The 142,907-nt window shown below is 46.3% G+C and overlaps 3 protein-coding genes across 3 annotated transcripts; 2 read left to right on the forward strand and 1 right to left on the reverse strand.

Moving 5' to 3' along the window:
• The first annotated feature begins 8,367 nt into the window (after positions 1-8,367).
• Positions 8,368-14,506, forward strand: TEX55 (testis expressed 55). Its single transcript, XM_075034772.1, has 4 exons — positions 8,368-8,489; positions 9,308-9,796; positions 10,073-10,135; positions 10,876-14,506. The coding sequence occupies exons 1-4, from the start codon at positions 8,472-8,474 to the stop codon at positions 10,987-10,989; spliced, it is 684 nt and encodes a 227-aa protein (XP_074890873.1). The 5' UTR covers positions 8,368-8,471; the 3' UTR covers positions 10,990-14,506.
• An 8,479-nt stretch (positions 14,507-22,985) lies between these two features.
• On the forward strand, positions 22,986-35,031 carry UPK1B (uroplakin 1B). Its single transcript, XM_075034773.1, has 9 exons — positions 22,986-23,077; positions 27,364-27,418; positions 28,426-28,513; positions 29,051-29,251; positions 30,797-30,871; positions 31,611-31,733; positions 32,033-32,212; positions 32,996-33,079; positions 33,709-35,031. Exons 3-9 carry the CDS (start codon positions 28,445-28,447, stop codon positions 33,757-33,759), a joined length of 783 nt encoding a protein of 260 aa, XP_074890874.1. The 5' UTR covers positions 22,986-23,077; positions 27,364-27,418; positions 28,426-28,444; the 3' UTR covers positions 33,760-35,031.
• A 5,393-nt stretch (positions 35,032-40,424) lies between these two features.
• Positions 40,425-102,049, reverse strand: ARHGAP31 (Rho GTPase activating protein 31). The gene is made up of 12 exons (XM_075034370.1): positions 101,237-102,049; positions 65,286-65,388; positions 64,718-64,862; positions 59,942-60,024; positions 59,206-59,313; positions 57,322-57,467; positions 55,346-55,544; positions 53,444-53,568; positions 50,971-51,030; positions 49,684-50,310; positions 49,070-49,383; positions 40,425-48,178 (listed from the first exon to the last, which is right to left on the reverse strand). The coding sequence occupies exons 1-12, from the start codon at positions 101,334-101,336 to the stop codon at positions 45,707-45,709; spliced, it is 4,482 nt and encodes a 1,493-aa protein (XP_074890471.1). The 5' UTR covers positions 101,337-102,049; the 3' UTR covers positions 40,425-45,706.
• Positions 102,050-142,907: the final 40,858 nt, after the last annotated feature.

The raw sequence follows: 142,907 nt of genomic DNA on the forward strand, positions 1-142,907 counted from the left end.
TGGGAGCTTTTTCCTAATGCCTGCAAAGATGTGTTTCTCTTACATCCAGAAGAATGTTAATTCAGATCCCTTAATAACATAGTCTGAACTATAATTTAATTGGTAAGCAATAGATTACATTTGTATCTTAGTAAATTTAATCCTAAGTATCTGACTCCATTTGAATGCCAGAAAACTTTGAGTTCAGTGCTACCTAGCATCCTCTACAGTCTGAGTAGCAGAATGACCTCTGTTGGTGTTCTTTTCCAGCATATTCCATGAAATGGTACCTCCAGTCTCCAAGGAAAAGGTCAGTGGGAAGAGGTTACGCCCAGAGCTAACACCACACCAAGCTAAAATCCACTCCTAATTCAAGAGCTGGGCTGGGGCTAACAAACTAGAGGGTACTGCTCCATGCCATTCATGGTGAAGCGGATGAGATCTTCCAGTGACCCATTTCCAGAAGTCAGCCTCTGAAAAGCCAGCATCTCCTCCAGCTGACAATCCTATTTCTCCCTTTCCATTCTCTATGCCACAGATACTGCTCCTGTGTATTTAAATTTGTGTATTTCATATGTCCCCACACACATTCCTCTCCATTACATTAATTCTACAGTGTAGAATTGTTCACGTCTCTCAGGAACATGTATTTGGTGAAGAGCAGAGCATGGTTCTACTTCTCTCCTGTGCTCCCCCAGCCTCCATCAATTTGTGAGAAACAGCTTGAAACAGAACTAGCATCTTTGTATTTAAAGAGACCTCAGTGGATTGTCTTCCAGCAGAGAGCAGTGCCCAAGATTTAGGCACATTCTCATGGCTGGACAAGGGTTTTGTCACCATGCTATTCGCTGCTGAGCCAAGACAGACCATCTAAAACAGCAAAAAGGGCAAGGGATGAGCAAAAAACCACAGAAGATGACAGAGTAATGCTTTGGATAAGTGTATCACTCTGTAATCAGTTCAACCCCATTTTTAGTCTTAGACCCAGACCCTGTATATGTTCAGGTCCAAACATAGAACCCTCTTTATTTCCTTCTGAAAACACTAAACTTTAAATTCAGTGGGCAAACTCTGGAGTCAGCGCTCTCTTCTCCTGGTTCCTTCTCTAATGCCCTCTTTGACCACATCCCAAGAAACTCACCAGTGTCCATCCTGCCCCCTTCCACCCAACCGTCTTAGAAGGTCACCCCTTCCTAGCCACTGGCTCCCTCTGGTCCCAGGAAAGCACATCGGGTCTGATTTCTGTAGGCAGCAGACCACTCCTGGTTCTGCAAAGAACAGTAGTTATTCAGAGTCAGATGAAGTACACACTTGTCCAAGCCCTGCAGGTTAGGACGTTCATGAAAGTTAAGGTAAATTAACCAAAGATGTGAAATGAATGCACATGAATTAAAGCATGTTAAACCCTGCATGGATATTTGGGGATAAAGTGACCTTGCTTTGCTTTTGTTTAATTGTCACCATAGTGAACCGAGGCCATTTTCCTTCTGTATCAGAGCACCCACACAGAGGTTTAATGCACTTCGACTTCTGCACATTAACTCACACCTCACACTAATTTGTCTTAACTCCCCATGTAAACAAGCCCTCAGAGGACTGGTTTTTTCCTCTCTCATGTGACAGTTCACTTTATCACAAAGTGAAATGTGTTGGAGAAAACTATTTGCAGTGAATTTTCCCTCAGTTGCGCCTGCAGTGACATCTTTGTTGTGAATTGCTGCAGAACTTCTCCCTCTGCCCAAGCTTGTCTGCTTTTTTCCTCTTTAAAACACCTATATTGGAACAGCTTATAATCAGTAAAGCAGCATCCCTCTACCAGGCACATAGGGAACTGCTGGTCTGGTCTACAGGTGGGGTATGGAGGTGATCCAGGGAGATTAACTGCTGGGCTCTGGGCCACGCAGGAGATCTGCAGCTGAGCACAGAAATTGTTTAAATCCAGGTCTCTTTTGCCCCTGGAAATCTCTTTTCTCCTCCCCTCAGTGGATTCCTCCTCATTAGAAATAGCCGACGAGCTTCTTCAAACCTCAGGATCATGCCAGTTGTGTGGGAAAGAAAAAGAGAAAAATTACTGCATCTGCATTACTCCCATGCAGGGACAAATCTTTCCCTCTCCCCCTTTTTCTCCATCCCTCCTTTTCACTTAAGAGCAGTAGGAGACCTTCACATTAAGATACTGAACCCATCACAGTTGGAACAGACGAAGCCAGAGTGAGAAGGGAGGTGTTGGAGGCTGAGACAATGTATTTTTAGTCATTTCGATGAATTATGGAGACGTGAAGTTGATAATTTATTGAAGAAGGGAAACGGGGGACTCTATGTAAATGTTTTCAGATGAATAATTAATGTGGCTTTCTAGCATCAGGGGGTCTTTAATTAAAGCCTCTGTTAAACAAGGCAAGGCAGACAGGCCCGGCTCCTTGCAGCAGCTAATTGCACCTTTCCCATGTATAGCTACGATTCAGAGATGAAGCATCATTTGCATCAATAAAGAAGGACAGATCCTTCGTAGTGTGAGCGGCAGGAGGCTGTGGAGACCAGCTCAGTGACCCCAGGGCTGAGGGGGTTTGCATCATTTTTTTAAATTGGCTTGGCATACGGGCCAAATGAGGGGGTGCGGCAAAGCGAGGACAGAGGGGCTTTGAGGAATGCAGAAAGCCACTCACAACCGCCTGTGGGTTACAGCCTCTTCAAAGAAGGACCTACTGACAGGGTTATCCAGAGCTTTGCTGCCACTGCATGATACATTTGCCTTCCAAAAGCCTGTCCTGTACCATGCCCGCCTCCCTGTCCCATGGCAGAAGATGGGTGCACAGCAGAAGGGAGCACAGCAATAAGGCAGCGGTCGCAGGGTGGGCTGAAGAGGCAAACCTGTGCCTTCCCACTACCCCACTGCTATCCTTATCCCCAGCATCCTCCGCAGGCACCACTCCCTCGGGTGAACACCATGCCCGGACTCTCCCTTCCTTCAGGGATTTCACAGCTGATGGGGAGAGGAGGGGATGAAGGTTCGCTGTGGACTTCAGTCAGAACAGAGCATCCCCTCCCTCTGGTGCCATGTGATGGTGAGACAAAACTGAAGCCTTCTCCCTCACAAGGGTTCGACCTCCCAGAAGGTCTATGATTATTTCTCAAGGGAAAGTATAAAACCATGATAGCTTCAGGTTAGAATGGGGCAATTAAGGAATGACAGAAACGGCCCCAGTTAATATCACTGAGGACCTTCCAGTATAATCCCAAATTCGGTGTCTTGAAACCCCAAAGGAAGAGCAGGTAAGTTTCCAAACAGGAAACAAAGTCTCGTTTTCCTGGAGAACATTCTCTAAATTAGACACAGATTAATTAGTTTTGACACCTTGGCAAGGAAGCAGTATCTCACATTTTTCAGTCATTTTTATCACCAATAACATTCATAATAACATTATGAGGTGAGGAAGGAACAAGAAAGAGACAGCTGAAACTTTAATAGAAAGGGTTAAATCTAAAGTAGGCTAAACAGGTTCCCGAAGCAAATATTTCCAAACACAGAAGCTAATCACATCTTTCTTTCCTGCTTTCCCAAAGATGGGGCTGAAGGAGACCTCAGGGGGTTACGTAGTCCATGCCAGTCACCTGTGAAAGAGGTTTGCTTAACCTGCTACAGGTACCTCCCCACTTTCTGAAGCCATACTTGAGGCGCTCCCTTTTGGCACTGAGCACAAAGTCAACCGGGAGAGCATCCCCTCAAGAAGGGTCTCTCTGTTCACCGTGAACACCTCAGTTTTCAGGAAAGCTCCAAACCTTCGGGATTGCAAGCATGCGTTTTCAGTTTGCCCACACCAATGCTCTTGACAGGTCTGAAATGCGCCTTGCGAGCACGGTGAAGGTTTACTGTTGTATTTTGTGGTGGCAAGCTCTGCAAGAAGGTTTTGGAGGATGCACTGGGAGCCCCTGCGAGCAGCTACGAGGCTCTGCTGCTCTCTGCTGGGAAATGCTGGCGGAGCCCTCACAAGAGGCCGTACTGGGAGAAGAGCTGGATTTGCCAGTATGCTCTGGGCTTGGTCTCTGCACGCAAACTCTCAGGGCCGCCTGTACAAAAGCAGACACCTTGCTGCTGTCTCCTCCTCGACGTTGCTGTCGGAAGCGGCCCCACGCCAAAGGCCGCTGGTGTAGGAGCAGTCTGGGCGCAAGTCAGCAGCCCCAGCGTTCCTCTTGCGTCCCAGCCCTCTCTACCTCATGCAGGAGCCAGCTTTCTCCACACCGCTCTGTTCCACTTGCCCCTGCTCTCCTCCCAGCCTGTAATGCAGTTTTACTTTCTCAACAACCCTCTGGACGGAGGGCAGAGCACTTACCCCACCGTACAGGTAAGGAACCAACACGCCGGGCAACCGCGCGACCACCCAGAGTCACCAGTCAGCACGTGGATGCGCAGAGATGTCTCTCCAAGGACCCCCGCCACTTCCTCGCAGCCTGGGGTTTTATTTTTTTGATCGTTGCTCCATGCCACCAAGCTGCTCTTTGCTCTCCAGACCTCAGGAAGGCTTTAGCTACATCTGGCTGCAACTGTGCAAAACGACAGGTCAGAAAGTCTCGGAGTCGCAGCGTGCGGGGATGCGCGAGGCCACAGCCTCGGGTATCAGCTGGGCTGCGGCAGCCTCCTGGATCGCGTAGCGGGTGAGCTCGCCGCTCCGGCCGGCAGCCTCAGCCTGGGAGAAAGCCCGAGCCCCGACAGCAGCTCCGGCACGAAGGAGGGGGACGAATTCCCCAGCCTGGTGCTGACCCTCTGCCCCTTTAAGCAATGATATTTAATTTTCTGATGTGTTTCATCTCATGCATCTTATTATGATTTTCAAGGACTGGATGAGGTGACAGGAGTTTAAGATGGGCATTTTCAGGATTTGGCTATTATTTATATATATATTTTTACAGCACAATAAAATAAGAAGAAATATTCAAAGTGAACAGAGTGTGGAAAGTGATTTGTTCCAACTCTTCACTGCGGACTTGGAAGAAACCAATCAAAGAGGCTCAGGAGTGGTTTGATTGTAATTTATTAACCCAAAAGGGGCCGCATTGTTAAGCAACATTATTTATAGCAAACAGCTCAACCATCTCTACTGAACAACTGTGTGATACTGCAGGGACAAATACAATGAGTTACTACACAGATAGGACAAAACCAGCAGCAGATCTTTGTTACAGCTGTTAGAAAAAGTGTCCCCAGGAGACAGACACTGAATCTCTAATGGCTATCTTATTTCTCTGACAATTTATTTAAGTTTTAACTTAACAGCAGGAATGATAGCCACAGTTACATAGTGACTCCCAATAAAGGAGTGTATTGCTGATCTGCAGCTGGTGTTTTCTTATTTATTTCAAAGTCTTTAAGTTCCAGACTTAGCATATGGTGCCATATAAATAATGATATAATAATACGTTTTTGCTTTCCATGTGCTTGGATAGAAAAAAGCCATGTGATTTATGTTACATGAGCATTGTATTCAAAGGCATTATTTTGCTCAGAATTTTTAATGCATTTAAAATGCATCTTCTCCTTTTTGTAATCTGTTCTTTTGAAAGAATAAACAGAGCAGTGATGTTTATTTAATGGAGTCATTCATCTTACTTCCTTGTACAAAATCCTAGCTTTCCAGCCCCAGCAGCCAGATCCCTGCAGTAGGCAGTGGGGCTGGAAATGGAGAGATCTGCTGTTAACCAATGAGGCACAGATGACAGGAAGACATGGGGCTCGAGATTTACCCACAGCAGGATGCTATTTGAAGCCAGCAGGCAGCTGAGAACTGCTTAGTCCGGTCCAGTAAAGGATGGAGAGGAGAAACCCATGGGAGAAGTTCTGCAGTGGAGAAAACAGCACTGGGATGGCTCAGCACACAGCTACCCATCCACACACAACTGAAAGCAGATGCCTACTTCAGTTAAAACTGTTAACTGCAGTCACTAAAGCAACCCGCCCCCCCCCGAAGTATGACAGGGATGTAACAGTTTACAGCTTTCCTTTCAGACCCTCAACACACTAGCTGTGTGAGCATTACAGCTGTGCAGAAATACCCAGCTGCAGGGCAGGGAAGATCTAACTCACACCTCAACTGTTCCTGGACGTTGCTGTCTTAGTTGTCAGACTGACTGGCAGCAAGACCTTATCAAGCAAAATCTTCTTCATAGCTACAAGGGTTGCAAATGTGAGTTTAAACATGCACAGATCACTGCAGAACAAAGACAGTATTTCTAAGGGGTGTAGAAGACAAACCAGTGAATATTCTGCCTACAAACTTAAGCCTGTTCTGTTGGTCCACAGCTCCCAGAGGAAACATGTCAGGGTCCACAAATCAAAGACTGACAATGCTGAGCACCAGGCAGTATACTGTATCCTCTCCCACCACGTGAGGATGGGATAATCAGTGGAGGTTGAAGAAGTCAGATCCTGAAATCTCCCTGAGAGTCCACCCAACCAACTGCCTAAGACCCTTCAACAATTTTACAGATTTTACCCAGCACCTTTCAAGGCCTTTCCAAGTAAACACAGACCAAAAAAAGCCCACAGTCAAACAGCCAGGAGTCTGACGCTCTCCAGAACCATCACAGTCACACGGGAAAATGGGAGAGGCAAGATGGGCTCAGAGGAGTTGAGTAAGGACCTGGCATCCCCCAAGTGCAAACAGCAGTGCTCCAGTGCAAGATGGTCTGAGTGGTCAGCGTGGCTGAGGATACGGGCAACACGGTCTTGAACCTAGTACTGCAGCAGCGGGGAAGCTGTTTCTCTCAAAATGTCAACAGCGTAACCTGAAAAACACACACAAACTGAGCTGCTCTGAATGGAAGTGACATCTGTTAGTTTAGCACAGGTTTTGAAGTCCTGTATCTCCCTCCCTCTCCACCCCATCAATCCCCATGGCAGTTTCAGCCACTCATGTTTCAATCCCAGCTCTTGTCACACTGGAGCATGAACCAGAGCATTTCAGAAGCTGGTTACTGTGGTAACACAGCACAGCTTTTATCTTTATCTCTTTCATCTCCTCCTGGGGGGGGGAAACTGGCAACATTTCTTTGCTTTTTCTGATGAAGTTCATCACGCAGCACACCGTGAGGACCTGTGTAAAACTGAGCGGGAAAGTACCTCTCACATGAATACACGTGTAAATACTTCTCAGCACGCTACTACCCTACTTCTTGCTTCCCCGCTTCTCTTTACAAGCTATTTGTGTCCTTTTTCACCTGACCCTCTGCATACAGCTTGCCTCTGCCCCTCTCCTCCACGCCTCCTCACTGCCATGGTGAGGGTCAAGAGCCGACGAGCTTTCTCGCGTCCTTTATAGGAGCGCGGCAGGGCCCAAAGGACACCGCGATTCAGGGTGAAGCGACTCAGCTCCCTGCAAAACAAAAGGCCAGTGGCAGGCTTGATAGCATATTTCCATACACTCTGTATGGGTTGTCTAAATATTTTGATGGTTTTAATATTTTGTACCAGCCGTGGAAACTGGTTTGCTGCTAGGTGACTGTAAAAGTGAGATTTGGTAAATAATTATTATAAGTCTTATACTAACACTATGATTGAAACAATAGACAAAAGTACAGCCAAGCAATTAACTAGCAGAGGTAGTTACTCATAAGTTTTGCAGTTCTTTGCTCTTATGACTAGATGTTCCTGTACACTAGATGAAAACAGTGCTGAAACTGACCACATGTGATTGAAACTGCGTTAAGCTTCAAGATCAAAGAACAAGGACAAGAATAAAGACTTCAAGGACAGCCAACAAGAACTTCAAATGGGTCGGTGGTTGCAAAAGCAGCCCTTCGACTCAAATGGATCCTTCATTGCGCATGATCAGAAGTAGGCTGTTAAGATACTAAGATAATCAGTTGCAATTATTTTTATGTATATGTATACTAATCTGATTAATATGCAATTAGTTATTCTATATAAACTGTTAGTGCTAAAGCTGTGGCATGCACGCTGGGTGGAACTATCCCCCGTGCATCCAGCGCTGCAATAAAGAATGCCTGCTTTCTAAAACTCCAAAACGAGTCCTAGAGAGTTTCTTCGACCGGCTTTTCGGTATCAGGCTGGGTGACGGGATGACACCCCCCCCACGGCCTTCCCTCTGCCAACGGAACCCCGCTTCCACCAGGCCCCGGACAGCCACAGGTCCCCACAGAGGGCTCGCTGGCTGCTGACACGCACCCACAGACCCCTCTAGTTCCCCTCTAGGGGGGAAGAATAACGCGGGCGAGGAGGGGGGCGGCCCCCAGGCCCAGGCCCAGGCCCAGGCCGCGGCCCCTCACAGCCCGGCGCTTCCGCCCTAAGCCATGATGGCAGCCCGGCGCTCGCCGCCCACGTGACAGGGGCGGCCCCCGCCTACCGAGTCACGTGAGGGCGGCGGTTTCCCTGGCAACCTCCCCCCGGCGTCTTCCGCCTCCTCTCCCGCCTACGGCGAGCGGCGAGCGGCACAAAAGGGCCGGCGGCGGTGGGAGGCGAAGCGCGACCCTGGCCTGTCATGGAGACTCGGGGGCCGGTGAGGCAGGATCCCGATCCCCATTCCCATCCCGATCCCGGGTACCTCTTCCCCCACGCGGTCTCTGCCTGCACCAACCCGCGCTGCCCCGGAGAACCCCCATCCCGGCCTCCTGCACCCCCAGGCCCCAAAGCTGGGGGCAGCTGTCATGGCTTCCCCCTCCTCTGGCCCAGGGAGGGTTTGGGATGAGGGGGAGAAAGGGGACTAGGAGTGGGGGTGCGAGGCTTGGATACAGCAGAGTCCACAGCCGGCTGCTCAAGGGGGAGATGGGTGAAGGCTGCCCAAATTTCTGCTGCTGGCTATCAGGGAGCAAGACCAGAGCTGCAGCAAGCGGGAAGATGAGCCGGGAGCTGAGGGCAACCACGGTGCAGGCTGGGCAGTGCCCTTAAGCAACAGGGCGCAGGCCCACAGCACTTGGGTGCAGGATAAGAGGGCTCAGCGACAGTCCCAGGCAAGGCAAGGTAATGAGTCGGGTCCGGGATCCATCCAAGGGGCTTCTATCCAGAGACAAAACTACCTACAGTGTTGCACATAGAGTCCCCCTAGGAAAACCGGTCAGTAAGTGAGGATCAGGCACAGCACACACCTACTGCATCGCTCAGACCAGGTCTGAAGGCTTGGGCCTGAGCTTAAATGGGGTTCCTGGGCACACGGGCAGAAGGTGTGGGTGGGAGCAGTCACAGAAACCAAACCCTGTTAGTGCATGCCTAAAGAGGGGCTGCAACATATTTGCAGAAGGATGCAGTCATGAGATGTATCTGGACTGCAAGGCTACATGTTTAAAATATTCTTTGTTCTTTATTTGTTAAATATTTTAGCAAGAGCCTAATGAGCATTCAGAATCCGAAGTGGAGGAATCTGGCATACCACCAGCTGCTGAACCATCTGAGGACCAGACACCTATAGTTGAATCTCCACCATCATTGGATGACTTACCTGGGGTTGAAACACCAGCATCTGCAGACCAGCCATCTGTAGCGGAATTGCTAGTGTCTGCAGACCAGCTGGTTGTGGAGAAACCACCAGGTTCTGAGGGCCAGTTACCTGTCGTTGAATTTCCCACATCCAGGGAAAACTCACATGGGATTGCATCACCTATGGGCGAACTGCCAGGTTTCAAAGTCAAGATGTACATGTCTGACTCCGCACAGGCTGGTGGTAAAACATCTGAGGCTGGGTCGTCAGCAACTATAGTCAAGCCGACAGAGGCTACATGTGAAATATTGGAGCAGCCAATGGTGTATGAAGACCCCTTTGAAGTCTCCATTAAGTACATGGAGAAACATAATATTCTGCAGATATTTCAGGTGAAATATCTCTTCCCCTTCTCTGTCCAGAGGCTTGCTTGAGAAGCTGGGCCTAAAGTTAGCTTCGACCAAATTATCCCTTCCCTGGATCCCTCCTTGTCCTATGCTTTCTTAAGTGTAAACTTGAGCAAAGCAGTATAAAAGGACCTTTGATCATCTTTGGGGATTGAAAGAGATGCTTGCTTTTTAAAATGCAGCTAGTGTTGGAGCAGAAAGTGCAGCCACCCATCTACCCAAGGATCAATAGTTCTTTCCTTCTGTCTGTCTCTGTCTCAGGAGATCACAGAAAAACTGGTGTACCAGAAGCCCGAGGACCCCTTGCAGTTCATGTTGCTGCAGGTATGGTGACTTGCCGGGGCTCAGCGGGGACTGTCTGTTAGGGCCACAGCAGAAAGCCAGCTTTGCTGAGCACACCAGAAACATCGTCAACCCATGACTATTTCTCTCACTGTGTGTCTGCTCACTTGGGAGGAGGAGAAGCACAGGGCAGGAGCAGAGTGTCCAGGGTGCAAGGGACCACACGTGCTCTAAAAGGAGAGGGAGGAGAGGTATGGGAGGATGGGTGTGTGGAAGAGCTGGGGGGAGGGGGGGAGAATGGGGTGGATGTGCCCTGGAGGACTGTTGTCTGAGAGGTGAGGGAAGCTTAGGGACAGAAATAAGGCCCCTCTGGATTCCTGTGACCCTTCTCCAGCTCCCTCTATCCCACACTGGGTAGGAACACTTTTCCTGCCCACACACCCCTATTCAGGAGAGCTGTCTCTGCTGAGCCTGCACAGTATTAAAACACAGGAAATTCAAAGTCAGTGGAGGGAGGTGATAGTTTAGGAGTGAGTTAGAAGTGTGGGGAGCTCCCTGGGGAAAGGAGGAGGTTAGAGGAAAGAAAGCAGACAGAGAAAGAGAAAGAGTCTTTTCCTTCACTGCCTTCTAGTCAGTCAGGGGAAGCACCACCTTTGTGATTTGCTGCTGGGTTTCTGTCGTACTGAGTACAGAACTTGCAGAGGAATGGCAAGGTCAGTTCTGGGCACCAGTGGTAAGGAAATAGGCTCCCAAATGACCCTTTTCCTTTTCCTTTTGCCCAGGTGCAGTCTATGATAAATGCCAGGCAGGCGGAAATGGAGGGAATGTTGGAGGAGAATGAAGATGCAAAGGTGTTTCTGGAAGAGGTCCTGTACACTCCTTTTCGTCCCTGCTGACCTTGCTCTTGCAGTATTGCATGGGGCCTTCACAGCACCATGCTTTTGTAGTCATTGGCAGTAACTTGGAACAGGCCTGGTTGTATCTCTGTTTCCTGATTTTTCTGTTCTGTACGTTTGTGCTTCCGCTTGGGTTTAAATGCTGCAGCCAAGTTTGGATGCACAAGCTCAAATCTTAAAGAGTGCATGGACCTGCATGCAAGTGTGGCACATCTTGAAGAGGCAGGTCTGCTGAACTCCTATGCAGTCTCTGCATACAAATACATAAATCCCACATTTAGGCCACCCCTAGACTCTGTTTCTCTGTGCAGAGAAGCCTCACAGCTCAGACAATGCAAGCACAAAAGCAAGTAGAATTAAAAAGCAGCCCTGGACAACCCACAGTCCTCTCTTTTCTTCATGCTGCATTCGTGGCTTACTGTTTCCAGCTATGCAGCAGCACCAATGTCCATCTAATACTTTGAGAGGCTGCGTCTGTGGCCTTTCCTCTGCCCCCAGAGCTCCCCTGAAGCAAGAAGCTGTCTCTCTGCCTCTTACACACACTAGGCGCAGCTGTCTTGTCCTTAACCATCCCTGCTGGGTTCCAATCACTCTGTTTTTTGGGGTTGTCCTGCTTGTATCATTGCAAGTGTAGTGTACATTTTGATAAACAGAACAGTAAAGCAAGAGTTGCATGCACCCTCTATGGCTTCAGAAGACAGTACTCAGGAATATGGGAGGTGAATAAAACTAAACAAACCAAAACCAAGCACTGGTAGCCCAGGAAATTCAGAGTCAAGGTACACTTTGCAAGCAGTCATTTGAACTGCTTTTGACTCTCAAAACACTTAGGATCCTCGTTTTCATACTATCTAAGTGTCTGTTTCCACCCTGTAAAGAAAGTTTGTCTTTCTTGTCTCTTGCCTAAAGATTATTGAAAATGTGCAACGGAGCATACTGTTATTCTGGCTTCATTTCATGTGTATGTGCTGATGCCAGAAAGCTTTTTGTCAATACAGACTTTTCTCTTTTTTAGGCAAGTGCTCTAATTTCCTGATGGATGGTAGTGTATTCCCAAATGACTGTCTCTATGGCTATGAAGAGAGCACCATAAAAACTTATCTTCCATCTATCTATTTTCAGCTAAAAGTCTGATGATTAGGTTGTGTGATACTCCACAGCAGAGTGTGGGCCCAAAAAGTTTGGGAATAACAGAGGCAAGTATTTGGCATACAAAATCAGTGTCTGAGATGAGTTGCCTTTCTATCCGAGACTCTCAGAAAAGATCAATTAACTCATGTGCTTCCAGGTTAAAGGCAGGTAACCACCCCTGTCATTCATAGGGCAGGAAGGTTTTAAAGGTATTGTGAGCCTAAAGGTGGCTCAAGATTCAGGTAAAATCTTCATGGGTTTTATAAGAGGTTTGATGTAGACTTTAGGCATTTAGGTCCCACTGAAGCACTGAGATGCTTTTGAAAGCTCTACTTATCTTCAGCAACTGGAAGAATTGGACATTTAATGAAACAGAGAGAGCAATTGGTTTTCAGCCTGATAAATACTTGATCAAGAATTTGTAACTGGCCCTATACATACGTGCCCTGTGAATGTAAGGGAAGTGCTAATGCACCTCTGTGAAACAGGCCATGAATGGAAGATTAAGATACCGTTGAAACCTTTTCATCTCTGTGGCCACTTGTCAGTATGTTTTCCCAAGAGGTGGAGATGTTGGCATGTCTTTGAATTTTGCTGTAGAACAGGATTAGGGTGCTTTGGGAACAGCTTTAGCTGTGAATTTCCTAGGTTTCTATTATTTGTATATTGTATTTTGTTCTCTTTTCCTTATGAAAAACTTTTGAGTTGTAATATGTTCGCAGACTATAAGTGTATGCCCTCAACTTCATGTCAGGATTAAGGGAGTTATGCAAGGAAAGATCCTTTATTTCTCTTTCAGATAAGTTAAAGTGAACTGGAAAGCAGTCTTTTTATGGATGACAAAAGTTTTGCAAGAGAGGCCCTACTCAGTGTTCCTCAGCAATATCAGGGCCAAAATTTTCCTTTGGTGGCCTGGCCACATAATCTCATGCTACCAAAGTTGCTGCATGGTAGCAAGAAGTCCTCTCCGGTGCGTGTAAGAGAGAGCACCTGTCTTTTCTGTTTCTTAAGATCAAGGTCCCCCTCCTTTCAGGAGCAGCAGTCATATAGAAATGAATGGGGCTGCACTCAGGACAGCTGCGTGGGCCTGCAGTTGGCTTGTGTAGATGGTAAGAGACTGTGGAAGGCAGTAGGCCAAGGACAACCCGTCAGCTTTCACAGACTTGGAGGGGAATTGATCAGCTCTGAGCAAGGGCTTTGACCAGAAATCTTGGAAAACCCGTCACGAACCATCTGCGGAGAAATGTCACTTCCTTCTCCTCCAGCCTCTCAGATGATTGCATTCTATTCTGAACTGCATTTTTTCAAGGAGAAAAGTCCAGAAACTTAGTTTTATGAAAACAAAAAAGCATCCTCCAGAAGGTGTGCAGATTATTGTGTTCAGGCTGGTGCAACACAGTTGTCCTTTTTGATTTGCTTCAGAGTTTTGCTGAAAAATACACTTTAGATCTAGAAAAATTCTACCTCACATTAAGGCACTAATGCACCACTGCTGTTTGTGTGTGTGAAGACTTCTTTGTGGCAAAGAAAAGGAGAAAAGTTAGATTTAAAATGGAAACATTTATTGTAGTCTGAATTCCAGAGTGCCTGTCCCTTTTCCATAATTTCTTTCCCAAACCATCAGATCCGTGTTTCTTCTTCATTAAGTGGACATTTATCAACATGACATTAAACTGTCGTTACATTTCTTGCCTTGGGTGCTCTGAAGGAATTAGCAGTTCATTGTGTGTAACCGAAACTATTCCATATAAGTCCTTATAGCATGCTAGTCACTGTATATTTGAATGCCCTCCAGTAGTGTGCTAAGCAACGTGACTAACATCTGTTGTTTGCTCTTTCTCTTCTCCACAAGAGATATGCCCTTGCACTGAAGTGCATTCTTTTTAAAAAAGTGTTTTGATTTTTTACCCACACCTGTGTATTTCTGAGTGCTTCTAATGGATAGGAGTAGATCATGGAGTGGAAGGTGGTGAGGTTGGAGAGAACTTTGTAGTTCGCAAGGGTGTTTCCTCCGTAGTTTGAGCTGAGCACCAAGAAAGTGCCGTATTCTCACAGTTGAGATTTTTTGCTGGTCCGTGGACCGGCATAGGAGTATGACATCCAGTTCAGCTGCCAAATAGCATGACCGTTTTTGCTGTGAACCTTGTAATCCCCCAGAAGCAGGATGTGGAGGGGCCAGCCAGAAAGAAATTGTACACACCTTGAAATAGGTGTCTTGGATCAAAATATCAGATTCTTTTCTGCCATCTTTGTAATGAACTTAAAATTACTCACATGCCCCAAGTGATACTAAAGTTGCTTGTGTACTGCCTCTTAACCAATTTAAAAAAAAAAAAAAAAAGTTGTAACTGGTGATTAAAGATCCTTTGAAAAGTTCACACAGACTCTGCTCCACTTCTTAGTTAGGCGGAGGGCACAAGCAGAATAGCTTTTCAATGGCCAGCTACTTATAGCATGAGACATTTCATTGTGACTCACTGGATATGAATCATTCCTACATAACACCAACCTTAAGCTAGTTTAATGGCATTGATTTAAAAGTTTCACAATGATGTGAAACTCCAAGTAGGCAGCATCAACTATTCAGGGCTTGCATGTCTGAAATGAAAGAAATTAACCTCTGGGTAAAACCCGACAAAGAGCTTAGCTCAAGAGAGAGCTCAAGCTGAAGACTAGAGAATGTGGGAGCGCTTAGAAAGGGAATATACCAGGGCAAATTGATCAAACCCTGTCTGACATGCCCTCAGGTTGTATTCAAGGGAAAGCTTCTCTTGACCATTCGCTCAGCCAGATGGAACGCAGAAGAAACATTCCCTTAAGGCCAGGCATCAATATCCATGGCTGCATTCCTTTTTTGGAACTGCCTTCATGGACAACTTTGATGGAGCAGCATCACTAAAAGTTCATGGCCATGCCTGAAGATACACAAATGAAAAGGGGAACTGCGAGTTGTTGGGGTGACATGGGTTGAATGAACAGTCACTTGCCATCTTATCCTGGGCAAAGGTGGTGGGCTGGAATGTCACTGCAGAACAGCTGAAGTTAGGCAAATCCCAAGAGATTCCTATGCACATAATTCAAGACTGGAAACTGTCTGCAGACACTGCGGTATTTGGTCTGTATTGGAAATGCGTGGTATGAACAAATGGAGCAACGCTCTCTTTCTCCCTCAAGGCTATCATCCCAATTCCTCATGCAACGCCTCTCCCAGGTGGGAAGAGCTCACCCTCCTTTGCTGGTGTCATTTCACAAACTGCAGTGCAGTAATACCAGGGAAGAAACAAACTGTGAGATGGACTCACTTGCTTTATTTGTTGTTATTTGCTTTGAGACCAAAATTAACTTCTTGTTCATTGTCATTCCTTAAGGTGGCAAGAGATGGAGGAACACAGGACTACACAGAGCCAGACATATGATGGCACACAGCTATCTAGTACAGTTCACAAAGTAAAAAAGGTAGGCAATGTAGCTAGGGGAGCGCAACAACCAGCTTACACTGACTGAAAACTTCACCATAAACTTACAAGCCTTTAAGACAAACGTCTTGCTTGGAATCACTTGGTCCAACGCTTTAAAATTCTTCTTACGAACTAGGAGCCAGGATCCATGTTAGGGTTAGGGAGTTTGTAAGAACAAGAGGTGACCTCTGTCCTTCCTCCTTCCTGTCCTTCAGTTTATCTTCTAGTATAACACAGGAAACGGAGGTGAATAGAGACATGTGGAATAGCACATTTGTTTGTTAATGGGGAAAATGTATGTCATACCAGCCCTTGAAGCAAAATAGTTCCCACCTTGAGGAGCTGTTGGTGTTTGGACAGATGAGTAGACATTAGGGAAAAGGCTATATTAAAATTTGGGCAAGTGGTCAGAAGGCCAAAGTTTTTAAACAGTGGCTCAAAGTTGCATAAACACCATGAGCACCGCAGGAGTCCCTTTGAAGAGCAGAGCGATGCCTGCTCTATCTCACCGTTGTTTAAGTATCCCCTTGGGTCAAGCAGAATATCCTGCCTTTTTGCAAGGAGATTCAGGGAAGGGCAGTGTTGGAAGTTTGCTGAAACCCCACAGTACTGAAAGCAAGTACTGCCCATTGGAGAATGCAGCTTTTGCTCCTGTTGCTTGAATCCTTGGTAGCAACACAGAGCTGTCCTGAGAGACTCCTTAACCATGGTCTGATGCCATGAAGCTGATGTATGTCTGACACGGCAGATGATAGGTGTGCATATGGGAGCTCAGCCTGTGGTTGGGAGCAACAACTCCCTACTTTTTGCCCTATTAGCTGTCTAAACGTTTCCAAATGAAGAGCAAAGCTCTTTAGAAAGGTAAGAGCTGGGCAGGGTCCAGCACAACTGTAGACAGAATTTCTTTTCGTAGTTACCTTTCATAGGCCTCTTAGAAGTTGTTCATAAGCCTTCCTGGCTTTTCAGAAACCATGTGTTGAAAAAATGGCCCTTGAGTAGTAGGTTAAAAAGCATCTTGAAGAAAAAGGTGAAACTTAACCTTTCCTGCTTGTGCCCATGAGAGGGCAGCACAGACCGGCTGAGCCTTTGCTAAAGGCTGTTAAGAGGCAGGGAGTCTAACTCAGGCATTTATATCCAGCCGTGGAGCAGCTACAAGTAGAGGAGAAAAGGTCCACGTAAAAGGGCTGGATGGCCCAAAGCACAGCTCCATCCATGGACCGGCTGAAGCTAAAACCCAGGTACAGCTGGGTACAGGATTGGGTCAAACCCCAGGCGCGTGACAGAGTCAGGCTTCTCAGGGAAGTTTCCAGTTAGTTACTGAAATTTTAAAAGAGAGTTTCAAAGGAAGAATATTGGACAGTGCCTACAGTTCTGCCAAAGCAATGAATCGGTGTGAGACATCAACCACACCCTAACCAAGGCAGAGGCTGTCACCCCAAGAGTGCTATAAACCCGCCTAAGGCATGCATGCTATTTATTTCCATCCCAGCGCTCCCAAGCACCGCACCAGCCAACACCCCTCTGCGATTCCCCTTTCCTCCTGCTGCCGAGACTCTTGCGATGCAGCTTTAACTTGACTGCCCTCCCTCTTTCTCTTGGGTGCTCCAGCCCTCTGGCAAGGTAGATGGTGGAGATGCTGAGCTAAATGAGATATATGCTTGCAAGCACTTGGCTTACAGCGTGGTGGAAACTGGATAGTAACGGGCAACCGTGTGTAGATGGCACTGCTCCACTGCCAGCCCGTTACAGTCTTCTAGATCAGAAGCAGCAATGCAGCCGAGACAAGCAAGATGGCTTTGGGAGGTGTGAGGTATCCCCAAACACCCTTCAGTAATGAGCTGGAACAGTTAATATGAAGAAATTTCTTTGGCCTCTTGCAAAAAAAAGCAGTAAAGGTCCCCAAACAAGACCTCTTCTTTCTACCATGCTGTGGCTCGTGACTCACACACAGGATTTTGGAGGAGAGGTTTTTAACCATCAGCAAGAGCAATGCAGTCACTAATTCCGGACAGAACAGCTTGTTCCCAGTCTGTTAGATGAAACTCAACTGAACTACCAGCACCAGAGGACCATCACAGAGCCACGGCCATTCGGGAGCTGGGACCACATCCTAATAGATATATCAACACTGACATATGCAGTCTTTCAGAGGCCAGAAAGCTCTCAAACTCACAACCATGAGCAATACGGAGACACTTTCTAGCAGACCTTCCCTTGACATTGTCAGCCTTTTAAAGAAGCTACCTAAAACACCAGCAGAAAATTTCCGTCTTCTCCAAAGTCTTTTCTCCTGCTATGTATTTTGCAAGATCCCAGGCGATCCTTTGCCTGGGCACGGTGAGATTTCTAGCCTCCAGTGAGCCTTCCCTGTGGTCAGGCTCCTGTTCAGAGTGAGCTGGCCTGCCCTCATCTGACGATGAGATTCAAGAGGAGGCCACGTCCCATTTACTGACACTTTTATGCCACCAAGGGTGTTGGCTGGGGAATGCCACTCTTGCAGGGCTTGGCTCCCCTTCCCTGACAGGAGAAACTTCTGCTGGTGGGAGTGGAGCCAGGGCAGGTCTTGACCTCAGAGCTCCCCCAGGCTCCTCCGTGCTTGTTTTATCTTCTGGTCTCCGCAGGTACAAAAATGTGACCTGTAGGTTGCTGAAAGGTCTAGGTGAGATCAGCAGCTCTAAGATGCAGATATTTTGGCCTGGGTTTTCCTTTGCAGAAATTAGCCTCAGGCCCGTGATGAGGCTCTCCTACAAGTTTCCTTCGTAGTCAGCAGAGTAGAAGAAGCATCCTTAGGGGGAGATTTAGAGCCCAAATCTCTCTCAATGTATACAAGAAGGCACCCTGAGGGTCTCCTTTATTAACAGTAGTAGCAGCCAGTAGAGATTAGCCTTTATAAACATCCACTATTTCTCTACGCTTTTGGGTTGAGATCACTGAGGAAGGGAGCCACAGCAGCTGGCCTAATTGTTAGCAGTGGGGTACCGAGATTTAATTTGTTACTGCCTTTACCCACATGTGCAAATTCCACTATGAGCACTAGCCCAAAACTCCCTGGGGAAGCAGTTCCCTGCCTGAATGCAGTTCTTTACCAAACAGAGCAGCTTCCTCCAAGCTGTTTGTCCTTTCTGCTTGCTTGTTTGTCAGAAGGAGAAGAAACGGTCTCTTCCGAAAGGCTGAAAGTACAGATTTTCATGCAATCACATGATTCCAGTAGCTTGGGCTTTATGCAGACACCCAAAATTGCAAGTCTTAACACCACCAGAATACAGCCATGGTTATAAGCTCATGAATAAAACTACCCTACAAAATTAGAAAAATAAGGTGTATCCCTCTCCTTCCCCAAAATATTAAGAAACCCCAATCCTTGAGAGTGTGCTTTATAGCGCTCTTCTTAGCAATGAAGAGTGCAATGCCATATTCAGGGGTGGATTATGCATTGCCAAATGCAAAATACCAGGTTTACCAGCGTCACAAAGATGCCTGTATCTGGGTTTTCTGTAACACTCTTCATCAAGGTATCTGAGGTTTTAGAAAGAAGTTACTTACTGCATTCCACATTATAGTAAATATATACATACAGTTCTGCTTTTCAGTCTATATGTTTGCAGGCTTCACCGGAGTGGCTAGCCCAGTGACCCGGTGGTTTATCCTAACCCACAATAATTAGCCTATGGTTGTTGCTAACGGTATGCCATTTGTCTCCCACACTCAGCACTGTTTGGTAAACAATTTCAGGGACAGAGCCGCTCTCCCCTGATCTCCCTAGGTGGTGTCTGCTTATTTATTCTCCACGCCCCGCAGTTATTCCTCTCTCTTGAGGTTGAGAGGTATAGAAGTGGCAAAAAAAAAAAGGGCAAAAACATTGCAGAAAAGGGGAGGCAGCTGTAGCAAAAGCCACGACCCGGCTGGGGAGGCAGGAGGCAAGGCTGGCGGGAGGCCAGCCCAGCTGCAAACCCGAGGGGCCCAGCGGATTTCTGTCCCCCCTGGCCCGCGTCCTCGCCCCCCGTTGGGATGCACGGAGACGGGAGAGGAGGCAGCCGTGAGGAATTCCCTTCTCCTCTGGGGAGGATCTGGCTCCCGGCCACGGCACGTGGAGGGCTTGGGCGGCAGGCGCGAGCCTCAACCCCAAATCTGGCCGAGGGAAGGAAGGTCGAACCACGGACCGGGAAGCAGCTGTTCGTGGCATTCCCAGGAATGCGGGAGTAAAGCCGGGTGGCAGGAATTGGGGCTGGGGCAACTGGCGGTGGTGGCCTCAAGGGGAGGTCGCTGACCCAGCCGGTGAGGTGGGAATTCTGCAGGGAAAAGCGGCAGCCCCTCCGCTCACGGGCAGCGCCTTCGCAGCATGCTGCGGCAAGGATGCTCGGCTTCATTCCCACTGCTGCCATGCGCTGGAGGGACGATCATCAAAAAAATCCCCGTCCCTAGGACAAACAGACGGTGTGTGTCAAGCTGAACCTGTGCAGGGGCTCAGCCAACGCTGCAGCCGCACTGCTGGGGATGTGGGATTTCCCGAGCTCTCGCCCTTAACCGTGAGATCTGATCTTCCCATGCAATGTTGCAAATGCAGTTAGGACCCTCCTGTTCATGGACTGGAGTGGTTCCTTCATGATGCTGGCATGAGGTGGTCACAGAAATGACTCCTGGGACCTTGCTGCTTTGGCCATAACCACCTTTCCTCCCTATGTGCTCTCTCCCTCTCTCCCTCCCTAATTCTTCCCTCTCACACGCTCTGTCTTAAATCACTATTTCCGTGCTATGAAGAAAGGAAATTCAAAGGATGCAGGCACATGAAAGGGTATTCTCAGAGGTTAGGAGCAAAGCCAGCCCATTGGAATTACCTACAGCATCTAACCACCCTTTTCAGCACCTTTATTCTCTCTTCAGGCATCCTCCAGCATCCCTCCCATGTCTATTTTGAAAAGCCATGGCACACTTTGTGACAGGCGTGTTCTCACATTGCCCTGTAACCCACAGAGCACGTTGCCACAGTCAAGTTACAGATCTCCTGAGAAATTTCCTTTTCCACCTCCATGTGAAAATGGGCCAGGCTGTGGCCTCAGCATCTGACTGTGTCTCCAAACGAAACCCCAAATTGCAGCGTGTCTTCACTCCCAAGCCAGCACTTTGCCTTTCACCCATACACAGCAGAGGTGTGCACGTATGTGGACCTATGTCCGGATACACCTGAGGAAAGCATATGTGAGGTGTGTAGAATTGTACATGTACGTGTGTGTGTATGTATGGCTCTGTGAGGAGGTGTGTGCACTCGTGAGTCTGTAGCATTGACCAAGTACAAGAGCTTACACAAATGCCTGGGTCTGGCTCTACAGAAGTGTTGGCGTGTTCTCATCTGCAGTATGCCAGCGCAGGCGCAGACCCACAGGGGAGGCTAAAGCAGCTGCAGGCACCCCACTGGAAGTGCCCGTGGTGGCACCTGGGCTTCCCCCCGCATGGTTTGTCAGCCCCATTGCACTCCCTTGCTCAGGCAGGGTCTCTGTCTGACCCTCGTACAAACTCAGAGTCCGACCTTATTAACGCACACCAAAAAAAGTGCAAACAAACAAACCCCCCATCCCAACTCTCTCCTTCCCAATACCACATTTCTCTCCAGATTTCACCAAAAACATTCTTACCCGCTAACCCAGATTAACAACAAGCTGTGAGCAGCCAAATGGTGATGGCAGTTTAGGACTGACCACCACCCTCCCCAGCCTTACCTCTTCCAGCCCAAACAAGGATCCACGCTAACACTTTTTTGCAGTTTCCCGGACAGGGCTAACGGAGCAGCAAGAGCTCAGCCGCACCAGTGCTCTCTCCCAACAGCCGCTCTCAGTGCTGGTGACTGGCAAGACTACCAACTTCACTACCAGCTTCCCCTTCCCTCTCTCCTCTTTCCTCCTCTTCTTTTTCCAAATTAGCATTTCCACGCTCACTGCCTCTTCTCTCCTCCTGGGTGGGATGCGGTGGAGCATGCTACCACGGCAGGACTTGTGCCTAACCGCTGCCCCATGTCTTGCCAGGCTGTGACACTCAGGAGATGCATTCCTTATCCCTGCCGCCGGCTTTTCTCAATGTCCGGCAGCGATGATGGGAGCCTGCCTTCCTAAACCCCAGCACGCCAGTCAGCATGAAACGCGGTGGTCCCCCCAGCACTGCCGAAAGATTGGGCAGACTTCACCTGGTGCAGGGAGCACAAATAATGGGCAAGCAGCTAAGAGTTATTTAGGTCTAGACAAATCTGCATCCCTACTCTTGAGCACCCAAGTGACAAATGTCTTGTCCCTGTCTACTAGATCAGGCTGGCTGCAAAGGCTGGGTCTTCTTTTGCTTATCGCTGTGATAACTCATGAGGCTGGAAATGCCAAAAGCACTGTCCTTTCCTCAGGGTGAAATGTGATGAGGATGACATGGGAATGCTGGATCTCTCTTCAATTGTCTCCAAGTACCAAGGAGATGCATAAAACATCAGAGCTATTGCAGTTCTCATTAATTTCCCACAAGATATTTGCAAAGATGGCTACCAAAGAGATATATATATATCCTTTCGATGTTCACTTTTGACTTGTGAAGGGCTCTAAAAACATGTAGTTCCCATCACCCTTCCCAAGCCCATTATTCCTGTGGCTGGTTTTTGCACCAGCAGATGAAGAACACCAAGCACAAGCACCTGCGCTTTTGCCAGAGACTTGCTCAAGTCTCCGGTAACAGCAATCACGACTTTTGGCAGACTTGTACTGGAATGGGTGAGGGAGAGGAAGGTGAGAGACATTCCTTTTCTGCTGTGCTCCTCAGCCCCTCTCAGTTCATCACAGGCCAATTAACAGATATGTCTCTGCTTGACTTTGCTCAGTCTTAATAAGACTGAATTTGTTAAAAATCCAGAGGGCCCAAGGAAATGCAAAAGTGTCCCCACTTTTCATGTTATCCACGGAGTCTTGCAGAGTAGCCAACACCTACACTTCTGTTTCCAAAAAACTCCCAAGCTAAATAAAATGAAAACGGATCCAACCCAAACCACTGGATTTTCCCCATGCAATGTAATTAAATGAAAACATTAAAATTCATTTACTCTCTTTTTCTAGTCAGTACATTCTTCTTATACGCATGTTCAAACAGCAGTCCAGCAATCCTAATATTTATACTTACATCCTTCCAACTTGCCCATCCTCTTTAAAGTTCAAGTATCTCGTACAAGTGAGTCATTCATCCACCCTTTCGAGAGTATAATAATAGAAATTCTTTAAAGCTTTGTGTTTTCAGCGCAACTGCATTCCGATATGATCTAAGAGTCACAGAGACACCCTCTGGTCCCAGGAGGACCGAGGAACAGGTTTGGCTAGAAAAAAAAGTTTTCCTCATGTGATGGGCACCCTACCAATCACGCAGCACTTTCCTCGAGCAACCTGGGCTCTTTAAAGCCCAGCAGAGGTGGGAGAAAGGGACTTTTTTCGGCTTTGCAGGTGGTCAGGATTTCTTCTGGGAAGCATCACGAGAAGGGAGGGGTGAGTGCCTTGCTTTGGTCATCGTCTTCCTCTTAATGAGGCACATGAGCAATAAGTATCTGTTAGGAGAAAAGGAAGCTTTTATGTGTAATGGTTTTTATTTTAGTCCCTGGGCTGTGTTTAGTATGTGGGAGTCTGGTACCTGGACGAGGTTAACTGCAGAAGATTATTATTTCATTTTTCCTACCTCAGGCTGTGTCTTCTCTATGGCTGTTTTAATTTGTTTCATATTTTTTCTCCTAAAGACTGAGGAGGAGGGAACGGAAAAATTAAATCTGTTGCAAATATATCTGAGTGTAAAAAGAAAGAAAAATTATTGCAGAGAAAGATGAATCCTGTAATTCCCCCTCACTTGTGAAACTGGGAAAGGAGAAAAAAAAAAAAACCACCCTTGTTTTGGCTGTGCTGAACTAATGAGGGAGAGAGGAAAAACCTACCTCCCAGCTCTATTTCCGAGGTAATTATGCTTGATGATGATTTACCAGCCACTCCGCTGTTCACACAGGCTTCATTTCATAGCAATCTCTCTCGAAAGGAAACTTAATTAGTCTCTGACCCCTGCTTGATGCTGAGCTTTGTTTTTGCTTTATTTTTCTCCCCTGGTAGCATGAAATAACTGGCTGTGTCTTCCTTTTCTGAGTGTGGTTGACTCCTGGAGCACAAGCTGTTCTCTGTCGGAAGCGGCTGCATTTTGGGGCAGGTGGAGCGATGGGGAAAGTCCGGCGGGGCAGGAGGACTGTGTGGTTTTGTGTGTGCTGGAGGTGTTTGCTTTAAAATAAGTAAACGAGGAATTGACACTTGTAAAGCGTTTGGCTTCTTAGAGCAGAGTCCAAGCAACTCATCGATAGCATATTTAATTGCATCCTCTTAAAAACTCTAAAACTCTGAAGATGCCCCAAGGACTTGGAAACTACCTTCTTTTGAAGCCCCTTAGGGGGTAAATTTTCCGCTAAAACCAATTGGGAAAAAAAAAAAAAAAGGTTTATTGCTGTCTGGCCCCTCAAACCTTGATGCATCAGAGCCCGCAGCAGGTCAGGGTGCGGGCAGGTCTATGGTTCGCGGAGGCTTCCCACGGCACCGGCACCGGCACCGGCACCTCCGGCATCGGTTCCACCCCAGTGGCTTCCCTCCGCCAGCGCCCCAGCCCCAGGCACCTCGCTCCTGCCTGTAGAGACATGATCTCCAACCAGGACCAGGGGAGCACGAGGGGCAGGAGGTGCGGTGCCCGGGCTTCTGCACCAGAGGGGGGGTACGAGTAAAAACCAGGTTTCTGCCGTTGAAGGGTTGGGTTTGTTTAGTTGCGCTCGAGCGGCGCGGAGCCCTTCGGCCAAGGTGTGTGGAGGCCGTGAGTAATAAAACAAACGCGTCCCTTGTCTCTGCCTTCTTACGCCGTGAGAATGCGATGTCCTGCACAGGGATGCCGAAGCAAAGGGGGGTAGTAAGGGGTGAGGTGAAGCCCCGCTGCCATGGTGAGAGACCTCCAAGAGCAGGGTGTAGAAACAAGTGATGCTCACAGGGGTGGTTTTGGATATCCCTTGGTCACAGTGCCGTGACTCCACCATGACATCTGGCGCGAAATGCGAGGCAATCAAAATGCGACCCGCTTGTGCATGGGGCGATGCCAAACCAATTCTTATTCATTGGCTTTTTTGGCTAGAGATGGAGTAGGACTAGACTAAGCAGGGGGCATTCATCTGTAAGGCTACTGAAATCCTGTCCCAATCTATAGAAAGAGGGGGTGTGGAGATTTCAAAAGACCAACCAGCCCAATGTGGGTGCAGGATGCACAACTGAGACTGAATCCTGCTTGACTCCAGGACTGCTGTCAGCAGGGCTTCCTTGGAAAGCCTCCATGGGGTTGTCACCTAAAATACAAGGGCAGAAGCCAGCCTCTGCAGAAAGGAGCTTCGTTTTCAGCTCCCACAGTTGTGCTGCAGGTCTTGCAGAGTCCCTGCGAGTAGAGGAAGGGAGGATAGGTCCAGAAAGCTCCAAGGGCGTGGAAATAACAGATCCATCTGCAACTTGTGGAGGAACAAGGGGAGGCAGCGCTACCACTGCTCCTGGGCTCTGAGAGGCTCAGCTGGACCCCCATGAGTGTCAGGAGTGTTTTGGGGGTGTGAGGGGGGAGAAGTTGCAGTCTGGGTTGTGACCAGGGCATAAGGAAGAGGAAGAAGGATGTGCTTCAGGAGGGACGTAGGGTTTTGTGGTACAACAGGAGCAACAGACGCCTTTCCAAAGCTGCTTGGAGCACGGAGCAAAGACTGTGGTAGTGATAATTGAATACCTGGGACCTAGACGGGTCACGGCTAAATGGCAAGGTGCCCGGGATGTGCTGAGGAACACCAGGTCCATCCAAGCTCAAGGCTGAAATCCCAGGACCTGGCCACATTCTTGTGCGGAGATTTTGGATAACGGTTGCAGCTGAAGCTCCGATTTCCTCAAGGGTTTCCCTGAAGCCCCAGGAAACTGTATTTGGGTCATAAAACTAATCTTAACCAGCCCGCAAAGAAGGCTCCTCTACCTCCGAACTGATTTGTGTCCGCAGGCAGGAGCTGCTGGCGTCTGTCCCTCTGGGGGCCGGGAGGAAGAACCCAAGGGGGGTTGTGAGTCAGACCTGCATGCAGCTTGCCTCGGGCAAGCCGGCCAAGGTTTTCTTCATGCCTCCGTAGTCATGCACCTGCGCCAAGTGCTGTGCAAGCTGTTCTTGCTTAACGCAGCTTACCTCTGGGGCGTGAGGAGCAGGCAGCAGGTGGAAAGCCCCAGATCTCCCCCGGCTTCTCCTCTGGGGTGTTTTGGAGGGTCAGGTCTCCAGGTGCCTAGCTGTCGTCGTGGCCTTGGAGCACCTCCCCAGTGTCTCCGCTGTGATGCCAGTACTAGACCCTTTACAACGGAGAAGGGGCCAGACAAGGAGTTGCCACATGTGGCACAGGGGACCAAAGCGGACACCGAGAAATGGACTCCTTGGAGGCAGAGGGAGAATTCATATGGCAACATCATTACAGTGTTTATTTTTAGGTCTACAGTAAAGGCTCTTCCTTCGCTTTTCCTCTTCCCGGTCTCTCTGCTTCCCTCCGTCCCGCAATCCCATTGGACTTAGGTAGGGTACTGGAGGGCCTTAGGTTGCCTAGAAGCTTGCCACCCTCCAGTTGATATCTGTGTGGTGGCGACCGTGTCCAGCTTTCCTCCCAGCTACAGTAGCCTAGGAGATGGGCTTGCCGCAGGAGAAGAGCCTTGCTTTCTTGGACTGCCGTGACTGTAGTAAGACCTGCCTAAGGAGAGGCAAAAGCGAGCCAGGTCCTGCCTGCCAGGGAGGAGAAGAAAGCCAGCTTGTGGGGAGGCAAGCACATGGGCTGGGTGGACAGCCCACGTACGAGGTGTGAGTGCTGTCGTTACACGGCAGGGGGGTCTGTAGGAAAGAAAGGGAGGGAGAAAGATTCCTGCAATCTAAAGAAAAGGGTTGTGACTTTGTTAATCACACTTGGTATGATCTGTCATGCTAGCCACATGGCACACTCAACACTGTTATCTACATGGTAGCTGGAGCAGACCTGCTTTTCCATGTAGTAGTCAGAATTCACGTGCCTGCATTTGAGCACGGAAGATATCCTTGTTTTTTGGACTGCCCCCTGACTTGTGATGTCTCTTAGATGACAATAACTAAAGGCTTTTCGAAAATCTCCAGAGTTTGCAGCCAAAGATCCATGAGCCAGGCAGTGGTCTCTCCAGCTTTCAGATGAGTAGAGGACTGGTGTCTGTCTCAGGTTTGGCAGACTCTGCAGCATTGTATTGTAGACCACATGTGGCCAAACATTGCCCAGACCCAGATTTGACCTGCAAGAGAGTTTTATGTGGCCCCCCTGTGCGTCCTGGCTGGACAACAAGTTTGGCAGGGACAGAGCTTCAGGTTGACCTCATGAGCTTGCCATTTTCCAATACAGAGCCATACAGCTTCAGGTATAAATAAAAATATGTGAATAAAAATGGCTTCTCACTTTGGATATAATGGCCATCCCCACTCACGCTATCATGAGAAAATACTTGCGTGCTCTGCTGCTGGTATAATGGTGAAAGCACTGGAGATCCCTCCATGCCTAACCCTCAAACCAGTGCAGAAAGGGTGGTAGGAAATTCTGGGTTTCCTCTGTCATTGTTGGAAGTCCTGCCTACCCTAAAAGGGCAGCTGCTGGGGAGGCTGAAGGTGGCATTGTTAGAGAGGTCCCACAACACTCTGTTCCTCAGGAAACTCCCCTTCCTTGACAGCTGTGTCTGCTCTTATTTTCCAACAGCTTCTTTGAAGAATCCCGGAGTCAGCAACCCCAGCAAGAGAAGGCACTAGCGCAGGTACTCTGGCAGAAGAGGGGTGTTCGAGCTGCTTTTCCTGTCGTCTGCTCAAGTTGGACCCACTTCAGCCTTTCTTTCACGGCTTATATTTTCTTAACCACCTGGCAAATGCAGCTGTCTTAGGGTTGGGGGTTTTTTTCCCTCCCCCTCTCCATGCACACATGCGCTCCGTCCCTTTGAAAGAAGGACTTGGTTGGCGCTGGCATCTGGGCTTGTTTCTCCAAGAGGTCTCATACCTCTGACTAGTGCCTTTATGCCACTCTCTCTGGAAGGGGCTGAATTCGACGCAGGGTGCCGGGCCCCAGCCTGCAGGATATCGTGCTCTCAGGAATTTGGTGGGAATGCTATTTGGCCCGGCTCCCATGAGCCAGCTGCAGCCTGAGCTGCTCTTTCCCTCCCTCCCTCGCACCTGACCGGGAACTGGGGTCCCAGATCCAGTTCTCGGCATGGGTGTGAGACGGGGCTAACCTTAGCAAGGTGCTGCCAAGCCATGTGCCGGAGGTATGTGTGTGGGATACAGCTAAAGCGCCGTGGTTGCCAGTTTGGTCCCGTGGCAGTGCTGGCCAAAATAAAACAGCCAGTGGGGTGGATGGCATACCCTGGGGTAGAGCTGGCTCCTTTGGAAGAGGAGCGAGGGGAGGGCACCGAACTTCTCCCCTCTCCATCCAGGTGTAGCTGGTGTTTCTAGCCAGCTGGAAATACAACACCATGAGCTGAGGTTTGCATGGGTGCTGTTGCGATGGTGAAAACCCTACCCGAAAGGGAGCCAAAGACACTGACTGCCCCAGAGCGGTCCCGATCTTCTGTAGCTCAAGTATCAGGGGGAGTTTAAGGTACCAGCTTCACACCTGGGGAATTTTTCCTCTGCAACTACTATGAAGCAAGGGGTGGGAGGTGTACAGTCAGGCTGGCAGGTTCCATCTATCCTTCTCCTCGGGGATAGTTTCTATTTCTGAGTGAAGCCTACTGTACTGGTCTAACTAAAGACTGTCTTTGTTTTTTCCCAGGTTGCATGAAGAATTAAAGATGGCAAAAAGCGGTGATGGCATACGCATCTTGCAGGGTCTATTAGTCTTTGGGAATGTGGTCATTGGGGTAAGTAAGTGAAGTGGGACAGGTATGGGTGGAGGCTTCCTTCCAGTATGATGCTTCTTAAAACAGCAGTTCCCAGCCATGAAATCCCTCTTCACTTGTGAAGTCCACACATAAATAAACCAGTAAAGCATGGGAGGAGGGGTAAAGGAGAGCTGTGCTAGCTGATCAGCTGGGTGGGGAGGGGACATCAGGGGCTGATCCACAAGACCCTATGGGAATGAGTTCTAGGGGAAGAGCCCTTGCTGCCGACCAACATCTTTCCAGCCACCTCCCTCCATGGGAAAGGTTCTGTTAATTCTTTCTTAACATTCTCAAGCCCTAGACCTGACCTCTCAGGTCTAGGCTGGGTGAGTTATGCCTGAAATTCTTCTGTGAAGGCACAATACAAGAGATTGTAGAGTTGGGCAGAGGAGCAGTTAAGTAGCCCCTGTTTGGCAGAAAGTTGAATGAAAAGAAAGCAGTCTCTGTCTTTTTCTGTCTCTGCTATTTCTTTGGGAAAGCTCGATCTAACGGATTTCCCGAACTTGCCCTTCTCAGATGTGTGGCATTGCCCTGACAGCAGAGTGCATCTTCTTTGTGTCCGATCCCCATGGTCTCTACCCTCTGCTGGAAGCCACAGAAAACGATGACATCTATGCTGCTGCCTGGATTGGCATCTTTGTTGGCTTTGCACTCTTTGCTCTGTCTATCCTTGGTATCGTTGGAGTCATTAAGTCCAACAGGACCTTGCTGCTGGTGGTAAGTGTAGCAAAGTTTGCCTACCTATTGCTACCAAACTGAAAAAACACCGCCTTAGTCTCCCTGCTCGCCTTGGTAATCACTCACTGAGCAAAGACAGCTTTTATTAGTGATAAGGAGCCAAAGGTACTTCTTGATCACATCTGTGGTGTCCCACAAGGTAACTCCTCTGAGGACACATGCATGAGAAGCTCCCGAACCAGGTTGAGGGAATTAATAGTAATAGCCACAATGGAGATTTAAGCTGACTACCTTGACCCTGACCTTGAAGCAATGCAGAAGCATTTGTGCAATCAGATGTAGCTGGGATGTGGTTTAGATCCTCATTTCTCCCCACCCCTTACTGCCTTTCAGCTGTCATATACCATTCAGTTTAGAGGCTGATAAGTAATGACTTCTGTACAAGGCATTAGTATGTGTTAGTATACCAAATATGGGTGCAACTGAGAACATTAGACATCAGCAAGCAGGCAGAAATTACAGGGGTGGGAACGGAGAGCTTTGGATAAGCGAAGGACAATATTAAGACGTGAACAAATCTCTGTACAATTTCTTACTTAGTCCTTTAGGTTGGCAGTGGCAAAACTTAATTGGTGTTTGCATTAACGAAGGGTAGAGCCGAAACTCCGGAATCGTCTTTCTCTTGGATTCATATGGGATGGCAGGGTGTCTGTTTTAAACAAGAGACACTTAGAGATCTGAACTCTTGTGCCAGGGAATTCATCAGCAAAGAGCTGATGGAAAAGAATTCCCTTAACTCTGGATTTTAGTGTCTTGGCTGAAAGCCAAGGCTGTGGTATAGGAGAGAAGAGAGGGTACGAGGGGCAGAAGCTGGGATAAGAAGAAAACAAATGCCTTGAATCTGAGAAGAACATTATAAAATGTGGGAGGACAAATACAGGCACAAGAACTGCAAAGGGAATATGGGAAAGGTTAAAGGGGTTGTGCTGAGAAGGGAAGAGAAACAGTGAAATAGACTATGAGACGTGATCCTCAGGATCTGTTTTCATGAAGGATCTTTGCTTACAAAGTAGGAGAGTTGAGGAAATCTGATGATGCAAAATCAGGAGGATCTGAATGACACTCTTAATTGCATCTTCTGTTTCCCCAAAGTATAAGCTCTCCTGCTAGGAGTGAACAGCTTCTTGCTGAAAAGCTTATAGCTGGCGAACGGAATTGGAAGGAGGAGACATGGAACAAGCATGAATTGCCAATGAGATGCAACAAAGAAAAGGGCAAATGTTATTCTAAGCCATATCAGGCAAAGTATTTTCCAGAGAGGCAGGGTGGTATTAATGCCATGAGGTTCTGATGAAATCTTGTCTGTGAGATGGAGAACAATTCCAGGCATACACCTTCAAGAAAGCAGACTGCAAACCGAAACAAGCGCAGGGAAGGGCTACATGAATGTTCAGGGGCATGGAGAAGACTGAGGAGACTAGGATAGCCTGGATTCTTTTGCCTTGAGCAGGGTTTCAGGCTTAATCTTGAAAGAACTGCTTAACTGTTTCTCCAAGAGCTAACTCTGCTGTCTGTCTCCCACAGTATATCATTCTGATGCTGATCACTTATGCATTTGAAATGGCTTCTTGTATCACAGCAGCGACTCAGCGAGACTTTGTGAGTATTTCTTTCCTCAAATATTCTTGCAACCATGCTGGGAAACGTTGCAGTCCTAGAGCACACAGCAGCCCTGTTCAGTGCAGTAAATGTCCTGTGTGGTGGTACAGTATAAGCTCAAAGGACTACTGCTGAGTTAGAGTAAGACCCCACAAGGAAAGTCTCCAACGTCATTATTCTAATCAGGAAATAGCTTTGTTCTTTTTAACATAGTTTTGTTATTTTAAAATTTGAAAATGTTTACAATCTTGTAGTTAAGGAAATAACAGCGTGGGTTAGCTGAATCATCAATACAATGTTTAGTCGTTCAGCTACAGACTGATTAATCTACCACACATGCAGAAGACAAATCTTCAGCATTGCCCAGGCAGTGTTACTAGTGAGGGAAAGATTATGTGAGTTATTAAAGATACTGGTAGGGAGGGAAATGACTTCTGGTGCTTTAGTTCCAAGCAATGTATTAAATGTAACACATAGCTTCTGCACATCTCCTGTGATCTGACATCTGGTAGAGCCTGCTTAAGAGTCATGCTCAAGATCTGCATCTTTGTTGCCCCTGCTCCTCAAATCCTGCTCTTTATTCTCCTGTGTGTAAAACTGGGGGAGAAGCAGCATTCCTGTTCTCTAGCAGGACACTGAAACCAGCAAACAAACCCACCCCAAATAACTCTATATTTGCTTTACACAGCCACTTATTTACATAGTTCCTGCATCCTTCTCTGTTTTTTTTTTCCTGTAGCTCACTCCAAATCTCTTCCTAAAGCAAATGCTGGAGAGATATAACAAGTCAGACACAGACAATAACAACGACAAATGGATGGCTGAAGGGGTCACAAAGACATGGGATGAACTCATGCTTCAGGTAATAATAACACTGAAAACTCTCACTAATTACTAAATGCTCTGCAGCCCTGGAATTTCAAGTCCTCCTTGCAGCCACTCGGCAATAAAGAGGACGGCATCTGCCTTGAACCTTAGAGAAAGCCCTACCACACTCCCTGTTTTGCTCATTTATCAGATGGCAGGCTGTCAAAGGCAGGCACTTCAAAAATCTCGCCCATAAATCTGTGGTTAATGCCTAACCAGCCATGTGCAGTGTCCAGCTGTGTGCAGGGCTGTGACCTGGGCCCATAAAGACCGTTCCCTTCTCTTGCTCCGCAGAAGCACTGCTGCGGGGTGCGGGGCCCCTCCGACTGGCAGGAGTACACGTCCACCTTCCGCTCCAGCCACAAAGACGCCGACTTCCCTTGGCCGCGCAACTGCTGTGTCATGGATGCCCAAGGGTCTCCCGTCAACCTCGATGGCTGCAAGCTTGGGGTCCCCGGCTACTATAACAGCAACGTAAGACCCTCTCCACTTTTTCCAGTTAACGTATGTTGGTCAAAAGCCCCTTGCTGGAAGGGAGGGAAACAATGAATAGCCTTCCTCCTCCACTGTAAGCTACAGGTGCTCAAAAGCTTTCTGGAGGAGAAGCAAAGCCTGTAGGGTCCTGGCCATGTTGCTGAACACAGGGTGGGTTGTAATAAAGACTTTCCTGATGGAGAGAGAGCTATTAAGAAAAATCTCCCAATGCCACCAGTAAGAAGTGACATCTCCAACATGTAGATGGACAGTAGCTAAATCAAACTTAGCCCAAAGATGAGTGCATACGATATGAGTGAGCAAGTCAGCAGTTCTCCTCCTCAAGGTAGAATTTTTCAATAGACAAGCTTGTGCTAGTCAAACAGATTGCTGGGTCATGAGCATCAACTTCTGCACTAGCAAGCATTTCTAGAAGGCATTCAAGCTTCCAAATTTGCCTGCAGCTTCCTGATTCTGGAGGTCAGCTCTGTGTTGGCCTGTGTTTGGTTATATATGTACACTTGGCAAGTGGATGGCACAAGAATTTGTCCTGGAAGTGTCTGAGATGGCTCTACTTTGTATTTGGAGCTAGAAACAGGTAGGCTATCTGCAAGCTGTCAATGAGCAGTGTAGCTCTGGCTCATCTTCTTGAGACCCTGTGAGGTACCCAAATTGCAATAGGAGAGGAGCATGCCGCCTCAGTCTCTCTCAGAGGTAGATAAGCTTGTTGCCTTGTGGTACAAGCTCAAAGCTGGTGTTGATTCATTCACGGTTGTCTTACAGGGTTGTTATGACGCTATTTCTGGGCCAATGAACACACAAGCCTGGGGTGTTGCCTGGTTTGGTTTTGCCATCCTCTGCTGGACTGTGAGTACTTAATTGCCTCTATTTCCTCTTCTCTTTTCTTGCTATTCCACACCCAGTTGGGTGGAGGTCGATGACAGGACTGATGCATTTGAAACGTCTGTAGATTATAGTTATTCATTTGTCACCAATCTGCCTGTAGCCTGTTCCACTAACAGGGCTACATTTACAAGTTTCCCTCCATTCTGGCTTCCACGGGTAAGGAGCTAGATGGCTTTCCAGCCTGCTGTGGCCAGCTGCCATCTCAGCAATACAACACAGCAAACACAGCTTGCAGATACTTGTTTGTGAAGGGTATTGGATCACCGAAACAGTAATCATGACAGATAATTCAGTTTCTAGTTCAAAGACTTTGTATGAGTGTTCTAAGTACTCAGGGTTCAGCAGCTTCATGACAGATAATCCCCAGCAAGCTGAGTGATCCATTCAAATAGTTATGGCTGCACATATCTTCTTTCTTCACTGTGAAGCTTCTGTACAGATAAAAAGCTTTAAGCTTCCTCTGCCTGAACGGACTTTGCTCATTGAGAATTTCTGTTACTCCCTCCTACCAGTAGGACTAATTGGGGCTGGGGGAGAGGTGGGGAGAAGGAAATGGGGAGCGGAGAAACTCAGTAGTCTTGTCGTTTCAGTTCTTTGTCCTCCTTGGTACCATGTTCTACTGGAGCAGAATTGAATACTGAAGGCCCAGCGTCCCCAGCGCTGTCCTGAAACACCGTGTGAAACTGCATTCGTTTATCTCCTGCTCCATTCTCCTTGTGCCGTGGAGGATTTGAAGTTTTCCCACTACCTCTCCCATATATACTTTTGCCCCTCCAAAAACTTGACACACAGAGCTGATGACTTCAGGAAAGAATTTTCTTGTCCCTTCTTTGCCCCTTGTTCTGCAGCCTTAATGCCTCCTGGCTGAGGCACAATCCTTCTTTCGCTGTGCAAGAAATCCTTGGAGCATAAGATAAGAAGTGCTCTGATTTGTTCTGTGATGACATCAGAAAGGAGAATGTCCATATACGCTTGCTCCAGAAAAATCTCTTTCTAAAACTAGGTTGAATGTAAATCATAATGCCAAAGGCTCCAGCAAGGGCTATGTGAGCAAAACTGTAACCTCCTGTGACCAATAAAGACGGATGCTACAAGGGAGAAGACTGCAGACCTCTCTAATATTTTATTGTTCAAGTTCTGTTCCTGGTCTCTCTTACCCCTTGCCTTAGAATAAGGCAGATTCTTTAAGAGTTTAAGTGTGTCAGCAGTAAAGACATGTTGCAGATAAAAAGTCTGTTGCTAGTCAAGCCCAATAAAAGGCTAGCTCACTCCTCTGCAATATGCTGCCTATATTCAAGCCTACCTCCTGTCACTGATGAAACTACTGCATGTGCTCCTGCTTTCAGAAGTGCCAGTCCAGGAAAAGCTCCACTTGCTAACAAGCGGCTCCTTCAAAAAGCTGTTATGTACTTCACACAAGATTTCACACATCGACGGGCTGGAATTTGTGCAGAATACGAGGGGTCCTACGCTGTAGTTGGCTTTGCAAAAGTGGCTGTCCCGTGCTCCTAATTTCCATGCTTCTTGCTTCAGCTCCCTGCATGTATATGGTCACATCCCTTGTGTACTTCCCCTTCCACATCCCTGGATCAGGTAGGACAAAAGGCAAATAATGGCAACAAGTAACTCCTGTGAAAAATGCAAGCAAGGAGCTAACTGAACCAAATCCAGTCCTTGCATCAGCAGTTACATTACTCAATCAGTTCAATAGAGACTGTTTACTTTGGCCCAGACTGATCTGGTGTCTTTCCTAGTGAAGACTTCAGTAGTTACATATGTCGTGTGAAATACGCTCCTGTATAGAGCATTTTAAGGTGAAGCCTTTTCCTAAGGTGTACTGCTTCAGGTCCTGACGCTTGCCAGCTGCCTTGATTCTTCATTTTTGTATATTCACCAAAACACTAATTAAAAAGAAGTGGAAGTGAAATGTTTTTCTTGTTCCAGATTGTGTGTTTGCGAAGGGAAAATGATAAAGGTCTGCCTCTGGGACATCTGGGGCAGTGCGAAGGCAGGCTTTAAAGTCCTGTAACTCCATCCTGAAGATCAGAGTGCAAAGCACCGTGATGCACAGTGCTACCGAAACTCTGTAGCTGAATAGTCTCTTGCTTGGGTGGAGGGGGAGAGAAAGAAGCAGCTATGAGGGCAAATAGCTTGAGGAAGAAATGGGTCCCTGCAACACAGAAGGGGTTTTCTGTATGAGTGTGCTTTCAGAAAGGAAAAACCCCACAGATCAGCCACTCCACTGGTTCAGTGGGGTGGTGACTGTCTTGGAGACCCTGGACTTCTCCATAAGGAAAAGTCCTTTTCCATAAGGAAATTAGTCTTCAGCACTTTTTTGTGGGACTCAAGCATGGATAGACCATGCAGACCGTGTACATCAGTGGTCTGGGTTTGTTTTTGAAATGGGGGGAGGGGGCTTAATGGGGGGGGGGTATGTTGCTGAAAGCCACAGTAATAACTAAATCTGAAGAAATTTAAAGAGAATCAGTGTCTGCCTAAGTTAGGCAGCAATAGCAAAGACTGGGTTCTCTGCTATTTACCATGAAATGCAAATCCCTGCCAACTGCAACAGCAGAGAGGAGAGAAATGGGGGAGTAAGGACTGTGCAGGCACACAGCCTCTGTCCCTGCTCGGCCAAACCCCTCCAAAAACTCCTCAGTCACGGCAGCCTTTGTGGATAGCTGCATTACTGCGTAAAGGTGTTTTGCTCGGGTTATTTCTAAAACTCAAGTAGCTCTGCAAATGGGTGAAACAATTGGCAATGGGACTTGCTAGGGACTAGCAAGGTCTTCTGCATATGGATGTGGCTGGAGATATGGCCTGGAAAAACCTTTAGGACCACAGAAGCAGGTAATTTCAAATATTATTTTCCTCCTCTGGTCTTTTGCTTCAGACCCAGAGGTCTCTTCTTTCCTGCTACATCTAAACGTGGTGTGACTGTAGCACTGCGCTCCATATAGAGGAAATCCTGCAGGATTTTGCATGAGAAAAGGAACCGAAACTACTCTGAATAGATTATTGAAGTATTCAACTGCTCCAACCAGTTGCAAGTGATACCATTGACCTATTGCATAAACAGCAGCTTAGCTGATTAAGCTTGGGTTCTTCAAATTTGCTTTCTGCTCCTTAAGCCTTTCCCTCACATTGCACTTTATGACTTATGTTTTAAAAAAATAAACGAGGTGATGAACAAGTGACCTGGCAATGGTGGATCTGTGCAGAAGTGCCTAGCATGCCACAATGCAACCAGAAAAACACAGCTTTATCCACCTGAACTGAGGAGGAAAAAGAAGACTGGACTGATGGCAGAATGATGTTGAGCAGGCTTGTGAAAAATCCTGCACAGCTTTTTCTGGTTTTTCAGCTTCTGAAGGTTGATTCCAATCTCTGCAAGTTCCCTACCTGGGATGCCAGGGGAGGGTGAGGAAGGGATGGAGTCCATGATAGGAATGGTGGTGAACTGGTTTACATGTAGGCTGAGGCTCGTAAAGAAATCCTGGTCATTCTCAGCTGTTTGGACTGCTGTCTGAAAGTATGGATGTATGTGGTCTTCAGAGCAGGCAATATGCATATGTGCATGAAAACTGCTGGACTAAGACAGGATGAAGAAAAAAATTCTCCAGGTGGAAGCTGTGTGGTTTGTTTGCAGATTTGCTCTGTGTATTTCTTCTCTGCAGGTGTGAATATTCACAGTTGTCTCCTGGCAAAAAAAAAGCATGTTTCAATTCTCCCACGGAGCTACCAACTATATTTTTAGATTATTAATTTATTGTAATATTCCCAGCTCTGAGAAATCAGAGTCTCACTGAGAAACATCTTCTGTTCATACTTGACAGAGCAGCATGGCCTCCAAGCCAACAAGAATCCCAAATCCCCAGCTACTCCCCTCCCATACACATACAAACATAACCTGATGTTTTTCACACTGTTGAATGTTTGTGGCTGCCAATACTGAAGGTCTCTGTTCCTTCAAGCAATGGGGCAATGTGGGGCTGCCTTTGTGTATTTTGTGCCTTGCCCCCATTTTTCCAACAGGCTTTCCTACCCCTTCGTCCTTTCCCCTCACTTCTTCTTCTGCTGCATGAGATCTCTTTGCACAGGCACTATTTCTCCTTCCCTTGCTGGTTCATATGAGACATACAATGCCCACTATGTGCCGTGCTTGCATCTGGCTACCCACCTCATTGCGAAAACCAGCAACCAGGCTGTCGGTGGCATTTGGTATCCTCTGACTCAGATGATTTATTCCCCATTCTGCTCACTGCCCTGGCATCTTAGTTTTTCGCATTCCTTACGACAGGGACTTGTGCCAAGCAAATGTTCACCGGGACCAAGTCTGACTTAAAACTAGCTCATAAATGAAGCCTCCTTCTCCCACTCCTTGGCAGCCCTGCCCTCTTTGGCAACTGGGGAAAGCCTCTGCAACGTGTGGTATGCTGGGAACCTCCTGCAAGAACTCTCCCTGTAATCTCAGGCATCTATCTTTAGGAGATCCTGCTGCATGAGGAGTTGAGGATGAGTGCTGAGGGTTTATCCTCAACAGGAAAAAAAGGTGAGGGCGTTTCTGACTATGTTAGCTTGCACGCGAGGTGAAATTCCGGCGTAGGCAAGGTCATCTGCAGTTCTTGCACGCTCACTGGTTGAGATAAACTCTGCAAGAGAGCTAAGTGATGAGTGGTGAGCTGCTCTGGCTACTCAGGGCTGTTACTGACTGAGTGAATGCAGGACTGAAAACCTTGCCTCTCTATTTTTTCCAAGGCAACACTCACCTTTAGCAGGGTATGTAGCTGGCACAGAGGCTGGAGAAAGTAAAGGCAAGCTACTTCAAAATAATCCCTGAAAATAACCAGCCTAGTCTTTTTACATCTCTCTTCTGCCTCCACTGTCTGACCCTCGATGTTTAAAGCAAATTACCTCACAATACAAATAAAAGTGAGTAAAGCATTTTGTGAGCACCTATTTTTTCTGACATAAACTTCTTCCTGACTCTTGTGAAGCAGGAGGGAAAGAAGTAGTTACCTGATATTTTTCAGACTGATTCAACTTGATCTCATGGCTGGTTTTGGGGGGGGGGGGGTTCTTTTTCCTTTTCAAGTTTTACTTATCTGGAAACTTTCTCTGTTTAATAATCATCATTCTCCTTTCTCCGGCTCTGGTCATTCCCATGTTCCTGTTCCTTGTGGTTCATTCTTAAGCAGCTAGTAAGTTTTCTTTGAAGTCATTTTCTCTCACTGAATTCAAATATTTCCTGGTCTTTTCAGATAAGGGATTTAAATGATAGAGACATAGGTGTTCCCTGTAGCTATGGGAGAAAACAGGTTCTGTTTTAAGATATACCTGGACCCAAAGTGCACCACATAATTGCTATTAATTTTCTAGGTTTGCAAAATGTAGTTCATCTTGCACTGCAGTTTGCAAATAAGACATGAGGAAATAGCTACCCTTTTTTATTATGGAGTGAACCAAACATTCTTGTTTTAACCCTCATGCTCTAGCTAACTTTTGGGGGCATCAGGACTTGGCCAGGTCTGAGCTTCACAGCTCTCATTCATTTCTAAACCTTAACCCTGAGCCTGTTCCCCCTTACCCTTGTGGTGAGACGTGTTCTTTGAAAAGTTTATCCTGCTTAGACGGAAAATGAACTGAGAGATCTCACTGCCTTTCTCCATCTTGGCCATTATGACCCTGTTCTTTTTGCTGTTGTTGACGCCTTGTGCCAGCTTGGCCTAAGTCTGCCCCACTGGACTAAATTTCCTTCCATGCACTGCCCGCCTTCCCTTTGCTGCCAGTTGACCTTTAGTTCCATCCAGTGGGATGCCAGCTAGACACCTCCGGTGTCCCACAGCTGCCGGACTCCTGTGTTGCAAGGATGATGCAGGAGACACTGGTATCAAGTGCTCTTTGGCAGGGGGTTAGATTGTTTCCTGATTAACAGCCAGTTTGGGAACTTGCTTAATCCTGGTTTTGGCTTAGCTGAAAGTATCCAAGGTGTTACAGCTGGTGCTTCCAATACAACCTACCCAGATGTTTGTCCTGAGTCAGACTTTCAAACTCGTAGTGATGGGAAAGCAGGCAAAAGGAATTGGCTGAAATTGTGTTCAAGCACTTCCATGTGTTTAAGCACCGCGATTTAGGGCACAGTGCTGAGAGGAGTATGACTAGGTCTGCAGTGTGACTTTTGCTTGATTTTCATGACCATGGGAATGCTGGGGGGCAGTCTGAGATTCTCCTCTTGTCTTATGCCAAGTCGTTGCTAGATTCTGTGGCACAAAGAATACAAAAATACTGTTTCTCGTACAGCATGAATAATTGGCTATGGCTAACAACAATTACAGAGGTCAGCAGACATGGTTTTCTCTCCCACTTTGTGTGCCAGTTGCCATGGTAAGCAGGAAGCACAACGCAGGCATTTTCCTAAAGGGAAATTGAAGTCATGAAGGAGGTAGGAAAGGGAGTCAAGCCCTGAATTCAGCTGCTGAGTAGGAAAAAAAAGTATTTCATTTAACCTAATGATTCATCTGGGTTTTAGGGAGAACAAAGAGCAGGCTGAACTGCAGGTATGCCCACTGAGGCTACAACCACAAGAACCCCTCTCTTTTTTTTTTTCCCCAGGCTAGAATAACAGACAGATACTAATAATATTCACTTCCACGCTACAGCTCAGCGATTAGCTCAATGAGGGCTAATTCTCTGCAAGAATCCAGAGCACCAGGAAACTTAATTCATCATTTTTTTAAGTTCTTGCTTGTCCTTTACAAATCAACAGAAGTGCATACACAATGTACCAAAGTCTTCATAATAACTTCTCTTGATCCAGCTTGGCTTCCCCTCTGCAAGCATTGGGATCCCAGAGTATTTCTGTACTCTGTTCTGCATTGCTCTGCGTTATCACAGGCAAGGCAGAATTCTGCAGGAGATGTGCTAAATGGGAGAACATGGTTGTGCATCACCAAAATTTCAGCCTGGAAGAACTAAAAATGGTAAGAAAAAAGATGAACTTTTGGAAATTTTAAAGCATTTCAGATAATGGTAATTCTATAGAAGTCTCCAAGACCTCACTTCGTTTTCAGAGCTGCAGAGCAGCTGCAACCCTCATAACCTCTAATCAGAAAAGTGTGTGATCAGGCCCTAACCTTTATTCCCATAGTCAAAACCTAGACAAACACAGCTTAGTGCCCTGAGCACTCACACAACAAAAGAATGGCTCAAACTCGCATGTCAGAGACAGGCAAATGCATTTACACTGCATTCATAAACCAAATCCAGGAAAAAGAAAATGTTTCAAAACATCACTAGGGCACAGGTCTGTTTTTATAAAAACTCCAGTTTAATCTCATGGCTGAGACCTGGCAAAACACCTTTTTTTGGTGGCTGTTGGTTTAGGTTGGTTTTTTTTTTTAAAGCAATAAGGCACAAAGGCAGGCAAGTCCACACAGAGAGCAAAATTAACAAAAATACAATCCAACAGAGCTAGCAGGAGAAATAATCACAAACAAGGGCCAGTGGAATGGGGACAGTCCTCTTCACAGTGTCTGACTTCCAGCCCTTCCCTTGACCTGGCAGCAAATAGTGTATCAAAGGGGACCAGTGCCTACAAGAACAAGATCTAAGGTCTGGGCTGCTGCATGGAGCCCTCAGGAAGCACTTGCCTCCTGCCATCCTTCCTTTCCAGGGCTGTTAAAGTCCTGTTCCACCTCCAGTTCAAACTCAGTGGCAAGCTTTCCATTCCTTGCTTGGAGCAGAATTAGATATCACCAAGCCTTTACAGTGATTAGGAGCAAGCAAAAGCTAAACCAAATTGGGAACAGCTACAGCTCCTCCCCACCCCTAGAGATATTTTTTTTCCTAGAGATGGAGAGAAGCAGAAGGGACAACTGGAAACCTGGGCATGCCTGAAAGGTAATATATGCTCCAGTAGCTTGTTTGCATTTTCAAGGACTGGGGAGAAGCTTGTGGTGGAAAGCTAAATCAGTCCTTGCACTCTGGTCTCCCCTGATCTCATCCCTCCTCTCCCAGGACATGATCCAGCTCAGGAAGGCAGATTCAGGCCTTCTGCCCACCACAGATTAGCCAGAACTTATTAGCTTCTCCTCTGTGGGCAAAAAGCCAGCTGATCTTACTTCCTTGGTGCTACAAACGTTGCAGCAGAAAACAGTTCCATGCATCAGCCCAAGTTTCACAGATGTGCAGGATTCTATTTAGGCAATTCCTTCATTTTAATTACATTTCCTTTTTAATATATTTATATAGAATGATCTTTTTTATATATATATATATAAATTTAACACAATATTCACCACTACAGGCATTTCAGAATTCATAAAGAAAGAAAAAAAGACTTTGATTGCACCATTTGAACTCTGGATGAGGGAAAATGTTGCAGGGCTTTATGGATGCTCTCTAGTACAGACCTAAGTTCCTCTGGAGCTCTAAAGGTGAAAAAAGAAGTGCTCCAGTCTTTCTGAAGTGATAGCATGGGATGGAGAGCCCAGAGGAATTTATAAGGTAAAATACAATCCTCGTTTCTGTTTACTCTCCCACCATTAAGGCAGCTCCCACATGAGCTAACATTATCCATGTCCTTCCTTTCCATCAGAGGATTCCCATCTTTGCCAGCTCAAGCATTTCACTCTGAGCTACACTTAACAGAAGCCTCACAAACCCCCTGACTACATGGGAAGGATAAGTGAACTTGAGTCACTTGTCTCCCATCAGTCAAAGTCCACAAGCAGCACATGCTGGTGATACCGTATCATGACTGAGACTGGGGCCATCTGCAAACTTGGGAATGGCCTTGATACTCTTCGCAGTCTCAGGAGAATTGAAATGTACTGCGGGGTTCCTGAAATGACCCTCGCAGAGCTGCAAATGTGTGACAGTCTGTTTAGGAAGGTCCTTTCCATAGTGCCAAGAGCAACCGAGTTATCTGTCCTATACACAAAACTTCAAATTCTGGGCCAGACCCATCTCCCATCAATTTGATCTATCCTTCTCCATAATGCTTCACAGAAAAAAAATAATAAACAACCCCCAAAACAAGCACAAAAACCCAAATCCTTTCTTAAAGTCTCTAGTGTTGCGGGGTTGTGCTGGAGGGCAGGAGTTTGGTACCCACAATGTACCACTGCAAAACCCTGAACTTCAGAAGAGCTTCCAGTCTCAGGTTCAATGTGCTACTGCGCGGTGGCAGAGAATGACTTACGGGCTCTGAAGCAAAGATGACATCTGGTCTGACCCTGAAGCTGACCTCCGGAATGGCTTAGTAAATTTGGATCTCAGGAAGCTTCAACCACACAGTCAGCACTATTTGATGGGAGATGGTTTCTGTCTTCTGGCTCCGTCCAACTGTCAAGCTCTGGTCCTTGAAGCTGACTGCAACCGTCAGTATCAACACGGATCCATCATCAAGCACTAAAAACTCTGCAGAAGTCTGAGTCAGGAGTTGAGAATGGTGATGCCTGTGCAGTGGTGCACCTTGCAACCAAGCAAGTACTCTCAGCTCTGCAGGATCTGGGGTTTTATCTCAGTGCTCTTGATACAAGCCCACTTGTGATCATACAGCTATAGTGATGTGCCTGCATTAATCCCACTTGGCTAGGCTCTTAAAAGTTTGATACATCAGCTGAAGGCTGGAGATTAAAATGTAGAGAGATATGGGATCGAGCTACAAAATAGAGATGCCATTACAGAACCTCTGCTTAATTAAAATCCAGGACCTGGATCTGAGTTCAAATTCTGAAACACTCTTAAAAAGTATAGTCTGGATACAGATTTTAGTTGCGGCTGATCTTTAATATTAAGTAAAGATTTCTAATAATTTTCTCTTGCAGGAGTTTCACCGCTTATGCCAAAAGCACTATTACTTACTGGAACGCTGTTAAGAGTTGAGACAGTGTATTATATACAAATTGCCAGACCTCATTTCTTGTTCATAGATCAGCTTATATGAGAATAAGGAGGGGGAAAAAAAAAGAAAAAAAAATTGGTTTTAAGGTGCCAAGGTTTCATCACATTTTCTTCTTCTTTTGATACATTACTTCGTGAGCTTTGCTGGCTCCGTTCCAGATGCCTTGGCAGTCAAAACTTCTAGGAACTGCGAGAATATAAATCCTTGTCCAAAGTAAACTATTTTGTTGATGCCAAAAAAACCTGGGCATCATTTCCACAACTTTTACTTTCTCCAAAGCCTTACCACAATACCTCGTATCGCACCTTCCCAAGTCATTTGCCATTAACCTAGCCGTGGTGGTGAAAAGCTTTCCCATGAGGCAGTAAAAAAAAGCCATTTGGGTGCCATGTAAATGCAGCACAGAGCTGTGCTAACTCTGAGGAGCATGGAGGACTGGCAATCCCCTAGTTTTAATGGGAGGCTGCACAGGCATCTTATGGTCTGGGAGGAGGATAATACAGTTGTCATCAAGCTGCATGTTCTGGACCTGCCATCCACGGTTTGCCCAGGTAAAGCATAGGCTGACATCTGTGAGAGAACGTGGACCCGAACAAGAACTCCAGGCTCTCGTCTAGCTTAACATTCTCCCTTAACAAAACTGACAGCACTGACTTAGTTCTCTGCTCTGTTCCCTCTTATATGACATTACGCGCAAATGAGGAGTACAGTGGGGAGGCTCAAAGATTGCAGCTGGTGACAGGGAAAAGCACTCTTGTTTTTTCATGCTCCCTTTGGATATGGCAGGAGAAGATATATTCCTTGCATTTGTGGACCCAGAACTTCTCAAAAGTACTCTGGCATCTTTCCCCTGTAGCAATCAAAGAGTGCAGAGAAAGCACCGTACAGGCTCTGGGCCCTCCAGCCGCAATGATGCTAATTAAGTGACACATTCAGTACAGACCGAGAGCTCATGGACTGAGTTTGCTAACAATTTGAAAATGCCAGCACTTCAGAAAAAAACCCTAAACACACATCCGTTGGGAAATTCTGACTGACACTCATTGTGGTGGCTATGCACTTTCTACCAGATGCTCAGTTACTGCTCAAACTCTAGCCCATAATACCCATCCCAGGGCCTACAAACTCAGACATCTCCATGAATGATGGCCCCTGCAAGCACCATTACAGGGACAATCTCGGTGCTGGCAGCAGCACCTGTGTTCCAGTCTCCTCCATAGTCACTAGTGACACTTAAATTGCAGAGACAGCACGGGCTGTACCTGACTTTGCAATCACCCACGGTCACATACCAGGCAATAGATGAGCCTGCGGTGAATGTAGAGTTAGAGGCTTTATGAAGGAAGCTTTAATTCTATTCCCACGGCAGCTGTTGCTTATATGAAGGTGTATTTGCCTGTAACAATAACGGCCCTTCAGGAGAGAGTTTAATTCACTTCAAATCCCCCTCTCAGGATATTGTTCATGATCTGTTCTGCAGTCCCACAAATCATCCTCTTTACCATACTCTTAATCAGTCTGAAAGCACTGAGGGCCAGGAAGGTGACAACCAGCCATGCTCTCAAAGAAACAGTGTAAGATCACAAGGAGAGGAAGTTTAAAGGAAGAAGAAGCACCTGGGGACATGCCACACAGTGGCAATGAAAGACCAAGGGTCAAGGATATGTCAGTCAGGGTGCAAGAGGGCAATAGCCCAAGGACATGCAGAACAGAAGATCCTCTTGCTTTTCACTGCTGTTGGCAGTGTGGAGCACAGCTGGAGGTAGTTGCAGAGGTGTCATCTGGCTTTAAGCAACGATGAAAATAGCTGATACTGGCCTTTGTTATGACCGTATTTTTGCTTTCACTGATACCAGCCTGAGAAGTCTCTACCGCTGGACAGCCAGCTGCACACTAAAGACGGATCTTGTCTGCCCAAGGAAGGTGTGGCTGAGCACAACAAAACTCATGAGCAGGACTTGGAAGATTAAAAGAACAACTAGGCGTTTCCTGGCCAGCTACTTTCATTCCAGCCCTTGCACATGTCAGGAAGAACACATCTTTGATGCAAGGACAGAGCTGGAGGCAGCACCTTCAAAGTTGTGTGTTTGTCACTGGAACATGCTTGGGTGTCTCACACCCTGTGTGACTTGCTCATGCCAGCTTCGCCTTCCTCTTCAGCTATCCCCAGCCTCCTGCACTGTTTATTTTACACTCTAAATCAGACAACAGGGATGGGTAGGCATGGTCCTTCACTGGTGGCTGGGAAACAATGGAAGGAGGTCCCAAACATCTGGACTTACCTCCTCAGCAGATGTTGTGTCCCTGCACCCTGGGCTGGAGTGCTTTGGAACAGTGTTTCCTCCCAGCCCTATTTTCTAATTATACCAAGATTTATTTTTCCATAGGGAGGATGAGACTTTCACAGGGCTTGTTAGACAATAAGTATGAGGAAATGCAAGTTCCCTGGGACTGGCTTACAACAAAAAGCAGACAGTGAGGGACTAGGCAGGGGTGAGAAAGGGAAGGAAAAGCAAGACAAAAAGACTATGACCCTCCATAGCAAAATGCTTTGCAGGAAACCAAAAAGGATTCGGGTCCATCTTGCACAAAATAGTTATAACAACAGCAAAATGGCAACAGAGTTGGTCTTGGATACTCCCATCCCATCCACCATGGAAAAGGAGTAAGAGAAGCAGTTGCTATTCGATCTGCCTCCCACTTCGTCCATCCAGAATCACAGAGCGCCTCTGGGGCTGGTAAAAGCAGCTGGTAGAGGTCTCCAGTCTCTGGCCATTCTTGGGGATGGTCATTTTGTTCCGCAGTGTCACCCCCTCAGGGGTTGTCCGCGAGGTCTCAGACAGTTCACCACAAATGGGACTCGAAGAGGTGGTCTGCGTGGGGCTCCTTATGGGCGATAACAACACCCTGGAGTCTGCTGAAGAGGAGGGGTGGTCCATAATGGGGAAAGGGGGACTGAAGAGGATCAGACTCTGGGGCCTCCCGGGCCTAGATCTATAGGAAGGCTTGGAGAACCCTGAAGGCCTCTCCATCTTCGAGGACTGTGGGTTATCTCCAGCTGTCTCCCCCTCAGAGGTGCGCTTTCGGCGCAGAACAGGGGCATCCAGATTGGGGTAATGACTGGACTGAGATGGCTCCAGCGGAGAGCCGAGGCTGCCATGCCAAGGACAGGCTGAGTCCTTTTGAGCTGGGTCACTGTTTTCTTTCTCTGCTTTGGCTTTCTTCTCTGTCAGTGGGCTCTTGGGGGCCTCCAGGTGGCTCCATGCCACCCGTTGAGTCTGCCTGATGGCCTGCTTGGCTTCTGCTTCCTTCTTCTCGGCCGGCAGAGCCGTGTTCTGAGCCTGCAGGGGCTGGGGGATCTGGGTGTACTGAATCTTGGGTGGTATCACAGGCACTGCTCTAGCCTGGCACATCTTAATCATGAAGGAGGTCCTGACTGCCGACACACTGACAGGGGCAGAGTTACGACGGCCAGTGGTGGCATGGGCCACTGCCAGGTAATCCAAGTCTAGATCCACATGGGCATTGAAATGAGACCCCCAGGGAACACCTTTACTGGCAGCAGGGCAGGCAGTCGGTAGGGATGGGACAGAATCACTGCTTTTTACTTCCTTCTGCCCACACAGGAGGTTCCCAGGGGCAGAGGGCATGGACAGGCTCTCGAATGTGAAGAAATCTGGGGCTGGAAGGAATGACTCCAAGTTGAGGGACGATGGCCTAGTCTTCGCTTTGCGAGGTGTTTCTTCACCTTTATTACTCAGCTGTGATTCTGTGGCAGAGCAGAGTGCTTTGGTAACAGTCTCTCCTGCCCCCAGGGCAATGTCCTGAGACATGGATAACTCCTCCTTTGTGTTCTTCGCCTGTGAAGAACTGCCTGGGCTATTTTGGTATGGTAAAGACAGCTCAACCTTTGAGCTCCAAGGGTTTTCTTTGCTCACATCCACTTTCTTTTCCTCTGGCTCTGAAAGAGGGATTCTGGAGGGTCCTTCTTTCTCAGCTGGTGCTTCCTCCTTGCTGAGGGGATACCTCAGCTCCTCAGGTTTTGAAGGTTCTTCTGGAGGACTGGTGACATTTTCATCTCGCTTAGCTTTGCCCAGACTAGGGGGGGAGATGGCTTGTGTTTTGGGCAGCTCACAAGTCACTGGCAGAATGTCAGTGCACGGTTCCTGCCGGTCAGTGGCATCTATGAAAGAGAATGGGATAGTCCACAGACTCATCACTGTGTCTTTACTGTCCAGGGAGAGGCTGCGACTGAATCGTGGTCTAAGAGAAAGGCCTGTCTCTGCTCTCTGACTCTGTGGCTGGAACTCCTGTATCACCTTCTCCTGAATATCCTTAAAGGTGGGGGAATGGAGTGGGCTCGTAACCCACTGGTGATCCTCCCATGGCTCCACAAGTTCTAAGCTCTGCACATTATCTGTCCAGGTATCCTCATCATCCTGGTCACCAGCGTCATGGGTTCTGCTAACAGCATTGCCCTCCTTCAGCTCCTGGATTCCAGCTCCACTCAGCGCCTTGGAGGAGAATGTGTCCCTTTCATCAGCAGTCATCATCTCAGGCTTCTCCCTCTGAGTCTGGACTCTGGTAAGACCATCCTTTACCCTCTGCATCTGGCAAGTGCTATCTTTTTCTCTCCCTGACTCTGGACACGCTCCTTTGGAACAAGAAAAATCATCACTTGGGGCAATCTCATTAAATTCTGATTGACTATGAAGCTTCCAGTCCAGGGGAGGAGTGAGACATTCAGTCCTGCTGTCCGTCACTGGGTGGTGGTTCTTTGGAGCGGCTGTGCCAGTTGGAAGAGTACCCAATTTGGGTAGGGCTGAAGCACAGCTCTGCTGTGCAACCTCATCAGACTGGCAGTTGTGGAGGCTGTCTTGTCGTTCCATGCTGCCGGCACCAAATAAAGGCACCTGAGTTGTTATCTGTGGTGTTCTGCTTGCAGATTTCTGCTCAGACAGTGTTGGGCTCTGTCCTGGGCCAGAGGAAGAACTATCTGTCTGTACTGAAGAAGAGGATTCAGAAATTAGGCCCGTCTTGGGGACAGCTGCTGGCAAGAGCAAGAGCTCCTCTTCAGGTTCGATAATTTTCAGTTCCTGCTGTATCTCTGGCCACAATGGTTCTAGAAGGACATTTGCAGGGTCTTCCTCAGTCTGAAAAACAGAAGAAACACCATGACCTGGCAGCTCACAACTTACCAGTAAATACCCCTTCATTTTCCTCAAACAGCCCTCTTAGAATAGACAGGCTTCCGAACGAGCACACTCATGGGTACAGAAACACAAACACGCATACTGCTACCAGTTCGGGGAAGGAAATAAGTCTATAAACAAGTGAGTTCATGGAGGAGAAGATCCGAGGTGCAGACAAAATGAGGCCTGGACAGATGTACCGAAAGAGTGAGGTGAATGAGTAGCTGGAATGTCTCAGTCCGTTTCCCAGCCCTTCCCATTCAGGCTCGCTTGGCCTTGCCAGAGAATCTGCATTCCCAAATTGCACACGAACTGGAATGAATAATCTATTCAAGGAGCTATGCCAACAGATCTTTAAATAGCTGCCCAGAGATGAGTATCGCTGTAAGACGCTTGGTGAAAAAGCTCTGCTAGAGATAGAGAGGAGGCAAAAATAATAATTAAAAAAAAAAAGTGTGTAAAGAATGGAAGAAAAAAGGACTGTTCAGGCTGTCCAAGACAAATGGCACAGCAAAATAGAAGGGGAATTCAGAGACTATGGGTCAAAATGCTCAGACATCTGGACAGTCTCACATCTGGAAAGTCTCAGAGCAGACAGATTGTACTGATTGCAGTCGTATAGTTACAGGAAAAGAAGACCAAAAGGGGACAGTAGGTAGTTGTGTAAAGGTAAATCACCACATGGCGATGTGGACAGAAGCGAAATCAGTACATGGTCAGTTCTTGACCCTGCTTAGCCTAGGTCACAGACTGAGTTTTCGTGACTACGGACACACAATGAAACTTTAAACAACCTCCCAGTCACCACCATGACATTGTCCCCCATCTTTTTTCTTATGCCTTCTTCCTTACCACATCTCTTAAGCACGACCCTTCTTCTGTCTTAGCAGTCTCGATCTTCTGCTGGCCACAGCTGCCTTCTGAGGAGACACCTTTTGTCTTGAGCTGTCCTTGCTCTGCCTTGTCTGCAGGGAGTGGCCCCGTATGAACCTCTGAGGCTGGTGTTTGTTCCAAGGTGGGACTCTGCTCCGAGGACTGCTGGGGGCTGCTGGTGTTGCTTGGGCAGCTGCTTTGCCCACATAATGCCTCCTGGTTTTCTGCTGCTGGCTGTGGAGTTTCTAAGGACTCGGGTTTCCTGGCTGCCACCAGCTCCTCAGGGTGAGAGCCTGGATCAGAAAGACAAATGAATGATGTAATTATTTGTGACTGAAAACATGTGCCCTGCTGTTTCAACCCAATGCCAACCAACAAAGCTACAGAGCTCCCTCCGGGCACAACAGGACGTTGCTGGGAGGCCACCCACTCCTCAGTCTCGTTACTGCCACGAGCACCAACCTGACCTGCTGCCATCAACAGCCACCCTGCTACAGCTTGGTCTCTTTCGGGCCACAAGAGCAAGCTGGAGCAACCTTCACCCCACCAAGCTGCAAGGCATCTCCACATCCCCCTCCTTAACACACTTTTACCTCTGGATGCTGCCGCTGGCAGGGCAGGCGCCGGCTGTTTGTCCTTTCGCTCCGGTGCCTGCTCTGTCCTCGTGTGGGTCCCCACTTCCAGGGCAGAGGGGCTCATGCTCTCGGCCACCAGAGAAGACAGCTCCTCTAGGCTGGAGAGGGAAAGCTTCTCCTTGGTGGGCACACGGCAGGGAGTGCTGTTGGTGCTGATGACTGCAGATACCCGCAGGGGGACTGAGACGGCGAAAGGCTCTGAGATGTTCAGGGCTTTCCTCTGATGACGAGGGGAGGCTTCCAAGGGAAAGAGGCTGCTTGGGAAGCCTGACTTGGAGGCTGTTTCGGAGGTGTAGAACATGCGGCCGCCTTTGGGGGAAGTCTGCTCGTTTTCAGCATCCTCTGCTGCCCGGAAGACCTTCAGCTGCTCAGGGGGTGACTTTGCCTGCGGTGTCCGGGGAGGACCTTTCTCCCCGCTCAGCTCTGAGCTTCCTTTAGCCCCCATGGCAGATCCTTCCCGCTCCCACTCATTCTCCTTGCTGAGGTCATATGAGCTGCCTGTGCCTCCTGTCCGTATCTTCATCACCGGAACAAAAAACCCTCCAGTAGTCACCGTCCGTTTGAATCTGCTCTTTTCATCCTCCCCTAGAGATGGGAAGATAGGAGGAAGTCAGTGGGAAGCAAAGCACTAGCAAACAACCCTCCTCTGTGAGGAGCCCTCCTCAATCCCTCCAGGGATGAGTCCTGTCCTGGTGAACACCAACATTTCCACAGAGAGATGGGAAAAGCACACACTGAAGACTTTCCAGGCTCCAGCCCTGGGGCCTCCTTCAAATTGGTCAGGCAGGGCTGGACAGGATGCTCTCCAGTGGAAATCACCTAAGACTTTTATTAGAGGCCCCTCTCAGATGCAGCCAAGTCTAGGGCTAGCATGCATTGCCCACAAAGATCACAGCTCCAGGCTTTGTCAGCTTATTGCAAGCACTTTTCACTTACGAATGGGAATTTTGTGCCCAGAATAACCAAGAATTAAATCGAAGTGATTCCACTGCTAATAAAGATGCAGCTAGGCACAGTGGTAACTCTGAGGTGCATATGCCAACATAAAAGACACAGAAAAGGGTTAAAAATGCATGCACACAAAGGCGGGGGCACGTCAGCAGCCATGGCATAAGCATACAAAGATACAGAACACGGTGAGATAGGCAAAGAAACAGACCACTGCATCCATGCAAGCACGGGGGAAAGCTGAGAATGCAGAGGTGCAATCCTTCACCCTTACAGTACAGGCTACTGATGTCTCACCTTCCACTGGCAGGGAACACAGTGAGTCCATGCTCTTCGCGGGCCGAATAGTTGCTTTTTCTGTGGAAAATGAGTTTTAGAAGCAGGCTTCAGATCCTGTGGCTTTGCAGGTTTCAGCCCATAAAGACCAAAGGCTACATATAGACGGGCATGCCAGGCAGACATCAAAGTTATTTTCCATTTCTAAGCATTCCCCCTCTGTATCCACACCACGCTGCTTATTACTCACAACACTTGTCCACACAGCCGGGGATCTGCTAGCGCTAACAACAGCTTTGCACCTGCTGGACATGTGGAGAGCTATACTTAACCCAGCCAGTCAACACCATTTCCACTGTGAAGCAGTTAAGCATCCCTGAAGCTGTTATGCGCCACTGCCCTCCCAGATCAAGTCAGGCTATTGGTTGTGGAGACTTTTTAGCTAAACTGACATAAATGCCTTCTCACCTCTCATTCCTGATAGCAAATGTTAGGTTATTTTTACGTTGCACTCCCAGGCTCTTTTGCTGGCATGAGCATACCCTGCCTCCAGCAAGCACTCCGGGAAATTTATGAGGGCAGTAAGCAACCTATTTTCCCGGTCATCCGGGCTGGACTTGCTTGTCCAGAAACAAGCTGCCATTTGTCACCAGACACTCTACAGGTCTGTTCCTGAGAGACTTTGGAAGCACGTAGCTGTTACTGCTCTGAAAAGGAGAGATGGGGGGAATGTAGCTCGCAAGGAAGACAAGTCATTCTCTGGCAGCCCAAAAAGGGTCTGTGGAGCTGTGGAAAATGTCTGGGAGCAAAGTTTGCTGTTTACAATGTTGCACAAAGTAGGTAAGGCATAAAGTGAGCAGGCTTGTTGGACTTCATTTATTTATATAATTGAGGCTTCTGGGACTGACTTTCACATGAGGATAGGAGAAACTCCACCTACTTTTTGCATTTATATGGAGTCCTGGCTACCTTTTACGTTCATATGGTATGATGTCTTGAGCACTGGCTCCGCTTTTGCAGAGAAACAGAATTCAAGCTGTGGAGCTCGCGTTTTATGTGACTTGCAGACTTGTGTGCATGGACACAAACTGTGTTAAAGCATGTGCTGAGTTTCAACAGCAAGTTCATCTGTTTCCTCACATTAGGCTGTAAGCAGAGAGCACACAAAAACACAACATGGCAGCGCTAAAGCACTGCTTCTCAAAAGCACTACTTCGGTGCCTAAATCTCTGCGCAAGATTGTGCTTTTGTGTGTCTTGCTGGTGAAAACGGACAGGCTCCTGTCACTCAGTACTGTGTTTGGAACAAGGCTCAGCCCCCACGACCACTGGGCTCCAGTCATTCCTGGGCATCCTTGGGTTAGCACTATTTTGGGACAGAGTATTCCTTATCAAAGTGAGAAGGTGATCCCATGATCAAAATAGGATGGAGAGCTATTTTGAGTCTGCCATGGGCACCCTGTGTGAGGCCATCTGTACATGCAAAACATGGGGGAAGGCAGGGGTCCAAGAAGAGCTGGATCCAGCATTTGGCTTCACGCTCACTTCTGATCCAAATACAGCCTCTTTTATATGTGGTGGCAGGTAATGTTGCCAACATTAACTATTTTGTTTTAAGTCTTGCAATGTTCAGTAGTGCTCCTCCAAACACCAGCTCCTGGAGTCATGAGATTGTTTTTAAAAAATTCCACCTTCATCTTCTTTTTAAAGAGTAAATTTCCTGACTTGGAGATACTAAAAAATCTAAAAGATATAAACCCAAACCACTTCTTTATGAACTCAGGTAAAAAAGGTTATGCTTTCTTTTAAAAATTGTGATTACTTTTAAGTCAACTTCATGATTTTTAGAACTTGAGTCATCATTTCTGAACACTGGGAATTGGCACTGCCATGTGATTTTCTAGGAAGCAGAGTGTTTAAGACATTGCAGCTCAGGAGGGGCTAGAACTTGGGATTACAGCCAGGAGAAAAGACAACTTCTCTCTTGTAAATTCTGCAAAAGTAATAGCTTCCCTCGAAGTGCTGAGAGCCAGGAGCCATAGAAACTGCTGGCACCTTGTTTTTCACAAAGACACTGAACACAGTTGGTTCTTTAATGCCCTTTAGTGGAAGAACAGCCTGGAAGGGCAGACATTCTCCCACTGCCATGTAAGGAACATTAAGAACCAGAGGCTGGCTGGGCTGGAAGAGTGGACTAATCCAAACCTACATTGCATTTCCTAGTCCCCAAGCTTGACAGCTGGGCAACGGGAGCCTGTTTATCACATACCAAAATGGATTATTTACTGTATCTGTCTGGCATATCCTCCTGAAAGGGTGCTTCTCACCATCGTGTGAAAATTAGATGTGCATGAAACCAGGCAATAAACATGAACCCATTAGATTTTCTCAAGTCTAATGGTGTTAGTGTCATGTGGATACAGGTTGCCCCATGCTATCAATATCACAAAGGAAAGCTGCAGAGAGAAATACTTAACTGAAAAGTGTGTTCTTACCAGAAAGCTTCTGTGCCCTTACGAAGACACTCCCATTTCGACTCAGTTTAGACTTTGATTCTGAGCCAGAACGGCCCAAGTTAAATATCGACTTCCATTTTTTGGACTTGGTAGATAATTTCCTCCTGGAAGGAAAAAGGGCTCAGGAGGTTACCAAACCCTAGAGACTTTTGTCTTTTTAAGATCCCACAAAAGCCTCTGAGCTCTCTCTCCTCAACACTGTCCTGCTTTTCTTCTCACACCTCTTTTAATTCTAAGGCATGCAAGGCATAGCTACACAACCAACTCTTGATTTTCACTGATTTATCTGTATTGCTGATTTAACCATGTCATGGATGGAAAGACACCTAAGCCCACCTTCAGACAGTTGGCACTGGCATCGTGCTACAGCAACTGTGATTGACTGAGCGATCAACCATGCTTGTCTCCAGAAAGCAGAGGTTTCTGAGGCTAGAACTATCTTGCAATATAGTAAGGAAAACCTGCCTTTTTAACAGGTTTTAATGTCAGAATGCAAGATAAATTCCAGAGAACTGATGGAACTGGTACTATTGCTCAGTGCACAAAGCTATCCGTTAGAGTCCACATGTCTTATAGTTTTTATGACTTTGCGAAAATAAAAGGATCCCTTAATACAAACTAGCTATTAATGCTTCTCAGGCCAACATTAATTTAATTATAGGTGTTATATGATTATATGCAAGTATAATGTACTAACCCACAATGAGGAGGCTTAAGGGAATTAAATCAATTTCTCCTGACTGTCAGAGGAAGTGGGACACCAGCTCCCTGTGTCTCTTTGGAAATCCCAGCTTTAAATAGAAGCTGCTACTCCTGAAGCCAGTTTTTATCTATGCATATAACTGCATGAAGCTCTGTTTCAGTTCCTTCACATACCCATTCTGACTCCTCCCTCACTCTCTGCTCTTCCAGAGCAAGAACCCTCTTTTCTCCCTGTCTTGCTCTCCACAATGGGCTTTCTACCCCTATAGTTCTGCTCTTCTTTCAGATCAGTACTCAGAAGAGCACAAATCAGTTGTGCAAAGAGGATTAATATCTTGGGGATAAGACTGTTCACTTCAAGTGAGAAAGGAAAAGGCACCCTAGAGGGGCAATACACCCTTTTGTCTTAAGCTCGTTATCCTCTTGCCAGTATTCTGTTAGATGGCTCCTTTTTGCTTGAATATATCAAGTGCAAATAAATATCTTTGCTCTGGTGCTTTGGGTCAGTAGATTAATGAGCCTCCTGCTGCAGAGGCTATAATCTCTCAGAACCAGGCAGTAGAGTGGCCATATATTAACAGATAGATAGACCAGTAGATAAATACTTATGGTGGGCAGCAGTGCCAACAACTGCAGCAACCTTAGCTGAAATCGGACTCTTCTCCTGGCATAGGTGGCATAGGTGCCACTATGTAAATATCTCTCCATGTGCTAGGAGTGAAAATTCACCTTACTGCATGGCTATGAGTATATGGGAACCTGGAGAACAATGAAGCTGAGCAGGTCAATGCCAGCAGGTGCACCATGGACAAGCCACCAGCAGGTGGAACTCGTAGAAGAACTGTGTCTGGACCTGCTCTGCGTTCAGCCCATGTTTAGCCAAATCCTGAGCTGACACAAGGATGCAAAGACAATTAATTCCTCCTGCAGGAGGTCTGTGAGGTTCTGCCCCGGTAGAGGGATGAGGGCTAGTGGAGCTATGAACCCACCAACTGCAATGCCTCTCAGGAGCAGCTGTGCCTCTTTTGAGAAGTGCACACGATTTTTCTCTCAATGGTGGCTGTAGATTCTTGTGTGCAAGTGGGGGGGTATTATGCTAACAAAAGTCTCACTCATTCCCAATCATGCTGGGGAACCTGCGCTTTTTTGTTTGCACTTTACACTCCTCTCGGCACTTACTTGCTGTCAGGGAGGTCAACAACTGTGTGGAAGAGGGACCCAGTTACAGGGACAATTTCAGGCAAACTGTTCTCTCTCCTTTCCTTCCGAGCAGGGTGGGAGGCAGACAGACTCCGTGCCTGCGCTTCTTCCAGGCTCACCAGTTTCATCGGCAGGGAGGCTGAGGGGAGGGTCAGACTTTTCACAACTGATGTGCTCTCTGAAAAGCAAGAAAATACATTCCAGCCTGGGGTGAGGAGAGACGAGAGCAAGAGCTTCATGTCTTTATTTGACTGGAACATCTGCGGAGGGGGGAAAGGAGTGGCACGTGCAGGGAGAGAGGCTTTTTGTCAGATAAGTCTTCCATCTCCCCAGCAACCTTATCCATCTGAGTGCATTCCCAGCAGGGGCCACGCTCACCAGCCAAAAGCTGCGTTGCACAGACTTGCTGCCTCTGCTGTAGATGTTTCAGTGTGAGAGAGGTATCTCTGAAAAACACCAGGATTCACACATTCCCCTTTCTCCTCCCTCCCTCCCTCCGTCCCCAGATTTTGGAGCAGTTTAGTCCCCGATCCAAACCTGGTGCCTAATTCTTTCTCTCACTTCCACATCTTTCCCCTTGTCTTGTTCCAGGAAGTGGGACTGTTCTAAAAACCAGCATTATTTTACCTTCCTAATGCGTTTTGGGGCTATGGAAAGCAGTGTGACCACTAGCCCTGGGAACTGAAGGTCTCTGTTTAGATGGGCAGTGGCAAAGGCAACTTCCCATATACCACCCCAATAATAGCCCTGTCCTAAACAGACCACCTCGAGGTGCGTGAAGTACAGTCTCTGGGGTCCACTCAGTATTTAGCCCTACTGCTGAAGCAGGGTGCAAGCTACTACCTGTGCAGAGGGGCTGGGAAAGGGGCACTTTCCCACTAAGAAATCAACTGGGATCATCAGCATGTTCCCCTCTTCACCCCATAAGGCTGTTAAAGGCCAGCAGGGTTCAGTACTTACTTACCCCGCTTGGGCCACCTTTGGGCCAGTGACCTGCAGGACAACTAGAAGCCTTGGAATTTACTAGCCAGTGTTTCACTACAGTGCTTAAGGCAGTATGGGAGCAGGTCCTCACTCCATGCCTTCTGCCAGGGCATAGGAATGGCACCTGCACCAGCAGAGCAGAGGTGTTACAGGTTGAGCAGGGCACTGGAAATGTGGGCTCCAGGGACAAACTAGCACAGAATGCCACATGTTAAGGGAAAAGTGGACAGAATAAGCTGATACAGGGCTGGAAAGAAGAAAGGTGGTTACTCCCTCACTTCTGAAGGTATTACGAGTCTTCCCAGTGTGTAAAACAGAAAGATGCATATTTCTGAAATTATGTGAGGTCACTGTGAATCCAGGCCCTCTCAATTCCCAGACTTAAAAGCATTTTGACAACAAACCCATCACTAAATAACAAAATCAGCATCTCTGAAAACTGTTGATGTCCTGGGGAGGGGGGGGGAATCTCTTTTGTGAAATGTCCCCAGGTACAAGACATAAGTTTTTAGAACACAAGCTTAAGTTTTATCCTGGGAGTGTGGCCTCTGACTTGGTTGGATATGGTGGCTGCAGGGCAGGTATCATTAGTATAAGGACTTATAACTGGGCGAGCCTGAGAGAAGAATTGAGACTGTGGCTGATGGGCTTAGAGGGAAAGCTTACACCAGGATTGAGAAGCAATCAGGTGGTCTTCCTTTTGTGGAAAGGGTTAAGCCAGGTGAGATCATGCAAAAGATGAGCCATGGGGCAATCTGGGAGCACTCTGAAGGAGGCTAGTATTCAAAAAGAAAATGTTGGAGATAGGGATGAAGACGACAAGAGTAATGAGAGATTGGCCTCAAGGTGTCTTTGGGGAATTCTGTGAGGATGGTAAGGGTTGATGTGCTTGAAATATTAGTTAAAGGGGATACACTTAGACCTGGAGTACATGGCAAGTGACACTTGGAATGGTTCGGGGAGGTTGTTACCAATGTTCTCCGCAGAGCTCGCTTTTCTGTTGTTGCTGAAGATCTGGTCCACATGATTCAGGATGAACTCGATCACCAACTGCTGCACTCGCACCTCCAGGAAAGCTGCATCCCCATTGCAGCCAACCGCCTCAATCTCCTTTGACCTGCATGAGGAAAGAGGTTTACTAGTAGCCAGTATTGCCACACACAGCCCCTGGGAAGGAAAGACTAGCTTTCTTCCTGCAAGACTTGGAACAGGGACATCTTCCCCACTCTTGCTTAACCTCTTCCTCTCCTTCTCTCACAGGCCCTCATCCTCTCTCAGCCTTTTCTCTCTCTTTAAAATTATTTTCCCTGTTTTCTCCACTACCTCTGTTATTTTCTTTCCTGCCTGTGTTATTTTCCCTACTTAGCTTTTACATTCTTCAGCAGTAGAAAAAACTGTGGCTCTCAAACTCCGTTCTTCTCCCTCTTTGCTCCTCTTTTAGCTATTTCAATGTTGGGCCTGAAAGACAACACAGGAGCCTTCAAACACTGCTTCCAGATCCCTACTCAATGCTTCAATTATCTCTCAGTGAAATCCCTTAAAACCCTTCTTAGGTCTTCCCCACACCAATTTTTTCAATGCTTTGCTGTCTGCCCCAGTAGTCTCTTCTCTGCCCCTCTGCACTCCCACATTCTCACTCTTGCTCTCAGCAAAGAAACATTCCTTATCTTGACATGCCAAAGTGTTGCTGAAGAAATTATCTCTGGGCAATGGATCCTTTGTAAAGTTAATGACTGGTGTGTTAGATAATAGCTTGGGGCATTGCCAAGAGGATAACCCTGTAAGGAGACTGCAGTTGCATGGCATGCTCCTTTCTTTTCCTCCCTGGGACTTGCACTTAGGAAAGATTGCAAAAGGAAACAGGCTTCAGTTTTTTTGACAAGGACAGATACTAGAATGAAAATGTCTTGGTAGTAAAGGTCCACTTTGTGATATTCAATAGAGTCGATATTTGATTAATTTTCAGAACCTGCTCTGCCTGTTTTGTGATTTAAAAGGGTGAGAGAACTCTTTAGACAATGCTTTTCAGGCCTGTACCTCTCTAGTTAGCCAGTGTCCCTCCCTCCTACCCACTGCCAGCCCAGGGCTCCCCCCACCAGCTCTGCCATCTCCCCTCTCCTGCCCAGCTCAGTCCTGGACTCCCCCTTCATAGTTCATTCCTCTCAATACCTGGGTATGGGATGGACAGGGAAGGGAATTTCAACAAGATACAAAATATTTCAAGTTTTTCTTTTCTCCAGATACAATTTTTTCTTGCTCTGCTTAAGTTTACAACATATCAGCCAAACCTCTGCCTGCATCTTATCCGGTTGTCTTCCCATCAGAGTGCCAAGCATAGCAAACAGGACAAACTAGCTGGCGGTCTTGAGATCTGACACTAGCTGCCATCTTAAACCCACCAAGCTCAACTCACTTTTCTCAAGCAGATCTGGGCACAGGCCTGTAGTATTATTGCCCTGTTGCTCTCCCTTCCACGCCTTGCTGTCTCTCACCGCCCCACTGCAGAAGCACTGGCACTGTCAGAAATGTCATTTCTGTTCCACAGAGATGAGCTAACTCCTCATTTTTAAATCGATGTGCTCAACTTGCAAATAACAGCTTTTTTTTTTTTTTTTATAAGAAACACACAAAACCACAAGCTTGCTTGGATGCTGGCAGTAAAACCTCAGATTATTCAACCTGGAAGAATTTGTTCTCCTTTTAAAAGCTGTTTGCTCTGCTCTACTGTTCCCTTTAGTTATTCTGCTTTTCCCTGTCTTTGCATTTCCCTCAGGGGATGGGTCTCCAGGGTCAGGTGCTGGCATTCCCCTTGGAGCTCAGCATGGTGCTCTGGATGAGCGGACTCTCTACTGTACCTGAGGAGGTTGGGAGCCCACACCAAGGCCAGGTTTCTGGTGTGCATGTTGGTCATGTTGCTGAAGGAGGCCAGGTGAGTCAGGTGCTTGATCAGGTATTCCAGCGTTCTGCAGGGGTTTCACATGGAGAAAGAAAAATGTGTCAAGCGACCGATGCCTGCCCACTGGGACGGCAAGGGGCAGACCCAGCCCTGGCCTCAGATTTGTCCCCTCCTCAAGGAAAGCAGCGTCTGCAACGGCACAACAGGCCCCATAGGACAGAGGATTTACAGCACCAGCATTTACACGGGATGGCAGTGAACACCTGAACCACTGTGCTCTGGGGTGGCCAAGGATGGGGCATGAACCAAACCATCCTTAGCATGATGGGTGCAAAGAAGATGGCAGATGGATGGGAGAGGGAGTGGGATGCTGCAAAGGCTGAGGGCTTAGCTCTTGCTCAGGCACCTCCAGCAGATCTTCCCACCACACCCAGGACACTGGCCAAGGGTGCCATGGGTGTCATACCCGGGGAAGGAGGATGATAGGCTGTGGCAAGGAGAGCTTGTTCCATCTCTAACAACGGTTTGTTCAGTGATATTTAAATGCCAGATAAATTGTCGTCAGATTTGGAAATGGTGAGTCAGCTTTTGGGAACTGACTTCTGGAAATTAACTCAAGCGCTGTTTCAAGTAATATTCCCTGATGGTGAGGGTCACCACACTGTTCCTCGGTACCTCCATGGACAGGTTCTCACCTGTAATGTGATGGTGGGAGCTCCTGGATGACATTTTGAATTCGTGCCAACTGCTCATCCTCGGGGAAGCGTGATACTGCTTCCTGCGGGGATACAAGGAAACAGTCCGCCTTGGCAATGGACTCAGGGGAAGAAGAAAAGGGATAAGGAGTGTCACATGAGACAGCCTGTCTCAGGGGGAATGCTCTCTTGTTACCTTACACAGCTATTGGTAGAAGTTGCTTTTTTTCCCCAGCACAGCAGAGATTTGCTGCACTGTTATTTCATGTCTCAGTACATCATTCCCACACCTCGGGACATGGTGGTCAATGTTTTGGGGAGAGGGGCATTTAAGGACTCAGACCTTCAGTTAGGAGTTGTATTTCTTTTTTTGTTGTTGTTGTTCTTTTTCCCTTTTTTAACTTGGACAGTGATGGGTGGAATAGAAAGAGAGGGAAAGAGAGAAGTGAAAATAATGGAAAAAATGAAAAATAGTGAACCCTCCTCCCAGAAACTGTGTTAAAAATAAAGCAGGTCTTTCAAGCCCCGTGTTATGAAAACAGCTTGGATATACATGTTCCATATTCTTCAAAATATGCAATATTTTGGCTGTCATATGAAGATAGCTATAGGGATTGTTTGTGTTAGTTTGTATCTTTTATGATGGGAGAAGCCTTAGCAAAATCACTGTCCAGGCAGATTAATAAATTCTTAGACTCAGGTTTAGACTAGGTTAGACAGAATCAAGGTTATACATCTTGGTCTTGAGCAAGTCTCTACGCACCAAGAGCTTAGAGAGCCACGATAAGCTTTTGTCTGCATTCCTAGGAGTTTACTGCATTGGTATTCATCTGTTCAGCTATTCCTTTTCAATATTTGTACTAGGGGAGGACAAACCACCAGTGAGTTCAAACAATGCATGACTGTCTGGGAACCTCCTGCCTACCCTACTGCCACTGGAGTTTGGAGCGAGTTCAAAGAAAGATGCTGGGACCCACGCTGCCAGCAGAAGCTTTGCATACAGACAGACGTCAGCACTGCTAGGAAAGGAAAGGAAGGAAACAGCCCGTCCCAAACCACCCGTCGCTTAAACATTATGAACCTGAAATTACCAGCCACAACTAGAGAAGCATCTTCTTGCAGCAGTCACTACAACATCCACACTGATGATGCTGCCATCTGTGTTCTGGTCACTGTCCTTTTCCCAGCAGACCATTTCTCATGTACAACCACCAGCAAACCAAACATTGCCAGTTTCAAGGCCAGAGATGAATATGAATTATATTTTATTCCCTAACACTCAGAACTGAGATCTATGCCCTCTAGTTTGAACTTCTCACTGTTGTGATAGCAAAGAAAAACAAGTGAGCTCGCTTGATGTACATGAGATGCGGACGCACTTGTTTTGCCCAAATTAAAGGTAGGTTAACTCCTTGTAGTACTTTTTACCCATAACTACAGCTCCTTTTTTTTTTTTTTTTTAAAAAAAAGTCTATTACAATCAGCCAGAAATCCTAAGTATAAGAACTCTTGTGATCTTCATACAAGGTTTCCAGTTGAATGGCCCTGTCCAAAGATGGAGATGGAAAGAAATATAAACATTAACTGCTGCATCTAAAACATTAGATTTCAACTAGATCGTACACAGTATTTTCTCCCCCAGTGCTGATTTTCATTCCCATATTTAACTTCCAGGTCCCAAAGACCTAATGCTTAGACAGCAAGTGAATACCAGCTTCTCTGAGGTCATGACCCGTTTGAACCTCCAAGCCACATTTCTGACCCATATGTGTTGTGCCTTTGAAATCTGAGGCCCCCTCCAAAACTCAGGATTACAGCAGCAGAACACAGAATTCAAGGAAGAACCAGCAACTCCATTTATTACATGTCCATTAATCATGGTATGAATTTATGTCATTCAGGATTTTTTTTACTCCACTGGTGATTCTGGGAGTGCACAATTCAGAAGCCCTGGTTAACAAGAGGAATAGAGCCCGGGGAGAAAAGGTAGGCTTGGCCTCCTACAGCTGATTTACTCAGTCCCTCTATGCCCAGGCTAGAACAAGCCAAGCAGAGTCAACTTACCTATCCTGTGAAACAAGCATCCATCACTAGAATGGCAAGTTGAAGAGTGTCAGAGGGCATCATTTTGCAAAAGTTGATAGCCAGTGAGGTCATGACTGGGATGTTACATCTGTGAACTTGACATAGGGATGACCAAAAGGCCAAACCCTCCCTAGTCATTAAAAATTTGACTTTCCTTAGCCACAAATGTCTGAATCACTCTGGTGACTCAAAGTGGAGCCTATCTCATCTCAGAGACAGCTCCGACTGAGTCAGGCTGGGATTAGCATGCATCCTTTACTCCTACCAGTGCTCTTCTGCCAAGGCACAGCTGCCACCGTTCCCTGTTCAGACGCCCCACGCATACACACGCTCCTAGCGGGTTTTCTGCTCCTTAGGGAATTGGTCTTTTTTCTTTCTTTCCTCCTGGTATCTGACTGTGCTTCCTGTCAGCTGGGTTACCCATTATAAATCCCTACTGAGTAGACTTACGTGAATAATGGATTTTGTGGCTGAGCGGACAAACTAAAAAGCCGGAGATTACAAAAAATCTCTTTTAGGTCAATCCAAAGTGATAACATTTGGGGAAGCTGGCACAAGATTTTAAAAAACAATTGTTCAAAGTTGACCAAAGCATCACACTGAACCATAAGTGAAAGAAATCATAATTTAAATTTGGGGCCGTTTAACCCTTTTCTGAAAGACTTTTTATTTAAGAGTTAGATGTGTTGATTTAATGTTGAAACACTTCCTTTAGAAAGTATTTGTAAAAGAAACATTTAGACAGTTACAGAAATGTTTTCCCTTTTGTTTTTGAATAAAACTATTTACCAAATGTATCTCCCGAAAATCTGCAAGTCATCATCCCAAAACTGCACTTTTCAGCAAACATTCTTCCCTAAAAAAAGTTTCCATCTAAATCTTCATGTTTCCTTTATAGCATTTTTCTTTCATAAATCAGTAGTGATAGCCAGAAAGACACCAGCCAAATAGCTTCAACAAGAATGAGACTCATCAGTTACTGTAAATGGTTGAATAATACCCTGTATTTTCAAGATCCTATTCATCCTGACCATCTCTACTTTAGAGACCCTATCCTATATCCTCAGGATCCCTATATCCTGGGGATATAGGCCAATTTTTCAAATCTGCTTAGAATTTTGACTGAAGGTTTGACTATACATCACCTTGAAACACAGACCAATCTTACTTAAAATTCGACATCGGAACAGCAAGACACCTAACACTATTGCAGATCTGTCAGGCAGCACAGCGAGCCAATTCCCACCCACGTTCCCTAGCTCAGCTGTAGTCCCTAACAGCTACCTCACTTCTTATAGCAGGTTCCTGCTTGGCTGGTCCTATCTGGTTTTGTCCTACAGCAAGCCCCCTCGCACAGATGTGCGTGCCTCTTCCCATAGCAGGCAACAGGGAGTCTTTGGAGAATGTCTTCTTCTTTCTAGACCCCGTGGATCTCTCTCAGTGCCTCCTGTGCCATAGCAGTGCCACTTGGAAGTGCTTGTTTCAGGATAGAGGCAATGCAGACGGCAATACCTAAAGCTAAGGTTGCTTGCCACTTCCCATTTCATTCGGACAGGATTTTGCAAAACTTCTCTGCAACATCTGACATTTTTGGTAATGTCCCCCTCCACAGCCCGGCAAATGGGAAAGAGTAGGATGACAGAAATTCTTAACAAAGGACAGATGTTCCTAACACTGAGAAAACAATCTTTCCCGTCCCCCCACCCCAGTTGTTTTAAGAAGTTGATGAATTCTTTTAGCTGAAAATTCACACCTCTGGCACATAAGATTTCAGCCTGAACGACTGGATTTAAATTTGTTGGTGTCATAAACAACTTAAAGTGGATTTAGAGTGGTAAGAAGCAGGCAACCTTAACAACAAGCATAGCTTGCTGCGCCACCTTTTAATAAAATATTATCTGTCATCAAAATTAGCCAACTCTCCTAAAAATTCAGGCTTTCTGGTCTTATTTTTCTGCTCTCCCGCAGTCTGCTCCTAGGTTCCAACTGTATCCATGTATAATCTATGGTTGTTTTGCAGAATCAAGTAACTACTCTTTGAATTATAATCCCTTTAAACAAGGTTAGAGATTTCTGCTTGGCCCGCTGCCACTTTCCTCTGCCATTTGTATTTATGACATGATCATGGTGGACCTGATATGCCATAGCCAGCATAACCTGTGTCATCATCTGCACTCTGACAAACTGTGTGAAAAATCCTACAGATGTAGAAAAGTTGGTGCTTTACACATGGGCTGAGCAATCAGTTTGTGCAGGTGTCAGGGACTGTCAGAGGGACGGGGAGGAGGAAACGGCATGTTTGTGATTACGATCACAAGCCCCAGGTGACCCAGAAGACTTTCAGTGATGGACAGTAATGAGGAAAAGAAAGAGCATTAGTAATTCTGGGAGGAGGTGCACAGTGGGGAGAAAGAATAACAGCAGGGAAGCAACACAGTGAAAAAATGAGCAAGATGAAGGGGAGGAAACAGCAGAGAAACTGAGAGAAATAAACATGAATTGGGGGAAAGAAACAAGGGCAGTGAAAGAGAGCCAGTGCAAGACAAGAAGGGAAGAGCACTGAGAAGTGTTTATACAGATAGCGGCATCAGAAACCAAGACACTGGAGTGAATGCCAAACAGCTGTCATGGAGGGACCTGCAGCACATCCACGCTGCTGGAGAGAGGAACGAGAACAGCAAAGGGTCTCACCGTGAATTTCTTGTAGAGCTCATAGGTGAGGAGAGGGTTGGGCAGTTCCCTGAAGTACAGCTTGCAGAGTGACCCCACGCAGTGGATGTCCTGGAGGTAAACTTCCCTTGTCAGATCCGGGCATTGGTCAGAAACAAACTCTTGTCTGAAACAATATGGAAACATAACAATGTCAGCAAATAAGAGCTCAGACCCCAAGGTTTCAACTAGTCTCTGGTTTCCTTAACATAGGGAACTGGTCTGGTTTCCCTAACATAGCCCTGTGAGTGGACTTCAAACTGATATAAACAGATTGTTTTGTCTTGAAGTTAGAGAGAACAACTCAGCATTTGTGCTGAGACCCTCCAGGCCTTTCCCATTAATAGATGCAGAGGGAGATAATTTTTTTCTTTGTCATGGGACTAATCCCTGAAATGTTGTATTTCCCTGTTACCAGCTTCAGAGACAGTTTATCTTCTGCATCAGAGTAGAGCTCTGTTGGCCCCAGTCTATGCCTGAGGGACTAACAGCAAAAAGGTATGGAGCAATGTGACCGAATCTCTCTGGCACCCAGACAGATTGCCTTTACCTCAGTTTTTGTATGTTGGATGTCACTCCTGAGAGGCGGTAGATCCCATCCACAATGCCATGAGTCTCAATGAACTCTGCACAGCTCTTCAGCACGTAGGGGACTAGGAGAGAAAAGCAAGGCAAGATGCCCAATGAATACACATCAAGAACTTCCAAAAGTCACCACAGAGGAGGCAGTTTCATGAAACAACAGCAGTGGTTCTCTACAGATGCAGGGAAGGGTACAGCAATGGGAGAAATACAGGGCAAACCAAAAATAAACCCCACAAAGTGGCCCTAGCCAGTTTGCAAAGTGAGGATATGCTATGGTTGTGCCATGCCATGCTCACTGACATGTGACAATGACTGATCCTGAAGTCACAGAAACATTATGGGAAGAAAGGTAGGGTTTATCTCTCTCCCTTTTTCTTTTCTTTCCAGAAAATAAGCAATTTCATTCTAATTGAAAGCATGAGGTAAAGCATGAGGTCCTGGGAACCTCCCCCCTCCCCAAGATAGAGCTCCAGCCTCACTGAATTGTGCCAAAAGGTCTGATTGGCTTGGATAAAAATCAGAGAAGCATTCACACTTCCATATAAGCCTACATACCCACAGTTTAGTGCTCATAAACTCCCACAGAGGGGGTATAAAGTTCAAATATTGACTAGATCTGCACACTGACAAAATCTGACATTGGCTTCAAAAGAACTCCATGAACATAACCGGCCAAAGACTTAACCAGCCTTAAAGCTGAGAGGAGCCTGAGGCACAACATTTACATCCAGACTTGGACCCAAAGCGTATGTTTATATTTTCCCCATTATATAGGTATAGGAAACCCTCATCCTCTTGGTCAGACCAAGCCTCCCTGTCCCCAGTACTATAACAACCCTAGCTATAATAATAACAGTAAGAGAGCCCTTCCTTATTAGGTGCTAGAAACTACTGTGTATTTAATGCAATGCTTCACGCAGCCATAAGCACAAAAGTCAGTAAATGCAGAAGTTAAAGTTTCCCACTGTAATGCTGACTCTGCCGCACTGCGCATTTGGAGAGCTGTATGGAAGAAAACAGACTAAGCCATACATTTGACTGGAAAGCCAGGCCCAGCAATTACTGCATCTTTGTGACACTATAGATAACGCCTCTGGCTGGACCTTCCCTGAGCTCTTCTGCTTGAAGTTCAGGACCATAATGACATATTAACGTATGCTTCATCGGGCAGCATCCAAAGACAGAACTCCAAGGACAGCCTGAACAAAAACCAGCTGGTATGTTGTATTTCTTATGGGTGCCACTGAGGCCAGAGCCAGTTCATGGGTGGACTTGCCCGTACCAAGCAGCCCAGGGCACAGGCTCTGGTGAGGAGGGGTCCCAAGCTGGTGCCTACCTCAGTGGCACGCTATTACTGAGCCCAGTCGGTCAGGGAAGTGCTACCCTTCTGCCTCCTGACTCTTCCCAAGGGAGGTAAAGAGGTCCTTCTTGTGTGTCCCTTCTCTTCTCTTTTGGCAAACTCAAATGCAGGAATACAGAAAGTGCCAGTGATTACTTGGAAGCCTGATTGGTCCAAACAGACTAATTCTGCTCAGTTAAAGGACCCTCTCCAAAACAACAGGCAAAATTTGACTTTACGGTTTTTTTGCGTAGGCGTTCATAATGCAAGTACATTAGTCATGCTGTGTCACACTCAAAGCCCTTGGGCTGATTTTTAAGACCCTCAAGTTGTTGGGCTAAGACTAACAGCAGAACTTCTGGCAGGGACCCTAGCCTACTACAACAACAACATTCATGGGAAACCATGAAATCACCAAGAGAACAGGTAAAGTCTACAGAGTCAAAGCTTTCTCCACGGCAGACACACAGCTATAGGATTCTCTCCTCAAGGACTTTTGAGGAGAAGGCACATCAGTGCCTTCCAGAAGGAACATGGGAAGCATTCCTTTCAGTGCCTACAGCACCTACTTCCTAAGAGGACTAGATAATGTGGGAGGAGACAGAGCAAAAGCAAAGTACAAAATTTCCTTAAAATCCTGCCAAGAAAAGCCCAAGTGACACATCAAGAAAGAGGACCTTCCTATCTCTGAGTAAGACCTGATTATCTGTAACTGCAGTAGGGAACTCAGATCATATGATGATGAGCATGCAAAAATAAAAAGAAGGAAAGGCAAATGACTCAGGCCTCTTCTTCGTTTCTGGCTGGTCAGGCTGTACCATCTTTGTGGCAGGAGCTATCCATACATGGAATATTAAGATTTCCTTCTTGGTAGAGGGCTCTGGGAATAAATCTAGTGTAAACAGCAAAAATGAAAGCTAGACAGATCCATGTTCACTTCAGATCTGTTTGGGTGGGAGAATGGGTGAACCACTCCACGCTACCTGGAAAAAGAAGAATAAATTGAACAGAAAATTTATTTGATGAGGACAGTCACGTGACAAAGTTTGTTTAAAAATTAAACAGTCTTTCATTTAGACAGACTTCATACAATGGAGCCTAGCTGCCACAAAAATGGGCTCCATGCCCACAGTGCCCTTTATTAAATACTTTTTAAAAACCTCAGTGTTAAGAATAAGCACACCAACTAAAAATGCATATACAGATGTTTGTTGTGACTAATTTGACCTCTTGAAAGTAAGATCTATTAAATCACACTATTTTTTTGCTGAGTTTTAAGTTTCCTTGGGACAAATTAGGTCAAGAGGCCTCAGGCAGGTAAGCAAACCTCTTATACACAAACCAGAGAAGGTTAGATCCATCTGTTGAGGACTGGTAAGCAAAAAAGGGGTCTGAGGGGAATAATCTGTAGCAAACATATAAAATTCAACCAATTTTTAAAAGTGGGTGAAGACTCCACAGTAGAGGCAACCTATAGACTGCAGGTAGACAATATGCACCAAGCTCTGCCAGTATCTCTTACTTAGGCCCTGCAGCCTTCCCTGCTTTTCCAGCCCTGGGCTTCTAACATATCTCTGCCAGTGCCCTTCACTCATCATGTACATGCTTTCCTGCCATACCAGGTCTTTGGCTCTTATGAAGAGAAACAGCCAGTTATGCCAAAATGTGTGGCGGTTTTGTGATGTCAAAAAAAATCCCACATAGGACACGTTTCACTTGCAACCAAAAATTATGGACTTTGACCTCAAATCTCTGGAGGTGAAGGGACTGCATCAGCTTCCTGCAAAGCAAGTCCCTAAATGCGGCACTTGTACAAAACTGGGGCACAATAAATGTTTTCTTTGAGCAGAACCTGCAGCTCTGAAATTCCTGAGCAGCTCTGATCTCCTACAAAGCTGAGTCTTTGGGGCACTTGGGGGAGGTGAGGTTAGAGTGGCAGTGAGCAGCTCCCTCCCACTTCCAGGCATTTCTGAGGTGATTTGATTACTTCAGCCATGGCTCCTGATGAATCAAAACAAAGGCTGTGATCAACCCTGAATGCAGGGAGGTACAGACTCTAGCATGTGCTTTACAACAGGACTCTATCGGCGTTACGGGGTACATGTAAATCACAGAGCTGGGTCTCTCCCGAAGGAAGATTGGATGTGGATGGGGATTTGTAGCAGGGGCTGTGCGTGTATGTGCAGGCACAGAAAGGGGTGGGGTGGGGGGGGTGTCCAATCTTGACACTTCTATAATTAAAACTGGGCTAGAGGCTTAGAAGTTGGAAGAGGCAGCTGGTGTCACACAGACCCTGCTTGTTCTGCCAGACAGCCAAACTGTCCTCATTTAAAACTACAATAGAAACCAGATGGAGGAGGAGAAGAGAGCATGGAGCAAGGCATCAGTCAGAAGGGAAATTGAGTTATAAACATACTGCACACAAAAGACAATACTTCTCTTCCCCTAGACAAAAATAAACCAGAAGGGCTGTCGCAGTAACTTGTTCCACTCTCACTGGCTATCACGTCCGAGCTCAGTGTACACAGACATTCACCTTCACCAGGGTCTTTTCCATGACCGCAGCTCATGCCACCTCTTCTACACGTGTGCTACTCCTGCCACGTCATGTATCATGCCTCCCTCCCCTTCTGATTCCTCTGGCTTCCAGCGCCAGCAATGGGCACTGAGCGTCTCACCTCCCAGCATTGCTGGAATGGCGGGGGGGGTCTCCCTTCTCCTATTTCTTCCCAGCCATGGTGCCACCACCCACCAAACCTCCCCACCAGCAAGCAAGGTGCTCATTCTTTGCCTGCCTGACAAAGGCGTCATCTGGCACAAGGCTGAGCATTTTGGATAAAAGCCAGGGAGACCTTTAAGCATGTACCTAAGCAAGTCGCTAAGCAGCCCAAGAAGGAGGGGACACTAGGAAGAGAAGGAGTCACCCCATCCAAGGACCAGTGGGAGGATGGCCTCCTGGCCTCCCACCAAAGCCAGCAAAGAGCAAGAAAGACCTTGGTCCAGCAGGAGATGCAAGCAAGACCCTGTGGCCTTCAGTGCTGCCTTCTAGTAGAAACTCTTAGTCTCCATGGGCTACAGAAGGACCTCAGGGAGGAGGTCGCTAAGTCAGCCACCCTAACCAGTCAGTGTGAATACTGTCCAGTAAGACTGTGCTTAAAGTTAGCTGACTTGGACTGGGTCATATGTTCAGGGTACACTGGACTGAACTGGACTGAATAGCTGCAGGCTTCATTTTTGTCTTTATCCTTCTCTTGTTCTCTGAGAGGGGTCCTTGCAAGGATAAAAATCAGTGACAAAGCTACTCAGGTCCTCCTTAGTGTTTGGTTGATGCCACATGGAGGAGGTTTCACATACTTTCTAATTTTATTTTAATTCTAGTTCAAGTAATGGGAGGCTAAATGCAAACCTTTCATTTCACCTGAAACACCAACTTTTTGATGTTTGACTCGCAGGAAATCATTTTGTTTGTTGGGTTTTTTTTTATTTCTCCCAAAACCAAATCCTGCTCCATAAGAAAAGTTTGGGGCATTTTTATTTCACCATTTTGGTTTTGTTACGTAGTAGTGCTTTTTTAAATTGTCTTCCATTGCCCTCAATACCAGTACATGCTTCCTATCATGCTATGTCAATAGCATGACAATAAAGGTCAAAATAGTCTCTTGTTTCAATTTAAATGACTAAATTAGGAAACATTTCCTCCTAAAAACTAAGTGTTTCAGTCTGCACTAAGCAAGATTTGTTATTTTGTACAAACAAAAATAACAAAACAGTACACATTTTACAACATACTAATATATTAACTTGGCCTCCTAATCACAGGAAAGGAACAACATTGTATAAATGGCAACATACTTGAGAGTCAGTATCTCTAATGTGATGTTTTTCTGCATTTCCTGATGCTTCCTACTTTAAATCATGAGCTTTAATGCTGATTCACTAGATTTTTTTTTTTTTCTTTTTTGCTGATCTTGTCTGAATTTTACTAGGTGTAAGGTTGGCTGAGAAACAGATTCCAGAGGAGACCAGACTGTGCTCTCCTCCCTGCAGCTCGCCTGAGCCCTGGTCCAGCACAGCAGTCATGATTCCACTTTGCCTCCCCAATGCATAGCCCTAACCCGTGGCAGCTAAGGATAAATCCTGCTTTGCCCCCTGGTATCATCTCCTTTGCCTTCTACCGTCTCCTTTTCAGTGGTGGCAAGGGATGGAAATGACCACAGCATCCAAAGTCACTGCAGAGGATCTCTCCTGCTCAGAGATTAAGTTGGCAGAGCTGGGGAAGGGGAGGATTTGACCTGCCTGGATGTAACCGCTACAAGGACAAACAGAAGGCTTCAGTCTCCAGGATGTCTATGCATACTTTTCAGCAGCACTAAATGCATTTTACAGAAGAAGAAAAAATAAACCATCTCACCATCAAATTCCAGTGTTTAGTTTGGCTGTTAACGCTGAGCTACCACAACCCCCTCCATGCACACACACACCTGTGTTTGAATAGCATGAGATAGCTAAACAACACCAAACAGGCTCAAAACTCCTCGCCTCTTCCTCTTTAGCTGCCATGAACACAGTTAAAAAAAAGACAAATAGCTGGCGCCGAGGTGATCCTGTCTGCATGGACAGCACAACTGAATCACCATATAAGTCACACGCTTAACTTTTTTTTTTCCTTTCTACTTCTGTGGGAAATGTCTCTGCAATGTCACGAAGGTTAGCACAACAGTGCCGGTCCCTGTGATGAAAGCACCGTCCTGAACGCAGTTGTGATTCTGGTGGGCAAAGACATAGGCAAAACGGATCTTGAATCTGTCAGATGCTGCGAGTCATCACCCTCCATGGCCTGCGTGGGAAGTGGAAACGCTGAGCACTGTTCGGGATGTGGCACGCTGATTTCAAGCGAATGCATTTCAACACAGCCTGCAGGCCCAGTGTGAGTTTGAATGAAGTCAATGGCACCACTAGCAAGGGGTTTTTTCCCATTGATATTATACCCAGCTTGCATCTCACGTATCTAAATAAGATGTGTAGGAACACCTGTTTTTTTCCAGAGCAGATCTGACAACTGTGATGTTCCAGGCAGAAATGAAACAGCCTGTGGCAGATCTGGCCAGCTCATCGACAAAACACATCAAAGAAAGCCTAAGAGAAAGCACTGCACAAGCAGACATCGAGTGCTGACTCTCAACCCCGGCGGTCACTGTGCCCTTCTGAAACGTGACTAGTACCTTGATATAGCTGGCAAATTCTGTCATGCAGGCACTTTTGAAAAGAGGTTGTACTAAATACTAGAATAGTTTTGTTAGGAAAACATCCTGCTGTGGGTTTCCTGAAAAAAAAACCCAGATAACCGAACAGGATATCTCCACTCCTAACTTTTATGACTCTGTGATACAGCCACCTTGGAAAACAGCTGCTTAGGTTCTGCAGGGCAGGTCAATGAGCTGTGCACGTCCTCAGCTAGCCACCTGAATCCTAAAAACTCTGATCCACAGCAGATTAGGGTGGATATTGTATAGCGTTTTGTTCAACACAGCACAAGCAATTGAGGTAATTAATTCTGGAGGTAGGAGTAATGGGACAATTTATGTGGTTTCAGAAAAGGAACTTGGGTGTAAGTATAGAAAAGATCAGAAGAGTTTTGAAGCTGCATATATTGAATTGACCTCTATCTCCATAAATGCCTAGATGCTATGAGGATAAGCAGGCTATAAGACGGGAATTCTGCCGTTAAACTTGTTTCTGATGACACATACTAAAACCACTACCAAATCCAAAGGCTGTGTCAGCACTGATGGAGTGCAGGAGTGAGCGGGGCACTGCCGATGCTGCAGCTCAAGGGAGCTGGGAGAAGCAGCCTGCAAGGGAAGAGTGCAGGTAAGTATTGAGTTCTGGGATGGACAGACAGTGATGTAGACTCCAGCTGAAGCCTCTCAAGCGCCTGCTGTCTTTCATCCAGATCAATAAGCAAGCTGATGGACTGCAGGTGTCACACTGTATCATGTTTTCTTTCCTTTCTCCGCTCTCTTCTTAAGCGTGGACACCAATGTAAGCCGTGCTAAGCTACTTAACTGATGGCAACAAAGCAAGGAAAATATATGGACTTCATAAGTTTTTTCCTCAACAGAATTTGATCTATATATTTTCATTTACAAGAGCTTCAGAAGCAAGTTAGAAAACAAACAATGCACAGTCTCCACCTTTTACCTGAGCTTGCTAGCTGATGCAGGCTTGCTCAGTTTCTTACAGTTCCAAAATTACTCTGGAGGTAACTTGTAAGCTATTACACCCATTTCTTGACTGTAAAAAGAGTGTAGAAACCAACATCTCCCTTGACACATGGGAATTCTTACACGGGATTCTTAGGATGCCAGAATCTGGAGAAAGGCAATTCAAGGGGATCAACGCATACTCCCTACCTGGCTGTCAGTGTTAGTTTGTTCCTTATTCCCTTTTGACTTGGACTTTGGTGTGCCAGGCAATAGGGATCCAGGTTTCTCTTTATAAGGAAGCCTTCTGGGGCTGTTAGAAAGAAAGTCTTGAAGTGCATCTGAAAAAATACCAGCTAGTTAAACAGTTTCAAAATCCTTTGTACTGTGCCTTTCACAAACACCACTTCCATACACTGAAATCTATAGGAATCTCTATAGAATATAGAATTTGTCTGTAGTTTCTGTGCTGTTCTGTCACACTATCTCACTGTTAGACAGATCCATATTCCACTTTCATAACGATGGCATGCTGGTGACAAAGCAACTAACTCCCAAATAAATGCTTTTGGAAGGCTTCAGGAAAAATGAGGCTGCTGTTATCCTGCTGGTGAAGAGACAGGGTGAAGGAAGGAGCTCATGAACTCTGGCGCTGCAGCAAAGCGGGCTGCTCTGCAGTTCTCTCTGCCGTTCTTTCCCAGGAAATTTCTGTTGTCCCTGTGAACGTGCAAAGATAGGCTGGAGAGCCGTCAGCACTCATAGTTCTCCTTCCACGCTTGCTGCACAGCAAGTCATTTACAAGCCTATATGACAGCCATTCCCAAGCTTTCAAGCGCGCATCCAGCTGTGCCAGCTAACGCAGAACGGCAGTGCCAACGAGCTCAGGTGTGTGAAAGAAAAAGCATGGTCCAATCACCCCACTGAGAGCCCAGGTTAATGTTTGGTAGCAAGGTACAAAGTCACTGAGAAGCTGGTCCTGAAACAAGTTCTCATATGGATAAAAGAGTGCATGGCTGAATCTCAGTACATATTTATATCTTTTCTCTTCTTTTTATTTTGGCCTCTGCCACACTGATGGACTGACGCGGACTGACACTAGATTATGCAGCAATGTTCTTTCACTCAGGCTTCTCACTGATCTTGCCTCTAGGCTCTCCTAGTGAAGAGTGGATACAGCAATTTCCAGAGGTTATTCCAAATGGGCTGTTTTATGGATAGTCAACAACTTAGGGCAAAGAGCAGGGAAAATTGCTGAGGATCACTGTATATCACAGACAGACAGATGAGGAGCCTAAATACAAACCCGTAAAGGCTGCAAATGAGAAGTGAAAGGCAAATGAAAACAACCTTTTGAGAAAAAGTAAATAAGGCTTTATGATGTCAATCTGATTGAAAACAAACATGCGAAGGCACCAGCAATAATCAGTCATTAGAGTTTGAAGCCAAGCAGCACAAAATCCATTCCATCTTTGCTCAGTAGCTGAGCATATATTTAGACGGAGTGTTTTCATTGCAAGGCTGTCTGGGCCTGACCCAAAGAACCGCACTCATACAAAAAATCCCATTGAATTCAGCAGTTTTTTCCACAAGAGAAAATAAAAACAAACCTGTTTGTTCTACTCTCTCTGTACCTCTTACCATGGCATGCAAATAGTAGCAAATGAGGTGCAGGAATGATAGAAGCATTTTCACCAGCTTTACAGAAGCATAAAATGATGGTGTGAAGTGCAACCCAGTGTGGAATTAAGACTGCCGCTGGCAGCGGAAGGTCACCTAGAAATGCTCCTCCCAGCCCCGCTCAGAGGAGGCTGAAAACAGGTCAGTCTTTATTTGAAGAGGATTAAGCTGTGGGTGACTCAGATTGCTGATGTTTGTCTGGTGAAACAAGGTGCTGTTCTACCCATCCTAAGAAACGCCCAGGGCATACAATGGCCACAGCCTGTGGGCTCAGTTGCTGTATCTGAGCGGCATGGAGAAAATTCTGCCAGAAGCAGCACCTGGTCAGACACACATACCTCTATACATAAATAAATGTATATCTATGTATATATCAGCATATACATGTGTGTGAATACATATACATATATGCACGTATTTGTACATATACAACTATATTCGTTTATGTATGTATATATGTGTGTGTGAGAGGTTTCATGTGCATTACCAGGAAATTCTTCTTAGAGAAATAGCTTTTTTTTAATAAGGTGTCAATCAAAGCCTAATACCTAAAGGTGGTATTCACAGAGTCAAAAGCTGCAAAAGCCTTGCTAGGCTAATGTCATAGGTCTGGGGGATACATCACTACATGCTGGTGCTCTTGCTTGTTGAAGCTTGCTCAGCCTGCCGGAGAATAAGCCATTGCCACAGATGTTTTCCATGCTCTCCTGTTCCAGGCAAAGTGCATTTACTTAGTGCATGGCCCTGCATGTTGCTACGGTGCTGAAGGCCTTTCTGGGTGAAGTACTTACTCTCTGCCAAGGAAAGTTGTTGGTTTGGGGGTGGATTCCTCAAGCATGCACGGACTTCTACATTAGCAAATGCAGAACCAGTCTCAGTGGATTGGTTTCACTCCGTAGCTTAGTTAAGAAGGGTAGTTGCTGGGATATGGGTCATTTTGGCTACGCCTTTTCATCTCCAGACGCTGCAGTCTCTAAAGCGTACCTTATAGCCTTGATTGCAGGGTTCGTATTTTCCTTTCCATACACCAGGGAGGGTAAAGAGCTCTAAAAGAAGCTGCTGAGAAGCCTGGCTCTAACATCTGGATGTGGTTCTGCACCTTCAGGGCTTCTTTCAGAAACAGCAGGGAATACAGCAGTGCTCCATCTGCCAGCCTTGTGGCAGATCAGCACTCCACATATGTTGCAAGAGGGCAGCTTGCTCGCTCTCCAAAGCCTGAGAGAACCATCAAGGACAGCAGAGGAGGCAGAACAGCATTCGCAGATGGTGTCACACAGCCTCCTAACCTTCTAGAGGCTGATGCTGGGCTGGGATTGTTTAGAAGAAAATATTTCCTGCCATGGTATTTGTGTCTACCTCCACCCCAGGATGTCGGCACATAATTACCAAGATGCACCCAGAGTATACAGCATGGTTTCTCCAGGGCTGACCTGCAGGGACCCTACCTCTGCAACTGCCTGTCAGAGGGGTAAGGGTATCAGAAACAGAAATTAGTTCTGTCAGAAGGTCAGTGATGAAAGGAGTCACGGTATGGCTTTTACAAGCCCTACTAAAAGGGGAAAAGAAACAAAGCTGAATAAAATATTACAGCGTGATGCTATCTTCTTATTCCCCAAACAGGCTTCTATCCCCTCACCTAGTAGGGATTAGACAGGAGAGATATCTATCTATACATTACTCTTCTTTGTATTCCCAAGGCTCTTCTGCCCCCAGCGGGAGCAGCTGTCCCCATGACTTTCCTTCCCCACAGAAAATCTCCCCAGTTCCAGATGGGATACAAGCCTCTCCCTCCCCTCACCTCTCAATAAATATGCATGCCAGGAGTTATCAAGCTGAGGGTCATTCTCAGTGCTAACAACGGAAAAAAAAGCAATATCCAGCTGTTACTAAAGTAGTAAATCTAGTCACTTTGCAATTGCGCTCCTCAGTTTCCAAGCCCCCCAACAGATTCCTGATATATTCCATATTTTGCTCTTTATTTTGTTTTCCATTTGGCACAGGACAGGCTCCGAACCAGTGTGAAGAAAAACAACCCTTTTTTTTTCTTTTACCCCCCTTTTTTTTTGGTCTTTTTTTCACGGCGCTATCTCTGCTCCAAGTCAGGCCAGGTAGCGCTTATCATTTCCTCTGCACAGCAAACACCAGCATGCATGAGTTTCCTGCCAGCGAGTCCTAAACCTCAAGCTGACATTGTTTTCAAGGTCCCTCTCGCTTGGAGGCAGGAGCAGCTCTGCCGCGCAGCGCTTCCTGTTGATGTCAGGCCCCTCTTCCTCCCACTCTTCCTCCCAAAGCAAATGGGCTTCCTGCCGGCATCTGTGTCCTTTTCCATGAGGACTAGCAGGAGCCATTTTCCTACACAGTGGCCGGGGGAAAAAAAAAAAAGAAAAGAAAAGCTAGCAGAGACAGGAATATAATGGGGAGGAGCAGGAGTGGATGGAGTTTTTTTCCTAGTGATGTTGAAGAACATCTGGGGCCTCTCTCAAGGAGGAGGAGAGAGAAGAGATAAGAGGTCAAAACAATAGAGCTATGTCTCAGGGATGCCGGTATTTGCAAGTACCAGAGAAATCACTTATTAGCAGAGAACATCAGAGACTAATTACAGCTGCCGCTTTCCCACTGCTAAGGAATGTAAGCTTACAAAAGAAAAGCTACAGCCACGGCCCCCGTGCTCCAGCGGTGCTGTCATAAGCTGTGGGAGATGCCAAGACCTTTACGCTAGACCATTGCCTTCATTTTTATTCTTTCAAATGGAGGATTCTCTACCATTGCCAGCACTGTTTCATCAACAGTGGAGAAACAAACTGGGCGGCAATTGCAGAACACGGCTTGTGCCAAGCTGAAGCACTTCAGCTTCACCGACTGCCATTGCATGAGCCACTGCCCCAGCAGAGAAGGGAAAACCTAACCAGACACCATTTTGGACCTCCCCTGGTCCATGGCGTTCGAGGTTTGCATTTGTCGCATTGGAGAAGCTGATGGGCTTGTCCCAGCTCCCACCAGGAGGTCATCAGTTTGCTGCACAGTGTAAGAAACAGCCCGGGAACGTGTGATTACGGGCTCCATCACCGTGAGGACACACAACAGGGCAGAGCATGAGGAGCACAGCCAGCCGTGGCTGCAGCATTGCCTGCCCTCCACAGCATTTCAGCCATGCGGTTCCCACGGCATCCAGCACAGGGCGAGGAGCTGGCTTGTGTTAGGACATGTTCCCCTCCAAGCAGAGGTTTTCTGTGACTGGGGAAATAGAGTCCCCCAGCATTTTCTATACCACATCTAAAACTATAGCCAAACAGGTTGGGGTGGGGAGGGGTCTGCTAAGGGGTCCCTAGCAATAACCAGAACAGGACCTTTCCCTCAGACTCTCAACTGCTGCTCCTGATGGTCCTCCGGGATGAGTTTCATGAATATTTCAATAAAATGTATTGTTATAATGTGATTTTTCTCCTCCTTTTCCTATCTGATGCCTGGCCATCTTCCTGTGTCACTGTAGGAACTAAGCAAAGGGTTACACTTCCAATCTCTGGCCATAAACTGCCACAGAGGCTGACAAAATTACTCCAGCCTCATGCAACTGTAGCCAGCAGCAGATGTGGCCCCACGTCCGGCAGAGCCGACGGAGTTGCAAGAGAGTGAACTGAGGCTTAGTTTTCTTCACAAGAAGAAATTCTTACTCAAGGTGCAATTGCAAAATCTTGACGGCTGGTGCGGGTGAAAGATGCAAAGGAAAAGAGACCACCTACGTTCTCACAGCAGAAGCTGGCCAGGGCTGCCGAAATTCACAGTACTGATATTTAAGCAAGTATTCCCAGCGTAGAAGATGCACCCTGCATGGCTAAACACAGCTGGAGCTGTGCCATTGCTCACACACGGGAACGGGGCACCGGGAGAGGACATGTCCCTCCACTTTTTAGGGAGCTCCAGCTTACACATTGCCATTGGCTTTTCTGAAAGGTGTCTATCGGCTAGCAGTGCCAGCTAAAAACTGTGAGCGCTCTGCAGGATGGGACCCGGTTTCCAAAGCTACTCTGAGAATAAAACCTTGACGAAGGAGCACGCAAGAGATGGGCTCCACCGAGCTCACATTTTCCCATCACGCTCTCCCTCTCTTTTAGTACGGCTTGCTATTCGTGAATGAATTACCTCAATCCCTCTTAAGCAATATACTGACCAGGAAAAGGGCGTGGGGATTATTAATGGAAAAATCCTTGAATCTTTTAGCCCTGTAGCATGGCTACAGTTACAAGGAAAACAGGATACCACGCTGCATATGGGGAGGAGGAAGAGAAAAGGAGCAGAAACTCTAATGATCTACAGGGACTGACTCGCAAGGAAGAACAAAGTGGCGGTGGTAAATAGGCACAGCTGGCCCAAATTACCAGGAGAGAAACGAATGCGCACAATAGCGGTCTGCACGGCGTGCAAATACCACGGAGGGAAAGGGCTTGCTCTGGATGATCAAGGGGTTGTAACTAGGAGTGACTGAATGAAATTATGAGGGGAAATTTAGGTTGAATGGTAGGAAAAACCTCCTAAGAGTGAGACATAGTATCATGTAGAATTGCCTTCTCAAGGGAGGGGGTGGGAGCCACGCTGCCTGGTTATTTAAAATTAGGCAGGAGATTACTCTGAAGGGAACAGTCCTCCATGAGCTGCTGTGACAAAGACAAAACAATCTTGCCAGCCTTCCCGTGTTGTTATCAGGCAATGCCTTTTAAGCCACAGTGAGATCCCCTGGAAGAGCTTGCTGAGTTAATTATAAAGGAAAGCATATAGTGCCAGCACTCACTACAACAAGGGACAACCGCAACCAGCAGCTGGAGTTTAAATTGGATACTAAAGCATGCAGGAAGAAAGGCTACTTGAAAATCTTCCAGTAGAATGATTTTCCAGTGGGAAAGTGTGCATTTCACAGGATCAAAATGGTTCACCAGAACACAGGGATTCAGTTTGATTTTCTCAACCAAAGGAATGCTCCCATATATTGTTTCTAGAAGGTGAGATATGTTCACTTCCATATCATTATTTTCAATGTAATGTAACCTTTTGGAGAATTTTTATTTAGGGAAAGTTTCTGCTTTTTTATTCCAATTCCAGATGAAAGGAAGTCTTGCGGTATGGGAAGATGGAGCACAGTGCAAAACAGGAACCAGCTCTAATGGATATCAAGTGATATCATCAATGACTGGCTAGTGTTTGCTCCTCTCTGTACACTTCTGAGGACAGCAGCACCGTTCTTTGCAAGCTGAAGCCCAGAAATTGTGTGTGTTTCTCGTCAATGAACAAGAGAAAAAGGAGGCGAGTGTCCTAGGGTTTGCTTTTCAACCCTCGGGATACAAAAAAACCCTCATTTGAAATCTTGCTTGTATCTCACGTCCCCCATTGTGAGGATAAAACCCCAGCACAGTCTCACAGAATGTGCTTAGTTTCCGTCAGCAAAAATCTAACCCCTTGGCGAGAAGTCATGAATTAACAGAGGATAAGTATCGTTCTCATCCCATAGGTGCAAAAATGAGAAACAGAAATGAGTTGGCAGCCTGAGGTTATGCAATGAGTTAGTGGAAGAGCTAAGGTTAGAGCCCATGGTTTTGATTCCCGCTCTGTAACTAAACCACACATCCAGTTTTCTTGTATCTGAACTCCTGGTAAATAGAAACTTACCTTCAAAAGTTCAGGTGTTGGTAAAGCATGCAGAGATTGCAACTGGCTTGTCAGAATCACTGACCCAGAAAGTCAATTTGAAAATCTCACACAGATGTGTTTTTCTGGGAGATACTCAATTCTTCCCAAGCTTCTACCAAACCAGAAAGACGCTCCCTACCCAAACTTCTAGCCAAAGTCTGGGCACACAGACTAAAATCTCAGGATATTTGAGTCAGAGATTGCCAACCAGATTCTTGGAGCAACCTTTTGGGTTGGTTGTCCTAAAAGTTAGCCTTGTACCAAAAGACCAGACTTCAGTACCCCTATGCCTAGGAATGTTCAGAACTGGATCCACACTTTGTGGCTCGGTCTCACTTCTAATTATTTTCTTTTTTTTCCTCTTGAATGGTTCTCTCATAACTAAATACCACAATAATGGCAAGAAGCTACCCAAGGGCCATCTGGGGAGAAATTGCATTATTTCTGATCATTTCAGGGAAGGGAGGTTGGTGGGGGGGTAGGAGGGGAGGCCTGAATTCACTAGAAAACATGTCCTGTCTGTTCACAGATCAGTTATACCAAACTTCTTGCATTCCCTGTCTTCTGACTTCTTCCATCTCCTCAACTATCCACTGGTTTCCTTTCTTTACCTTTCATTTTCATTTCACACGGCACTCAGTTTTCAGCATAATTTTCTTCCCTTGGAGACCAAGCTCAAACCCCACCTTTGGGACCTGGGCTGAGGTTTAAAATCCCTCCCCAGCAAAAAGCCACTTGAATCTGACATTTACGATTCAGGCCTGTATCTTCCAACTGCAGCTCTAAACTGGATCAAAGACTTTTGTTCCTAGCTTTTGTTCCCAGCTTTTGTTCCCTTCTCTGTTCCCTTGAAATGTCAGCAAACATGATGGCTTTGTTGATGCCGTCAGGGTGGTCTGACCGCTTCCCACGCTGGGCATGCAGATTGGGTAGCCGTGAAGCAGTCAGCAATTCACTGGGTGTCTCCTCTAGGATGTTGTTGTTCCTCACACCAAGGCAGTGGCCTGAAGCAGCAACAGTGCCATGAAATCAACAGAAAACAAATCCACCTCCAGCTGCCCTGGCTCGCACAGGGACACGCAGACTGTTTGTTCCAAACCAGCAGCTGCCGATGATGCCAGGAGGACGGGAAACCATGCTGGGAACTCAGGGCTTTCCTCGGATAGTGGGATAGATATCCATCCCTTCAGATGTTCCCCACTTTGTCTGGAGCAAGGCTCAAAATATATGTGTTAGTGCTGCCTCCTGAGCCGACAGACTGCAGGGCTGTCAGAGCTCAGAGCCCTCACGGCTGTTCTAGCTTTCTGCTGACTTCCAAGTGGAAATGGTTTCTCTCAAGTCCAAGTGGGGGGACAGAGGTATGTCACACCCCAGACACCACCTGTGACCACCCCAGATGCCCCCAGGGTCGCTCTGAGATGACCTGGGACCTCGCTGGTTCCTTGATCAGCACTGGCTATGCTGCGAGGTGGGGACAGACAGCACTGCCGACCCATGTTGTTCCCTGCAAAGTTATAGAAGAGCCTGGGCAGACCCCAGCAGGCTCTGCCTGAGCCGTGGGAAGTACCCGCAAAAAGTCATCTGCCCACCATCACAGCATCACAAAGCAGTTTACAGGAGGGGTGGCAAAAAAGATAGGCTATGAGTCAACTACCAACCACAGGACATATTTCTCTGCCCCATCACAGGAACCACTTTTAGCCTGCACTGCCCAGTAAGGGTTGCCTTAGCATCACTCCTCTGCCCACGCGAAGTGTTTGTACTGAGGAGGATCCTCAGGGCTTCCAGGACATTTGTCCTGTTCTCTCTGCTTTGCCTGCCAATATGCTGCTAAATATCAGTCGTGGCCTCTCAGCTGTTCTGAAATAACGTGTTTGGCTTCAGCCTGAAGAGCCTGGGTAGCACTGCCCTACTGCACTATCCTGCTAGCCATCATGTTAAGGATGTGATCATATTTAGGAATGAGCTGAGGCTCTTCCTGCTCTCTGCTCTGCACCTCTCAGGTTCCGCCAATCTTTTCCTACCACAATGCTTTTTCCCACTGTTTATTATTCATTTTCTCCAATTACAGCAGAAAAGGGCCCTGGCCAAAGAGGAATTTTGCAGCATGTCTCAAAAAAATCATATTTGTCTGCAGCTTGGCTTCATTTAAGGAAGGTCATTCTGTGGTCAAGCACTCTCAAAACAGACAAAGCCTTGTCTCCAGGTCTCCAGAACCTCCAATCCAAGTACTGACATTGAAGCTTTCAACTTGAGTCCTCCTCTGATACATATCCAACCTTACCAATACTTTCTCAGCAGTCTGTCCTTCAAGAAATTTAGGCCAATACAATCTACTTCTCTTGGAGTCGATGCTACCACCATCTTCAATGCCACAACAGTGCTACGTGCTGTTGATAAATCCACCTAAAATTTGGTTCTTTTTTTCAGTCTTGACACCAGTTGTGTTCTGGTGCATTCCTTGGACTTCCCTGGAGCTCATCTGTGGCTCACTCTGGTGGTAACAGGGAAAGCATGGATGTTGCGGAAGCACTTTGTCACAGGGGAGATTTGCAAGTACCCACGTCACGTAGATGTTGCTTTTGTTCTGCTGTTTCGCCAGCCTAAATCATAAGCCCCTTTACGGCTGGGAACACTTGCTGTACATGCAGATTTTAAGTACTTCCACACCAGTTGGCTGCAGCATCCCAGATTTATACTAGTGTCACTGAGGTCAGAAGCTGGCTCGATGCCATGCAGCCTGTGCTTCTGGAGGAGCTCAATGGTAAAAGGCAGTATGCTGAAAAGGAGGCAAGGTGTCAGAGTGCTGCAAGGTGCTGGGAAAACTTTTCAGAGCCACAGTAACAAGCTGAAGACACCCTTTCTCTGCCAGCTTGTGAATCCCTTATACTTCTTCTGTCTCACTGTGAGAGACCCTGTGTGTTGGAGCACTTGAAAGGACACGGGGGGTGCCAAGAGCCACATGCTAGGGAAGGCTGGTGATCCAATGTGCAGCCAAGGAGTATGTTCCTAACTCGATCCCTTGGCTTGTACAGCCCTGCTCCATCCAACTTTGCCACACAGCCTTCCACGTTCCCTTCTACTCCATAGCTTCATATGCCAGAGGACAGCTGGGCAGGGGACATTCAGTCAGGCCAGCTGTGTCCCTGGCCCACCTGAGCAGAGTAGGAAAGGGGCTGCAGGGAGACACACCAATACAAACGCATGAAGTGCAGACACGGCTGTCATGGAGTACAGACCAATGCCCTGGTCCCCTGGGCACAGATGGTCTCATGTAGAGCTAGAGCCTGGTTTCACACGCAGCGTTTGGGCCATCCCAGGTTTTAGGATGGTTCTGGGTAGAGATGGGAGTCAGCTGTATGAATCCCGCTCATAATGCACTACCCTTGATCTGAAATGCTGGGCATAATGGCATGATTTAGCAGCATAGTCTGGTTCATAACCCCCTTGGTTTTGCAGTATGCAAGCAGACGTTTGGGTGGATGATGAGTTGTTGGACTCGGACTGGAAGGGAAGATGGCAAAGTGGATTGGAGTCACAGTCAGGTGTACATCAGCAAGCTTGTCCTGCTCAGTTGCAAAAGACAGTGGCATTCCCAGGGAATCCACTTTTTATCTGGTTTGCCTAGCTGTGACCTGAGACTCCTTTATGAATCACATCAGGAAGGCAGCACTGGCCAACAGAACACAACAACTAATCATAAAATCCAAAGAATATCCATTAAGTGCTCAGCTAGTGACATTTTAAAGCCTATAATGTTTTGCATCTGTAGTCTCCTGGCCTGTAATATATACTCTCAGTATCTATCTACTGAGCTAGAGACAGACTCAAATAAAAACCCTGCAGCTGAACACCCCTAATTTCAGGGAAGTTGAACTCAGGCATCTGTACTTCAAATTCAGCCCTGATCAGAGCAATCTAAGAAGAACCAGTTCAAAATGAGCTGGGGTCCAGACAGGCATCTTCATCTGCCACTCTGGGCAGGAGACAGCAGAGGCCAGTGCCAGACCTCTGGAGGGTAATCCAAGCAGGCTCTTGAGATATGCAAAACTCAGGTGCAACTCAAGTCAGATTTGTAGACCCGTAGACCTTTGTAGAAAACAGACACAAGGTCTCAGTCCTCTTTTACACAACAGCCTGGGCACTCCTGACAGGAATCTTTGTAGAGCATTTGAAAAAGAGAATTGGAAAAATATGAATTTGGGAAAAAGGAAGGTTATAACCTTGCTAGCGCAAAGGCAAAAGCCATTGCGCGCACACAAATTTAGAAGCAGCAACAGCAAAATCCTTTGAAGGAAAACACCAGTGAGTTTTATTATTGCCTTATATGAGTTCAGAATGTTGCAAAGTTAAACAAAGCAATTATAAAGCTGGGTATTTAAAAATACTTAATGCTTTACAGTCTCCTTTGAGATGAATCAGGTATCCAAACATCTGGGGACTGCAAAATCCATCAGGAAACACAGACAGATGAGACACACCAAGACAGGAAGGTTTAGGGCTGCCATCGGAGAGACAAGGAACAGCAGGAGATTCCCGCAGCTTCTTTTGGGTAAGAAATGTTAGTACTACATGGATGTGTACACTAAACAAAAAGAGGAAGAAAAAGAGAGGGCTAAAAAAGGTTTTTGCAAGTCTCCTGCTGTTCTGTGTCTTTCTCACTTTGCTCTGATCTCTCTGTACATGTCACTGGCTGGCAGGATGACTGCTTCCTGATTCATGATTTCATATTTAATTCTTTCTATATAAAAGGAATTTAAAGGAAATTATTACAAATGGTTTGGCCACACTACATCAAGTCATTGGAAACTATTTCATTACCCCTGACATTTTCTTTTTTTTTTCCTCCTTTTTTTTTTCTCCTTTAAGAGAAAAGTTAGATGCTTTCCTAAACGCTTTCCAGACTTGAGCTATTCACAGATTGCACGTGGAAGGCAAACACAGCCCAAGCCTGAAAGAAAGAGGCTCTCATACTGGACACCCCAGTAGCTTGGGGCGTCGCAGGCGGTGTCCTCGGCAGCATTTCCTTTCAGAGAGCCCTTGCTGCATGAAAATGCTTTGGGTGTAGCAATCCTGTGCTCATCCCACAGGCGCTTCATGAAAGAGGCAACTGTTCCATGTTGGGAATTCAGAGAAACCTCTGGCCAGCAGCGGCTGCTGGAGGCGCCCCGATTAAAGGCCCATTGTTTTGACCACTCCAGCAGTCCTGCTAAACTGGTCCCTGATGAAGCCCCTGTCTGTCCAGTGGTTTGAGTAGAGGCAAATAAGTAAATACGGTCGTTGTGGGGAATAACAAAGCTTGGGGGAACCAACGAAAGAGGAAGCAACAAAAATAATCCTTTAAGGCACTATGTTTCTTCAAAGGCAAATGCCAAGGAGTTGGGTTTCTGGGCTGTGTTTCTTTTGTCTTTCTGACTCCTGGATCTTGCTGTACTAAGGGCTTTGAGACACTAACAAACACATTGCAAACACAAGAAGGGGTGTTGCAGGAAAAGGGCGTTGAGATCATACTTAATCAAACTTCCTTACATTTTGATAGCTACAGTGCTGCCGTGTAAGTCAATCGTCTCTTTGCCTTTGCAGTTCTCTGCAGCCAACACAGCTGAGCCACACACTTCAGGCCAAGACCTGTATCCTGATGTTATTACATGGCTGATGGGTTTCAGAGGAAAAAAAACACCAGGCTAAGTTCATCTCATTGCACAGGTCTATCTCAAAGGGGGACGAACTGCATGATCTAAAAGCAGGAACTTACTGGAGACTGTAAAATCAGAGAAGTTTTGATTCATAGCACAGGCTTCCAGAGCAAAGGAAGCTGGGGCACCGCACGCCCTCAGCAGGCAATGAAGCTGAGCACATTTAAATGTTAAGTCTTGAAAGCTTATCCAAGCGAGACAAAGCTGCTCTTGCTCACACCCATAGACTCTGGAACTGATCAGAGAGACTGAAGCTCATTTTAACACCAGTTAGGCACCAAAGGGGGAATGAAAAAATGTAGTTAACTGATGAAAAAATGTATCACTCGCAATGCAGTAACTCAATGGCATCTCCTTCCACTTTACAAAACCAAGCTTGTTTCAAGGGCTGAAAGGAGCCAGAAATAATTCCCTCACCTCTCGCCCTGGCTCAGTTTGGGGTAAGAATCTGGAAGAAGAGTTTTGGATAACAGAAGTTGTTGGCACTGTGAGCGTCTTCCTTTACTCTCCACTGTTTCTGATGAACACTATTCCTGTCTGTCCTTTGGCTGTTTGTACGCAGAAAAGCATCTCTTCTTCTGCTCTAGCCCTACTATCAAGGCTGCCAGGATTTTGAATTTTGCTCCCACTTATAGCCCTCTCTCTTCTAGCATTCACTGGCAGTCTCCAATAGTTCCAATACAGTCAGTTTTGCTCTCAGACTAGTTTTTCCAACCTTTCCCTCCTCCGTTTCAAGCATATTGGAATTTCCTCACATGCTTTCTCCACTCCACCTTTGCCCTTATTCCCTTTCCCCATTCGTTCCCTCTGGTCTCCTTTTTCTTTTCTCTGCCACACTTCTTCCCTCCCAGCTGTTTCTTTGGATAAATTATCGTTAGCTTCTATCAATAACCTAAGGTTGTGCCTGGTCCCAAAACCAGAATCAATTGAAATTGCTGGCGGTGACTTGTAAGGGGTAGTCCTTTCCATGATCCAGTAATGAACCATGCCCCTTGGTGTGCAAAGAGAAAGCTGTGTTATTGCATATTCTCCCTTCTAAGTGAGACACTATAAAATGAAGATTGCAGTCTTGCAGAAAGCCTTTGTAGCAGTTTTTTTTTTTCTTGGTTTTTTTTTTGCAGGATTAGCAGAACTAAAGACAGCATCCTGGCCAAATTCCAGTTTAGGGTAATCTCTTCTGCTATTTCAGATAGATGCTGCATTGTTTTTCCATTTCCTAGACCCAGAGGTTAGGTGGTAAATGGCTGTCATGTTCTCTTCAAAGCTAAAACATCACGTATCAGGGCAGAGGCCTCACTAACTCAGAAGGAAGCACTAGCAACCTTCCTCTCTAGGTATGTAATGCCACCCTGGTGTTCCTCACACCTCCCTCTGAGGTTCTTGGTAGGAGGCCTGCCCGAGACAGGCAAGCTGGGCAAGCGCCAGCCTTTTCTGCTTTCACTGTCATTCAATGTGGCACTCCCCACTGCTGCAAAAGCCCACTTTTCAGTACTGGGTGATGAAAGCAGCTGAGACCCTCCACGTTTAATAATAATAAAACCAACAATAATACTGAGAACTTTGTACCAAAAAGAAGACAATACCAGCATCATTTAACCACTTGAGGGGAGCAGAATGTGGAAAAAGAAGGAGCGGCCTCTGGTCTCTCACTGAGTCAAGCCATGGCAGGACCAGAGCTGGCCATAGCCTGTGGCATGCCACTGGTGTGACTCCTACCACCTCCTTTGCTCTACACAACTCAAACTCCAATATCTGAGCAATTCAGCCTTCATTCATATACAAACACCAGAATGTAAAGAGAAAAGCAAAAGGTGTGCTTTTAAGCTGCTTACATCACCACCAGGTCACCAAACCAGATGCGGGATAAAGGAAGCCAAGCTGAGGGTACAAAATCTCATTTCACACGTGAACGTCCATGCTCCCTTTTAGCCCTGAGTACTACTTTGGCGTAGGGCACGGAGTGGATGGCACTGCCCAGGGTGCGTGTGGAGCTCTTCCCAATATTTCAGACAACTGTGCTGCTGGTAGCTCGCAAAAGCACTCAGCCGAAACCACTGACACATGTCAGATCTCCCAAGCAGCGTTACTGGCCCAGCCAAGTGAGTTCGAAGAGCCATCTGGCCGGGGACACGACCACTTGCTCCCCGGACCAAGATAATTGGACATTGTTCGGTCACTGAATTGCCACTCTGTTGGGCTGCAGGCTTGTCTCGTAGGGAGAAGCTAATTAACATGCAAACTGCAAGGGAAGGAGTGGGTCAGAGATGGCACTCACCCCTTCTTCTTCCCCATAATAAACAGGAGGTTTATGTGAAACCACAATGCCCCGACGCAGGGAGGGGAGAATGGGTGGGGAAGAGAAAAGCCCCTTGAACACTTCCCACTCAAACCCTAATACGGGAGCCCTCATCAGACATGGGAGAGGATTTTCCTGCCATACCCAGGTTTTTGTTTGCAGTCAGCTCCCTGTGAACTTGTGAGCAGCCACCCGAAGCCACCCAGAGGTCTCAGCAGAGCTCAGTGCCATGCTTGCTGCCTTCTCTCCCTTGTCCCACATCGGCCAAGGTCTCGCTTTTCACCACCACAGCCCAACCAAAGACCTGAAAGCACTGCAGAGACAGGACTGCACTGTACATCCCAACCTCCATGCTGCTGTCACCCTGTGGTAAAGCAAGTAGCATTTTGCTCTCAGGCTCATTTCAAGGAGGCAGAAGTGGGGAAAGGGATAGAAATAATGCACTTATTTTTGCAAGCTAAAATATCTTTCCTTAAGCACAAGAATTGATGTCAGGTGCACCTGCACTGTCCCCTGAATCACAACTATGCAAAATGTTTTCATATCCTGCAAACATTCTCTGTCAAGAGGCAGGAACACATGTTTCTGAATTTTCCCATTCTCCCAGAGAAAACACACATGTCTCTTTCCCCTTTTTCTACCAACGCTCACTTAAATTTGCTTCATAGGTATATAATGTTGCAAAGAAAAGCCTTGCTGTCACCCTTTGTCCATCTGCTAAATCCTTCCACCATCCTGCAGTGAGTTCAAATCTGTAGTAAGAAATGTATGAAAAATCCAAAATAGGGAACCATTATTAGGGCAAGGATAAGCCTCCAAAGCCCTTAGGATCCAGAGCTGCAGTTCATGTCTGTCTTTAATGCTCAAGAGCTAACATCAATAATTTAACGAGCGCCTTACATCCTGAAATATTTTACAAACTGCAAAAACAAGACTCACTCCACCCACCTCTGGGCTGGGAGGTGGCAGCTGTTGAGCTGGGCAGAGCAACACTACGTGACAGTTTAGGACACTGAGTAGAAAAACAAATCAAGGCTCCAGCTGAATTTGCTTCTGGAAAGGGAAAGACGCAGCACAGCATGTACATGAGTAAAAAAGTCCCTATCCCCTAGAAACAAAAGGTAAACCAGAGCTTTTTTTAAAGGACTGGGACCCTTGTTTTACCCTGTGCCCAAACGGCAACATTTCCCTGAACGATGCCAAGGCAGCAACTTGACTGAACTGATACTACGCTTGCCATCTTCTGAATCACCCACCCCAATCCTGCAGCAGATTTTTCGGGGCAACTCCCATGCAAGCACTAACCAGACATAAACCTGCTTAGGGTGTAATTGCTGCAAGCACGGCTTAAGGCTGAGCAGCAGCACGCTTATTGAGCTGCCATGTTTAGGAGCCTAAGTAGTATCCAGTTAATCTCCTCAAATCTCATTATTGCAGCAGAGTGGCAGATGGGTATTTTAGCAGGCTAGAAGTGAGGACTAATTAGGACTCCTAGCCCTTCTTTGTATTTATTACATTGGTTCCTTCCCTGCCTCTGAAGAAAGCTCTGCCTGCCGCCTGAGGACAGCGGGTACTGGGTCACCTGCACCTGGCTGACCCAGAGACGGGGCTGCAGGAGATTGTCCCTCCTCATCCAGGTTCTGCCAAGTCTAGAGAGGGACCCCAAACTGAAGCTATTTGGGATCCGGAACTGAATTTCCTGACTCAGACCCTGTTTGAGGCTCTACACAGCAAACCTTGGGCAGCAGTATGTGACTGGCACTCGCGATCGAGCCAGGAAGGAAGAATAATTGACTCAATAGATCAAAACCAGCTCTTCCTATTTACCGCTCCTAAGCCCGCCTTAGGCGCAGACGCTTGATGTATTGACTTTGGCAACACGCGCGTACTGCCATCCTGGCAATAAAGTTATTGAAATGGAGGGGATGGAGGGAAAACAAAAAAAACCAACTAAGTAAGGGGAACTGAAAACACTTGAGAGAAGAGAGAATCCCCCACGCCCCCTCTGTAACCCTGAGCCATCGCCCCAGGCCAAACCCCACGCTCCTTTTAGAGATTCCGGGACATTTGTTTTAACTTTTTTTGCTGCATTCCTCTACCTTGTTGTACTTCTGGTTTCCAGCCGGGACTGGAAGGGAGAGAACAGGATTACAGAAGGAAGTCTGTTGCTCTATTTTTCTGGCTTGATTAGAAGCAGAAGATGCAATAAATCTCACAAGAGAGTTTGTTCTCATTTAGCCTCTCATGTATCTGAAACTACCTCACCAGAGCAAGGGTAAGGAAAAGGCAATACCAAGTGGAGCACACTAGGAAGATAAAAAGAGAAAGAGCAAAATGGTGAAGCTGTTCCCCTCTCTAATTTTGCATAAGGAAAGCAAGCAATTCAGTCCCGCTGACAGCTTATTTATTTCACACAAATTACAGCGCAGACGCAAGGGACCCAGAAGGAGGCTTACCCTGCCTGATCACACCTCTGAACCTCCTGAGGTGTGACTGCCATCACTACCAGCAGCACCATAATGAGAGATGAATAGAAAAACAAGCACTAGTTGCACATGGAGCAAAGGGGTTTCCACATGCTGGTTGGCCCTGTTGTGCTGCCAAGCTGCCTGTCTGCAACAGGACTGACAGTCACATTCACTGCTGAGATGCCAAATACAGAATACAAACAGTATCAAAATATCCCAGCTGAAATATTCAGATCCAGATAAACACCCCTTCCCCCCACCCCCCGTATTTTCTCCCACTGTTCTGGGTTTGCTAAATCAGCATTTTTTGATGAGCCAGTGAATATAGACAGTGAGATCAGACACAGATCTAGCCTGGATTCTCAGCCCTGCATCCCGCATGTAGAGAAAGATTGCAAGCACATCAACACCTTTCAGAAAAAAAAAGCAGTACTAATGCTGCTGTGTTTGGTGAAAACCAGCAGTGGTATCCTTTAAATGAAGTTTGTACTGGAGAATCTGACCTGGTCTCCTGTCTAACGCTCTTTAGGAAACAAGTTACACAACTTAGTTACAGCAGGAATGTCTCCTGGCCCTTTGGATGCTCAATCCCTATTTTAGAGATGCAGGTATATCTCCTCTAACCATTTCACCATGTGATTGTATTTAATGACATTACAAAACCAAACGCACACACGTTCCCAGATGGGAGAAAGCAAAGAAAGGACGTGAGATGTAAAGAGAGCTTTGCATTTGGTTTGAGGTTTAGTTTTTGTTCTTTCTTTAACTGTTCTGTGCTTTACAGAACTAAACAAAGCCTCCTGTTCCAGATGATAAATCTTCAAGCTGCTCCTGGCCCCAGAGAGCACAGGAGATAATAGCATTTCCAAAGGCATTTAGTTAGCTGAGCCTTGAGTGTAGAAGAGGGCAGAGAGAGGAGCTGGAGATAAATGGCTATGAACCCAGCTCAGCTGCTCAGGGCATATTTCTGAGAGCAGCAGCCACAGCTGAGAATCCTGCATGGGGATGCACGTTTCCCCTCCCCTTGCCCGGTGTCTGTGCTGGAGAAGGGCATGTAACAGAGCCACCAAAAAAGAAACAGGTCCAGTCACAAGCCCCCAGCTGGGTGCACAGTGCCTTTGGGAGGGGCTGTACAACCACCCCCTGAGAAAGGTGTGCTGCTTCACAACATTATTTGTAGGCTTTCTATTAAGCCAAAGCTCTGCATAGCTTTCGTAAGATGCAGCATATCAGCATATTATGTAAAGCATACATTAATTCATTTGAGCTGGCCAGCAGCAAGACTGCAGAAACAGCTAAAGAATGGGGGCCCTTTATGAAAAGACAATTCATTTTCAGCATTAACCAGGGCAGAAAGGATCCTTTACATTGTCCCAATTGCATGTTAGTTATTGATTGAAATTGCCAGCCTAGGCTGGGAGACCAAGGCCGATTTCTGATAGAAACCATATAAATTACTAGGAACACCAGAAGAATTAGGAAGAAAGTTGCCAGCAGGTTGAGGGAGGTGATTCTTCCCCTCTGCTGAGCACTGGTGAGCTTACACCTGGAGTCCTGTATCCAGCTCTGGGCTCCCCAGTGCAAGATAGACTTACTGGAGCTAGCCCAGCTCAGGGCCACAAAGATGGTTAAGGGACTGGAGCATCTCCCATTTGAGAAGAGGCTGAGATTGTTCAGCCTGGGTAAGAGAAGGATCAGGAGAGATCTTACCGTTTTGAATGAATACCTGATGGGAGGGAATGAAGAAAAGGGAGCTAGGCTTTTCTCAGTGGTGCCTCCTGACAGTACAAGAGGCACAAATTAAAAACTGTGACATTCCCTCTGAACACAATACTTTTTTACTGTGATGGTAGTCAAAGGCTGGATCAGGTTGCTCACAGAGGCTGTGGAGTCTCCATCTGTGGCGATATTCAAAACTCAGCTGGACACAGTCCTAGGCAACTGGCTCAAGCTGACCCTGCTTGAGCAGAGGGTTTTGTCTAGATAATCTCAAGAAGTCCCTGCTCTTCTCAGTAATTCTGTGATTCTGTAACATTTTCTACTGTTGTTAAGGTAACTTTTCCTATATGGACATTAAATGACCGAGTCGAAGCAGCCATCCAGCCAACCCAGCATTGCTTGGAACTGGGGCTGTCACACACAGCATCAGCTGCTGGCACCAGGATGGATGTATGCTGGTTTGAGCCTAGGCCAGGCTGCTGCTCCCAAACAGGAGGACAGCAACTGAGGCAGAGGAACTGAAGGCAAATGCAAAAGGCGCAGGTTTTGCTCTATCCCTTTTGGTGCACTGTTAAGATCAAAAGTGCCTTCACCAGGCTGAAAATGGGGAATCTAATCCAGCTGCAGGGTCGTGTTCAAGGCAGGCGGCTGAGGCAGAAGATGACTGGGAATTCCCTGTCTGCTTACATGGTGTGTGCCGAAAGACTTGCAGCGTTAGGGACTGACCTCCTTGCTCTCACACACAATGATAGCATTGATCTGGCATTTGAGTGAGGGTGAAGTTTAGTATTGGTGTCTATAACTTCATTATATGCAAGGGCCTAAACATCTGACAGCAAGCTAGGTCGTAAGCCCATGGTAAGTACTTTCATATCTGCAATCACACTGGTGCGGAAGACTAGAAAGTCTGCTTGTGGTTTCAGATAAATATAGAAAACAGAGGGTTACATTATTGAATTAAGTATGAAAGTTAATAATACAGTCAGCACAGTTACCTCACATTATTTAATTTAACACTAAATTCAATTTATGTTACACTGTTCTCTGTCTGTGTCCATTGTAAACATGCTGCAGATTTTTTTTTTGTTGACAATGCAAAACACATTCGCTGAAGTTATCAGCAGAGAAGCTGAAGGCTCTGGCATACGAACAAAGGACAGCTGGGGCTTGAGGCTCTGGGAATGTATGGAAAGTAGACACTAGCAGGCAACTAGCAACACTAGTTGCCCTCAAAACAACCAGCAGTGGAGCCAAGTAGCAGCCTTTGCATTGTAATAAGGTATCTGCAGGTTTCCATGTCAAAGCTCTAAGCACGTTTAGCACCCTGTTGGTGGTTCAGGACTGAAGGTAGATGCTGGTAGCAACGCATCCTTTTATCACCCTCCCTTTATATTTCACGCTTAGGAAAACTGCATCCAGTGCAGATCAGAGATCCAGTCCAAGCTGTGATGTGGGCAGTCAATCTGACAGCCATCGCACCCCGGCCCCTTCAGAGCAGGACTGGGTATACCGTTACTGACAGGCTGTTTTCATTTCCCCTATTACCGTTAAAGGAGAAACACTGGAACATAAATCTTTGGCACAACCCTGACTGCCAGCAAATGTTGCTGCTATAGAACTGTGTCATATACGCAAAGCCTGAGTTACAGATGCAAGCTGTCTAGTATTTTGTTTATGTCATGAGCTCTCCAAACTAGAAACAGGCCTACACCAACGTTTTGGATCCGAGCACTGCAGACAATTGGGGATCTCTCAGACTACTTGTTCACCATGTCTACATGAGCCTGTGTTGTACATCCACCCTGTGCATTGCCAGTATTTCATCCACTGCAGTTACTTCCTTGAACCTTTGAGAGCTGTGATACCACAAGCAGTGAAGTCCCTACTCCTTGGTTTCCCGAGTTCAGATGAAATCAGCTGTAACCAACAAAAACAAAACATTTGCTAAATCAAAATACATTTTCTAATCTAGAATCTGCAGGCAAGACATGTGATTCATGCTGTTCGCAGGGCGTGGGGGAGAAGGCAGGATCAAAGTGGGGCTTAGTGCATGCAAACGACACGTGTGCCTCCTGCAGTGCTTGGTAAGGGAAATGTAAAGCAGGAGGCAGCATGGAAGAGCTCTCTGCTAATCACACAGCGCTAGCAATGGAAAGCCAATACAGAACAAGGAGCTGAGCTCGCAACATGAATGTTTAACTGCAGTAACACTGTGCCACAGAGACACAAAAATCCAGCTCCCAGGAACCAGAAACAGATTGAGGAAGTAACACAAGCATCATCCAAAACAAGGAGGAACAGCGGAGTAACAGAAGCAGACAGATGGCTTCTGCTCCCGTTGTTCCCAGTGTCTTTTTGCTCTCACTTTGTTGCCATAGAGGCTGATATCTGGGACTCATAATGTGATGCTCCGCTTGTGAGAACGGGTGGAGAAAAAGCAACCTTTCCATTATTAATAATTTCCCCCACACTATCCATTTTGGCAGCAGAGTTTCTCGGTCCCCTGTCTGCTGGACTTGCCTTGGCAGACACTGAAAGGCCAAGGAGCTGTTTTCCCCACAACCCCAACCCAGCTCCTCAACTGCCAATTCATGTACTTAGCCCTCAGGGCCCCTCTGCCACGGCTCCCCTCCACTGTACTATAATACAGTCCCCCTTCTTTTGCCCCCAAACTTCACAGCCCGACTACCCTTTTTGTTCCCATTACAAAGATGAGGGGATGCAGCCTTAAGTATCCACACAGGCTGCATGACTACAGCCAGGGACGGAGCCCACAGAGTGTGGGTCATGGGGCTTCTTAGTATATCAGCAGTGTGAAAATGTAGAGCAGACTGCAGCAGCACGCCTGACCAAAAAAAAAAGAGGACTAATGCATTTCAAGCCAGCCCAAGAGGCTGTTCTTGTTCCATTCTCCTCCTAGCCCCTGCTGCTTCCTTCTTTGCAGGGAGACAAGTGTTTGCATAGCCTCAGAGTGAGGTAGGTCAGGGAAGAGATCTGGATTGAAAGCAACATGGCTACAGAAAGAGAGGAAGGTTTCTTTTCAGCTCGATCAGTTCTTGAGACAGAAATCCCCCGTGCCACAGTTTCTAATTTTGAGAGCAGGATCATTCTTCCGCAGCAGATTAAATGAGCGTGTGGCATTTTCATTTTTCCAAGGGGACTTTAAAAAAAAACGGCCTCATCTTTTTCCTCCACCTTGCCATTAATGATCCTTCAGCAGTTTTCCCAGGACTTTCTTCATGCATCGCTAATCAAAAGCATCTACCCAAAGTATGGGCATGCATTCACTACAAAACATCAACACAGGAAAAGCAACTTAAAAAAATATAAGTGGACACAAATGCATCTTTGAGCGGTACACACTTGCATGTGCTATGGACTTGCATGCACCCTTACGTGCATCCCTGCATGCTCTTACCCCACAAACACATGCAGCTGCACGTGCAAGTGTGAGGAAGGAAAGCCACATGACCCAGAAAAGCTGCTTCACATCTGGGTAGCAGGTTTAACGATTGGCTCCAAAGGGAATCTGTTCTCGAAGCAAACCACTTTCTTCCTGAGTGACGGATCTCCTCATCCATCTGAGTATGGACAAGGTAGCTTCACAATGAAACACAGAGCATCAAAATCAGGCAGAAGACAGCATGCTAAGGGGCTGTACCAAAACAGCCAAAGAGTATCCAAGGCCACCGTTCCTTTGTACAAAGTATATTACCGCTGAATTATTGTTACTGTTTTCCCTCAGAAATACTTGCCTATCCTAAAGTCTTGACCTACTGCAGCTCTGAAAAGTGGTTAAGATCCTGCTTGGGGAGCCAGTGCAAGCCGGACCAACCATGTTTTTATGAGACCACTAACACTAAATGAAAACTTTCCTTACTCTTTCATTCAAATACAGTTGTGACAAGGCAGAAGCAGTCATTGCACAGCCACACAGCATAGAAGAATATCTTATGGGCTACCCATATTGTTGTCTCCTTCCCCATATTACTATCCAGGGACTTGTAAGGGTTTCCTCACCCATCTCCCTGTGCTATATTTGCAGACAACAGCTCCCTTTCCCTTCCCAGCCCCAGGGAGTGCTGCTGGCCTGCCCTGCTCTCTGCCATGGCAAGAAGAAACCTCAAGTGGACAACACGAGGGAGTTGGTAAGCTTCAAAGCTCCTCAAATGAAGCAGCCCTATTTCTACAGCAAATAACAAACAAAACCAATAACCAGCATTATACAAAGAGAGCGAAAGTGCTTTGGGTGCTACAGGCTCAGGATGAGAGCCATTGAGGGAGCTGTGGGGAGTGTGGGAGGGGGTTAAGGGGAAAAGCTGAGCTCATTGCATCCCAACCAGACAACATCAGGCAGGAAACAGATGTGCAAAAAACCACAGAGGGGTACAGCAACAACAGAACTAACTCTCCAGCAAATAGGGGAAGCTCGGACACACAGAGCTGACCTGCACCCTGAGAACAAGGCGTCTAATCTGAGATTTGGCTTTTTGCAGCCCTGGTAGCAGCACCTCCTATCCCAACATCTAGACACCATCATGCTAAAAATGAAGGAAATGATTCAACCTTTCTCCCAGTCCTACCTGGCTCTAGGCAAATAAAGCAAAGGTAGGTCTGATTAGTAGCAGTTCCTATGCAAAAGACTGGATTATCTTTTACCAGCACAATCCAATTTTTGTAGATGCTGTGCATATTTCCATTTTAAAAAGTGGAAGTTGTCCCTGATTATGTACCTGATTATATCCCAATCTCAATCTCCCACAGTTAGAAGTACTGAGATATTAAACTCCATTCTGACTTAGTCCTTCTCACTTTAACAGCTTTGACTTTTTCAGCCCCCTCTTACAGCATTTCTGTGATATAACCAGAAGCAAGACTACTCTTTTTGACTGTTTTCTTAAGCAGTTCAGACTGTCCTGCCCCAACTGAGGTTTGTGGACAACCTTGTGTCTTGTCTTCTCTGCTGGCCTATCCGTCACTAGAAAATTATACTGTTGTTATTACAGGAACTGGGGTCTGATGTGCAGCTCCCACTGACTTCAGTAGAGGGACTATGTGCTTTTCTCCTCTGGAAACCAGGCTGGTTATCAAGAGGTCAAAACATGGCTCTAATGTTAATCCTTCAAGGCTAATATCTGTTATCTCCATTGCAACCGTACAACACTTTTAATAAAGTTTGACACAGGAAAATGTTTTAGTAAAGGGCATTAGCACTAACTTCCTCCTGCATGGGTGCCTATCCATTCCCAACGCCTGACACTGCTTTCTAGTGAAGCTCTGACATGCCAAAAGATCACTTGCCTCCGTGTGTGGATTCAGTGCCGGCAGTGACAGAAGAGGAACTATGTGAAATCAGATGACCTTTACTCAGTGGCATTGCCAGCCACCATTCTTTTATGTCTTATGTGAGCTTTTCCTCACATCCACTGCTACTAAAGTAATTGTCTGAGAATTTTAGTGTGAAGGAAGAAAAGCTAATTTTTCCCCAAGTTTCTAGCCCTCTTGCCAAGCGAAAGACTTAAAAACGTAACTCAGATGCACACTGAAGTTTCAGAAAACAGAAAGCAGAAAAAGAACCCAGCACTGATTTTTATTTTATCTCATGATTTTTGTGGCCTGAGTCATGGTTTTAAATGCTTGGGAGCACTGATAGCAGTCTGCCCCCATAAGGAGCTCGACCAGTCTCTGTGTAGAGACTGCCAGCAGGAAAAGGCCAAGTAGGGTCAAATGTGGTAGTGACAGGAACTGACTTGAAATACAGTAAATTCAACACATCTGAGCTTCGAACCAGCCACCAGACAGCAACATCTGTCCATCGCCACTGACCTGGCTGAGATCTGAAGAATCAACTTAGGGCTAAAGGCTTTGTATCACATTTTTAGTCTTCTGAGCTACCCCACTGTACCTGCTAAAGTCTTTCCATCTACACCGCTCTTAAATACTTTGTAGTTCTACCGCAGCTCTTGTTGTATTATCACAAAGCTCTTCATAACAGAGCCTTAGGTACATCTGTCTGGTAAGAGAGACAGTGGGATCTTTTCACCCTTCACTGAAGCCCCGCCATGTCTGAAGCAGACTATAGCAAGTTATTAAAGAGTTAAATGACAGGAGAGGAAATGCTGTTACCTTAAGCAGAATATAATTCTCTCCACTGGAATTTGGCAACGACACAGGGACTAAGGTCCTTGCAGAAAGCACAAGCTGCTCTTCAAAAGCTGCAAGTCTGTAGGGACTCAAGTCGTGCATCTTCTCCACAAAGCACCACGCAAGTAGTGCAGCACCCCCTAACTGTAATGGCCGTGTACTAATCCGGAGTGAAAAAAGCCAAATTGAATTGTCTACACTAACCTGGCCATCTCCTGTGCTACCTTTGCCATCCCCAGCACCAGCAAAACAGTTCTCTGCTTCTCTTTGCCTGTGCAAGTGTGCAGGACCAGTCACACAAGCAGCACTGCAGGATGGCGTAAAGCAGACCTGAGCATGAAAGCACAACCAATCTGACTTGGGTCCTGCCTGTCCTGCAGCCTCCTTTTCCTTTCCAGTTAACCCTTCTGGGTGCATTTGAAAACCTGCTTTCACAAAGGTCCACAACAGAATGTTTTCTGGACAGCAGCCAAAGTGCTCTCCCCCTCCTCATCACTCCCAGATACCCTGAAGTGTCTTACATCTTCATTGCTTCCAAGGAGGGAACAACCACAGCCTGCGTCCCACCAGTTAAACACATAGTACTAGCCAAAGCAGAGAGAAACTTACTGCTTTATGTCTCTACCAAATCCCCTGCTTGCAGGAGCACTGGCTTGTCCGTGGAAACAATTCTTAACAGGACAATTCAACTATCCCCAAATCAACCATCTCTCATACCCTAAATGCTCTTCTGATTTTGTTTCGTAGTTACAGGTTGCAAGTTTGTGATGTCCTGGTGACATCTGAACCTTCATTTCTTCCCAGGATGTCACTTTGGCATACTTGGTCACAGTCCTATTGATCCTGAGAGCCCTACTAGCAAAGAAATGAGTATCTCTAATACTCTCATTTCTTCTCCCCCTGTCCTGACAAACTGAATTGTACCAGTCTAACTTACTTACAACCTTCCCAATAAACCTATAACAATTGAGTCTTTCATTTCTGGATCCCACGGCACTGGGCAATGGGATGTGCTATTCAGCAAATAGCAGTACTGCATAAAGGGAAAGGAACTTCATATTCTCCCCCACTGCTCCTCAGCATGGAGAGATAAGTAGGTTGGAACTGTGAATCGTCCCACAAATGAGACTTGAGACAATGTCCTTCTTTCTTGTGCCCCAAAAAATATTAAAAAAAACCAACTATGGGATTTCTGGTAATAAATTTTGCTGTTCTGGCCTAATTTCAACTGCAGTAACTATGTTTCTCCCTTTAAAATCCCCCTTGCTGCTTCAACTGAATATACTGCCTGTGCCTGCCTTCCCTGCGTTGTTTTTCAGTGCTCCTGTAAACAGCTGTAAATTGTTCCGCCACCGCGGCAGCTCATGGTAGCACTAGATGGAATTTATCTATCTGTACCTCATGCTGGCAAAGTGCTATCAGTTCATTAAGGCTGTTATTTTTGCTATTTCAATTCATTTGCTATTAAGAGCTATATAAGTTAAAAGATACGGTAATTGTTACGGACGACTCACAATGAAATTGAATAGCTGGTTTTCCCCCATACCTGAATAAATTCACATATATAACATTTTATCTTAGCGATATATATACTGCCCTCTTCACTGTGCAATGGAAAGAGCTACTGTTATGTAGTCCATCCCTCCACCAGTGCAGTTCCACACTGTACTTCATCAGCCATGCTCATCATCAAATGAAAGACACGATTGTACAGCCCTCCCTGTACAAAGCTGACATTGCCGCTAGAAGCTTTTTTTTGCTCGGAGTAGCCTGACATTGGTAAAAGTTAGTTAATTCAAACTGGAATATAACGCTAAACCTGGAACATAATGCTCACATCAGGGATGGTAACAGGCATATATTTATTTTTCCTCTTGCTAAACTGTAGGTCTTTCTGTATGCCAAACTCTCAACTGCTTCTCTCATCATCCAAGCCACTTTAAGAAAAATTATTCTGCTCCTTCTCTCATCCAAGACTGACCATTTCAGAACCCCCTGATCTTATTGCAGTTACCTGTCATCTGAGCTACCATATTCTCATCTGATATCTGGGGGCATGGAGGTCAGGGGGAGGAGGAGAGGAGAGAAAGATAACAGGCAAGGTAGTAAAAATATTAGCTCAGCTGCCCCCTTCACCTCACACCCATCCCTACTCTACCCCACCCCCCAGTATCAGTCCTGTCTCCATCCAGCAGCGAAAGGACAACATGGGAACTGTACTGGGGTCCAGGAGAGGCAGATGGGACGTTCCCAGTTCCTCCCTACAGCCCTGCGGCACTCTAGTCTTGTGGACTTTGGGAGGATTTCCAAGTCCGGGAGGAGGCAACACTAAGCACAGTTTTGATTTCCAAACCTAGCTCCCTAAAAGCCTGCTACCCCCTTCCACAGCCAGGCGGATGGGAGAGGGCATCGTAACGTAAGGCTGGCCACCTCTGTCCATGCCCTAGCCCAGTCCTTTCCCCACACACAGCACTGCTCATGCAAGGGTCATGCAGACGCGTCACCAAAGCAATCTTCCGATCGTTCATTCATTGCGAATAACTGGGCAGTGACTCCACTTCCCGGGGATAAAGCAGCTCCAGGTTGTCTAGCCCTCAGCCTTGGGAAGGGTCCGCTTTGCAGTCCTACCAGTAAAAGAAAGGGGGACGCGCGCTCTGCTCCTCCGCAACCAGAGTGAGAATAAAGAGGCATTTACCATCCTGCCCAGAGCTCTCCAGATACTCCGTCAGGTCGCAGCCGAACGCGCTCGCGGCTCCCTTCCTCTTGAGTTTCTGTTTGGCTCCCTTGTTCTTCATGAGGTTAGTCCCAAAAGAGGTTCGCCCCCCTCCTGCCTTGCCCCCCTCCCCCCCGGCCTCACGCTGGGCGACAAAAATCTCGCTCTTCTCCTCAGACCACCGCCCGTGTCCCGCTCCCAGGGAGCAACATCGGGGGTCCCGTACAGCGTCCAGCCAGAGAAGTAAACATTAATCCCCACCAGATGTTGGGCTGCTCCTGTGGCAGAGGAAGGTCAGGGCAAGAGGAGGCTCCCCAGTCGGCAGCAGCAGTGATCATAGCCCGAGCCCGGAAGGGTTCTCATCAGAGGGAAGTGGGTGGTGGAAGGGTGCCCGCATCGGAGCTGGCAAGCTGGGGACAGGCAATGGTGGGGGGGGATGTCCTTCCCTCAGCTTGGTCCCGGGACCCTCCACGGCCACCTTCTGGGTTTCGTCAGCTGCGCTGTCGCCGCTTCCAGCAGAAAGCGTCCCAGTCTGGTCGTCCTTCTCTCGGCTTTCAGAGGAGACTCGAAGTTCAAACGGACTAATGAAAAGGGACCAGGGAAGAGTCTGCACAAGGCTCCTCTTTGGCTCCCCCCCTTCCCCTCCTCCTGCCTTCGGACAGTTAGAGGAATGAGAAACCAGCTTCCTGTCCTGACTCCCGCTCGCTCGCTCTCTCCTTTCCCCCGTTTTACAAATCCTAGGATTATCCAGCTCAAAAAAATGCTGAAAGGAAGTTAGCTGAGGAGGGGGGCGGAGGACGGGTTTTTGGCAGTAAAGTGCATGTGTGTGTGTGTGCGAGAGGCTGAGGGAAGGCGGGGAGAGGAGTTGGGGGACGAGGATGAGGATGGGGGGACGGAATGGGGGGGGGGGGGGGAGGGAAAGCCTGTCCTGACAGTCGACAGATAACGGACTGCCTGAGAGGAAATCACAGCGAGCTGAGCCGCAGCCCGCAGCGCGGTCAGACGCTTCCTGCGCTACCAACGCTCAGCTCTGAAAAGGCCCGAGGAGGGGCCGGCGAGGAGGAGAGAGACCAGGAGCTGCTCCAGTAAATCTCTGCCTCTGTTCATCAAGTCCTTCGTCACAAGGCGCCTTCCTGCCCTCGAACATGACTCTGTCACTTCAGGATTTGCCTTCCTCTACAAAGGCGCAGGCTGGAGCTACCGAAGGGCAAGAAGGGGGGCAGAAAGTTGGGAAACTAAAAAGAGGGGGGAGGAGGGAAACCTTCTGCTCCCTCCTCCCTAGCAAGCAGAAACAGATGCCGTCCGGGCATCTAAGTTCACGTACTTTCAAGTCAGCTTCCAAAAAAGGCTCCCCTTGACCAACGAATGGGTTTAGAGATAAGGAACAGAAATCACCCAGTAGTGGCTAGAAGGGAAATGGGACGGGTCTGCCCTCAGGCCCTGAGCCTGCCTCCCCCCCCAACACCTTTCTAGTCTTAACTTTCAACACACCTATCTCTTCTTGTAAGACCGGTCGCTTGCACTTACTCCACATTTTTTATCCCTGAAATTCAGACCTCATTACAGGGCTGGGTATGCGGTGGGCTGCACGCTTCACCTAGGGAAGCAAACTTAATTCTGCTAAGGCTTCACTGGCCCCTCTTGCGCTGCACCAAGTAAGGGTCTGGGTGAGAAATAAACAAATGAAAAACAGGAAATTGCAGCTTTTCACCAAAAATCAGACCAAAGACAAGCAGAGTAGTTTTGGATTGGAGGAAAACCAGCCAGGAAACAGGGCAAAGGACTCCCTTAACTCACCTCCCTCCTCCACTCTGGGCTCTGCACCCTCACACGGCAGAGAAACCCCATCTCCTCCCACAGACATCTGCAAACTCACCACCTCACCCCTTTATTTTGACAGAGTCGTTTTTCAGAGAAATCAAGCCTCCAACTGTGATCCGACTGCTGCCAAAAGCAATTCAGGTTCTGTCTGTTGGTATGGTGACTTCTTTTTTTTTCTTCAGAAGCATTGGATGTTACCACTTCACATACAAGAAAAAACACCAAGAGCCCTAGTGAAGGACCTTGAGCAATTATAACTCCTATTGTGTAGCTTATCACCGTAATTATCATCATTGTCCCCATTTCACAGCTTGCTGGCTGATGGGTTGAGGTGAAAATGATTTGTAGAAGGGTGCCAGATTGATCTCCGGCCTGTCAGCTCTCAGCCTTCTGCTCCCCTTCCCAAGCTAAGGGGGAAAACTGAGGTCTCGCTCCTAGACCGATAGTTGTTCTCAGGGACCCTCAGTGCTCATGAAACACTTAAAACTTCCTTGAATTTATTCTGGGCTTCTCACAGCACCTTGATGTCGAGTCGGCGCAGGGGATCCTTCCCCGTACCGGCATGCCGCCAAAGCCATGGCGTGCCACAGCGCATCCTGCCTGCCTGCCAAAGCGGCAGACTTCAGACGGGTCGGACAGACAACAGGACGCTCAGACCTGGATGTCTCGCCAGGCCATCCTCTCACTGCCTGGGCAGCTGGCTGCCTTCTGTAGGAAGAGAAAACCCTCTCCCTGCCCCCTCGGGGAGGAGGTATGTCCTCCTGCACACACCAGCCCTCTCCCGCAGGGCTGACCCTCAGCACCGGACTCGTGAGGGGGAAGAGCTTCACCTCAGCGAGTAACCACACAATCTTCTTCGAAGCCCCAAAGTCCCCTCTGCAGACACTTCCCTCCCTCCATGAACCAAACAGGATGTATAAACTCCCCGTGCTGGTCTCCTCCATCGCCCTACATCAGATGGCCTCACTAACAGGGTCTGTGTCCCCAGCCCTCGCCTGTCCCCCCTGCCTACTGACCCACCACTCCCGCCCTCACCGCCATGCCCTCCCTCATCTTAGATACGGTTTCCCCGCTCCTCCCTCGCAAGCCTACCCAAACAGGATGTCTTCGGAAGCGGATGGCTTCTTTTAAAAACCGATAAATTCAATAAATAAAATCAACCCCTGCACGTATAGAGCTTCCTCCTGTCACCGGCAAGGGAGCTACGGCCCCAGGCGCAGCAGGGAGCACCCCGGCATGGCCGCCGCGCAGCATCCCCTCCTTCATGCAGCCCCGCTCTGAGGAGCCTCAGTGGCCCGTGGGCCCAGAGCACGGGGACTCGTGCAGCCCGTCACCCTCACCCCTTCGTGTTTCTCACAGCCTGGGAGGCATTTTCAACCGAAAGCACCGTTTTCTGGAGTCGGCTCTGTGGCAGTTCCCGGCAGGCGCCATCTTGGAGAGCCACGGCGGTGGGAGGGAGGCGCCATCTTTGAGACCCATGGCAGTGGGTCCTGCTGGACGATGAACGCTGCAGGAATCGAGCGCTGCCGTCTGATTTTTGGTTATCTGGGGGCTGTGCTGTGCTGCCCTGACCCCAGCCAGGCCATGTGTGGGTGATGCTTGTCCAGGGCCGGGCCGCAGGACCACCATCAGCCATTGCCACTGGGCTGCCGCAGTGAGGGAAGGGGAGAGACTGCCACCCCCGTGCCAAGAAAAAACAGCATTTGAAGCACAAGTGCAGCGAAGAGGTGCCAGAAACAAAACAGGGAGGATTCTCGCTTTATTTATAGAGGCTTTTTCAGGCGCTGCAGTTTGCTGCCTGGCCGCCCCGTGCCAGGTACCCCACGGAGGGAAGAGGGACCTGGAGAAAGAAAATGGCGTGGCAGGCAGGGTGAAAGAGGCATGTGCTGTGGCGAGCGAAAGAAGGTGCAAGGAGCTCCAGGAGAGCTCTTGCCAGGCAGGCTGGGCTACGGAGGTGGCTTTCCCCGTGCTGGGACGAGGTTCAGCAAGAGGACAGAGGGGAGGTCGCTGCAGGATTGCCTGGGGAGCCCGGGACAGGGAGGAGGAGGAGGAGGAGGTCAGTCAAGGTAAGCGGGAACCAAACAAGGGAGGCTTAACAAACAAAGCGTTTCGTATCAGAGCCTGAAATCGGTGCTGAGCCAGGGGATTTTTCTGAGGGAAAGGGGCAATGTTCTGCTCCACAGAGGAAAAATAAGAAGTCTGGATTTGTGCAGCCCAGGAGGCAGGGCAGGTCTCTGCAATGGTTAGGGTGAGCAGCAGGGCTAAGGAGGAAGCCAGCGTCCCTCCTGGAAAAGCTTTCACAGATGAGAACAGGCAAAGCCAGAGAGGAAAAGAGCTTGGGCCAGAAGTGTGGAAAGCAAAAAGGAGCTCAAAGCTGAAACAGCTGGAAAAGAAGGGGGAATTTCTCTCCCTCTTAAAAAAAAAAAAAAAAAAAAAGAAAGAAAGAAAGAAAAAAGTGAGTCTGCAGAATAAGAGCAACACCAAGCCAAGCCAGAGCTCTTACAGAAGCAATCTCTCTGTAGAGATTACTTCCTAGTCCCCACCGCTGTACAAGCAGCGTGATGGCCAGCTGCCCCACGGTACCGCAGCCCAAATCAGGAAGTCATGGCCCACAACACTTAGTTTAATTCCTTCCCTTTGAACCTGTAAAAATAGGTCAGGATTTGAAGTTTGTCACAAAGGCCTCCCTGTCATAGACGGCCGCAGGTTCATGCAGGAAGGTAGGGCACCTTCCCATCCCGCTTCACTGCCATGCCTCGCCCTTCGGCTTTGAGAGCGGATATGGCAAGCCAGCGTTTGTGTGTTGAATGAACGTAGGACGGATAATGACTTTACGGTTCTCTCTGTTCTCACAGACAAGGTATCCATGACCCCAGAAGCAGTCAGAGAGCCTGGGGAACAGCTTTGGCCACTAGGCCTAAGTATTTCTTCCCTTTCTAAGAGCCAGGGGCTGCAGCAGAGGCATCACACAGGCTATTTCTGGGCACCCATCTCTCCCCTCCCTGCTGCGTTTCCTTCATTGTGTTTGAGCTCTTTCCTATCCATGGCTTTAAAATCTCCACCGATCTGCCAGGCGCCACTCAGCACAAAAGAGCAGGGGGGGGAAACGACGACTGGGAGTGGAAGACCCGGGGAGGGGGAGATCTGAACCCCTAAAAATAGCCCTGCCGAGTACAACCATTTTCCTGACACAGACAGTTCATTGTTAGACCCTGACACGCCAGTTCACCCTCCCTCCCCACCCCTCGACATACTCTCTTTCCTCTCCTGCCCCTCTCCGGCCCAGTTTCCTGCCTACTCCCATCTCTGTGGCCAAAGCTGGAGTGTATTGTGAAGCCTAAAGCCTGACGTGGAGGCTTTTGTTTCTCGGAGTACACATCGGACCACAGACTATGGGGCTACCCTTCAGCTTCCTTTGTCACAGGGCACCCACCACTCTCGGTTCCTCATTTCACCCGTCCTCAGCCACAAGTCCTGTCTCCCACAGCTCTCACCTCCCTTTCTGCGTTCCAGAGAACCCCCTTGTCCCGCATCATGACACACCTTCTTCTGTGTGTCTGTCTGCCCCGTGCAAGCTTTTTGTTAGCTGCTTCGCAGATCCCAGCACTTCGGCTACAAATGAAGGAGGCACCTCACACTTGCAAGCTACTGAGCCTCTCTGCTGCTGGCTGCATACCCACAGTGTAACCAGGAGGTACACCAGACCTACCCCCAGAAGTACCAGGAATGTAATTTTCTCTCACTTTGCTGGTTAGGACATAGGGCAAGGATCTATGGCCGGAGGACCTGGTGTAGTCACTGACATATTAGGAGCAGACATATACTCCTGTCCATTCTACCTCCTTGAGTATCGTCCCAGATGCAGTGAAGTCTGAAGTACAAAAGTAGCCTAATATACCATGATATCCAGTTATTGACTATACACACCACAACTACAAAACATGCAACTGCATTTTTAGCCAGACTGCCTTCTCCCACAGTTCACAGTCATTTCAGAAGTGTCTTGCATACAGAAAAACAGAGGAGGAACATACCTCCCTTCCCTTACTTAGAGCACAAACTTGTCTGAACAGTAATGGCTGCTTAATCCTCTGTTTGTACAGCATCTAGCACAGAGGAACTCTAATTCTTGACTGGGGACTCCAACTGTTCTTTATTTAAACAACATAAAGAGCATTATTGAAAGGTTTTATGTCTCCCAGTGTAAAACACCATTGATAGCGCAATACTATACAACAGTATTATAAAACAAACATTCCGAGAAAATCTCTACCAGACAAGCCACACAGCCAGAAAAAGCTTCCTTCATCTCAGAGGCATGTTCTGAACCTTCTCCAAGCATCTTACCAACAAGATGACCCATTTGGTGAGGCAGCAAGGCCACAAACCTCACACCATGGAGCCATTCCAAACTCACACAGGCCTTTTCAAGAGCATCCTGCCAGCAGCTTTTTGGATGACATGGAAGAGGCAGCTGGCAGCCCTGTGCTGAGTACAAGCAAGACAGCATGTCATAGAGAGAGAGGTAAGCCCATTGTTTCTCATGTCTTACCAGCCTGTGAACACAAGCAATAACCAGATTCTCAAGCACAGCCAGGATCTCTAGGAGCTGAGAAAACTTAATCGGGAAGAAAATCTTGAGATCTATCTATCACTTCAGACACTTATTGCTTAGTCACTATGTCCAGCAGCTATACTACCACAGCCTAAAAGAGACCAGAAGACGTTCAGTGTCTGTTCCTCCACATTTGCACCCCACTGGTTTTGTAAGAGTTTCCCCCACCCTTTATCCCATAAACACTGTTCTGGCAGAAATGAGAAATCTGTTGAGCCAGAGGCCTATCATGCAAAAAGAGAAACTATTTAGTCTCTCCTGCTCTCAATTCTGCCAAACAGCAGCATTAGTAGTATACTATAAAGGACCCCACACAAAATTTCTGATTAGCCCAGCTCACAACCACTCAGAAGACACCAACACCAACACCCACTTCACTGCCTGTATTTCCACCTTCCTATGTCTCTCTCTTATTATCCATTCTGCTAATCATGTTGCCATGGGAGAAGGAAGTTGTGGGTTAACCTTACTGCCTAAGAACAGCAGTCCATTCCACTTGCATTACTTTAATGGTGATGCAAGGCTAAGGATTGAGAAAGAATCTCTACTATAAGGACTAAGCCTGAAGGGAGGAAAGAAATGAATTTAGGGGTTCACTCAAGCAATAATCTATTTTGATCACTTTCTGCAGAAGATAAGGGCTGTTTTGTAATAATCTTTTTTTGTTGAAAAAAACCCACAACAAATAGCTCAGGGGATGCTCACTATATCAGGGATAAAAGCTGGCCTGTTACATGCTATTTTTAGAAGTCACTTAAAACCTGACTTCTTTTATTCTGGGGTCTTCTCTTGATCACTTGTGAGAATCATCTTTTCTATGAGAGAGTTACGTCTTGTTTTAGCACAAGCTTTCAACTAAGAGTCCTTTTATTGTGTCTGAACGTCTAGCAGCACAAGGAAGGGTTCCTATGAAGAATTACAAGCTATGATGATGGTCTCCAGCTAGGACAAACTGCTACTTCACCCTTTCTCTATTTCTCTAGCAAGGCAAACCATGATTTGGTGGCAGGAAAGGGGAAGAGAGGAAATACAAGTTTGCAAAAGCCACATGTCCCCTTCGCAAACACCTCTGCAACAGGGCTGTCAGCTGTGATGGGTAGAGTGCTAGCAGCTGTGGTAGGCAAGGCCAGGTGTTCTTGCAAGTGGCATGCTCCAGCACATTTGTTGTTTCTTATTTCCACTCGCTGAGCTAAGTCCCTGTAAGGAAAGCACTGGTGGGTCTGCACAAATGATCTCCTATTGTCTTCCCTGCAATGCTGACCATATTCCCTCTCCCTTCTAGGCTTTCTCTTCCTGCCTTGCACCACATCCCTCTTCATGGTCAGGCGTGGGCCTAGGTTAAGTGGAAAAACAACTTGCATTTCTACCGTGCTCTCAAATGCTGAAGGTACCGAGCAGGGAAATCAGCTATGTAGGGAGATTCCTTCTGCCTGAGATTTGAGTGCCCCCTCTCTCAGGAAGTATAATATTAAAATTCTCTGTATACTCCCTCAGGGAAAGCCACATTTCTCCTTTAATATTTCCTTACCTGCGCCCTGGCTGTTCTAGCAGGAGGGGTTTTCTGTGGGGATGTGCCAGGTTGTGGAGGATTTTTTAAATTCTTTGGCACATTTGCTTTCTCTTTTCCTCTGCTTTCAGAAATGTCACCAGCCTGCAGTGCTGTCAGCAACATTTCTTAGTTTGAATCCTACTGAGTCTCAACACCTCCAGGCAAAGGTGGCACAAAGTTATCTTCTTTCCATCGCAGGCCAAGAGGGCTTGGCTTGCCTTCGCTCTTGACACCTCATTGTCTAAATCTGTAGTTCGGATTATTTCCTGACTCATGCTGAAGTTATATTGGGTGTGAATTACAGCAGAAAGTACTCAGAAGACTTCAGGCTGGAACCAATAATATTCTCTCTGTGCTTCGCAATTACTTGCACAGCTTAACAGGCTGCTTTCAACTTTTATGGCTAGTGTAGCATCATTGTAGCTGGCCAATATGATTGGGACATCTGGGGAGCCCTCTCCTGCGTAACTGGGGTGCCCATAGCAGAATAGGTGTCTTTTCTGTAGACAAGCAGAGGGGTTTTGTTATCTTCAGCATAAGCTTTGGCTAAGACGCCTGGCTCCCTAATGCTGCCCTGCTATATTTAGACCCTCTTCTGGTGTGCCCACCCAGTGCTGTTCCCCTTGTTTGTTTCCTACCAAACAATGAGACCTGAAAGAATTGCTTGGAAAGGGGCCAACGCTCTTGCAAATGAAACTGTCAGGCGGCCAAGCTTTGCAACGGCCCTTTGTAACGTACTGTACTGGGAAATGGGAAGCAATTGTCCCTCTTGCTTCAACCTCCAGTGTGGGCTTTTTCCCCACGCTAAGAGCTCTGTGGTGTGGCCCTGCTCCAGGGACTGTCTTTGAGGAGGTGTCAGAAGACATGGGGGGAATGCCAAGGGGCAACAAATCAGGGTGGCAAGGAGCAATGTAAGATCTGCGCTCTGTTCTCCCTCACCTCTAATCCTGTATTCCTGCCAGAGCGTGTTTTAGCAGCAGGTTGTTCCTGGAAAGGCTTTGCTATCTGCCCTGATTGTAGTAGAAGCTGCTCATGTACATATAGGGTTACAGGTGCAGTCAGATGCCCTTCTCACTCACCCCGTGTTTCTTTTCTGTGCTCTTGTGGTGCTTGGCTACCGTTTTCTACAACCTCAGCACTGTAGGGGGAGAAAAAAAGCAGCCCCAGCCCTACTGGTGAGCAGAAAAAGAACCACGTTAAGATTACTTTTGCTTGTCTTAAACAAATGGAGCCAAAGGAAAAAAAACAAATGAGAAGGAAAAAAAGCCAGACAGGGAGAAGAGAGATTTCTTGAAGACAGAGGGGGCTGCTTGATCCACAGTAGCCTAAATTATGGGAGCCTGGAAATTGCAGATTTGCATCCAAAACCGATTTTGTTCCATTACCTTAGGTTCCAACTTTGTTGCTTCTTTTGGCCTCCTGAGCCAAACCCTCTCTAGCCAGAAAAGGACATATGTATCCCTGAGGGAGATTCCAGGAACATCCTTCAGTTGAATCTGGTTTCGGCTTTTCTTTAGGCCTATAAACATTAGAGAGGTCAGAGCTTGCAAACACACACACACAAAAAATAGATGCCAACACTTCCAGCAGGGGAAAAAAGGTGCTGAGTACCAGAATCATAGCACAATTTAGGGCAGGAGAAAGATCAGCTAAAAAGGTATTTCCCCAAACCACGCAGGCATCTGCTGGTCCTGCCTGATAAGAGGGGTGTAAATCTCCTGTGAGGAAGAGGGGGAAGCGCACATGCCCCCAGTGCCAGAATCACTGGTCACCACGTACGCACTGTTCTCTGGCAAATTTAAGAGATGCTGGGACAAATCCAATGGTTTGAGTTATAGTTACGTAGCATCTTTTTTGTAACAATACCAAGTATTTGCAACTTGAAAATGGAACCAACTTTTAAGAACGGCTTAGGAGAACACAGTCTGGCAGGAAAAATGCAGCTGGGGGAGAAATAAGTAGATAATATTTTGACACCATGGGCACACAGCAACAATTGGCAGGCGTTGTAGGACAGCCATCTTAGGCAGAAATTGTGTAGATGAGTGGAGAGTACAGAGAGCAGTTCAAGCATTACAGCAGGCAAACCAGGTAAAAGGGAGAAATTAATGCAGCAAGGAAAGGCTGCATTTCAGACTGACCCCTAGCAGACAGTGACTATAGGATACAGTAAGCAGGACCCTGCACTGTTGCACTTCAACGTATCACAGAAGACAACTTGAATAACTCAAATGTCACTAAAAAAGAAGAAAGAGTCAATAGGGGATGGCCCTTGCCATAGTAAATAAGGCAGTTTCATATGCATCGGGTTTTCTGGGTTGTAATATGATTGTCGTATGTAGCAACTGTCTTAAAGTCCCAGCTCCTGGAGTCAGGGGATTCTTGTACGAGTCTCAGCTTACCAAAAAAGCAACATCCTTCATTAGCGTACAGGGAAATTTTAAAGACGCAAACCCTAAAAGCTTGGAAAATTTTGGATGGTGGCCTAAAAACAAAGGTCTGTCTCTATAGCAGCTCCTGATTTGGTGCATACAGGCTGGCTGAGAAATCTGGGATCCTCTTGGTTCAAATTGCAGTAATAAAGGGGGTTATTTCATACTTGCTGTTTATTGCAGAACACAGATCCACTGTGCTGAGTGACTAAAGATCATTTGTGGAGCCTTAAGAGTCAACAGGAAATTATATTCTCATTTTGCCAAATCACTTTATCACGATGCCAGTATGAAAAGACTGTTCATCTATTTTAGTGGTTGCTTAGGAGATGCGAGAGGGCTTGGCCTGCAGCCATTTCCCTCTTCTGACTCTCCCCAAGATAGCGCTGCAGCCCCTTACCTTAAGAAAGCCACTGGGCAACTGCTTGAACGGCCAAGGAGATTTTACACTCGGGCTCCTTTTGTGACCTGTTGTGGCAGCACGGCCAGGTGGAGGAAGTCCTGTTCCAGCTGAACAGGAAACAGAAAAGCTTACCAGCAGGGAGAATCAGGGGAAGAAGGTGGATTAATGACACCCTGAGAAGCTCAGGGATGGCAAGGAAATGGCTGCTGAGGTGGTGCTAATTCTCTGAGGAACCCACAGCAAAAGTTCGGTGGTTGCATGGTGGACCCTGTCCTGGGAGGAGCCTCTTGCAGAAACTTTTGTTTAGATGTTGTGAGAGACTGAAAGAGTTAATGTCTCAAACACTGTGGTGGGGCAAGTTCTGCTTAACGACTTACTCTGCATAACAAGGAACCCCAAGTGAAAAGCTGGGAGGCCATGCTGGAAGGTGCACAGCTCCCTGCTCTGATGTGCTGAGCAAGGCAACTCACCGAGCAGGGAAGGAGAAGTTACTCCCCAAACGACCCCCAAGCCCAAAGGCTCACAAACCGCTCGTGACACCTAACTAACCTAATGCCCACCTGAAGGAGGGGGCAAGGATGATAAAAGGACACAAACTGAAGCCCCCTGTGTGTGCATGCACCAGAACCGGACCCCTCGGCTGACTGAACCAACACTGGACTCAGGACCGGTGACATCTTTCTGTTCTCTCTTTCCCTTTTCCTCTTCCATAATCCCTACACCTCATCCCTTTAGTGATAAACCATTGACCAAGTCTGGGACTAAGAGCGGATCCAGCCGCCCCTGGGCCCTTCTCTGAGAAGGAGTCTAGAAAGCAAGGGGTCTGCTCTGAACCTCCTGACCCAACGGGAGGGCTCCCCTTATTTTCCCCGGACTGACTCCCAAATAAGCAAGGCCTGTAGTGTATGTTTGGTGATGCATGGTTAGCACGTTATGTCGTTTACTTACATAGTTTCATGCCAATTTTTGTTGTGAGCATACCAATTTTGGTGGTGAGCATGCCAATTCTTGGTGTGAGCAAATAAAAATTGAGTTTTGTGAGTTAAAGGATCCCTGGTGTGGTTTCACCTTAATCCTGACCTGGGAATCAGCAAACCTGAGTCATCGTCCTGAGAAATTGGGACGTGACAGATGTGAAACGAATTAGGAGGTCTGCTAGGGGAGGAAACATAGTTGCCTTTTTTTTTTTTTTAATTGTGTTTTTAGCCTTTAAAAGAAATGGATCTTCCTTTTAGAAAGTAAAGCTGTTTGAAAAAGGAATGTGAAATTTTGACACAGTGTATTAAAGGCCTAATCTCACACCAGCAAAGTGAGGCAAGTCACCAGTATAAACTCTAAGAGAAGTCTGCTGAAGTCAAAAAGCTTCTTTGCTTACAATTGGCAGCCTTTTCTGGAAGCTCTAGGAGGTTTTCTGAAATTTATTCATTATTAGTATGTTTTTGATTCAGTAACTAATGTTCTGATCAGCACTAAGAAATTCATAGCAAGTTGGGAAACTAGACTAGATTTTCTCTTTTGGTCTCAGTATAAATGAGATTTGAAAGGCTGAGATCTATTAGCTCTAAAACCTTGTAAGACATATTGACCAAAAAGAAACAATTCAATTCACTACCTACAGATAACATAAGACCTTTCCTTGCTTAATCGGTTTTGATCAACTTGTCTTGTATATCCTGCACAGCTACTGTGTAGCTTCATTATCTAATAAAAAGCAGAATTAAAATGCTGGCTTTCTGCATCTTAATTGAATTCCAATTCTCATCCAAAAATAGCTTGACACAAATCAAAGTTAAAAAATAATTATCATGTAAATAAGCAAAGCCATTCACTATTTTCTAACATAACTAAATGCAAATTATGGATCTGAATAAATGTGAGCCATTAGATTGTTCTATTTACATGTGTAGAGAGCCCAGGCTAGCAAAAAGTTACCAAATTTAGTGGAAGGGCTATATTTAGTTTCAAATCAGGATGCTTTAATTACCAGCTAACAGGAAGCAACCTTTTTAGTTTAGTTTAGTTTTGTTTTCTGGCAATTTTTATGAGGTTTTGGAAATAACTACAAATGTGAAGCATAATTAAAATAGATTGCTCCAATCATCCTTTTTTGCTATCTGATATTTTTAAATCACACCATCTTGAACAGACATTATCGCACACCAGTCTTGTGGAAACTTAACAAATGCTTTTCTAGGATATCCCCGTTCATGCCAACTCACAGTTGTCTCCCTTTTAAACTATCATCTGGGCTACCCACAGCTGAGTTTGAGCTGGATCATCTCCTGTTTTCAAGTTAACTTTTGCAAAAAGTAACACAGTTTCTCATCTGTTTGCTGGTTTCACTGGCTCTTTATGGCCAAAGCAGAAGTGGATAGCAGGGGAGACCTCCAGCACTTAGTAAGTGCTTAGCAGCCTCCAAACAAAAGAAGAAAAATTAACAAAACAACACCTTTTGTGTTCATTATAGTCTAACACTACCTACTGCTTATTACAGGCGTGTGAAACCACAGTCACTCAATACCTGAGAGTTAGAAAAAAATTTTTTAACTTGCTGCCTAAGCTTTGAAGGGCCACTGCATCAGAGTACAGCTCTTGCATCAGGGGTAATTAGGCACCTCATTTCCAGAAGACCTTGGAGTCTCTGTCACCCCTCTCAGTCCTCTTGCTCTGCCCTTTCCTGGTACAATGCTTCCCGCACTTCAGCTTTTCATGCTGTCCTTGGGTTCCCAGAGCCCATTTGTAGGCTGTAGAACAATAGCAATTGCTGAAAATATGAAATGGGAGAAAAGAAAACATCTTGGTAAAACACTCACACACTGGGAGTAGGATATAAAAATAAGAAGTGACAGCTCAGCTCTGGGGCCCGAGGATCTATGGGTTGTGGATAAAAACTGCTTCTATTTTTCTTCTAGAGTCTTACCTCTTGTTCTGCTTCTGAAAAATGCCAATAAGGAGACAGATCCTCTTTGTCATCACTCCTAGGAAGCACATTCCTCATGTGCTAATACCATCATACCGTCTATTACCGTAACATATTCTGGATCCTTCTCCCTTCTTTTATTCGGCTCCTAGATCTCAATGAATAATTTTGCAATGAATTGTTTATTCAGCAAATCTTGCTTCTTTTTCCATTTTTGAAGTATCCCAGAGCAGATTGCAATTTCCTCAGGTTCTTTATTATCTTATGTTACCTGGCAAGTTTTCTGCAGTTTCTTCCTCTCATCCATGAATCGACTGTGAACTCTGAGGGAGATACTTGGCTAGTCGTGGTTTCATGCATATGGGCCAGTTGTGATGAGTGAGACTGCACAGCTTGAGAAAAATCAAGAACATAGTCACGTGCCAACATTTGACTGCAAAAAGATCATCATTATCACTTTAAGTTGCTGTTAACTTTTACATCTGTATCTTCACTTGAGGAAAGTGAACGTGAAAGAAGGATACTGAAGGGAGAATCATTTAAATATAGGACTGCATGTCATTGAAGGCGAATAACTTTTTCATTATATTCAGACCAGGATATAGCCTCAGATATAAAATTCAGAGAGAGAAATGACAACTGAAAAATTATATTGTCAAGCTGCCAACAGCCGCTTCATTTCACTGCTATCCTGGGGCACCCTGGTGTTTACCATGTCCCCAACCCCTACCAATTTGTTGTTCGGTTGCAGAAGGTGACTCTGAAGGCAAGCAGAGCAGGTAGTCACATAGGAAAAAACCCAAAATGATCCTTCCTCTAAACACCATGTGGGTGTGGGTTACCATAGTAAGGAAATCCCATGAAAGGGTGTCCCAACGTTGGTAAAGTATGATGGAGGGCCCTTGAAGGGAAGTGCTTGTCTTGGTTGACCTCCTGGGTTGTGTGCTGGCCCCACCTTGATATAATGAGAGGGTTGGTGGAAAGCACAGGTTTGCTGCAGGCACCCGTCGTCCCTGAACTCCTTAATTTACCTTTCCAGTGAGGGAAGGAGAGGCAGGGAGTGCAGAGGAATAGCGATGGTTTCTTCGAACAGGCACTGACTGAGAGCCAGAGTACTTTGGGGAAAAAGGAGAAAAAAAGGAACTCCACCCTTTTACCACAGAAACGTCTCAACCACATCCCAAACCCCGGACAGCTACAGAGTCCTTCCTCGCATTGAGAAGCAGGCCGGATAGGGAGCCAGGAGAAGTGGGATGTACAGGGACCCAGAGATATTTTTGAACGTGCTGGAGGTCTGGTTGCATAGTTTTGGCCTGGTTTTGTTGGCACAAGGCCCTTTCTTCCCTGGTTTTGATAGCTCACACTTGCTGAGGAGGCCCTCCTCGTGTGTCAAGATGAAATTTTCTGGCTGATGAGATAGCTCTGGGGACAAGTAACCAGACCCGGCAGCTTTTCTAACTGTGCTTATTCTGCAGCCGGTTTGGTTGAGGACACCCTCCTCTCAGACGTGCTGTTCTGTGCACAAAAGCAGGACTGTCAGGGAGGACCTGCTGTGAGCCTTCAGACAATATCACAGGTTTGACTGAAGGACTTCAGGCCAAGACAGCCTTTCCTTCCCACACAGCTTTTCAGCCAGAGCCTCCGTTCCCCATGCAGGAGGCAGACCACCACCATGCTGTGTTTGACAGACCCTCTGTCCTTACAGAGCTGTGCCTCAGGGCCTCTTACTGGTTTGCTGGTCACAGAAGAGGACCACAGGAGGTGCTGAGGGAGCACCAACTTAATAAGGGACACAAGCCGTGACTAAATGTTGTTTGCCTACTCAGCGTTTGTAGAGGATGGACAGGGAAAGGATTGTGGCTGTATGCAGGGAGGGAGGTTGGGTGCCTTACACCTTTCCAAGGTGTAAGGCACCATTGCTGAACAAGGTGAAAAAGAGGTGATGCCTGTGCCGGCTCTGCACCCGGTGTACCTGGTCACCCTCGATCCACCGGGAGATGATGAGGAGGAACTGCAGGCAGGAGGGGCCCAGCCACTTCCCCACGCAAGAGAGGGCTGAGCTGATCTCAGCCCGTGTCATACTGCGGTGATGTGGTATGTTGTGGTGATGTGGGACATCCTGTGACACAACTTGTGACAAAGCCAAGAAGGATTAAAAGTGCTAAAGAAGAGAAGCCTTGGTGTGTTTATTTTTGGTAGAAACAGGAAGGATGCTGGTGAGGCTAAAAAGAGCCCAAGCGGTGTCCTTTCAGAAGGCTACACCTAACAAACTATGTATTTTCCTAACATGGTAAAGGCAAGATCTCATCCTTTAGGTAATAGCTTCCATGGAAGAGGCATTTAGTTAGATGGGAATTTCTTTGCCTCCTGCTGAGAAGAAACCCCATCTGGGTGGGAGCAGAGCTGGCATTTAACCATGAAGGCAGTGAAAAGAAGCACGCATCTGAGAAATCAAACACGTGGAAAGTAGTGAGTCCAAACCTGGCCAGAGTAACAGTGCCATAGACCTTTCCTGAGGAAGGAAACACAGGACTTCTAATAAACACCCTTCACTAGGGACTTTGGTGTTCAGCTCTTCTGGACGGGAGCACCTCTACCACTTCCAAACTAAGCCACTTGAATGAATCAGCTGCTTTTGTAGGTTTTGTTGCATGCAGGGGGATCCTTGATCCAAATGCTGATCACGACTTTTGTGCTTCACATACAAGTGCTGCTAGAGCTGCAGTCCTAAGCTAAAGGCTCCTCGTTTTTTTTCTCCTACTGATTTTGGTTTTAAAGCAACTCAAACTGGCCAAGAGGGAACAAAGAGATAGTATAGCCTCTGTTGCTGATAAGTTAACTTTTTCTCTATGGACCTATATTAATTGCTTCTTTCATTAATGATGTGAGCCGGTAGATTTAATTTTTGAACAAAATCATGGTTAGTAGCTGTTAGTAACATCTGAGCCTGCCTCTCTGGGCAAAGTACCCCTTTAGAAATTCCTGCGTCTGCAGTAGCTAAAGCCTTTTAAACATGTCAATCATTTTCCTCTGAGGAAAAATTAAAATCTAGGCTGACGCTGTCGCTGAGATGGCTGCAGCAGGAACAGCATGTAGGGACCTCCACACTTGACACGGGAGACATTTGTGGGATTTGGGGCACAGTTTGACATCTAGTGGTAACGTGTGGTATAATCCCAGAGCTCACACTCGAAAGTGCAAGGGTCACAGTCCCAAATCAGGCAAGCTGGGGGAGGATCCCTCCATCAGCCTAGTACACGCTTGTATGCTGCATATAGAGCCACACACCTTGGTATTATGCATCTTCTGTCCTGCACTGACATTTGATGAAGGGAGAAAAGCAGCGAAGAGGTAGGCCCAGGTCATATTTCATCCAGAAAAGCAACATCTTTTAAGATTTGCGTTTTGATCTCTTTGCTTATGATCTCGTAGATCATTATGCATGCTTTTGCCATGCTAATGAAGCAATAGCAGGAGAGTCTTAACTCAAGGAAAGCAACAGAAGTTGTCCAAATAGTTAATTCTGAAGTCTGCTAGGTGGCTGAGTTTAAAGAAATTTGGGATATTTCAGCTTCAGGTTTGATTAGTGCCATTTATGATTGCAACCAGGAGAGTCTTGTGGAGCTGATCTGCTGCTGGGAACTGAATAATGAATGCACAGACAGAGCCATCTTTATTAAAAGAAAACGTAGGGAAGAGCAAAATGATTCAGGTGACGTGAGCAGCAGCCCAACATAACACTTCTGGGGAGTTACAAAGAGATTGAAATCTTCTTTATTTTTTTACTTCTCCACATTTCCTACAGTCAGAATGGGAAAGTATCATTATCCCTTCAGAAACATGATTTTAGCCCAACCTACACTCAAAATCTCATAGGGAAATTGCATGCTCTCAAAAAGTTAGGCCGCTTTCTAGCTCTAAGAAACTCGGCTTGACTGCAAGGCTGAGCAGCTCCTCTGAACTTGCAAGATCTGCTTCTTACCACTAAAATCAACCTATGCAGACAGATAGTGGTCAGGCAGTTGCTCTATCTGCCTGGAAACATTAGCTTAAGTATGTATACAGGGATTAGTAAAAATTTACCAGGAATTAATTTGGCCCACTGAGTACAGCTGCCAAAACAAAAAGAATAATTGTTAATTAGAAATTATATTAAGAGTTCTGGAGCATTTAGGGCAATTTTCCTTTCTATTTGTTTTTAGAGAGAGAAAATAAAAATAATGCTTAAATCAGAATAGCAATTATGGGTTAGAGCTGATGAAATGACATACCCTGTCCTCCAGATGTAGCAGAGCAGAGATACTCCATTCCCCCTCCTTCTTTGGGAAGTAAACGCTTTTTCTGTATGCATTAAGGCAGGGGTTAGTGCCCAGTCTCTGTAGTATCATTACGTGGACCATACGTGCTACAGCGCAAACCACATTTAAAGTCCACTCTCTGGTGCAGTAAAATGATGTTTGCTCCCTGGGGAGCAATTTCTCAATCTCTGGAGTGTGTTGGTGTGTGCACTTTTAACTCCCCCCCAAGATGTAGCTCAGCTGGTCACCTGAAAATTGCCTTTTCCTCCCAGAAACAAACCCAAGATTTGTGAGTGTCCAACAAATACATATGGGGATGTTCAACTAAAAAGGCCAAATGCTTTGGCCCGCTTTATTGGCCTGCCTGCTTGGAAGTATCCCTCTGTTTAGTAAGTCAGGCAAAGGGTCTGGCTGGCTGAAGAGGCAGGATGGGTTGGTTTCCCCTGGCAAGTGGCTGGGAACCAAGCTTCTCCTCTAAGTCTCCAGGTTGCAGATGTCTCCAGGTGCAAGAGGTAGAAAGGAGTAAGAAGCATCAGTGAACACCAGTTTGTGGTAAGGGAAATCTACTTGCCCTGTTCTTGCTCTGTCCCATGGCCCATTCGCACACCATAAACAGCGACAAGGTCTGAGTGTAAAAGTATCTCAGTTAAGGCTTCAGACTCTCTTCACAGCCCTGTTATGCACTTCACAGCTGCTTGCTTTCTCAGACAAGCAGATGAGCTGGTATGGTTTCCTTAATGAGACCCTTAATTCTGAGGAGAGATACAGAGCGTCCCCTCCCAGCGTGGAGCAGAGAAAATTTGCACAAGCAACTCCCTAAAAGCCTTGCATTTCACTCTCTTCTCTCTATGGTCAGTTTTCTATCTTTCTTTTCTTTTTTTTTTTTTTTTTTTTTTTACCTAGCTGCAGCCAAGAGTTCCTCAGGGCAGGAACTATCTTTGTCTATCTGCCAGGAGGGTGCCACAAACATTTGTGGCACAATACAAACAACATAGTAGTGTTGCCTCCAGAAACCAGCCACTGCTACAGAAAGAGGAGAAAATCTAGCAGTAACAGGACATCCAGGGCAAAAGAATCAGCATCCTGGCCAGTGGCAGCTCTAGTGTTTTCTAGCTGGTGTGGAGATCCTGAAAAAAAGTTTTGTAGTAGATATGTTTCTGTATGTATAATGTGATAGAGGTTTAAAGGAAGAATATCAGACAAGAACAGTGAAAGATTATTCATAATCAAGCTATTACTATAAAGGTGAAAGTAGATAGGGTTCTTTTGGGAAATGGGGGTGAAATACAGAAAAAATGGCCATTACTTTGTAAAAGACCTTGTAGCCTTCTCCTACATGTCCCATCCTTGCAATCAGCCTGTGTTGCTGCATGTCCATCTCCCAGCCTGGGGACAGCCAGTGAAATCCCCACTGAAAACTACTGCACAGGAGTGCAAATGCAGAAGAACTCTAAAATGTTTCAGCATTATTTAGAAAGTGTATTAATCTATGGGAACTCATTATGAGTACTCTTAACAAGTTTCCATGGATATATTTTTTTAAATAACACTTGCATATTTTGGAGAGTGGCAACTCAGACAACCCCAAAAAAGCCTGCGTAGGAGAAAGTTGTAAAGGTTAGTGCTTTACAAGGTAATGGCCGTGCTTTACAAGGTAATGGCCATGCTTTCTGTCTTCCAACATAAAACAACAAAATGTTCTTGTCTTGTTAGTATTATTTTGATAATGACAAGCAGTGCTGTTCTTGCTTTGTACAATGTTGTTGCCTTAAACACCTGTTGCATTGTGCTGCGACTGTATATTGCCTTAAAACAAAATGACAAGGAAAGATTTTAGTGAAATTTATAAAATACTAGTGGGGCTGGATGCTGCTGTCCCCAGGGTAAGAACTGTCCTGGTCTTGGTCTTCAAAACAGGAGGAAGAATAGGATTTTCATCCCTGTTTATAGAAGTTCTCCCTTCCTCTTGTTCCATCATGTCTCCTCTAACAGCCAGATCCTACGGTCCTCTCCAGCTGGGAAGGTGAAATCCTGAATAATCAGGTGAGTACTGGCTTCTGCTGTCCAGAGAGGGGAGGGATCCTGGTCATGGTGTTTTACACTGCAGGTCTCTCAGCCTTCGGGGCACGCTGTATAGCCTGCACAATATCAGGTCTCTATGCTCTTGTTCCTCAGCTGACCTCTTACAGCCTAAAAAACACAATAAGACAAACACCAGTTTATTTGTTATGGCGAAATGGCTGAAAGAAGCCATGTATCGCAGTGTGTCAGCAGCTCTGATGTCTTTTGCAGGCACAACAGAGCAGGGGCTTTTACAATCCATTTCTGGATATTGTTCCTATTTATCAGTAACTTCCCTTCAGCTTATAGCTGTGCTGGCTTCCTTTTACTGCCTCAGCCCCCCCCCGAGCCCACACAGACAGTGCAAGGCACAGAGCCGGGCTGGCAGGGCACACAGCAACCAGTGACCGCTACCCACTGTGCTTCCAGCATCCCCCACGACGATCCCGGCAAGAGCCCCAGCATCATCACAATTTAAACACGAACAAACAGCCAGGTTAAACCTTCCCACGTTGTTTCTGGGCAATGGTTTCCTTCATAAACCCGTACCTCGGACACTTCTTTCCGTGCAGTGCGGCTCACAGGCAGAGACCACGCTGGGGTACTGGAGGAGCAGAGCTTTCTGTGCCCTCTGGCTGATGTTCTCCTTATGCAATACCTTCGCAGAAGAAGTGCCATTATTGCGCTGGCCAGGACCTTTGCCCATCGTGTGCCCAGCAATCCTTCCCCTGAGGTCCCGTCTCGCCTCCTCTTTAAAGAACTAAACTGCAGCAGCTCCAGGGCTGAAGCTCGAAACGTTTTTCCCGACAGATTTTCAAAGGAGCTGTCAGGGGAGGATTCTTCTCCCCCAGCTGTGCGATGCCTACGTCAGAGCTTGTCATCTACAGTATCTCTTTTTATGATCAGCCGAAAGGAACAGGCGCTTGAAGGGCATGGTTCATTTCTTTTTGCTGACTATAAAGGGAGTCCACGATGATGAGCTTAGCTGCAAACGTCTGCATTCAATCAAGTTGAGGGAGATGAATTCCGTCCTGGTGCCCAAAATTTTTGGAGGCTTTAAACATTTAACCCCATTGCTTAACATTCAGAAATTATTCCACATTTTTTAGGTTGGAAGCATTTCTCTTTTTTTCTGGCAAGCTCAGCCTCTCCCTTTTTGCACGCTTTAAAAAAAAAAAATCATCTTGGCATCATCTCAGACTAAAACGGTGGATGCTAGTTAATTGTCTAACAAAATTGATTGATTAATTTTTTATCTATCTATTTATAAAACTTTTAACACTATGAAGCGCTATAGAAATGCCATGTTGTTGTCAATAATTAATGAAGTAACATCTGGTGGGTGCAAAGATGGATCACCATCCCACAAATTAAGGTACAGTGTGTTAACTTGAACACTATTTTTAGGTGAGTGCAGCTCATTACAAGCCTTCACCAAACAGTTTTGCTGAAAGAACAGTCCTTGCCTCTGACAGCTTTTATTGTTGTTCTTGCTGCAGCTAAAATAAAATAGTAGCCCAACACTTTGTTTTCATCAGGATTATTATAGATATTCTTTCCTCTCACTCCATTCTGCTCAGTTTCTGGAGCCACCCCAGCGACTGGGATACCTGGTCTCCTGCCAATGTTCCACCAAGCATCTGTCCTGTGTGCCTCTCCAGCATCTTCCCCAAGAGGTAACTTCTGTGAGAGTGTGTGTGTGATGGTAATGAGAGGCATGTGGCTTCGTTTGATAAGTCCAGAGAAATGTGTTGTGCATTTGGGTTCCAACCGATCCCTCCTTTTCAAGGCTGCAGGAAGTAAATCAGTCATGTTTTAAATGATCCCACGCTCCAGCTGCTGCAGATTTGGAAATTGTTAATGAATGCTGCTCACAGCGTTATCTGCTTGTGGCCATATGGCTCTGTAGGGAGAAACTTCCATCCTGAAGTATTCTGTGCACCTTTCTGCTGTACCTGCAGTGCCGCTGGAAGGCAACCATCACTGGGCTGGAGGGTGACAAACAAATCACGTTCAGTAGCCAGTGCACTGCAGCTGGGCACAAGGGAGAATTTTTAAATTTTTTTCACACAGGCTACTGGGGTAAATTTTGGTTTCTGTGCCAGTGTAGAGCAGACTCTAAAGGCCTTGACTCCTAATGATGTGTGGACTGCATTCTGCTTGGCATACTAATGCATGAAATGAATCCCTTCTGATCGTATATTCTGACTTAGAAACTCTGATTCCCTTCTCAAGGCTCAGCAACCTTTGGAACGAATGTCCATTCCTTCTGCCCGTATTCTAGTGCCAAGTTCCTGCCCCCTGTGTGTGGCTAGTGTGAAGCTTTATCATGTTGATTGTAGAGTAATAAAAAAATATGGGTTAAAAGGGACCTCAAACATTCATTTTACCTATCTCCTGCCCAAAAGAGAATTACCTGTATCTGGGCCATTCCTGGCAGATATTTGTCTAAGTTTACTGTGATGGAAACTCACTCATCCCAGACAATCTACTTCAGTGCATCTGTAGCCTTACCCATAAAACTTCAATGTCCAGCTTGAATTCCTCTTGCTGCAGTTCATTACGTGTCCTTTCCCCAGCACAGATATGAAAAAAGGATTACTCCCATACTTTTTTGCAGCGGCCTTTTATGAGTTGAAGACTGTGCATCACAATCTCCTCCTCAAACAAATGTCATCTTCTCTAGATTAAGCTAGCCCAGTACTTTCTGTCGTTTCTCACAGATCTTGTTTTCTCCACCGTTGACCTTTGCTGGCACCCTCCTCCTAGACTCTGCCCAGTTGATCCACAAACGTTTTGAAGTGTGATGCCAGTTGTCGAGCTGCGTTCATAGCAATACTAGTGCTGAAGTATTACTTCCCAAGTCTTAACAGGAGTCTAGCCATACTTCTTAGTATGGTCTTACACATTTTCACAACAGTGTGACATTGATGATTCACAATCTTATTTTGATCTGGTGGAAACCCTTCCCACCCACCCTTTTCTCAAGTCCCTCTATACAGGTCTGTTACATAGACGGCAACAAACAGTTGCTTTTCAGTAACTAAGGGACTTGCTTCTCTTTGAATGTTACTGACTTTCCCCCTGGGAGAGATGAAATATCCCCTGTAGCTCCCAGATACACCTTAGAAGAGCAATCTCCAATATCCTCAAAACCATTACACCAATTTGCATAGCCGTTCAGATAAAGGCTTCTCCATGTGAGGTCCTTTTAACCCCTATATGAAGCTTTCACCCTGTTTTGGCTGGCACTAGCTGGGTCTTGGCCCTCCCTGGCAGCAGAACGGAGCTCCCTCCAGCAATGGGCAGGTCAGGAAGGGCTTGGCTTGAGCTGCAGCATCCCATGAGTATGACAGAGAGTTTTGTTGCCCGTCCTGCTGGAAGGGAGGACCTGGCACAGTTTAGAGGGAGAACACTTAAGAGAGCCCCTTGTTAGAAAACCAGTGGCACAGTTAGTGTATTATCTTCTCTTGTTGCTTCATCGTGCAATGGAGAGCTGCAACGGTCCCTTTAACATTTCACTGCAGCTTCGAGGAAAGGCCCCTCTGAGTGTTGTTCCAAGGGCTTCAGAGAAGGCCAACAAAAACAGGCAGGGATGATTAAACTACAGACCAGCTGAGGTGAGCTTGACACAACTGCTGATGTTCAGGTCAGCCAGTGCTTGTCTTCCATCCAGAGGCTTTTCCCTTTGACAGAGGAGGGTCCTGCCTCCAGTCACACAGCTTGCCAGGCTGAAACAGGGAGACAGAGCTCAGAGACTAACTCCTCAGCAGCCCAGGGGAGGCAGATAACATCCAAAAGGGCTGCTCCACCATTTTCATGACTTTTAGTGTGCATACGTGGCTGGAGGTGAGCGCTCAGGGGAAGGTCTGTAGCAAATGCTGGCTCGATGGCAGTGTGAGGAGGACATGGCAACGCTCTGCACAAAGCAATAGGTGGGTTACTCCTCATCTCCACAGTGTCACGACACCACCGAGAACTTCCTACCTGCCTGTGCCCCCCCCCTTCCCCTCCTCCTGATGCTCAGCCAAGTTCTTTGTCCTCCACGCTCCCCACTCGGCTGACAAGAAAACAGCCCTGCAGCAAGGCTGAAGACAACGCAGAATTGTCAGCCTCCACTGCTGGTGTCAGGGTCAGGCCAGCTGGCAGACAAGGAATCATTTGAGCTCAATTCTTTGGCAAGCTAAATGAGCGGCGCTGGGATCGATCACACACAGGCCTGTAGAAATTCATCATGGGCTGGATGCACTGTTCCCAGAGGATGGTGCTTCACACGAGGGGCATCCCTGTCTCAGCCTCTGTAGTTAAAGAGCTGGAGTTGGGGAGAAGACCTGAATTGTATGGAGGGACTTCCAGGAAAGTTAATGCCCTACTATCTTTCAAAAAAACCTTTTTTTCTCAACAGAAAATCTCTAACTCTTTTAAAATGAAGTTAGTTGCTGATCTAATTCCAAATGCTCTCTGCTTGACTTGAAAGTGATTTCAGCAACGCTTTGATCTACACCCAAAAGCCACTGGGAATAGCACCAACTGCTCAAACAGGCCAAAGCCAAGAAAGGAAAGGACCCCTATGCTTAAAAAAAAAAAGGCATCCTGGTTCCTAGGCCTCCACCAGAGTCACCCTGCACCCAGGCAGACTCACAGGCTCTTGGGAATGCTTCTGTTCAAAACCAGCAATACCCTCTGGAAGGTCATGTGCTGTTGGGAATATTTCCCTTCTCTTTCTAGATCACTCTATCCAGCCTTCTAATTACAGCTGGCTAGATTATTTTTACAAATAAATTATCCAACTAATTCAATGCTTTATCCAGCTCATGAATCATTAGCAAACAGACTTTGCTTTTTGTGGCTCTTGGTAATTATTTCATGAATACTTCATGCAAATAAACTCCAGTCTGTGGGAGGTGTCTGCAGCTTGCTCCCCTCTCCTGTTCAGGCCACATAAGTGGCTCCCTCACCAATGTGCTGTGCTTTACTGTTCTCGAACTGCAAGTCAGAATGCTTTTAATTACAAGATTTCTCCTTCCTCCTGTAGAAAATACCCCTGCCACAGCTGTGTCCCAAACGTTACATGCCAGGCAGAACCCCATTCACACCAGTCTTTATGAATAAGAAACAAAAGAGAGTGGGGGAGGAGTGGAGACGAACAGCTGTGCAGAATCTGAATAAATATTCACTGATTCCCTTTTCTGCAGCATCTGCTGTCTACGTCTCCTTCTCATGTGCAAATAACACATGAAGTGTGTTCAGGGAGAGCTAGGAGACAGTGGTATGCCACATTTTTCTAGGGGCTGGCCCACAGAAGTTAACAAGTCCTAATAATGTTTCCAGACAGAAACAAAGATCCTGTTGCTGCCTCATCTTCACACCTTATGTTTTAGGCTCCACCAGTCCCATCTCCCTGCGGCATGCAGCTTGGCATACCCAAAGGAGCCAGAGGAATAGCAGAAGTTTTCATGCTAGAGCAGCTCTGTTCATCATCTATCATAGTATCCTCTCCTGAAAAATGATCAGACAGATGTGTTCTAAGATGTAGTAAAATAACTAATGACAAATCTCACGTTTTCATGTATACTTTGGAAAGAAACACCTTCCTGACAGTGATCCACTTAGACCTTGACACATGGCAATTGGTAGCCATGGTTGTTTTCACCTACTCGGTAGCCCTGCAAATTCTGCTTTTGCACAGGCTAACCTCTTCCTCTCCCCCTGCCTTTGATTCCTCTCTAATACACCTTGCTGTTCTGTGTTGAATCCACAGCTGTTCTGCTGAGTGATGTGTATCCTTTGTGCCCATGTATTACTGCCTGCAGCCCAATGCAAAAAGAAAATGCTTTCTGCCCTTTACAAAAAAAACATCCAGTGGGCTGGGGGAGAGAATCAGAAGAGCAAAAGGGAGAAAACTCATGAGCTGAGATAAAGACAGTTTAATAGGTAAAGCAAAAGCTGTGCCCACAAGCAAAGCAAAACGAGGAATTCATTCGCTACTTCCCATCGGCAGGCAGGTGTTCAGCCATCTCCAGAAAGCAGGGCTCCACCACGCGTAATGGTTACTTGGGAAAACAAAACACCATCACTCCAAACATCCCCCCTTCCTGCTTCTTCCCCCAGCTTTATATGCTGAGCATGACGACCTATGGTCTGGAATATTCCTTGGGTCAGTTGGGGTCAGCTGTCCCAGCTGTGTCCCCTCCTGACTTCTTGTGCCCCCCCAGCCTCCCCACTGGTGGGTGGTGTGAGAAACACCTGTGTAAGCACCTGTGTAAGCACTGCTCAGCAATAACTGAAAGATCCCTGTATTATCAACACTGTTTTCAGCACAAATCCAAAACACAGCCCCATACTAGCTACTATGAAGAAAATTAACTCTATCCCAGCCAAAACCAGCACAACTTGGAATAATCAATTCGCACTATATATAGCCCCTATATGCATTGCAGCCATTCACAGATAGATTTCTGCCATGGTATAGGGATTTCTATTGCACAGTAGCCCTAAGTTGGAGGTGGGAGAGCGTCTTGCGGAAGCCGTGTAGGAGTTTGCTGTGCCCAGTTTGTCAGTCCATAAAAAGCCATCACAGGCAGCTATCTGTTTTAAGAGGTTGTTTGGCTCTTTTTGCTTCCAGAGGGTTTCATTTATTATTGTGGTTAGAGTGACATGCCAGTATGTTCATCAAAGGCTTGCTTTTTTTTTTTTTCTGGACAAAAACTGAGTTTTCAAAGGAACGGATGCTCATGAGAAATGTTTGTTCCCTTAGAGATTTTAGTTCTTCAGAATAAAAAAAGCACTTGATTCTTCTCCAATTTTTTGTTTGTTTAGGCTGAGGAAGGGGTATTAAAACAAACAAACATTTTTCTATTAGAACTGAAATAGGATGAAATTGCTTGATATGACTGAAGAAAGATGGTCCACATGAAATGAAACAAATTATGATTCAGTGTTCATTCCTAAGTGAAACAAAGTTGGGGGTGGGAGAAACTTTGGATAAAAATGAAAGCTATATATTTGTGGGGAGACTTCATGCATGGAAAACAGCCACCATATTTTGCTAGTCCTAATAAAAGATAAATGCATTTGGGTAAAGTGATGGGAGTTTGTAGTTAATGTTCATCAACTTTAGTCCAACCTCTGGCTGTGCATTTCACAGCCGCAGACTCCCTGTTGATATTCTTTTTCTAGACCTTTGGCTTCATTGAATGCAGAATGCTTTCAAAGTGTACATTGCAAGGAGTGAAACTAATAGCAAGACTGCAGACAGCTAAGAAAGCATGCCAGACTGTGAAGATATTCTGGCATCAGAGCACTGATGTGGGACCCTGGCAACAGGATCTGTCAGATAGCTCTTACTGAGTTGTAGGCTCTTAGATATTGCAGATTACTCTTGTTCCACACACACACACACCCCCGCACCACCACCCCCCCCCCCCAAAAAAAAAGGATCATAGGGTAATTTAATTCAGGTTGAAAGGGACCTCAGAAGGTCATCTGGTCCAATCCCCTGCTCAAAGCAGGATTAACTATGAGATCAGATCGAGTTGCTCAGGGCTTTGTCCAGTCTGATCTTGAAAACGTCCAAAGACGGAGACTGCACTTGACCCATCAAACTAAGGGTTAATGACCTGAACCATATCATCTTGAACCATACCATCCATTGTATGCATCTGTTCATCTACTCGTCTTCTCACCACAACAACATATCTGATCATAGCAGGAGAATGTGATGCTAAAAGAGCTGTTCAGAGAGGAACCGTCTCTAGCAGATAGCTACTCTGCTGACTGACCGCACTTCCCTGCTGTCTCACTGCAGGATTTGCATGCATTCACTGTTAAATATTCAGACTCTTTGGTGATAAACATGAGCAAGATCAAATAAAAGACTGAGCAGCTCTCCATGTCACTTTAAAATGCATCATGTCTAGCAAACTCTCTAAGATGCTGTTTAATCCACAGGCATCTGCATGGAGTCCTAACCTCCTTAGACATTACTTTTTTAGATCCGTGTAACCACCTGTACTGCTTGCTGATAGGTAGGCTGACATCAAATACATGCTGTGTAAAATTCAGAGGCACAACTGTTCTTAATCCCAAAGATACACTGAATGTTAGAGATTCATATTTCATACTTGCAAGTCCATTATAATAGCTTAATGCTTGTTATAAGCACCCAGGGAAGATCTCTGTGTATAGGAGACCTGTCTAACATGTGTGGTGTCACAAGTGAATGGTAAAGTTCTGCAAATTCCTCATGTTCATTTCTGTAGTCATGGATATAATGGAGGCTGGCGTTACTCTCCAGGCCTGGCTTGGTTCTCCACCAATACTGATAACTTCAAGTGGCTTTCAATAGCCAAAAAAAGAAAATTAGGTGTGTCGTTATTCACACAGCTGCCTGTTTTTACTAGGACTAAATCCTGAACCAATTCGTGGACCATTCAGTATGGCTGTACACTGAGAAACTGTAGTATTGGATATGGGATAGGACAATAGATGGAAAAGTGGATGCAAAGTCATCTTGTTGCCTGTTTCATTACAAGCTCCGTCAGACTGGCCTCCAGGTTGGTGAGGGTGATCCTTGTTGTCTAGAAGACGCTTGGTGATAATGACAACAGTTACATTTTTCATTTATTTCTTGTCAATTGGCTCTAGCAGACAGCTTCAGCACATAGTCATATACTCTTTTATCTACACTGGCATATGCCAAGATAGATAGAGTCTAAGTGCCTGTATGTCTAGAATCTTCATCCTTAAGTCCTTACAGGAGCAGAAAAAACTCAGAGTCAGCAGGAAGGCTGCCAGCACTCAGTCCAAAGCTGCCTGTGAGGGTGTCTGCACTTCTGCTTTAGGGACACAAGGAGCCTGCTCCCCCTGCTCTTGAAGTCCAGCTGCACCTTTTAGGGATCCAGAAGCTGGAGGAGAAGAGCACGCCAAGAGGTGGCCAGAAGGAATCAGTGAGTCTTGACTTCCTAAAAGTTCTGGATTTTTTTTTCCACACGATACAGGGGCAGGGTTTCTCCCTCCCTTACAATGATTTTTTTTTTTTAGGGCATTACAAACTTTTAGTCTGCTAATGTGTTTCATTCCCAGGGCTGGTATATTCACAGGGGTGATTCTTACACAGACAGAAATTTCAAAACAAAGGCCCTAAAGAAAAAGAGGTTTCTAATACCTAATCTGAGTGCCTCTGTACATATTCTGGCACTGGTTTCAGGAATTCAGTGTTAGTATATATTTTTATGCCACCATATTTATAAGACATTATGTTATGGGTGACCCATATATTTCATACGAAAAAAAAATCCTTTGTTAAAACAGTTAGAGATGCCTAATGCTAAAATCCACCTACATAAATGGTTACTGGCAAAGAAAGTCCTTTAGCATCCCCTTCTTTAACATGTCTCAGCCCAATAAAAGATATTCACATTTTCAGCTAACTGAATCCCACCTCCATAAATAAGAGACAGGTACTTTGAAAATGTGCAGTAACACAATAAATGCCAACTTTCTTGAAAGTCGCACTGAAAGTCAAAAGTTCACATCTCTGAAAAGTCAAGATGGATGTGCTCTTTTTGCAGCATAGAGGGTGTCAGATGTGTTACTTTTCCAGGGGGAAGGAAGAGATTGTACTTGAGATTTTCCATTTTAGTGCATTTGAAAGACATTTTTTATCCATTTACTCTTCTAGCATCAGTAGCAAGAAAGTGTGCATGAAAGAGATTACTGAAAATATAAAGCCATTCAATAAATCAATAGTGTGCTATCACTTGGAATATTGTGTTCAGTCCCAGTCACCAGCCATCAAGCGGTTGCAGTAGAAATGGAAGAAGTTCAGAGATGGGTGACATGAATGATTATCTGCTTGGGAGGCTGCTGCTAAAAAAAGATTGAGAAGGATGCGATCCTTTAGTTTAAAGAAGAGGCAAATAAGAATAGTTAGGTTAGGGAAATATAGAACAGCAAATGGAACAGGAAAAGTAAAGTTAGCATTTCTTGAGACTCTTTCCATTAAGACAAACGCTGTGAAAATTCCCAGCCTGGGTCATTTTTGCAAGTGCTTTATTATATATTATTATAATAACTCCTGCTTCATACAGCATCATTTAAAGCTGTGTGCTTTATAGACAGACTTAAAGACAAGAAGCACCCACTCAGCATTCAGACTCGCCGTCCTGCAGGACAGTTGTAACCACTCTCGGTCAGCATAAGCCACCACAGAATGAAAACTCTGCCATCACAAACATGAGTTTCAATAAATATTTCTGCCAACATCTATGAAAGTACTGTACCCTTCTTCCTTCCTCTGTCTGTTTGGTTTTGACTAACACTACAATGAAGCACAAGTTTTCAATAACCTGATCGTCAGAGACAGCTAATCTAGGTCCCGTAACATTTAGGGCTCAGTGAGATGATTCCTTTGAACGTGTCAGTGTTCAGCAGCTGAACTTTCTCTGCCACTACGGCAGTTTTTGCCTCTCTTTGTTTAGATGCTTCAAAGTCTTTCATAGTCTTTGGTCTTATATTATGTGGGGTCCAAGGGAGAGAGGGGTCAAGCCAACATAGCTACTTGGGACTTGCTTAGTTTATAGGAAGCATTGTGGTACAGTTGCTTTTGTTAGCAGGAGCTAGATTAAGTTGCCCTGGAGAAGTTTTGCATTCATATGTTCCTAAATTATTGCACATCTAGCTGCAGAATTTTCCAGCTGTCTAATTAGTAAAGTGTGTCCAATATGAAAGCCTGCAGCATTTTGCCCCCTTGCAAGCTAAACTTCTGGTCATATTCCTGGTTCTTCCTGCTGCAGGCTGAACATCTGACCCATAGGACAGTTTACTCAGTTTCCTTAAGTGTTATCTGCTATTTCTTTTATTCACGATGAATAATATCTTATTCCCTCAGCTGTCCTGCTGAAATAAAGAGAGCCACTAGTGATGGAGCAAAGTACAGCTACATGCTGGGGGAAGTGGTGGAATTTGTGAGACCTAGTTGAAAACGCAAATTTGTCATATTATCTCAGAGTCTGGTAGAACAACTCTTGACACTTCAGTCCTGAAGGCATGGAGCACATTTGCACAGGGAGGCTTGGGGTGCAAATCACGCTTTGCTCAGAGCTTAGACAGTATGAACTGTGGTGCCTGTGTCCTGAGGTGGCTCCCTGCAAGAGCTCTCTTTGAGCACCACTGAGGCATGCTGCAATGCAACGCCGTGATTTTTTTTTTTGTCTGTAGTCTTCACTGGGACATCAGGACCCCACAGCTCTGAGGGCCAGGGAAGGTAACAGCCACCTGACACCATATCCCCATCAGCCTGAGATTTCACTCCAGAACCCCCCGCCACCATCGGGGAGCCCTAAGCTTTTGTGACAAATATGTTTCTCTTCAGCCACACTACTGTTAAACCTTTTTGCCTGTAGCACCGCTGACAATCCAGCCATGATTAATACTGTTCAGATGGAGCTGAGCTCCTCTTCCATTTTATCATGCATGCAGCAGTATGAAAGGCTGAGGAAAGAGCTGATGTGCCCCTTCCTCTGATGTATTCTCTGTTAAATGCTTGACTCAGCTGAGAGGTGACCAAGCATCTCCCAAATGATTTGCATTGGAGCAGGCACCTGAGATTTTCCTCAGCCCAGAGTGACACAAGTGCTGGTACTTGGTGACTTGATTCTCAAAATGCGTTGAATGCGACAGGGGAAGAGAGGAATCACAGGCAGGCAGAGAAAGTGGTTGCAATCTGGAGCAAAGAAATAAGGTACCTAAGGTACCTATCCTGACCTATGGTCAATGGCAATGAAAACTATGGCTTGCAGCAAGCTGGACAACAATATCCCACGTGGTTTTGCACAGAGGCTGTGTTGTGTACACACACTGGAATCAGATTTTAGACTAATTGCCATTTTACACACTGCATTTCCCAGATAAACCACTCATTGCCCTCCTGGGTGTTTACTGTTTGTTTGTTTATGCTGTACAAGAGCAAGCTGAGGCATATGAGCAAATAAGATCTCCGTCTGGTGTTGCACTTAGTGATAAAAATGTCAGAGATTGTGGCTGAGAGTCTAAACTAATGGAAAGCATGGACCAAGAGCAAGTTTCAGATAAAGGTATGTGTTGTGCTAAGGAGATTTTTTTTTCTTGCTTCGATTTGTTCCCTATTAGCCACCACTGGAGGAACACCAAGCAGTGTAACCAATGAGTCTTTCCCTTACAGAAGAGGTGAGGATACTGGCTGGGTAGATGCTTGTCTTGCTTCAGGCAGAACCAACACTGGCTCTCTCCTTGCAGCCTACTCCAGGAGAACCCAACAAGCCCGCTATGGGTTGGGAAACCACTTGTCAGTTGAGTCAACTTCTCTTTCCTGGTGATCCCAAGGATTCAAAACTGATGGGTGAGATCACAACATCTGTGGGATTGACTCTTTATAAAAACAAGAAATTTTTCAAGGCATTATACTGAAATTTTAATCTATATTATCACTCTCTCTCTATGTATATGACTATCAGCATTGCAAGATCTCCCATCTCAAATTTATTATTTAGTATTTGATGTCATCTGCTGCAAAGATCTTTCTCCCATTTAACTGTCCATCGCCTGCTCAGCAAACAGTCCTTGTAACCCAGGCCCCAGGGAGGCTACAGAAGAAACATCCTGTTATGATGGGCAGTTGCTCATCTGCCTCGGAAGCTCCTGCCTGCATGACTTAATACACTTCCCTCTGAAAACCCATGGGAAGATGGACAGATGTCACCGATTCCCAGTCTATCGCTAAACAACTATGCATGTGACATGGCCAGCACCACTGGCCCAATTGCAATGAATCCTGCAATATTTAACTAGAGGGAGAGCAACTCAGGCAAGCAAGACATTTAGCTGGAGCATAGAGGGAAATAATCTGACTTGCCCTATGGCTACTAGCTAAGGGACTCCCTGCTCTCCAGAGCGGTTGCACAGATTCAGCTGCATCCTGGACTGTTTATCTCATCATCTTTGGACCAAAGTACAAGAGGTACCTTTTCCACTAACTCCGCACAAAACTCCCTGCAGCTGTAAAAATGAGAAGAAAAGACATCTTTGCCTTCCTTTCTTTAGTGTGTCTTGGCATTAAACATCATATCATGAGCTTACTGAAGACAGACAGACTTGACAGGTGCCAAGTTCCAATGCAGTAGTGTTTATGGTTCTTGTAGGCAAAAGAGAAAGCCGTCTCCAAAGCTAGCCTCTGGCACTGTTATAAAACAAGGATGCTGATACAATCCTGATACCAGATCACATACTCCACACCCTGAGAGTCAAGCTATAGAGCGCAGGAGTGAAAAACTGACATTGAACTCAGCTCATCACAGATAAACTGCACCGATGTAGCAGCGTATATGGGAAGAAAAGTTTCAGCTGCTCATGTTGCGGTGCAAAGAGACTCTGTAACAAGCAAAAGAAATTAGAAATTCTCATTGATATAATTGGCATTGATGAAACCTGGTGGGGCAATTCGCATGACTAGAATGTTAAAATCCATGGGTTTAATCAGTTTAGGAATAAGCGAGCAGATAAAAGAAGTGGAGGTGGCAGTCTGCATTAAAGACATCATTACTTGATTTAGAGTTATTGATAATCCAGAACCAAAGGATGTTGAATGCATACGGATTAATGTGTTACCTAAGAAAACCCAGGAGGCATGCTGGTACAGGGATGTTCCAGACTGCTAAATCAAACCAGAAAATAAGGTGAATTATTCTTTAAGCACCTGTCTCTTCTTCATACCTACTGCAGAAGGAAAAAAATGAAAGCACTGTTTTAAGGAGTTTTGATTGTAAGGTTATATGCTGGAGCTGATAGAGTTTAAAGGTTTCTAAAATTACAGATGATAATGACTGTGAGATGATTACATTAAATGTGGGCAAACAGAGGGCAGTTGCAAAAAGCTAATTTTTCAACAGTAGAAGAAAAATACAAGCAAAATTGATGGGGGAAAAATTAGGCATGAGAGATGAATGAAAATTGGCAGGTCTTACAGAAGAGTTTGTTAGAAAAAAGTACGGCTTTGCAATCAACAAAAGACATGCTTTGGCTGAAAGCTCATCATCCTTATTCAGCTGCAAAGTCAAAGCAGCAATCAGGAACTGGAAAGACATGTCTGATAAATGGGTTATACTGTTTCAAGAAACAGACGGCAGTCAATATAAATTAGAAGTTATGAATATAGAAAACTGATAAAGGAAACTAAAGTTGAAAACAAGTGACTGGTAGAGCTAAGGACAATAAGGAGAATTTTAAGTGTTTTAGAAACTAAATAAATTCTATCAGTTGCATGGGTTCGTGACTAATGGAGGTAATATTTTATTATACATTGGAAAAAGGGAGACTGACTTAAGTACTTCTTCTGGTCTGTATTAAAAAAAACCAACATCATACGAGGATGAAGAAGTACTTTCCAGTCCATTAGTGTCTGAAGATATTAAACATCACTTACTAAGGTTAGGTATTTTAATGTCTCCACATCTGAACGACTTGTACCCAAGAGTCCTAAAGAGTTCGCAGTGTTACCTATTGATTAGAGACAGCAACCTACAGTAAACAAATCTTGGCATGGAGGGAAGATCTCAGAAGACTGGAAGAATGCTAATGCCATGTTAATGTAGCAAAAGATGCAAGCAGCTTGTTCCAAGTAATGGTAGGTCAGATAGCCAGACGTCAGCTGCTGACAAAGTAATGAGCAGAAATATAATTAATGCCAATCAACATGTTCTTACTGAAAGAGAACATGTCAAACCTGTTGTGATTTTCTTGGATTCGCAAGTTTAGCTGATGAAGATAACCACACAGATTTCTGTTCACTTAGTAGCGCATGATATTCTGATTAAAAAATAGACCTGTGATGATTTTGCAACATCCATAAAGCACATCATAAATGGATTAAGAATAAACAGCTGTAAGACCTCTAAAAAGAGTTGTCAGGAAGAACAGCTCTTCAAATGGGGATGGTATCTCACACAGCTCCACAATCAGAACTGGGCCTGATGCCTAATGATCTGGAAGTAAATAAAAAATTGCAGCCAGCAAAGTTTATAGAGACATAAAGTTTGGCAGACTAGTAAATACAAGAAAAAAGACAGTCATGGACCCTGAATTGCATTCAATAGCAAGTGGGTGCCTACAGACAAAATGCATTTTGATGTGGTTCAATGCAAAGCTAAGAAGAAAGAGCACAAGCCATCCCTACCAAAAGTGCCTCTGCATACAGTGACTGAATAGGATATAGTGGCTATGCCAGACAAGCAATGATTGTCTTGTACCATCCTGTGATAAAGGGGGCTAATATGAGCTTTGAATGCAGAAGGAAAAAATGTTTCTTACTTCTCTGGTGTAGAGAGGTTATTTTATGTTTGTCTAACAGTATTAGTGAGACTAAGCCTAAAATATGTTCAGTTCTGGCGTCCATCTCTTAAAGGATGCTGAAAAATCAACGATGAAAGAAAATAGCCACTAAATGTTTAGAGTGCTGGAGAAAGTGCCTTACAATGGGAATCTCAGTGTTTACTTGTGACTTGAAGTGCAACGTACAAGTACCTTCATAGGGAGAAAATGCCAGCTACTAAAGGAGTCTGTAATCTAGCAGAAAAAAACAGAGCAGGAGTCAGTGACTGGAAGCTGAAGCTGGACAAATTTCTGCTGGAGATGAAGCATGAATTTCAACAGGGAGGGTGGTTAACCAGGAAACAGCCACTGGCATAAGATACGGACATCCCATCCCATGCTGTCCTTAAATCAAAACTAAATACTCATCTGAAAAAGAGATGTTTTCATCAAACACAAGTTCTTCCTGTCATTACAGTGGCAATGGAGTAAGAATGCAAAAGACCCGCGGTGCACAAAAGGTCAGACTGCTTGATCAAACTGTGATTCCTTTTAGGCTGAAACTCGGCAGACCCAGGGATTGCATTTGTGTTCACCTGGTCAAATGAGCCATGCTGTAAAAATCTGATCTCCAAGAAATAAAGACAGGGTCTGTCCCTTTACTGACCGTCTGCCGTGGAAGCAGATGGGGAGCTTGAAGAATCACAACTAACACTGTGCTGCTCCTTCGTCTGTCTTCCTTTTTGTTGCCTTTAGAGGTTTGGGTAGCTATCCCTAAAAATCAGCAAAACATGAGCATAAGATCATCTGTGGTGTAATGTTGTGGAGAGTGTTGAACTCATTTCTCTCATCTGGAAGATTGTCTTTAACCAAAACCCTTTGGTATTACTCGGTAATACTGCCTTGTGCTGTAGTGTAGCAGGGAAAGAATTTGTACAACACAGGACCAGCAGAGCCACGGAACGTCTTTAATTCCCAGGACAAAACAGCACTGCAGTCCAAAATAATACTTGCAAAACAGTTTGGGGCTGTTTTAGTCATTGAGTCAGATTGGCTGCATAGCACAGACCATAGGAGGGTAAGAATTGCTTAGATTTGTGGGGAATCTCCACCGCTGACAGACCACGTACTGGGGTCCACTAGCCAGAGGACACTGCACCTCTTCTCCTATTTGAGGTATGAACGCCTCTGTACTGTTTCTCTGCCTGCCAGACCGGGGACTGGCTCCTCAGGTCGAACTGGCTAACTTCTCCCTGCAATCTCAGCAAAGGGAAAAGAATGTAAAAAGCCAAAGGGAAGAAAACCTCAATTCCATCTTGCAGCTAATTATTAATCGTATGCGGTTTCCCAGCATTTCCAGAGTGGTTCCTTGGTCCCCTCAGGACTATGCCTTAGCCTTATGAATCAGAAAGAAGCTTTTCTCTTTCTCTTTCTTTTGTCACGTCTTTTCCCATTCTTTTGCCTCTTTTCCCCTTTCCATCATCATACACCTTCATTCCTTTCTCTGATCCTTCTTTCCCCAGCTCCTACTTCCCAGTTTCTATTCCCTGTATCTCCTTCTCTTCCATTACCTCTTTTGGTCCATACTGTTTTCTCTCATAGTCCCTCTCTCACAGCTCTACGACCGCAGCGCCCTGACACAGAAAAAGTGATCTGTTCCTATAAGAATAATACAGCTGCAGCCCCGGCCTACTTAATGAAAGCCTTGAGTGCATGGCAAGAATGGCTTGTGAGTCCCTGAGGTAGAGGTAATATTTTGTATTAATATTTGATATCTTATTTAGGATGCTAAATCAGATGCATGAAATCTCCTGGGAAGAATTGAAGGCAGGGTTCTGTTTAAATGATATAGTGCTAAGCCAGGCTGCCGGACCACCCCTTCTTGTCTTCCAGCCAGACGTCTTTGAGCTGCCCTGGTTTTAGATGGAGCACAACTTGCTGTCAATCTGAGAACCAGGGGAATATTATTTATGAAGCCCTATATTGCTTAGGTTAAAATTCCCTGCAACTGTGTTGTCCTCCAACTTTTGTCTTGAGTTATTTCTTTCTCTGGTGGAGTGCCTAACCCCAAATGCTGAGTCAGATCCCTTCCCACATACTTTAGATCAAGCAAAGAAGATGATTGTGCATTTTTTACTTTCTGTCTCTCACACACACATGCAGAGGGGCTTCACCCCCTGTCTGCATCCACATATATGTGGCAGGGGGAATTAAAAAAACCCCTATCATTCACTGTTTCAAAATGCACAAAGCCAAAGTGATTTGGCCCCTTTTGAAGATGAAGAGTTCCCAGCTTTCCCCTCAAAGCTTCATCCAACTAATGCTTTTACCTTGTGTCCTGGTTTCAGCATTAGTGTTATCCCCAAAAGACATATGTGCACCCTTGCCTTTCCTGCAGATGATTTGGAGACCCCCAGCTCCAGAGCAACCTCATTCTTCCAGATCTGCTCCTGCAGCTCCTGGCTGAGCTCTTCTCTCCCCTTTCTGAAACCCTGCATCTCGAGGTGGCACTAGCAATTGCCTCTCCCCCTTGCCAAGCCTTCCCAAAAGGGAGCTAGCTCTGGACATGTTTTTTTCTCATTGCATTTTTTCTGTACTTGGAGGGGTGGGAGGGAAGGTGGATCCATTCTCTATTTGTCTCTCTTCTACCCCTACCTCGAAAAATATCTCCTTTTTTCCTGAGAGAAGATGATGGGATGGGAGGGAGTAAGGAACAGGGGGCAGAGGCAGAACCTGCCTCTCATTGCTTTTTCTGCTGCAGGCGAGATTGGGGAAGATCAGTCCTTCATGCCACAGGCATGGCTTGTGTTCAGACAAGCATTGATGCTGCAGGACTTGTCATCAGACAGGAATGACGAGGCTTGGGAAAAAAATGATTTCTGTGGCCTGGAGTTTTGGTCTTAAGAGGTCAGATCTATAAGAAGCTATGATCTTTGTGTACTGCTTCTTGAAGCTAACATTCCCATCTACTCTGCCCCAGAGAAGCCCTAGCACAATAGCTCCTCACTGTGTGTCTACTACCCTTCACGTAGGCACTTTCCAAAAATGCTGTACCTGACTGGGTTCCTTTCTTGAGGATGCAGTATCTCAGCATAAGAGCCACCTCAGCAAATGGGGCAGTGGGAGAAGGGAGGTTACCTGCCCCACAAACACCCAGAAGGGCAGTAACAGGAGTAGCAAGAAAAAAAGCATGCTTTTTTTTTTTCTTCTGGGCTTGGGCAGACTGACAGGCACAATGAAATGTGTGGGTGTCACTTGGCAGGTGTGAATCATTCAGGCAAGCTACAGTACACATATTTAGTTGTTTTAAACTGCCTTCATACATCAGACCTCGCCGCCCCTTACGCAGATTTATTGCCGCAATCTTTCATTGAAAGGATTAATGTCATCCAGACCTGGCTGCTTTGGACATTTGCATCAAGGCTGCCAGCCTGGTAGTCGACATTTCCTCCATGGCCATTTCTTTCCCGAGCCATTTACGAGATCAATGCAGGGAAGGGGAAATTCTGGCATCCTTCAGGTGAAGCACTGTCCTGTCAGTAAAATGACTGACTTTCTGTGGCCCCTCTCTGCTAATACATAGTGCGTTGCCTGGGCTGAGTACAGAAATCCCACCCAGGGCCTGGGGACAGGTTTGGGGAAGGGGTATAGCCAGACATCTGGGCACGCATCTGGAAAATCACACATTCTCTCGTTAAACTCTCAGGCTGACTCACTGCATGACCCTTGCAGGCAAATCATCTCCCTTTGCTGAGCTTGTTTTCCTGCGTGTGAGTTAGGGCTGAGGGCAGTGACATAGCTAGGTGCAAGATGGGGGGTCTAAACTTACTACTGTGAGCAAAAAATCATTGTTAAGCAATTAGGCGTGTGTTTGTGTGTGGTGGTTGGCAGAGTCTGGCGTTAGAGCTGGCTTCATACAATCAGAGGATCTTTTTTTTTTTTTCCTGAGGAGTAGTGATCAGTTTTATCTGAAGAATAAATTGGAATAACTTTCCAGTTCTTCTAATTTCCTTATGGAAGCAACACAAATATTTTCCCACCCCAGAGCTAGCACTTCCTTCTCTCTCTTGTTCACTGCTGGCTACGCAGGAGCCCGTAGGCAATTAGCTTTCTTTTATCAGGCTGCCTGCCAGCAGTTCCTCAGCAGAACCATTACACTTTTGGGGAAGCAAAAAACCACTGCCACCACGGACAGGCAGCCCTGCCTCCCTCGCTCTGCACAGTGCACCCGCACGGTTGCTCCCTGTATGCACAGATTATGTCCGCCCTATGATTAACCGTTTTTACTGTGGCTTCTTCTTTGGTTTTTCACCTCAGGACTGCGAAACCGAGTAGCACCTTGTTATACGCTCATCCTTGTCTCTCTGTGTATTTAAGCAAGCCAGAGGATGCTGGCTTCTCACTACAACAAGCACAGACCTGAAGGCTCTGCAGAACTGTGTTACTGCCAGACAGCCTCTCTACAGTACTGTACCATAGCTCCCAAGGGCACATTTTCTTCCTGATATAAAATACACTGTTCTTCATGTCCTTCTCTTGGCTACTGCTCCCAGTCCTATTTTGGTCATATACATTTGTGCTATAAATGGTCTCCTAAAATCAGAGCTTATCAACATTGGCTCTGGGCTCAGAGCTTCTTTTATTGCATCAAAGGTGCATTGACATTCTTCCATCTAATTTACTTCTCTTCTTTTTGGCTTTTTTTCAGTAAATTGGTCAGAGGCACATGGTAATAAGCAAAAAATTCAAAAATAGATCACTGATAATAACCTTCTACCCCTAAAATGGTCTTGCTTTTTGAAGCTAGGAATTCAGCACTTCCCCTACAACTCCCAACTTTAGAAACGACTTGGTTTTGATTTTCCCAGTGCCCGTCGGGTACCTTAAGTATTGGCTTTCTGAACTAGCCAGTGTATGTTTAGCAGGGAAGGTAAAGAAGGCAGCAGCTGATAGTCATCCCCACTTTGACTATTTAGTTTTTGAACTAATTTCACTGGGGTCGAACATTGCTTCCATCAGTTCTGTAAGAGATTATGTCCTCTACCTGGGCTGCCATACCCTCCACTTGGAGCTGTAGAAATAAATCCATGAGATGCTGGAAGGCTGTCTGTGGCCCCCAGAGTCCAGAGAGCAGTGTAGCCTTTTAAAGGTGGCAAAGCAGATTTGCATTTGCAACCCCTACCCCAGGGCAATCGACCATACACACTGGCAAGGTCCAGTACAGTAATGTATCTGGCTCTGGTTTGCAGATCTAGCAGATCATTTAGGTGAAGCAGAAGGTAACTGGTGCTTCAAAGCAGAAGTTAGGTCTTGGGAAGCACCGAGTGCTGTGAAGAGACAGCAAAGGCAGTGATTCTGTTAGCTGCAGACACCAACACCTGTGCTGCTTCTTTTCTTCACCCAAGGTTTGGAGGACTGTTGGTGGGGGGAAGCATGTCTTTTTGATATCACGCATTGCCCTGCATCGGTCTGCCTTTGTCTACTTACCAACACCTTGCTAAACTTGTTAAGACTGGGAGCTCTTCCCGCTAGCTGTCCCTTCGGCTGCATACCCCCCATTCCCCTGATCGCTGTGTGCTTCCACCTACAAAAATTAAAAAAGGGAGGGTCTTGGTTTTTTCCACCTCTGAAGTACAGTTCAGAGCTTCCTGGGATTTCATTCAGGCCAGAGTCATAGTAAATCAATTTCCAAGATTCTCCTCCCTGCTCAGCCCAAACAGCTCTTGCCATTTTGCCAGTAGTTTATCTTCAGTTGCAGGTAGCAACAACAAAGCTCTTCCTCATTGCCAGCCTGATTAGTTTTATCAGCCAGCCTGCCTTGCTGCTTTTGTCTGAGATTTTCCCCCTACAAGCTTCTCTCTCTTATCTCTAAACGGTGGTGGAAGCGTTTGGAGTTTAGCTTTGGACTGAGGTCCAGGAGGCTTTAGGCTATCAGCCATTCGATACATAAAATGGAGAAGGTCCTGCTGAATCCTGCACAACCTCCCAGTGGACAAACAAAATGTAGGACAAAAATCACCTGAGCTCCATTCACCTGCTTACTCTTCTTAGGGCCTCTCTACTAATTTGGCCATCCAGTGATGATCAAAAGACATTCAAATGGCTTTTCTTGGGGGTGGAAAGCCTGGGAGTAGTCCTCTACTCCATCAGAGTTTCTCACCTACTCAGAAATGTTTAACCAAGTCTTGCAGAGCTCTTTCTGCTATAGTGCT

The sequence above is a fragment of the Buteo buteo genome, chromosome 8 (genome assembly GCF_964188355.1).
Source record: "Buteo buteo chromosome 8, bButBut1.hap1.1, whole genome shotgun sequence".
NCBI classification, from domain to species: domain Eukaryota; kingdom Metazoa; phylum Chordata; class Aves; order Accipitriformes; family Accipitridae; genus Buteo; species Buteo buteo.

Coding starts and splice junctions, on each gene's coding strand:
- TEX55 (XM_075034772.1), top strand. Junction 9,797..10,072: donor ATATTCTGCAGATATTTCAG/GTGAAATATCTC, acceptor TCTCTGTCTCAG/GAGATCACAGAAAAACTGGT. Junction 10,136..10,875: donor TGCAGTTCATGTTGCTGCAG/GTATGGTGACTT, acceptor CCTTTTGCCCAG/GTGCAGTCTATGATAAATGC.
- ARHGAP31 (XM_075034370.1), bottom strand. CDS start 101,336: ATGAAGAACAAGGGAGCCAAACAGAAACTCAAGAGGAAGGGAGCCGCG. Junction 50,311..50,970: donor GTGTTCCCTGCCAGTGGAAG/GTGAGACATCAG, acceptor TCCCATCTCTAG/GGGAGGATGAAAAGAGCAGA. Junction 48,179..49,069: donor GGTCGTGCTTAAGAGATGTG/GTAAGGAAGAAG, acceptor TCTGTTTTTCAG/ACTGAGGAAGACCCTGCAAA.
- UPK1B (XM_075034773.1), top strand. CDS start 28,445: ATGGCAAAAAGCGGTGATGGCATACGCATCTTGCAGGGTCTATTAGTC. Junction 28,514..29,050: donor TTGGGAATGTGGTCATTGGG/GTAAGTAAGTGA, acceptor TGCCCTTCTCAG/ATGTGTGGCATTGCCCTGAC. Junction 31,734..32,032: donor GGGATGAACTCATGCTTCAG/GTAATAATAACA, acceptor CTTGCTCCGCAG/AAGCACTGCTGCGGGGTGCG.